At 39.4% G+C, this 144,179-nt stretch overlaps 4 protein-coding genes across 17 annotated transcripts in view; 3 read left to right on the forward strand and 1 right to left on the reverse strand.

Annotated features, from left to right (window-relative positions):
* Positions 1 to 6,126: 6,126 nt before the first annotated feature.
* On the reverse strand, positions 6,127 to 117,891 carry LOC139960153 (alpha-L-fucosidase-like). Of its 4 annotated transcripts, none has more exons than XM_071958308.1 (9): positions 117,521 to 117,891; positions 28,960 to 29,385; positions 23,087 to 23,193; positions 22,485 to 22,612; positions 21,189 to 21,322; positions 20,260 to 20,357; positions 15,917 to 16,049; positions 14,666 to 14,836; positions 6,127 to 9,751 (listed from the first exon to the last, which is right to left on the reverse strand). In XM_071958308.1, the coding sequence occupies exons 2-9, from the start codon at positions 29,376 to 29,378 to the stop codon at positions 9,496 to 9,498; spliced, it is 1,446 nt and encodes a 481-aa protein (XP_071814409.1). In that variant the 5' UTR covers positions 29,379 to 29,385; positions 117,521 to 117,891; the 3' UTR covers positions 6,127 to 9,495. The 4 variants fall into 4 exon arrangements, with proteins under 4 accessions (XP_071814409.1, XP_071814406.1, XP_071814408.1 ...); XM_071958305.1 differs by lacking the exon at positions 117,521 to 117,891 and adding an exon at positions 31,604 to 31,666; XM_071958307.1 differs by lacking the exon at positions 117,521 to 117,891 and adding an exon at positions 31,614 to 31,638.
* On the forward strand, positions 45,737 to 96,282 carry LOC139960151 (steroid 17-alpha-hydroxylase/17,20 lyase-like). 10 transcript variants are annotated; one of them, XR_011790406.1, is made up of 15 exons: positions 45,737 to 45,986; positions 47,383 to 47,572; positions 48,149 to 48,331; positions 50,387 to 50,480; positions 54,376 to 54,540; positions 56,115 to 56,323; positions 62,626 to 62,751; positions 63,491 to 63,730; positions 64,430 to 64,528; positions 67,193 to 67,315; positions 68,526 to 68,582; positions 69,015 to 69,071; positions 72,721 to 72,790; positions 76,663 to 76,802; positions 87,679 to 87,816. XR_011790406.1 is itself a non-coding variant. In XM_071958304.1 (11 exons), the coding sequence occupies exons 2-11, from the start codon at positions 47,413 to 47,415 to the stop codon at positions 96,201 to 96,203; spliced, it is 1,347 nt and encodes a 448-aa protein (XP_071814405.1). In that variant the 5' UTR covers positions 45,737 to 45,986; positions 47,383 to 47,412; the 3' UTR covers positions 96,204 to 96,282. The 10 variants fall into 10 exon arrangements, 2 of the variants coding, with proteins under 2 accessions (XP_071814405.1, XP_071814404.1); XR_011790407.1 differs by lacking the exon at positions 87,679 to 87,816 and adding an exon at positions 67,846 to 67,989 and having other exon boundaries at positions 68,523 to 68,582; positions 76,663 to 79,025; XR_011790408.1 differs by lacking the exon at positions 87,679 to 87,816 and having other exon boundaries at positions 68,523 to 68,644; positions 76,663 to 79,025.
* LOC139960155 (uncharacterized) lies at positions 99,693 to 103,990 on the forward strand. Its single transcript, XM_071958309.1, has 3 exons — positions 99,693 to 100,745; positions 101,739 to 102,041; positions 102,688 to 103,990. The coding sequence occupies exons 1-3, from the start codon at positions 100,412 to 100,414 to the stop codon at positions 103,398 to 103,400; spliced, it is 1,350 nt and encodes a 449-aa protein (XP_071814410.1). The 5' UTR covers positions 99,693 to 100,411; the 3' UTR covers positions 103,401 to 103,990.
* A 16,583-nt stretch (positions 117,892 to 134,474) lies between the features above and the next one.
* LOC139960150 (steroid 17-alpha-hydroxylase/17,20 lyase-like) overlaps positions 134,475 to 144,179 on the forward strand; it is a 12,710-nt gene continuing 3,005 nt past the window's right edge. Inside the window, exons 1-8 of one of the 2 annotated variants that reach the window (XM_071958300.1) lie at positions 134,475 to 134,719; positions 135,411 to 135,600; positions 136,175 to 136,357; positions 136,669 to 136,762; positions 139,121 to 139,285; positions 141,162 to 141,370; positions 142,946 to 143,071; positions 143,819 to 144,058. In XM_071958300.1, the coding sequence (XP_071814401.1) occupies positions 135,441 to 135,600; positions 136,175 to 136,357; positions 136,669 to 136,762; positions 139,121 to 139,285; positions 141,162 to 141,370; positions 142,946 to 143,071; positions 143,819 to 144,058 (1,177 nt within the window). In that variant the 5' untranslated portion in view covers positions 134,475 to 134,719; positions 135,411 to 135,440. Of the gene's footprint in view, positions 134,720 to 134,777; positions 134,801 to 135,410; positions 135,601 to 136,174; positions 136,358 to 136,668; positions 136,763 to 139,120; positions 139,286 to 141,161; positions 141,371 to 142,945; positions 143,072 to 143,818; positions 144,059 to 144,179 lie in introns of those variants that run through there. The other variant, XM_071958302.1, reaches the window with a different exon arrangement.

The raw sequence follows: 144,179 nt of genomic DNA on the forward strand, positions 1-144,179 counted from the left end.
CAGGGTGGCGGGTGTGGCAGGGTGGCAGGGTGGCGAGTGGGGATTGGCAAACTTTCATGAGAGTGATGACCAATGCAACGAACATGCTGTAAGTCAACATGTTGAGATGTGTATAGACTCCGATTGACATAGGCCTATACCACATTTTTACAAAATATGAAATCAGGCTGTACTTGTTCAATGTAAGCGGTGTGTTTGGAAAGTGGAAAAAAGGTGACATTTTCCCAACATTACCCCACTCTTTTTGGTGGTGGGCTGGATGTAAAATGGAACTGGGCACCGTTAAAACCACTTTTATGTGTTCTTGAAAAGATTGCTGAATCGCTTGTGGGCACGATGAGCTACTAATAAGTTTGTAGAGAATGGGGAGGGGAAATTACAGTCTACACCTACCTATAGAATCAGATATTTGAATTCCAATTGAAAGTTCAAATAAGGCATTTTCTGTTCCGTCCTACCACCCCCCCCCTCCCTCCCTTCCCCATTCCATCTATGACACCCTTGAATTCAAATGTGAACGTCTTTACTTAATCAATCTTTACTGTGATAACAGAAATCATATTTATTTCATTCAACAATGTGTTGGATAGATCATTATAAAATAAGTTTATACCAGCTCGCGTGTTATACCAATTCATGCTCCATTGACACCCCAGAAAAAGAAAACAACCTCGCATAAGATTATTGCGGTTCGATACCTTCATAGTTTTCAAAAACGTATCATGTCATGGTTGGCTTCCGTTAGTATTTCCATATGACAAGTACATTTAATGCCATATATCTTAAAGCGCCTTCTCTCTAACTGCTTGGTTGCGCATTCGTGTCGTGTGTACAACTAAGCAAGCAGGGCACCCACTGAGCGCCTATGGTACCCTTGACCATTGTTCCTTATGATGAACTTCGTCAATTCTATAACAGGAAACTTTTCAAGTACCTTTTTTTCAACAAAAGGGCACTTTATAAACAGCAAAGGGAAGGGGAGCTTCTCTTTTACGATATGGCAAAAGGGTACTTTTACCCCCAAAAAAGGAGACTCCTTATTTATTATAACGGCAGGAAGAGTTTTCACAGAATTTGGAGCTTAACCCCCCCCCCTCCCCCTCCCACTGTTAACTTCGGCTCAGCGGGGTAAGGGGCATGGTATAAAATGGGTACATCGATTTACAATCCAGGTGTTCTAATTGCTCACCATTTGTCGAGCTACCATTCTATATATAGTTGTACGTCCGATAACTTAATGGGGTGGGCGGGGGGGGGGGGGCGTCTCAACGCCCATAGCAGTGCATTGACAATATACAGGTCTGTCGGCACAATGTGACTTCCAAGTGACGACAATACGTTTCACCCTAATATCAATTTACCCGTCATTTTTCGTGTCAAACTAATTGACCAGATATTACCGAGATCAATAAAACTACATTACTATTAGATCTCTTTGCCGTGGCTAAAACTGCATGGTGAAGCAGAACACAGAAAAGCTTTAGTGGGATAGCATTGATCAAGCGTACCAGATCTCTTTTACTATGATGAGCAAAACAAACAAGGAAAATAAATTATGGAATCTTCATTAAGATAAATATAGGTCGCTACATTGATTTTACTTGAGAAATAATTGAGCTGTTTATCCAACTTAAAGCGTGAAGCAATATACCGGAAATTCAACGCACGAAGGATCAAAGGATGAATAAAAAACGTTTTAAATTGATTAATAATTTCTTTAAAAAATTGTTATTAAAAAAGTGAAATGACCAAATCACTTCATAATTAAAGAATTTCTTTTGTTTTCACGTTACTGGCCATTTTCAAAATTTGACCATGGACGCTGGATTAATGACAAAAACATAAATATAGCCATGTATAGTCGATAGGTCAACGACTTTAGTTAGATTATATGAAATGTGTTATTGAGGCCAAAATGTTCAGTAGAACTACTGGAAGGGTGTGGGGGTGGGTGGGGGTGGGGTCGAAAATCCCTTTTCAAATCTTTCAATCAAATATCTTTCTATAAAAAGAGAGGTGAGGAATTATGGAAATGAGAACAATTCGCAATTATGTATTTTTAAGGCACCACGTCATTTTTGACGCCCCTTACCAAGACCCCGATTAATTAACTGGGATGGGGGTTAGGGGGGGGGGGGGTTGAGGTAGGGGAAATGATCCAAAAAATATCCCTCTATTGTTATTTACCGTATGCGTTCATTTAAGTCAAAAGCACATTTTGTCGCCATCAAAGTAAAATTCAAATAAGAAAAATAAAAATTTCAATCGCTAGAGATCTCAAGACTTAGTAAAAGCCAAGGGATTCATTAAAAGACACGTAGAATGTTATTTCATGTGATTAATTTCTACACCATAAAGCAACAGCATGTTATGGGGGTGTAAATGGTGCCCGCCGTTTTGATCCTAGCAGGATTTTCTCCAGAGGCTAAGACAGTCCTGCTAAAATCAAGTCGCCAGGCTCTCATATACTTTTACTTATTATACCTAAACGGGAATTTCCAGTAGATAAAACAGTTTTGGTTAAACAATTTTTTTCTCATTTGGTTTTGTACATATAGTGCAACGATTATTAGACCCCAGATCGGAAATGCTCCTAATTGCCTCCCGAAGCACATGAGGAAAAACAAAAAGAGGGAGAATCCTGTCGTTGTACTTTAATTTTAAAACTAGAGATATTAAATTTGAAATTGAGCATCTCGGGGGATAAATTTATTCCGATGAAAATAGTAGCAGATTTCATTACCCGGGTCGCTATGCATCACCAGAGAGAACCTTGCCGAGCTCCATCTGAAGAATTCATTAACATATGACCAAACGGCCTTTATGTTTTTTATCATCGAGATGCTTGATTGATAACGGTTGCCATACCTTGAATTTTGTATATTTTATCTCTTTTTTTCTTCTTATAAGTGATATTGAGACAATCGTGTTTGTGATTTCCGCCACGGTGAATGATTCGAGAGATCTTGGGAAAACAAGAAGTTAAAATTTAAAGTGACGTACCGTGAGTTATCTGTTAATTCTATATGCTAGACTAGGCAGCTCAGTCACTTCCATTGAAGAGCCTTAATACTTTATCTAACACTGAGACCCGGGTAAATGGTATTCTTGAACCTTTGTATAAATGTTCTTTTTACTACGTAGCCCACTGTTTTAACAGCGGGTAAGGTGAGGATTCTTCAATTGCTTTATTGTTTAACCACCCCTGCCTCTAAACACCCCACCCCACCTCACCCTACCCCCTCACCGCCCCTATTAATTGAAAGGTACCGTGTTATAAACTAATTTTGGAGACGATATACAGTGACCATACATCGTAATATCCTGCTCGTTTTCTCAAAGTCTTTTCTTCCTTTTAAATTGGTTTGCGTTTGTCTTGACATTTTGGAAGGTCACGTGGTAAACGCAAGCTGTGACAAAAGCTTCAGGCTCCATAATCATCTTTCAAAGGAACATTTTAAAAGGAATGTAGATGGGATCATTTGTCTGTATATTTTATTTTCGAGGGGAAAAAGCGTGGTTTTCCATGGCTACACTTATTCAATGTTATTAAACGGAGTGCGCTTAAGCCCCCCGCCCCGCCCCGCCCCGCCCCGCCACCACCCTCCCCCGCCCGGTATTTGAGAAAGTTGTCAAATGTTGGAGCAACAGTCTTTTCTGTCGTAAGATGAATTTAGAGTAGACGCAATCGCAACCATCATCTTTGGGGATGGTGGGAGGGATGAGGGAAGGGGAACGGGAAGGGGAAGGTGAGACATGCTGGAGTTCAGCAATTCAAATGGATAGAGGAGAGAGGTGGAGTAGCAACCAAACGCGAGTTCAAAGAGTTTCGGATTTGCTCAATTTGATATTTGGAGTAGTTGATGACGTAATGAGACGAACTTTAATGGAATGTATTATATACTATTCTACGTCATCATTTCTGTCCGATCCAACAACTAGACGGTGATTTCGTGATTAGCTGAATAGGACACCAGTGCGGCGTGGGAAACTGAATAAGGTGTTATGGTGAGTATAGCTGGTCATCATAATGATTGTCCGTCCAGGAAAGGAGGTGATGTGGGTGTGTGTTGTGGGAGGTGGGGATGTGGGGTGGGGAGGTGGGGTGATGTGGCGGGGAGGTGTCCTATTTACTACTCTAGTAGTGAAATACTAGTAGAGAAATACTACACATAAATAAAAGATACAAACGTATGATTAGCAACGATAGATCAGTCCTGTCACTTTAAGCTAAAGTTACATTTTACTGTATATAAAGTATTACATACATTTTAATATCTGAAGAGAATCCTGCCATGGTCAAAATACCACACCTGGTTACTTTGATACAAGTTTCTCTCTCCCTTTCCCCTTATCATTATATAATCCAGAAATTAACAGCGTCTGTGCGTCGCACCACACACGTGCTGTTGGGAATATCGACGAATATCCGATTTTTATATTTTCCTCAATTAAAATATATATCATCTTCCTTGAAAAACGTATTAAAACCCAAAGTTCATTTAAATATCCAAAATCATCTCTGAACTTTTGAAAATTTTACAAGTACTTTTCACATCGTTATGTCACTTTAAGTGTGAAACTTCAGGAATATACATTGACTTGTAAAACAAGCTGTTATCACTTTATGAGACATCGCTTATACGGCATACAGTACAATGACTCGGCATATATATTCAGAGGAATGGGAAAATGGTCATTGCAACCTTGATTGAAAGGAGCCGCTAAGACCAGCAAGGACACCGATTCAGTTAATCGAATAACCGGACAATTACTCCAGATCGAATATTTCAATTCCAGATGGAAAGATTTATTATTTCTCCGTTTCTGAATTCAACAAAGAGGAAAAGACAATGTTACTACATTAAAGTGAGATTAAAGTTAAAGTTCAACGACTGACGACTTTGAATGTACTTTTAGGATAAATTCCGAACGAAAAAATATCATATACTTTTAAGCATACATTCCACAAGGTATCTGGTCCCGGCAAACACATTAATTAATATGAAGTGAAAAAATGTGATGTTTGAATCACCATGACAACCACAAGTGGCGCACAATTCACACCACTGGCCTCTTAAAAGGGAGAAAATGTTTATTACAGTGAAATACCCAAGTGGATATAACGCGTAAATTTGAAACTTGATGTTAATTCAATAGAGAGAAATGGAGAAACCATTATGACTCAAAGAAATTACTCATTTAATACATCACTAGTAATATTCAAACGTTGTTTTGAATTAAGAATTTGGTAAGTGGTCTTAAAGTACTATCTAAAATTACAAATATTAATTAAAATTTCAGGAAAGGACAATTACTCCAGAGAAGTTCATTACCTTCGATGTATCTAACTATTATATTATCTAAAATGATAAACAATGGTAGGGGTTTACCAATCTCAAACTGTTTAAAGTAAAACAGAACAAAAACTGTTAGGGCGAGAGAGGAAGAAGAAGGTCGGAGGGGAACCTCTGATGGTCAGTCACTAGATTTCTGCATATTTTTGAAAATAAAATTCGGAACGAAAAGTGGTCGAGAGATATACGTTGTTGTGCATCTATGTATCCATTACTATGGGATTTTCATTCGAGATACCATGTTTACAAAAATAAGCTGTGAGTCACAGGCATGCATGTTCCACACTCAACTCTTTGGTAATACGTGAGGGCGTTGTGGTCAAGTGGTTAAGGCAGTGGACTTGGGATCTAAGGATAACAGGTTCGAGCCCTGGCCAGATCATTGTGTCCTTGGGCAAGGCAATTTATCACCGTTGCCTCTCTTCACCCAGGTATATAAATGGGGACTTGCGAGGTAACTTGTAAATATAGTTGCGTGCGCCGGTTTGTGGCTGCACCCTATGGGAAGTCCCCCGGGGGACACGTGGTTGTGGTGCAATGTGGTGCCCCAGGAGAGATTGATTGAATTGTGCACACTTTGGTGTGTGGGTGTGACAAGCTACCAATGACCAGGGGTTAAGTTGTAAAGTCGTGTGAGAGGGCCTTGGCCTTGAACAAGATTGTAAACCTGCGTCAGGAGTGTCAAGTTGACAGATATGGCGCGTTATAAGTGGCCACTTTATTATTATTGCAAAAGTATCTGCTGAACAAAACAATCTTAGTCATATGGTAGAGAAAGATTCATCTTTATTCATCCATCATAAAATGACATGAACTGCTACTGTTACATTACAAACCGTTAAGAACAGTTACATTACACGTCCACTGGTAGAGCAATGAAAAGGGGGGTAGGGGTAGAGAGGGGCTCCTATAATAGCCCCTCCCCACCACCACCTTTTCATTTTTATTCAAGTTACTTCATTACATGGAGAGTATCGCCATCGAAAGTAAAAATAATGAATTAATCATTTCGTCAAAGTTGTTATGAAATATTGCCATAAACTGTATTAAACATAAAAGATAACCACAACTGAATGAAATCATGTTTCTATTCCTCTCTTGCACAGAATAGAGGTTTAGGGCTTTTAAAGCATTTTTGTGCATTTCATACAAAAATCATTTACTCATAGAGTGAGCACTTTCTGCTAGAAGCGGAATCATGAATGGACATATACCAATATCAAAGATAAAAACTTAACGACAAAAAAACTAATTCTTTTAATTGAATTCATTCCTTCAGATCTCAAATTCCATGAACCAGCATGGTCAATGCTGGGTATAACTTTACAAGAGATCATTAATGATTGCATAATGATGGAAAAAACATTGTGTTTTCACATTGTGCATTTTTATTATAATTTTAAACTTTAACATTTTATGCTGTACAGCGCTTTGAGATTTCATGGAAAGCCCTTTATAAGAAGTTTATGTTATTATTATGAAATAAAAAGATTTATTGAGCGTATACACGCTTATTGTTTATACTGCTACACATAAGATGTAACATTTATCAAATGGACAACAAGAAAGACAAAACATATTTCCTTCAAATATGAGACCCCACACCATACATACAATGTAAAAATAAAGTCTACACTACATGTTCTAAGTTACTATTAAAATGAACCATATGCAATATTTCAGTTGCATTACTGCAATATTTCATGTTCCTATGCCTGCCCATTCCTCTCCCCTCTCCCATGGAACATTACTATCCTCAGTCCTATGCCTGCACTGATGTTATAAATAATTAAAAGAGGTAATACTGTCAGGCAGCGACAAGCATATTAGAAACAAAATAACTTAAGCCCGTCTTGGGCGATTAATTGTTTACTTAAAGTGTTGATAACCCAAAGAATTGTAGAAACCATTGAATGATAAGAAGCAATATTAAACCAAAAACATCAATGAATGAGGTAGAGTAACTAGAAATGTACATGAGATCACTGACAGTGACACCATACAATCTCATTTTCTATAACCATTGATCAATACTTGTCATTTTCTCTAACCAATGATCAAACCTTTTGTTTTCTATAACCATTGATCAATACTTTTTATTTTCTATAACCATTGATCAATACTTGTCATTTTCTATAACTATTGATCAAACCTTTTGTTTTCTATAACCATTGATCAATACTTTTCATTTTCTATAACCATTGATCAATACTTGTCATTTTCTATAACTATTGATCAAACCTTTTGTTTTCTATAACCATTGATCAATACTTTTTATTTTCTATAACCATTGATCAATACTTGTCATTTTCTATAACTATTGATCAAACCTTTTGTTTTCTATAACCATTGATCAATACTTTTCATTTTCTATAACCATTGATCAATACTTTTTATTTTCAATAACCATTGATCAATACTTGTCATTTTGTATAACCATTGATCAATACTTGTCATTTTCTATAACTATTGATCAAACCTTTTGTTTTCTATAACCATTGATCAATACTTTTCATTTTCTATAACTATTGATCAAACCTTTTGTTTTCTATAACCATTGATCAATACTTTTCATTTTCTATAACCATTGATCAATACTTTTTATTTTCAATAACCATTGATCAATACTTGTCATTTTGTATAACCATTGATCAATACTTGTCATTTTCTATAACTATTGATCAAACCTTTTGTTTTCTATAACCATTGATCAATACTTTTCATTTTCTATAACCATTGATCAATACTTTTTATTTTCAATAACCATTGATCAATACTTGTCATTTTGTATAACCATTGATCAATACTTGTCATTTTCTATAACCGTTGTCTCCTTCGTTAACCATCTTCTGTTATTGAAATGGCCTATAAATCCTTCTTCATCCAATTTAGTATGTTGGGCATTAAGTCATATTTAATATTCTCCAGAAAGATTTTTCTGTTTCTCAGACTTTGATCACTCCTTTAACATTAGACATATCTGAGTTCTTTCAGCAGGAGTTGTTTACCATGAACCCCCCTCCCCGTCCCCTCACAATAATCTCCATCACATAGATAAGTGATTGTTAGGTCTGTTTTCTCCTAAGACATTATCCAGGAATCTTTTGAGCTCGCAAATTCTTCATAACTGACCAAAGTGACTACTTTGTTGTTCTTGAAGAATAAGCAGAATTTCCTCAAACTTCTCTACATTGAGAGCATACACTGTCATAGATTTCACCACAAGCATTTCAGAATTATTATTTCATTATTTCATTTCATTATTTCATTATGACCATTAACATCATCAATAATTTTAAACTTCTGTCATTGCACTTATCTACTTATTAAAATATAAATGCAAATGGAATAAAATCATCCCTCAAGGACCAAACATGAGAACAAAATCCACTTTTCATGTTTGATAAGAATAATTGCTATAATAACAGAGACATAATATCATGATATTGTATAAAAGTGTAAAAAATTACTGAAATAGTGTTGACATCAGCTAAAGTTCAACAACTACCTTCCCAAGGGATAATTTCTGATTACGAAAATTACCCCCCCTTCACCCTCAATAGCAATAATGATGTTAATTGTTTCATACATATGATGTTATGAACTTTCTTCCAAAAAAAATCCACAATTTATTGTGGAGTCTCTGTGTGATATTACACATTTTATTCCAAAATGTATTTTGCTCATGTAAAAAACACCATTCAATCTCCTCAAACTTAGCAATAGAACTAATTCCAATGTCTGTCTACTCTGGGTGAACATACTTTCACTTAAATCTAAACTATTGCATTAATTCAACAGCAAAATGAGAGAAGATAAGGCTACTTTGGTGGTTCACCTTGTTTCGTTTCAGTATATCAGTATCAACTGATTTTAGTCCTATAACCATTATACCATTACCCCATACCAAGAGAGCCATTAACAAATTCCCTAGCACGGCATCAGTTATCTGCTAGAAGCATTATGATGCATTATTGGAGGCATGCAAACCTTATCCTAAATTAGAGAACATGCCTCCATCTTTACTATGCCTTTGTCTGTTACCTATCCCCAACCGATCAAACTCTGACCAGCCAATCACAAAGCTGTATATAACATCTCTCAAGTCATGAGTATATTACCCTAGTGAGTTTCCTACTTACTGAAGTGGTAGAGTAAACTTCAGCACCCACGCCCACTGGCATGGCACCTCTGCGGGACTGAAGGAAGGGAGGGTCACCACAATTCCCTCACTGTCACTTTTCATCCATTTGACATTCTCTGAGTAGCCTAACATCTGTAACTGCTGAATTTTCTTGGATTTAACACCCATCAGATTTAAAGTGTTAGTTTTTGGCCACTTCAACACGGTTGCATAGACATATGTGTTTGACCGGCCAGTTTTGCTCGTATACCTGCGCAGGAAGACATAAGATAAGTAGATGAGAGGTGAGAGTATGTAAACCCAAAGAGTGAATCTCTGGAAAAGGAAACCACATTAAAACTTATTAAATTTACCTTTATGGAAGACAGACACTAAACCACTATACTTGCACACACTATCTGTTATTTGAATCCAATCAAAGAACTTCTTCTTGTACAATTTGAGACCGATAAGAATATCTTTCTATCTGTCATTTGAACATTTCTAGAGATCACAATCTTGAGGAACTCCTTTTCACAGCAGATGATTCAAAACCTTTTACTGAAGCTTAGAAACATACTTTGATATAAACGAGGCTTCTCAAAGAGAAATATATGAAAAACAAGTGCTCTCACAAATTTTTCTTTGAATTTTGAAAATTTCATTATTGTCAGTATTTTATAACATCTAACTTTGCTTGGTGAACCAAAACCAGCACTCCTATACCGAAAAGTTGACTGAGAATTCTCTCTCACGATAACAGGTTTACTTTCTCTTTTTAAGAGAATAGACGATTTCAGTGTAACTTGCAGATTTACAAGATTCAGAGAAACTTTTTTTCATCCACGCATCACTCTAATATTAGGTCTCCTTTGATGTGTAGGATTAACTTGGATGAACACTTTGACTAAAACGAGATCCAGGGACCTTGCGGAAGAAGTTACTCTTGATTAACATCTAAGGAATTGCTCTCAGTCAAACAAATTACATGATTACCGTTTCTTTAGCTACAGGCTGCACTAAATGTGTCAATTCGTCGTTCTGTCTTCGAAATTCTAACACGGTCACAGGAAACTGACCCCATTTTCTAAAAGGCAATATTGTTATCAGCAGCTTTTTTCTTTACTTATCAGCAAGGTTTGCATCACTAATATATGTAATTAATCAAAACAAATGGTCTACATTTGATCATAGCCCTCTTCTATGTAGAGGGTGCACAAGGTGAGAGTGCCTGGAACCAATCTTAAACACAGATGGCAGCCAGTCGGGACAATTTTTGTAATGCTAATACATCTCTAAACTGTCCTCCCATATCATGCTTCAAAGCACTCATATTGACAATATAAACAATTCCTAATCTTTATCTGATAAAAACATGATATTCCTACTGACACTATGAGTTCTCTGAAGTGGAACATGATAGGACAGTATAGGGAAACATTGTCCCAACTGAGTGCAGATGGAGTACTTTGTATTTCGTAACTACAATGTAAAAACTCTACTGTACTTAATGTGGCATGAACTTGGGGGTGAGGGGAGTGAGGGAAGGGAGAGGAAGGGTGGTTCTGTTTGTTCTGTTTTTTTTCTTCTTTTGGTACTCTTTTCTAATTGTAAAGTTCTGTATATTTTTTTAGGGAGTGTTACTACCCGACAAGCCCTATAGGGTTTTTTAGTACACTTCCTTTCACAAGTTTTGTTTCTTATCTCCTTCTATGTCATATGTCATACTTATGTTGTGATAGAACAAAAATAAATAAAATAAAAAATAAAACCGTAAAGCCCTTGGAGGACTTTCTCCAACAACAATATAAGTAATGCTCTTGTTTGTAAACTGGCTGGATTAATGATAATAACATTGTCCACTGTATTACATTCATATAGCTACATATGCTTAGTTATGAAAGTATCGAGGGTCTTTAGAAGCTATCTGGAGGAGTTGTCCACTGTATTACATTCATATAGCTACATATGCTTAGTTATGAAAGTATTGAGGGTCTTTAGAAGCTATCTGGAGGAGTTGTCCACTGTATTACATTCATGTAGCTACATATGCTTAGTTATGAAAGTATTGAGGGTCTTTAGAAGCTATCTGGAGGAGTTGTCCACTGTATTACATTCATATAGCTATTTGCTTAGTTATGAAAGTATTGAGGGTCTTTAGAAGCTATCTGGAGGAGTTGTCCACTGTATTACATTCATATAGCTATTTGCTTAGTTATGAAAGTATTGAGGGTCTTTAGAAGCTATCTGGAGGAGTTGTCCACTGTATTACATTCATATAGCTATTTGCTTAGTTATGAAAGTATTGAGGGTCTTTAGAAGCTATCTGGAGGAGTTGTCCACTGTATTACATTCACATAGCTATTTGCTTAGTTATGAAAGTATTGAGGGTCTTTAGAAGCTATCTGGAGGAGTTGTCCACTGTATTACATTCACATAGCTATTTGCTTAGTTATGAGAGTATTGAGGGTCTTTAGAAGCTATCTGGAGGAGTTGTCCACTGTATTACATTCACATAGCTATATGCTTAGTTATGAAAGTATTGAGGGTCTTTAGAAGCTATCTGGAGGAGTTGTCCACTGTATTACATTCACATAGCTATTTGCTTAGTTATGAGAGTATTGAGGGTCTTTAGAAGCTATCTGGAGGAGTTGTCCACTGTATTGCATTCACATAGCTATATGCTTAGTTATGAAAGTATTGAGGGTCTTTAGAAGCTATCTGGAGGAGTTGTCCACTGTATTGCATTCATATAGCTATATGCTTAGTTATGAAAGTATTGAGGGTCTTTAGAAGCTATCTGGAGGAGTTGTCCACTGTATTACATTCATATAGCTACATATGCTTAGTTATGAAAGTATTGAGGGTCTTTAGAAGCTATCTGGAGGAGTTGTCCACTGTATTACATTCATATAACTATATGCTTAGTAATGAAAGTATTGAGGGTCTTTAGAAGCTATCTGGAGGAGTTGTCCACTGTATTACATTCATATAGCTACATATGCTTAGTTATGAAAGTATTGAGGGTCTTTAGAAGCTATCTGGAGGAGTTGTCCACTGTATTACATTCATATAGCTACATATGCTTAGTTATGAAAGTATTGAGGGTCTTTAGAAGCTATCTGGAGGAGTTGTCCACTGTATTACATTCATATAGCTACATATGCTTAGTTATGAAAGTATTGAGGGTCTTTAGAAGCTATCTGGAGGAGTTGTCCACTGTATTATATTCATATAGCTACATATGCTTAGTTATGAAAAGTATTGAGGGTCTTTAGAAGCTATCTGGAGGAGTTGTCCACTGTATTACATTCATATAGCTACATATGCTTAGTTATGAAAGTATTGAGGGTCTTTAGAAGCTATCTGGAGGAGTTGTCCACTGTATTACATTCATATAGCTATATGCTTAGTTATGAAAGTATTGAGGGTCTTTAGAAGCTATCTGGAGGAGTTGTCCACTGTATTACATTCATATAGCTACATATGCTTAGTTATGAAAGTATTGAGGGTCTTTAGAAGCTATCTGGAGGAATTAATAAGCTAAATGGATTAAACTGCAATTATAATATTCTGATCTAATGTTCCTGTGTAGCCAGAGCGGTCAACCAGTTTAATCAGAAAGCTGGCCAGCAGGCCTGGAGATTCCTGGCCTTATAAAGTTACATAGCTATCAATCACATGATTGATATTACCGACTGTGGAAAATGTGTCCTAAAGTCAAGTACCTGAACATCAGAAGAGAGTTTTCGATAACTTGACCATTGCAAAGTTATTACCCTTCTGAAAGTTACAGATAAAAATCATTAGAGGAAGTGAAAAAACCCTCTCAGTCACATAAAAGAGCAAAGGTCAAATCCTGCGACATTTTATGACATGGAAATGCCATTCATCACAGAAAGGGTTTGTGTTGGAGAGCTTAGAAAGTTTTCAGACTTTGCCCTCTGATGACCTCAAATGACCTTCACAGAAACCACTGTTTCTTTTACTCAATACGGTGCATGCACATACTAATATGAAGTTCATCCTCGTTTACAACGTTTCAGACTTTGATCTCAAATGACCTTTGAACTCTTCTGCAGAAAACAAAAGGGTTTTTCTCATATATAAGATGCATCCACGTACCAAATATAAAGTTCCCCTACCATAGGTAGTTTTTGAGTTATCGTGTTTACAAGCCAAGATGTCACACACACACCATCGCATACAGTAGATTCCTTTTGCCTCTGGCAATGAATCAGAAGGTGTCCATCCTCAACTTTTCATACTAGAGGCCAACTTGTTCTACAGTTCTCTAAATCTCAAAAAAGACCATTCCTTCCAGGAGTTCTTTTAACATGTGTATGGCAGGCAGGGGAAGGATAGGGGCAGGACAGGTGGTGCAAGGGGGAGGGACGGTTACGGTATCCCCCATGATATTAAATGCCCCTTTCAGAAATTGACACAAATTGTGCAGCCTTGAATCTACTGATAAATCATTTGAGTAAACAAACCAGTGTCACTAATTTCCTGGCTATGAGTCTAATTATCTGTCTAAGAAGATTATCTTTCTTTGGAACAGTAACATATAATATTTAAGCACTCTGCAAAGAAGCCAACTATGAAGTCGTTCAAGCGTAATTAACAGTGATCTTGCCTGGCCATGCAGTTTGTGTACACAAGAGTGATAAGTATCCAGCTCTACAACTTGAGAGCGTGGTGGCCAATAGGCTAAGGCGTCGGACTCGTGATCCAAGGATTGCTGGTTCGATTCCTGCCTAGTTCATTACGTTGTGTTCTTGGGCAAGATGCTTTATCTCACTTGCCTCTCTCCACCCAGGGGTTAAATGGGTACCTGTGAGGTAACTTGTCATTGGGCTCAGTATATAACTGCTGCCGACTGGAGGGATTGTCTCTGGGACAGGTTTTCATTGACCAGGGGTAATATAACGTCTGTAAAGCGCTTTGAGACCTATCGCTGGTATAAAGCGCTATATAAAATATATATATATATCTGGAGGAAGTATAAACTTTCTGCTGAAAACCGGACCTGTGGCCCATATATCGGAAATTCAAGAGTGTTCAGTTCTGTAAGGTGCACTTTCATAGCATGCCCTTCTCAAAGCAATGGGTAGAAATCTCCTTACATGTCTGGTACAAGCACTACCTACTAACAAGAAGAAAACTGATTCTTGGTTTTTCTTACCAAACTCCATGAGTTAGAGAGTCATTTTGATGCTGCCAAGGCTTGGTTGAGTAGACAGCCTCACCATTAACAGAAAGCCACTTGCCCATGTCACGTAGCCGTTCTTCAAAGATGGGGGCTATGCGACCGTCGTGTGTTGGACCAACATTCATCAATAAATTCCCACCGCAGCTGTCGAAGAAACAATATGAAATGTTGATTCATCTAAGGGGAATGATTCTTTTGTCCTGGCAACCTAAACATTCAAACTGAGTATCGTCTGGCCTCTGAAGTCTTACTGTCTAAATGCCAGTGGGATTCACCACATTAATAACATAAAACCAGTTTTCATTGAAAATACAGTTCATTTTCGCATAATACGAAAAGGAAAACAAAAGAAAAACAAGTCCATTTTAACTGTCAATCTTTATATGACATAAGAAAACATGTCAAATGGCAGCCTTCTTACATATCTCAAAGATAAAACATTTTAAATATTAGTCCAGATTGTTTTTTCCAGCCTTTATCTTAATTATATTTATAAACGTGATCATATGACTTCTTTCATGTGCACGAGATGACATAATGTACAAAGCAAATTTCTTGTTTGAAGAAACCGCTTTTTTTTTCTACATGTGGTTCTGCCCATTAACTGCAGGCAAGACTTGAAGCAAGTTCAAAATAAAGGACTTATTATTCTCTATGAGTATTGTCATGAATTTTCCTACTTCCAAAGTGATTTTTTCCAATGAAACGAAACAGAACAGAAACGGTATAAACCACACTGACCATTTGTATTGGAACTTCTTTGAGATACTGCTGGGCTTTAATACAGAGAAAACTTTGAAACTCTTTATTGATATACTATATTTGTATTTCTATTGATAACATACCATAGTGAATCCCAGTAACACTAATCATATTATACTCTCACTTCTTAACATTCCCATGTGACCTTTGACATCTTCAAATGGATAAACAGATGGACATAGAATCCTAATGCCATGACAAACTTGCTTCATTACAGCTGTTAGCAAATTGAGCTAAAATGCGACTAAACCCTCCTTCCTTGCTTCCTTTCTTCTTTCTTACTGATAAAGCAGAGTTGCATAACTTTAGCTTCTCCGCTAAGTTTGCAATCATCATCGTGTAATTACTGGAATGAGCCTAGCTTGGTCAAGCTGCAGTTATATGATCGCCTCCTCATGACCTTAGGCAAGCTTCCTCTCACGGTTTTGTAATTCAACGTTGCCACCATTATTGCAAGCTCACCTGATAGTCTCCATGAGAATTTTGATCAGTTCCTCGATGGTGAAGTAATCATCCAAAGTGGCGTCACGTCGATAACCCCAGGATAATTTATCAATGGTCATGCAGTTCTCCCATTTATGTTTGACCAAGTGGCCTAGAAAGAAAGTATTATACAGACAGAAATGAAGAAATTTGTTACATCATCCACACAAAAATCAAATTCTGAAACTCTTTACCATTACATGTAGGCCTACCCTCACAGGCTGTTTGCAGAACACAAACAGTCTGTACATGTACAAAACAGCTTTTTTTCCCCTCCTGGTTCTTCGAAAATTGTTGCAGAACGAAAGTAAAGAGTTTCTACTGGCGTGGGAAGATTTCAAAAAGATTATTTTCCCAGGTATAGTGAATTATTGACTGATTACTTGGTTGAAAGTAAAGCGGAAACGAGTGTGTGAAGATGGATTTCCCCGTGCTTGTCCCCTCCGTGATTAATGCAACTCTGGAAAAACATCTCTTACTTTGATACAAAATTCATAAGGGTAAAAATCCTCATTGCATTAACGCAAATGTGAGTGGGCAGCAACTGAATGGCCCCAAGTAACAAATATATCAGATGTTCAAACTTGGCAGAGGCAGAAATACTTAGACCTGCCCAAGGGGACATAGAGTCCTGGGAATAAAAAAGTTTGGTATCAAAGGCATCTCTGGCTTGTTTTTCTCCTTCTTCTACTTGTTTTGTATTACATGGAAAGACCTTAATGCTTATTTCGTGTACAGGGCAACAAGTTGGAGAGATGTAACACAGGTCATATTGGACAATGTTTTCCTTCACCTCGCCACAGTTAATGGCTTTAGAAATGTTTAGAGGTCACTTTTCTGTCCCATATTAGCATATTTAACCTTTCTAGAATTTAAAAAAAAGAAGATTCTTAGGAGTTTCTGAATTATACCCAAATTATTGGGAGGTGCTAGAGTCTGTAGACATTAAAATATTTCAAAAAGGAAATATAGTTTGAGAGTTGGGGGGGAAAAGGATTGCTAAAATTGAGGGTAGTTATTGTTTACTTGATGACTGAGGGCAGTTATTGTTTACTTGATGACTGTCAGTTACAAGGCGAGCAGCAGAGTTTTGCAGAAGTTGAAGTTTTTGAAGTTGATGCAAAGGAAGGCCGACTGAAAAGCAAACTGCTGCGATAATCCAATCGAGAGGTGACGAAGGCATGAATTAAATTAATGGTAGAATTTTGTGCCAGGATATATTCCAAATTTTGGCAATTTTCCAAATAGCGTATGAGGCAGACCTACGTTTATTTACCACATGAGTCGACATGCTACCAGAATCATCGAATGTTACACCAAGATTACGATCAGTACAGGAAGGAGCAATACTGATACCACTAATCCGTCTGTCACAAGGAGAAGCAGAATATCTGTCGCTAAATTTGGATGAGAAGTGTATTATTTCAGTTTTGTCATCATTTAGGGCTAGCATATTAGCATGCATCCAATGCCGGATATCACTAATGCAGGACTTGATTTGATCGACGGGGACCGTATACCTCTCTTACAAGTGACATACAGTAGGGTGTGGTCGGCATTCAACAAATAGTTTAACCCATAACAGAGTATAATGTCTTCAAAGAAGGGGGGGGGGGGTTGTAAAGACTAAATGAGACCGGTCCCAGAACTGAACCTTGCAGGATGCCGCAGTCACGTGCCACAGCCTCCGACGCGAGCGATCCAATACTCCTAGGCTGCACTTTACCCTTAAGATATGAACTGAACCATTCAAACACTGATCCGGATATTCCAAACCAATGACACAACCTGTGTAAAAGTATAGTATGCTCGTTTGTTTCGAAGGCAGCACTTAAATCTAATAAAATTAGGATGACATCATTATGCCGATCCGGAGCACTTCAGCACATCATTATGCACTCTAAGAAGTGCAGTTTCCGTACAACAACCCTCCAGGGAAGCTGATTGACATTTAGCATAAAGGTCAGTTTGCCTTAGATTATGCTTTCAGTTGTTTGAACACAGATTTTTCAATATGCTTAGAAAGGAATGACAAATTGGATATCGGGCAGTAGTTTTTAAGATTTTATTTTCAATTTCACATTTTTTAACAGCAGACGGATTATAACTTGTTTGCAGGTTTCCGGAAATTTGCCCGACCTCATAGATAATTTAATTTATATTTCAGTTACATTCGGGACAACTTCATCATTACAATGATTCAGTAGATTGACTGAAAGGGGATCAAGAACACAAGATTTCCGTGGACACGCCTGGATCAGATTTGGTAACAAACTCATGTGTGACAGGCTCAAAACGTGTCGAACCTTAAGGGAGTTGACTGCTGATGGTCAATAGGCATTAGAAGTGGGAGACTTTCTCTAATTTTGAATATTTTGGTCTGAACAAATTTAGCAAACATATCGGGCAATTTCACAGTTGCAACATCAGGCAAAATAGAGGTAATTAATTGCTCTGAACCTATTATACTGTCAATGAGACTAAACAGTTTTTTTTTGGTCTGCGTTCGCTATTCTGTCACGTTGATAATCTGCATGGGGGTCATTCAACAGTTTTCCGTATGAACCTTGAGCTGCTTTGACAATTTCACGACGGACTTCTAATCCAGTTTAATACAATTTCCTCTCCAATTTAAGGCAAGTCACGGCGCGCTTCGAGTTACTGCTCGGAAAACCACGGAGCCCTCTGTTTATCGAGAAACGATTTCATGATAGTTGTTGCCAGATCATTAATGATGGATTTCAGTTCACTGTTGTATTGATTGAATCAGAAATACAGGGGTCACTAAGAGACATTGGGGGTATGAGCCCAGAGAGCGACAACTCTACTCTCTCTTGTAGGACTTCGATGTTAATGTCATTTAATTTCTATACGATAGATAGAAGCTGGGGGGACAAGAAAGGTCAGTGGTGAAGTGAAGCGTGATCAGAAGTTATCAGCCAGTCGTGATCCATGCTTTTAAATAAATTGGCCAGTTTCTCTTTTCATACTAAAGATCCAAGGTGTGACCCTTGTTATGCGTCTGAACATTGACATGTTGATGAAGGCCCAGTGAATGGAGTAGATCAAGGAACTTATGGGAATGAACATTATCGGAGGCTTCAACGTGTATGTTTTATTCCCCAAGTATTATCAGACGTCCCCGAGAATGAATCACCTTTTCAGAAAAGTCAGTAAGAAACTCCGACAGATTTCCGGATGGGGGGTCTGTACACAACAGCATGACATATAACTTCAGATGTGACATGCACATTAGCTTCTAACAACTCAAACGTTTTGAAATGTGGGGGATTGTTGAATCATAATTTCTAATTGGATTAACAATTAGGAGACTCCTCGGTATCTGGTGAATATCAAATCCACTCAACACCGACTGAACACATTGTGTTATTGTTATATCCCAAGTAGCTAGTGAACCAAGTCTCTGTCATCACAAACATGTCAGTATCATTCTGCAATATTGAGTCTGCCACGAGCGGAAGTTTTTTAACAACAGAACGAGCATTCCATAAAGTAAACGAGACCGGACACTTTAGTATATATTTGTTAAATATTTTAGGAATATGAACTAGAACCCTAAATCTTTTTTCAACTGTTTTAGGAAATGTTGGACGGTGACCCGATGATCTGTTCAATTGGAGTCAGTTCATTGTTGCCATTGTGCAAATCTGTTGCTTCACACGTAATGGTATTATGAGGTCGAAGCCGTGTACATTCGCCTGCTCGACAACCTCTGTTTTTCCAGATTCTGTTTGTCTTTAAACAGTTAAATAAATTAACTTGATGACTGCAGGAAGTTTTTGTTTACTTGATGACTGCGGGCAGATATTGTTACTTGGATGACCAAGATTTTGTTGTTGTTTGCTTGATGACTGAGGGTGGTTGTTTACTTGATGACTGAGGGCAGTTATTATTTACTTGATGACTGAGGGCTGGCAATCCCCATCCCCAACATCACATAACACACGCAGACAAACTCTAGCTAAACCTGAACAAATGATTACAACTAGACTGATGGATATATTTTGTTCCATTTATATAAAACCTGATCTAAAACCAGAAGTTTGTCAGATGAGAACTTTGCTTACATTTGGTATTCTGGTCATGGAATTTTTATATAAATGATACATAGTGACAAAGACCAGTACAAGGAGATGGAAGCCAGAATGGAGAAGTAAAGCTTTAACAAACTGGATATTAAGATTTGATGTTTGATGTAATATATCCTTTCAACGCACTGGGACGATCCCTACACATGATTCATATGTGAATTATCTGATTAAGATCAACATCTATAAAGAGAGTTCAGTTTGTATATTTACCTGGATTGTAACGATCATCGCAAGAGAAGAATCCACCATGGGTGCATTTAGCCTCCTTACCCCATCGATCATTTGTGACAACTGTATCCTTTACTGGGCTGTATGAGAGTAGAAACAAATGAATGGTTTGACGATGCTGTATGAGAGTAGAAACAAATGAATGTTTTGACTATGCTGTATGAGAATAGAAACAAATGAAGGTTTGGACCACGCTGTATGAGAATAGAAACAAATGAATGTTTTGACTACGCTGTTTGAGAGGTGAAAACTGAAAGACTAATGTTTTGACTACCGTATGCTGTATTAGGGGCAAAAACAGATTTAATGTTTTGACTATGTGTGAGGGGTGGAAACTGATGGATTAATGTTTTGACTATGCTGTATGAGGGGTTAAAACAGACAGATTAATGTTTTGACTATGCTGTGTGAGGGGCAGAAACTGATAGATTAATGTTTTGACTAAGCTGTCTGAGGGGCGGAAATAGGTTCATGTATTGACTATCCTGTGTAAGAGGCAGAAACAGACAGATTAATGTTTTGACTATGCTGTGTATGAGGCAGAAACAGATTGATGTTTTGACTATGCTGTTTGAGGGGCGGAAATAGGTTCATGTATTGACTATAGGCTGTGTATGAGGCAGAAACAGATTGATGTTGTCATGTTGTCAGAAATCAAGGACCAGAATATGAAACCACAGGAGTGAGTTTAATACTGTACAACCTTGTTGACTATAGGCTGTGTGAGGGGCAAACACAGATGGATGTTTTGATATGGTCAGACTTTAAGAACTTGGAACATGAGTATGGTAGAATGAGGGAACTAGTTTACAACCTCACCTACCAACCTGTGCAGTGTGCTTGATAATACACTTCTTGGTTCTTGGTTCAATTCTTGGTTACAGCAACGTTCACAACTTCTTCAAACAAACCTCTCATTATAGAGCCAAGCCAAGAAATGTGTCGAGTTCCAATATTCACTTCCGGCTTCCCAGTCACCGTCAGCCCAAAGAACCTCTGGTTTGTAAGTATTGACTAGTTCGCTCAACTGAGGTGTCATCACCAGCTGAAAGAGGTCAAGGGTCAAATGTCACGCGTAGCTATCAACGTTTTATAATGTACCAACGCGATAGTGCTCAACTAGCTTCAATAGGCTCACTTGATGAAATGAACAATTTGAGAGTATTTCCTTCTGCAGATTAGGCTACATCACAGCCTAGTTAAATCTGCAGCCTGGCATGAAATTTAATTGGTAGATCAATGCAGATTGTTTGTATTTGGAGACAGCCAGTTGAGACCAGTTTTAAGAGGTAAGTATACCACACTACATGCCACACGGTACTTTCAAGCATACTCCACTGGAAGCAAATATATGGCAAAAGTAACATATCCATAATCTAACAGCAACAGGATAAATTCAGAGTGCTGTTACTGTTGTCAAACTTGTTTTGAAGCATATCATGACAGTACAGTTTATAAACAAGAGGTTTTTTGAAAAACCTGCTGTGACATAAATGCTGAAAATCGGATATACGTATATATCATATCATGTTTAATTCTTTTGTAACTTAACCATTGCACAATCAATCATAAACAACACTGCAACATATTGCTAACTTATGTTGCCAAATATTCCACCTTCAGTCTGAAACATGCTAAACATCATGAGCCAGTTTGTGAGAATGTGAAACATGATCCTGAAATAATTGTTGATTGTACACCTTGTATGACACCCTTATTTCAAAACTTGTCTGTCACAGATTACTACTGGAATCAGTCGTTAGTTGTTCTTCTAGTTTGATGCACATACTTTACAAGATCACCATCAATAGGCTGATATCAGTCTAGACAATCCCTGCCATTAACAAGCGGACCCCTGCATTCATATCACCTTCTCCAGCTTTAAATCCTTTTGATGACCCCACTTCCTACACACAGTTCCTGGCTTTTGGCAAATCATTTCCGATTCCTTTAAGATCACTGGATTTTCGAACAGATTAAAGCGTGGCATTAATTTTTAATTTTCTAAATGTTATTATTTGGTCACTTTAACTTGGCACCTGTCAAACACATTGAGCACACCTGCACCGGTTGTAATTTGGTCTTTATAACACTAATTGCTGTTACTACTGTATTACCATCAAAGATATGCTTAAACACAGAGCTCTCTAAGACTTTTACAAGAAGTTTCACAGAAGATTGAAGGTTTACAACTTGATAAAACTTACATCAACATACTGTGTAGTTTTGAAATCATTCTTCTTATCCAGCAGGTATAAGGGATTGAACCACTCAAACAGGGAGAAATATAAACCAAATCGTAGGTGTGTTTCTCTGATTGCTCTTGAAAGTTCACCTGCGAATAAAGAAGAAATCAATTCTGTCAGACAGGCATCAAGTTACTTTTGTGACCTGTGGTCAAGTCATTGTGAAACAGAGTGAAAGATGTAATAATTATAATTATGTATTATATGTATACATATATAATGTTACAGAGAGTTAAATACAAAGGCAGAGCTGTTAACAGGACGAAACACAGAATAATGTGACTAAAGGACCTTTGACCCCCTCAACAGTTCATATTTGAGAGCAGAAGAGGCTTGCACCTTGAAAATTGCTTCTGCTGAGGCACTTTTTAAATATTTGCATGATGCATATTTATAGCTGATTTGGAGTGATACTATACAGAAAGTAATGTAAACTGTATCCCCTCAACAAACTTATAAACTTAGTTACAGAGGGCAAGTCATTTCTAGTTCAGCACACAAATATATACCAAAGGTGTAACATAACAAATTAAGAAAGAGATGTCTGATAATAATCCATTTACCTACAAGATCCCTTCCAGGGCCTATATCTTTGGCATTCCAGTTCCAAGAAAACTTAGACGGCCAAAGGGTATATCCTTCATGGTGTTTACTCGTCAAGACCACGTACCTAGATAACAAAAAAATTTTAAAAATGTAAACAGTCAGTTAGATTTCCTATACTTAATTGGTTTTTTAAGAACCGTTTCACTAAATCCATTTGCTATAGTGTGTGTAATAGTACACGAAATACTGTATGTGCTGTACAGTAATTAACGCATGGCCATTAGAAATATTGTATGTGCTGACAGTAAACCCATGGCCATTAGAAAAATTGTATGTGCTGTACAGTAAACCCATGGTCATTAGAAATATTGTGCTGTACAGCACACCCATGGCCATTAGGAATATTGTATGTGACTTACTGACTTAGGTGCGTAGGACGCTGTGTCCCTTTGCCCTCTGGCGAGTAATCCTCCTCCAATTTGGTCTATCTGCTGCGCAACTTTCAACAGCTTGGGTTGTCATACCTAGGTCTTTCTGGATTAGGTCCTTCCATCTTGAAGGTGGTCGTCCTGGAGGTCTTGGCTTGCTGAAGTCATTCTTGAATGCTTGATATGGAAGCCGGTGCTCCGGCATCCTAAAGACTTGGCCGGCCCATTTCAGGCGTCTCTTGCAGATTGCATCATTGATGGTAGTAGTTACATTCAGCCTTTGTCTGATGGTGTTGTTCCTCACTTTATCTAGGATGGAGACACCCAGTATTGCTCTGAGACATCTCATTTCAAAGACATCAAGTCGATGACGATCTTTTTCACGGAGTGCCCAGGATTCAGAGCTGTAAGTTGCTATTGGCAGAATGAGGGCCTGGTAAATCCTTACTTTCAGGGATCTGGTGATGTCATGGTTTGACCAGATGGTATTTTTCAGTCTTCCAAAAGCACAGGAAGCCAACCTTATGCGGCGTTTGACGTCTTCTTCCATTGAGGGGACATTGCTGCCCAGGAAGACAAAGTTGTCAACTTTCTGAACAGGTACTTGGTTAAGGAGAACATCTTTGGTGTCTTCAGACATTATTTTACACTTTGTTGGGTTGATTTTCATTCCCCATCTTGTGCATGCTTCTTGAAGTTTGTTGGTGGCCTCCTGTAGGCTGTCAAGGTCCATTTCTATGAGAGTGGTGTCATCAGCATAACGGATGTTGTTTATACACATGTTGCCCATCTTCAGACCTGAGTCAAGATTTTGTATCTCTTTCATGACAAACTCCAGGTAGATGTTGAAGAGACAGGGAGATAGTAGGCAGCCTTGTCTGACACCAACTTGAACCTCAAACCACTCAGTGATCTTTCCATTCACCATTACAGAGCACTTTGTTTTCTCATACATCCTTGCTATGAGGTCTACTAGCTTTGGATCTACTCCAATTGAGCGCAGGCATTTCCAGAGAGCCTCCCTCCAAATAGTGTCGAAGGCTGCTTTGAAGTCCACAAAGTTCCAGTGAAGCGATATTTTCCTCTCTTTGGCTTTTTCAAAGATCTGGCGGACTGTGAAGATGGCATCTGTAGTTCCTCTGGAGGCTCTGAATCCGCACTGCTCCTCACTGAGGTGGTTTTCTACAGTATCTTGGATTCTAGTAAGCAGCATCCTGCAGAAGACTTTTCCAGGGATGGACAGAAGAGTAATGGCTCTGTAATTGGCAGGATCAAGCTTGTCACCTTTCTTATAGACAGGAGTAACCAGACCTCTGCTCCAGTCTTCTGGGATCTCCCTATCTGACCAAGCTTTGTTGATAACTTTGAGGAGCATTCGATTCATCAGTGGTCCTCCTTCTTTTAGTACTTCAGCTGATATCCTGTCACAGCCACAGGCTTTATTGTTTTTCAGCTTTTTGACAGCCTCTTCTACTTCCTCTAGGGTAAACGGTAAGCTTGTGGTATTACGGTTGACAGGCTCCGGGATGGTTTTAAGGATATCATCATCTCTGGGGAATTCTGTGTTTAGATGTTTGTTGAAATGATCTTCCCAGCACTTCATCACTTCGTCTGGAGCTGTCCTTAGAATGCCTTGATTGTCTTTGGCTACAGCCTGGGTTGTAGTTTTCTCCCCAGCAAGCTTCCTCACTTTTTTGAAGAGGTCATGGCTGTTGTTCATACTATAGGCATGTTCCATTTCAGAGACATCATTTTCTATGAGTTTCCTTTTCCACTGTTTTACCTCATATTTCACCTTTTTGTTAAACGTCTTGTAGTTGTTCTTATTGGCTGCTGTAGGGTTGTTGAGCATCTCAACCCTAGCTTTCCTGCGGAGATGGCACATTTTTCTGACTTCTTCTGGCAAGCCATTGTATGTGCTATACAGTAAACCCATGGCCATTAGAAATAGTGAATGTGCTGAACAGTAAACCCATGGCCATTAGGAATATTGTATGTGCTGTACAGTAAACCCATGGCCATTAGAAATAGTGAATGTGCTGAACAGTAAACCCATGGCCATTAGGAATATTGAATGTGCTGTACAGTAAACCCATGACCATTAGGAATATTGAATTTGCTGTACAGCAAACCCATGACCATTAGGAATATTGTATATATGCTGTACAGCAAACCCATGACCATTCAATATTGAATGTGCTGAACAGTAAACCCATGGTCATTAGAAATATCGTATATGCTTACAGCACACCCATGGCCATTAGGCATATTGTATATGCTGTACAGTAAACCCATGACGATTCAATATTGAATGTGCTGTACAGTAAACCCATGGCCATTAGAAATATCGTTACGCTGTACAGTTAACCCATGGCCATTACGAATATTGTTTGTGCTGTACAGTAAACCCATGACCATTAGGAATATTGAATGTGCTGAACAGTAAACCCATGGCCATTAGGAATATTGTATATGCTGTACAGCAAACCCATGACCATTCAATATTGAATGTGCTGAACAGTAAACCCATGGCCATTAGAAATATCGTATATGCTGTACAGTAAACCCATGGTCATTTATTGTTAGTGCTGAACAGCAAACCCATGACCATTAGGAATATTATGCTGTACAGCAAACCCATGACCATTCAATAATGAATGTGCTGAACAGTAAACCCATGGCCATTAGAAATATCGTATATGCTGTACAGTAAACCCATGGTCATTTATTGTTAGTGCTGAACAGCAAACCTATGACCATTAGGAATATATGCTGTACAGCAAACCCATGACCATTCAATATTGAATGTGCTGAACAGTAAACCCATGGCCATTAGAAATATCGTATATGCTGTACAGTAAACCCATGGTCATTTATTGTTAGTGCTGAACAGCAAACCCATGACCATTAGGAATATTATGTTGTACAGCAAACCCATGACCATTCAATATTGAATGTGCTGAACAGTAAACCCATGGCCATTAGAAATATCGTATATGCTGTACAGTAAACCCATGGTCATTTATTGTTAGTGCTGAACAGCAAACCCATGACCATTAGGAATATTATGTTGTACAGCAAACCCATGACCATTCAATATTGAATGTGCTGAACAGTAAACCCATGGCCATTAGAAATATCGTATATGCTGTACAGTAAACCCATGGTCATTTATTGTTAGTGCTGAACAGCAAACCCATGACCATTAGGAATATTATGCTGTACAGCAAACCCATGACCATTCAATATTGAATGTGCTGTACAGTAAACCCATGGCCATTAGAAACATTTGTCTCTCGACTCGGTATTCAGTGCTTGTGGTAAGTCTGCGAGAAAACATGAATAGACAATTTGGGATGGTAAAATGAGACAAGTGAACGCAACATTTCTTTTATGATAAATAGGAAGGCCAAAGCAGTTGTTCATATTGCCTTGTCCATGTGATTTATCAATTAACAAGAGGAAATTGCCGGGTTATTAACAACTGAAAATTGATTTCTGTATCCTTTCAGTGTAGGGTTATTACAATTGAGATAGTATTAATGGACTAACCTGTACCTCTATAGTTTGTACACTATATTGATCTCAATCCACCTCTTCGAATATATGTAAAACCACAAAAACAGCTTAGGCATACTGTACTTGCTGAACTAGAGCAACTCCTTGCCACAATTTCATCATGTTCAGTATTAAAACTACTGTACTTACATTGGCCATTGCTGATTTCAAGTTCACAATCAGTGCCAACATTTCTGCATCCACACATGTGAATCTGTACTGCAAAAGGACTTTGAACTTTGATTTCTGGTGACCTTTGACCTTATCATATAAACCAAAGGATTCATGTACTGTACACACAGTGAATCCACAGAGCAATATGATGTATTCAACCAAGATGACATTTGAGTTCTACAACAAAACAATAGGACTATTGTTTTTACTAGACTGAAATTACAAACCAAACATATTTCTAGCAAGCAGGACCAGGTTTAGAGTAACGTCAATCTTTTTTTTTTCAGTTTCAGGCTTCACCTCTGGTGACCTCAGATTGCCATTGAGCTATACACAAACCAGTCCTATCTGGCTTTGTAAAGTTATTACCTCTGTTTTTTATGTCAGCCTGCTTTCATATTAAACAAAATGTAATGAAAAAGGTGGGCATGATATTTAATAATGAGTTATACATAATTTTGCTTTTGTAAGTTTTCCTTCAGTTTGGAATATGAATCTAAGGGAATTTTAACAAATTATACAGTTCTGTGGACACTCTGCACAAACACTGCACTGCACCTCAAATTGGTTTTGGCAACTTATCCATTTTTGTGGAACGATTAGACTATGCAGTAAAGTACAGAGTACAACAGCCTACTGTCTAAGTTTGATTCTGGTCACAGCAATCATGAACTGCACAAGACACAATTGCAGTCTCCGAGAACTGATGATGTAACAAAACTGGACCTGAAACAACTGTTCACGAAAGAATGTCAGTCATGAAAAAAGTGTCTTGCATTGGGTTTTGTTTTGCTTTGTTGTGCTCAGCTTCTTCACTTGGTGACTAAAGAAGACTAGTTTACTTTGATCTTGAGAATTCTTCTCCCCTCCCCTCCCCTATCCCTGCTCCCAAACTGGCTCCAGACATGCCCAACCAATAAGGTCATGGTCACGTACTCTGTGTGATTAGTAACATACAGACACTTGACGTGCAAGTACAGGACAATGTTCCACATGGCAACAGAATGGAACAAATAGAATGCCCCTTGTCTTAAGAGGTCAAGTATTTATGCTCTAGCCCAAGTCTGATTTCAGAGTACATGACACAGGTGACACACTAGTATACTAGATTCCCAAGATGATGAGTATGAGCACAACTCCACAAGGCTGCTGTGTGCAGGCAACAGAGGGCAAAGAACACCTGAATGCTCATAGTTAATTACCCTAGCAACTCTGTAATATTACCTCATTTGACAAACTAGAAATCTACCCATATGATCATCTTTGATGAACAAAGGCTTAACCTCAAGCCATCTCTTGCTACCATTTCAGGAAAGCTCTGTCCATTTCCATTTCCCAATAGAATGGAGACATATCTTACATGTAAATGGTACATATAACATGTTGAGTTATACTTCTGTGTAAGAAAGTGAGTAGTATACAGTACAGACAGGTTATCTCATTATTATCTAGGCTGGTGTAAATGGATTACAATATATAGATGTTTCCACTGATAACCATTGATAGGCTACAGTAGGCTTCATTACTTAACACCTTGCCTTGCCCTGTCTACTACCAAATATCCAGTATGGTGTTGGGGCAAGCATGGTAGGGGAGGGGGAGGGGAGGGGGAAGAAGATCTACCATAATACCAGTCGATGAAAACAAGAATAGCTGCAAGAATGGAACTAAGTATTATTAAGTTACACTGGACATAATATATTTATTTAAGTAAACACAATTTTACTTACTTAGCACCAGATGCTGCAATAATGTTTGCCCAATGTTTCGGGTTGAAAAACTCGGCTGTGAAAGCGGGAGCAAAATCTGTGTAGGTAAAACCAGGCCTGTAGTTGGATCTCATGAATGCCTCAAAGTTCATGCTTTGTTCTCCTTGCCAGTTCCACCAGAACCACTCAGAACCAAAACTTGGGACACTGTAGACGCCCCAATGGATGAATATACCAAATTTGGCATCTTCGTACCAATCTGGGATCGGACGTGAGTCTAAAGATTTCCAGTTAGGATTGTAACGGACAGCTGCACCCTTGAAACCTGAAATGTATACTATCACCTCTGTGATCGAGAGAAACAGGAGGGCGTACAGCCCTAGACGAATCATCTTGAGTGGAATTCTGACCATTGTTCTGATTCCAGGGATCAATCGCATATATATTCTAGTAGGTTAAAAACAAGAAAATCAATTTGAAAAGTCCTCTGAAATCATGAAGAAAATAGTTCTGTTGTCTGAAAATACAGTTTGGGGATTTAAACTGCATAGTTTGATGGTTCAACTGCTGGATAATACAGAAAACATAAATACATTGACAGTAGCTCCAGAGTGAGGGGAAACAAAGTTCATACATCATGTGGAAACATGACCAAAATTACTGACTATAATGTTCACTGAAAGGAACATTTAAAACGCAAATATTTGGGGGGAAAATTATTTTAACATAATAGAAGCCTTCTTTATAGGCAATACGGGAGGTATATATCTTCATGATTTATCTATTTTGTTTGCGTAGCCAAGGGGGGGGGGCGAAGGGGGCAGCCGCCCCCCTTGAGCATATTTTTTAATTTGTTTTTAATGTTGTTATGATATCGCTAGTATTTTCAAAAGAGAAAATGCTAAAATGCAACTAACAAGGCCTGGGAAGTGCCATTTCCAGCGATCTGGGAGGCATTTTCAGCCAAAATTTTCTTGTACGCTTCGCGCCAACCATGGTGGCGCTACGCTTAGATAGTTTGCAATGCTGAATCTACAGTTTCACCCCTCCCTTGGCAAATTCCTGGCTACACGCCTGCATTTGCGTACCACACTCAACTCTATTGCAGTTCAAGCTCCTGAGTAGATCTGCAGATTCAGGGCTCGAGTTTGGATGGGTGGGGGAGGGGTGGGCGGGGAGTACACCTCCCTATCTTCTTACATTACCTGTAGTTGATAATATTTTGGACTTGGTGTCTTGCATAGATCTGGCAAGCATGCAGACATTAATTCTTATAAACAGAGAATAATTTATCTGGTATTGAAAAATGGAAACAAAATGTTTAGCTACACCAATGCAAACATGTACAGGAGGTTTTGTACACAGCTGTTTGTAAACTATTTCCAGTATTTCATGAGATTTAAAATTCATAATCCTTAAAAGTTAATCACTAATTATTCTGTGTAAGGCCTTGCAAATGTTACAAGCAACTCCTTGAAGATACATCCAATCAGATTGAACAGTGTGTGACATCCATTGCCTGAAATGCTGATGAACAATTTCATGTAACCTGTAAACTGTTAGCTAGTGTTATAAAAAAAAATTAACATACAAAATGTGTATGCTAAGCACTGCACAATACAACGTACTGTCTAACACCTTGGGACCTTCCCCCTGATTTGGAACAGGAGTTGATCTAATGTAAACAAATGGCATTTCAATTCCTGAGGATCGAGACTATAATTTATGGTTACCGCATGTATGTAGATTGATCTTGGCATACAGTAGTGTAAACAGGCCAATCGCCTTAGTAATACTAGCACCAACACATTTTACAACTATATGTATGTACACACGTAAATCATATTGTGAAAACAAAAATTGTATGCCACCCATGTCGTGACCTTAACCTGTAAGGTACCTGGATGTGAGTCATATTAGTATTACCTACTGTATGCATACTTAGTAGATGCCAGGGCCTTATCCAGGTTAGCCTATTGTTAATAGTTACTATATCTATGATACTGGGTAGATAGGAAGACACTATGTAAGTAATCCTAAGAATAGCTAGGCCTATGTAATCCTAAGTAATACTAAGTATTGTTTTCTATATATGTACTGTAATCTGTACACTACGGAATGTCATCTGTCTCTGTGACAGATGAGAATATGAGAGTAATAGATCAGTATAGCATACACTACCACCGGGTGCAGCTGTGTTTTTCTTGAGTTGTCTCTACAAACCTAGCTTGCCTAGAATGTATATGTGGAGTTTAGCAAGTTTAATTATGGACAAATAGGGCTAACGATAGGCCTGACGTACCTGTTCGTCAACAGACTTAGCACAGGAAGTTTACTGGCAGTGATAGAGCGACGGAGTTTTCACTGGCCGGAGATAACAACAATTCTAAGCAATACAAATAACAACACAAATTCTACACACATGTATCGTGCAGAAGATCCGTTGTACGTTTGGCCTACAGTAGAGACCCTATAGGGTCTCTAGCCTACAGTAGTCCAAGCAATAATTGCACCGTATGATAAGCTGATCTGCTACCGATAATTGCTTTCGCTTTGTTGTAGATAAGAAATACTTGAAAGACGTCGCCTAGGACTAGTTTAGGTATACTACTAGCCTAACCAAGTGTCAATTATTTCCTAAGACAACCATTTCAAATTTAGTTACAGTTAAATACAATCGTATAACGTCCAGTCCCTTTAAGTCAAGAATCGCGTTAGTTGCCATTAGGTAGTATGTGTGGGAATACGCATTATTTTACCTTTTTGGCTTCCCACAGTTACTTTTGTTGAGGGCTAGACACCAAGCCAAAAGTCTCTAACAAAGTTAACTTTTACTTATTATTCAGTGCTCGTAATCACTACGCGTACATGCGACACCTCATTGATTCGAAAATGTTTATTTTCACCTTTGCGTGGCAAGTTAAAGCTCTATAAGAGCTCACTAGAGATATACTGTAGTTGTCTCTACTTTACAGCTTTAAGTGTTTTGTATCTGTATACTTAATTGTTTTTGTGTTGCTATGTTTTACTTTTTATGTATAACGTTTAATGTAAAAAGCATGGCCTTATTGGAAACCAGCTTTTGCTGAATAAGCAACCCTGGATAAAAATGCGAATAAATAAAAAAAAAAAAATACTGCTTACCAATAAAACCGATATATGGCTCAGTCATTTGTGTCATCCCATCTCCCCCCATGGGCGTCACCGTACACCGACAACCTAACCACCCCCGGCTTTACATTGGGTAGTACGAGTGGGGTAATGCACAGATGACTGAAGGACGTAGGAACTTCAAGGGATTATCTTGAGGCGTAGTGAAAGATGGCAGGCTTACTAGACGAGATGCGTCAACGACTAGATGAGTTGGAGAAGGAAGTGGCAGAGGAGAAGAAGGGTAGTTCCGAACGCCCGGGTGTAGTCTATACCTCCTGCCCAAGGAGAAGAAGTTACGATCGTTCTCATCATGGGTAGAGGTGCAGGCTGTGCTTTCTTTTAAATTCTTTATTGAAGAAGCAAGAGTAGCTCAGGCTAGTGCCAGTTCTAGTGAGGGGGAAGTAATATATTTTATGATGGCGGATGGTGGTTCTATTAATAGTACTTATTAATTCATTCGGGGTGGGAGAAGAGAACATATATAGTGATTCCTCCCAAAGCGAAGAAACCGAATAAGCACGCAGGAGTACTAGGGTTAATAAGGGTCGCCATAGGAACCCATATCATGAGCCGAGGTCAATTCTTCGAACATTTTATTCCATATTTGAAGGGTTTATTCCATATGACAACCTCGGGGAAGAGAAAATCATTCTTAGTGCTTTAGTTTCGTAAATTAGCTTGCTTAGGTGGTCAAGTTTTTGATTTATATTTAGTTTATTAAATTACCATAGGCCTATACCAAATTTTGACATGCTGATGTGTAGTGCTTTTAATTGAAAATATGTCATGACTGGTTGAATAATTACTTTTGTTTGAGATAAATATTGTCTACATTCCTACCCTTACCAAAATCCCAGATCTGGCTTTATATCTGGTTTAATCTGGCAATATTAAGCCTTTATTGGGCGATACCATTTCGCAAAAGCAATGAACAAAACAGCAATTGCCTACTCGTTACATTTCAGTGGGAGAAAAGGTCATTGTCCTAGATTTCAGACAGAATGCTGGTAAATGGGCAGAAGGCCGGGGTAATATAAAAAATGTCAGGGCTAGTCACATACCTTGTAAATGTCGACAATAACTGTTGGAAGCGACATATTAATCAAATGAAAATGTCGTGTTGTGAAAACACGAAGTTTTGATAATTTGTACAGAACTCGAAGCTCAGTATACGGCTTTGATTTGAGCTAGCGGGAGTTATTGTTTCAAGCCCACCGAATCATCGTTTGAATAGTCAACACGGAATTGGAATAAAATACACAACTGTCGAAAATGGAAGCAACTCTTCGAGAATTAGGATATAGGGAAGATGATATTCTTAATTTCGAAAGAGTAGGAGTGAGTTTTGCTGTTATCTGAACTTGTATAATATATATATATATAATTTTTGTAGGGAGAAACATGCAACAACCTCAGGCAGGGGCGTAGCGAGCGGGGGGGTGGGGGGTGTCACCCCCCCCCCAATAATTTGGTCGCTGTCGGCAAATTTTGGGTCTGTCGGCAAAAGGAGAAAAGGTGAAGAGAGCGGAAGGGGAAGAAAGAAGGAAAGCTGAATAGAGAAAAGGAGAACGGGAGCTTCTTCCGTGCCAAATTTGACTTAAAATATGCACCAGATTGCATCTAAGGACGTTTCAAAACTAAAAATTTTCCAAAGGGGAGGGGTAGACCCCCTACCCTTAGACCCCTCCCCCATTTCAGTCACCACTTCCAGATCCGTCGGCAAATCAAATTTGACTTAAAATATACACCAGATTGCATCTAAGGACGTTTCAAAACTAAACATTTTCCAAAGGGGAGGGGACCCCACCTCACCTTAGACCCCTCCCCCATTTCAGTCACCACTTCCAGATCCGTCGGCAAATCAAATTCTCCACACCCCCAACAAAAAAACCTTCGCTACGCCCCTGACCTCAGGCTCATAAGCTAGCAATAGGTCTCAAAGCTATAGCCTAATTTTGTTCGGTCTAACAGCCAGAGTAAGCTTAAAGGCATTGAAGACTCGCCCCAAACCGCGGGCCGCGCTCTGAAAAAGTTAACGTTCTTGCAAGGGAAGTTTTCTGCTTGTCGCTACAAAATACAGACAGTAATGAAACGTGATACCTTGTTATTTTTAGCTGGACCTTAGATGTGCTGTGGGTATTGACCGCAGCTGTATGTACTGACTGTACAATAGTGTCTAATTACCGAAGTTAGCAAGCTGTGTGCGTATTTTCTGGGATCGATGGTGGTGTCTAACACTTCTGTTACACCTCATTCGAAACTAGGTCAGATTACCGGCATTAGACGTTTCTTTTGCGCGAGTCTTCACACCCTTTAAATATGAGTTGTATGCATATTCAGTCGTTTTGAGGATATTAAGGTATACTATGAGTGTTTTAGAAAACCTTCGGGGACGTCTGGTCACCTTAATTATTATATAGGTTTACTTGACTTTATATGTTAGAATTTCAACCCACCGCATGCACTGGGATAAACTACACACTACATGAAAGAGACGCAGTCAAACTGACACCGTCGATGGTGGTAGTGGGGGAGGGAGGCACATTTCCGACCGAGCAGCTCTGGTTGCGACACTGGTCTACTTCTTAAATCATACAGTTTATTTGATTGGCTGATGTTAATGCAAAATATTTCAAATCATTTTATAGCGTTTTGTGTTGTATTTTCAGATGAAAATGCGCTCTACCTCTCTTAGCACAATCATTTAGTTATAGTACGCCCAGTTTTCTAATTAAAACTGGTGCTGTTTTAAATATTGATACTGATCAATCATTGCATTTGTGTCATCGAAAAATATATATTCCCGCATCCCCAGTGCATGATCCTTATGGCAGTGATCTACCTTACATGCATGTGCGGATCTTAGTTTTGATGAGGTCTTGGTTTTGCAGTTTGTGAGGGGGGGGGGGGGAGGGGGGTGGGTGGTCTTAGTTTTGCGGCGGAGGCTTAGATTTGTAGCTCGTTGGCTGTTAATGTGCAGCGGGTCTTTAATCTTAGGTTTGTAGACACCCAATTTTATTGCATCTGTTTAATACTTCAATTTAGATGCGTATATTCAACTACCACTTTGGTAAGTTGCAAACATCAAACAACACAGTATACTACTAATTGAAATGAACATATAGGCATTTGTTCGACGGAATAGACTACCAGAATGATAATAGAATACCATGGGTATGACTAACCGCTTATATCATTCAAAAGATCACTTTTCACTTTCCTTTCCCACAATTCCAAATAATATGCAATTTCTGCGTTTTTCATTCCTCTCTCATTAAACCCCTCAATTTATTTCATATTTCGTCGGACATTCTCGAATATAATACCATTGCCGTAAGAAATCCTCTCGTGAACTTATCCGCAATTCGTGCGCGGAAACAACGGCAACGACCACATTTAGTTCGAAACGTATACGGGAAGGGCTCTGGCTCAAATCAGACCCGCTTATTCGGATCTGGTTCAAATTATAGAATCCAGTTCAAACAGTGGCGTAGCCAGGATTTTTTCAGTGGGGGGGGGGGGCGCTGGGGGGGGGGCTTGAACATTTCCTGGGGGTTTGACCATTTTTTGTTACTATCTAAGCGGAGCGCCACCATGCGTTGGCGCGCAGCGTACCGGAAACTTTTTAGCTAAAAAGGCCTCCTATAGATCGTTGGAAATGGCACTTCCCAGGCCTTCTATAAGCTGCTCTAAAGTTTTCTCAACATCCTTTATTTTGAGATCCCATGTTTTGATATGGTCATCAAATAGTTTAGTGAAATAGAAAATAAAAAACAATCTTGTAAGTTACTTTGAAATATCATGACATATCTTTTGTGAGTTTGACACCGGCATTGACATTTTTCGACAAATCTGCAAATTGCGCATGGAAAATAGAGAGAGATTGACTGGGCTTTCAAGCAATGTAACATACTGAAATGACCGAACTATATGTCAAACTGACATCAAAGATTGCGTCTGAAATACTATTAGGGTGATAGACTGATTGGCCGGCAGTGGCGGAGCTAGGGATTTTGGTCAGGGGGGCGAGAATGGCCTGTAGGGGCGCTTTCGACACTATCTAAGCGGGGCGCCACCACAGGTTGGCGCGGAGCGTACAGAATTTTTTGGAGTAAAGATATTCCCTAGATCGCCGGTAATGACCCTTTCCGGGCCTTGCTAATTTGCAGATAAACGAAGAATAAATATGTTTCATCGCTATTTGTGACAAGTCGGAAGTTTATAATATGGGTGTTGAAAGTACATGCGCTTCATCACAATCTCTGTGGTATCTTTGTGAGTGTTCATGTTTTCGAAAAAATAGATCGAAAACCCCGTACAGTTCTTGGAAAGAGTTTCGTACAACAGAATTAAGTGCCGATAAATTAAATACCGCCGTACGTTAGAGTATTTTGTCAGTAAACTACACCAACAAAATGTGACAAATGTCAATAGTTAGATGAGAGTGCAATTAAAAAGTCAATAATCGCGAATAAGTAAAAATTGCTAACAAGCTGAAAAGGGCGCCAACAGTCCATTTGAGTCCGTCAAGGGGGGGGGGGGCATCCGCCCCTGGCTGTTTGGACGCTCCGCCACTGTTGGCCGGTAGTTCTCAGCGATATAGTGTTGTCTCCTTTCTTGAAAATTTGGTTTTTAGCGGTTTTAAGAGCATCAGGGTACGTCACAGAAGTGAAAACCCGATTGAAAATGTAACAGGGTATCGAGGCAATGACGCGAGCAATGATGTGAGAAACATGTGTATGATGGTAGCATTTTTTACCTTTTAACATCTTCTTTGGCATTCAAGTACCTGGAAACCACCTTTCTATAAGGATATAGTATTGCTCGTGACTAGCTTGTTTGATCAGTTAATGTGCACTGGTTACAAGATACCGATTGGCTGTTTGTATTAGTATTTATTTGTATGTTAGGGATTATGGATATTTTAAAAAAGAGTGACAAAGGCAAAGTTTGCCCGAACAGTCGAACACACAGATTCAGTAGTAAACATTATGTGTGCACTGTGTTGTAGTCTTGTAGAGCAGGAATTATATTATTCGACGGTCGTTAACATGCGTTTTCAGTACACACTCTTAAAACAGTTGTGTAAATATTTCTACACAGGCTCTGTGTAAATGTCATTTTACACAATTGTAATTGAAACTAACACTTGGTTGTGTAGTTCGAGCTATGTTCGTCAGTTACACAACCACTTTCCTGCTTTAATTTCAATGTATTAATTTATGCAGTACTGTAAGCAGATTATAAAATTAAAATCAGTTTATAATTTCATTTGCACTTTACTTTTAATTTTTCCTGGATTTTTAAGTTGAGTAAAAATGTTTTTTTAAGATTTCGTAGCTTTATCTGGCAATAAACTGCCGCCCGGGAAGCGAAATTATTTTTCCCACTTCGACGCGGCCACATGGGCGTGGCTTATGAACACGTCAGAGGCCGGCAAGTTTGTGACTTCGACTTCGAGCTCTTACGTATATAGCTCTTTAATTATATACTCAGCTAATATACTCAGGCCCAATATACTCAGGCCTAAGACATGACTTCATGAGATCCATGATGATGTGCGACTGCTTCTCCCAGTCAATCGGGTCTTCTTGGAGCTCTTGAGGTAAATTCCATCACAAAATCAAACTGTGTTTGTTTATTAGATGTGTTATGAACCTCCCGTGTCAGGAAAAGTTTGGAAAAGAACCTCCCGTGACAGCAGGGTCTGGAAAAGTTATAAATGAACCTCCCGTGGTATTGATTATTACACTTCATATTACACCAGGTAGGCCCACTGACCTTTCAATGCTAAAAACCTACAAAGATACATGTATTGTATTGTGCCCCATATTGTTTTATCCATCATTCTAAATTATTTGTTCATTTATAAATGAACCCCCTTTTAAACTGCAGTAAGGAGCCTACGTGCTTTCATCATTAGTTTACGTACGCTACTGGGTATTGTTACGGACTTGAAATATTCTACCCATTTTATTAAACAGTTGTCACTTGCGTCTGTATTAACTATAACCAGGGAGCTGTTACTGTTAGAGTAGCAGCTCCCTGCTATAACTATGACTAAATAGCAATGTCCCTCTGTACTATACTATTTATTACACTGGTACGTGTACTAGAATCCCTGACATGTAACTTAATTGAGAACTTTCAGCACCCAAACAAACACCCGAGAGATGTCACTGCATAGTCTGTGACGTAGACCAATAAGCCGTAACAACGACCGATAGTCCACGCCCATTATGCTAATATGGCCGCGTCGAAGTGGGAAAAATAATTTCGCGCCCGGGAATTTTATATATCACTGCACTGCTCTTTACTGACGCCGTTCTATCAGTCATCAATACTTACGCTGGTAACCGTCTGCTGTTATAATTACCTATTTTTTACCTGTCAACTATGAACTTTGTCCAAGATAAACTCAAGGAATGGGGTCTTTCTTATATGCAGGACATATATGAAGGTTAGTTGAAAATATTTCTTGAAACTAATTTGGTTTGCCAACGCAACTTCATGCAAATCACAGGCTCACGTAGTCGTACAATGTAGTGTACAGACTAGTAATAGGCCTAGTACAAGTAATAATTACTAACGTTAGACCTAACGTTACACAGTATAGGCATAGGCCTATATCTAGTACAGTAGTAGGCCTATAGCCTAGGCATAGTTTGTTTATCAACGAAAGCGTTTTATTTATCAAAGTAAACGGCTGCGCCGAATCTATTGCACTTATTTATCCCCTTTCAAAATATCATAGGATATTTCTAAAATCCTGCATTATAGGTTTTTTTTATTTTGATTTGAAAGAGAAAATTACTCATGACTAGAGTAGAGGCTACAAGTACAATCCTAGCTCATGAAGATAGGCCTATCCTGATTTGATGTCTTACTTCTAAATCTAAGCCTACACAAAACAAACCAAGGTTGTTCCCAGGAATTCTCCCCTTAGTTTGAAAAATTGATGTTGCTCAGGTGCCAGGTTTAATACATATGCTTCTTATACTCTAAGCCCTTGGACTTGGAGCTGATGATGTAGTTGAATATTTCCCCTGTAACGGCCTTTTTATAAAGTTGAGGCCTATAATTCTACATTCTTGTTAATGAGAAGGGCAACTAAGTTTTCTAAATTTGCTAAGTATTATGAGTGCATGTCTGCTTCATTTTCTGAACCCATTTTCATCCTGTAGGCTTATAGTATTTTCCTAGGATGCTGATTCATTGAAATTTGATGGAAGTATGTATACTTCTGTGGCACCAGCTAAACAGCTTTCTTGTTTGAAGCTAGTGGCTACTAACAACGGTCATTAAACTACGTAGTTGATCATATTTTACTATTATCAGCTGCGTTATGCAATTGCACTTTGTGGCTGCTAGCGTCAACGATGCAGGCTGACACCTTGCGCAATCATCAATGCAGCGATCAGATCACATTCGTCAATAGGCTATAGTCAATCAAAATCCCAACCAACTATGTACAGCAGTTTTGCTGTTTAGCTGTTCATCTAGCCTTTAACTACCAAGCACAGCACTAAATTGGTTACTGTATTCAAATCAAACTTTGATTATACTCCAGCAGGATTCCAGCAGAACTTTTCATAGAGCATTATGAATCTGCTGTGCACTACAGTAAGTTTAAATTATGTAAGTCGCGTGCAGAGCGTAGTGTAGGCTAGGCCTATGTAGTGAACTATATGAACCGATGTTTTCGGCATGTTGCTGTTGAATTTTGCATAAATATCACAACAGAAATTCACATAGATTAGGCAATTGCTATTGTAACCCAAGAATGCTAATGTTAATACTGTATAGCAGAGGCTAGAAGCCTTGACCTATTTTTTCAATATATTAGAAATCATTGATTAATTACTACAGCTTTCCCTTAAGTTGGGAAAGGGGATATTGAATGTATAGGGCAATCTTGTGTGCATTTGCATTAAAGGCTGAGTGTTTTCAGTTTGTGCCTCTAAAATCCTATCAAAGCTTATCCCTCTGTGTAGTTTTGTCATGCACTCTGACCATCTGTAAGTGCAGAAGTTATGGTATAAGTTTTCATTAATGACAATGAAAGGCTAGTTCACAGATTTGCAAAAGAAACAATTTCTATGTGCTGATAGTAACAGGGAATACCTCCAAAGTAATGAATGGCATGTGGATGTTCCAGCATACACACCTTTAGTACCAGTTCAGTTAATAACTGTCATTTTGACTAATGTTCATTTCCATTCCATATCTTGTTTGTAACACTTCAAGTAAATCATCTTTTTCTTTTAATTTTAGAAAATGAGATTGACATAGACAATTTCCTGTTGCTGGGAAAGGAAGAAATAAAAGAACGTTCCCAAAAGTTGGACCGAGAATCACGTTTATGAGGAACTTTGAGGCCCTGAAGAATGAAGGAAAAGAAACGGTGATGATTTTTTTTTCAAGTGGAGGTGCAGTAAGGGTTTGAACAAAATCAAACAGGACAAATAATAAAGCTCTCTCTGATCCCACAAACTTTGATAAGGAAGCTGTTATTACTGCCAGGGAGTTAGCAAAACAAGTAAACACTACAAAGAAATATATAATTTTGTATTAACAATGGCGCTAGAGTGTTCCCACTGTCAAACTGAAGTTAATGGTGGCATAAAGGGGCTCTTTGCACATTTCAGAGCCTTTTCTTTGCTTAGAGGAAGTGATTTTAGATCTATTGCAGTGTGTGAACAAAATGGATGTCAGCAAAGCTTCTGGAAAAGTTACAGCTTCAAAAGGCACATCATTAAACAACACACAATGCCTTATATTTGCAATGGAGAACATATCCAAGAGCAAGATGATGAGATGGCTGTGGTAGGAAACATACAGCAAGATGACATTTGCATTGATGACATGGATGAAGATAGTGATGATGATGCATATAATGAAGAGTGGGATCACCTTGATGAACAGCTCTCATGCTAATTTGCAAACTTAAATCTTTCAGTAGTGTGTCTCAAAGTTCAGTGTCAACTATGGTGCAAGATGTGTCTCAGCCTTTTGATGACCTTGTTGGAAGTCTAAAAGAAAACACAAAAGCATTTTTGCATAGCCAGAATGTTGATACTAACAGTGAGCCTGTTCTTGAGCTCTTTGAGAAGTTTTCACTTTGTCAAAAACCGTTTTATGACATAGAGACAGATTAAAAGCAACTGCAGTATCTGCTGGCATCAAAGAATTTTATCCAACCTATTGAGAAACAGAAAACATTAGGGTATGCACCAAGAACTGATATAACTAATGGGAATGTGATGCAGGTGCCAACCCCTCGTGTTTTCTACTATGTTCCTATCAAAGATGTCATCAAACTTATTTTTGAGAGTCCTGGCTTTGTAGAATGTGTCAATGAACATAGGGGGAGCACTGATGGTGTTATGGGTGACTTCCATGATGGTGAATATTGTAAAACCCATTACTTGTTTCAAAGGAAGAATAGCCTACAACTTATTCTTTCAATGATGATGTGGAAATGACCAATCCATTGATTTATAGTTTATATCTATTAAAGTACATATTTCTGTTTTATTTCTTGTTATGTTACGTAAGTCGCTGAATTCCATCAACTTTTCTTCTCTTTATTATATGTTTTACGGTTTTATTCATTGTAATGGAGAGCATTTGTTTTGATCTCCCCAAAATATATATATACCAAGAAAATTGATATCCTTTTTTGTATCGTGAATAGTGTCCTACTGTACATCTATAGTTAAGCAATTTGCAGTTAAGTTTAACACAGGTCTTACTGTAGAATCCACACAATTAGCAAGCTACTATTTATAACATCCAAAGATATGTAAAGCACAACAGGAGAACTGATAACCTTATTCCGGACATGGTTGATACATACCAAAACATTGAGGCTGTGTATAGTCTATACTGGATATTATTTTTTAATTGATACTTATGCTCTGTGCTATGAACTATAGCTACAGAATGTGTTAAGACTGGACAAAGTATGTGTAATATGTGCTCATAGTTGTGTACATTACACTAATCAATTGTAAAAAGGTTGTGTAGAATTAACACAACTTGTGTATGTTTTTTTTACACAAGGTGTGCTGAAATTGCAAACTGGTTGTGTACAATTTACACAAGTATTGTGTATTGGGATATACACAACTGTGAGTAGATTTAACACAACTGTTGTGTAAATGATCACTTACACAACAGTTGTGTAGTTTCTACACAAGGTTGATAGGTGCACTAGTTACACAGCGGTTGTGTAGAATTTTACACAACCTGTGTAATTTTTTTTTAGAGTGCAGTGCGACTACTGTAGACTTCTCGGTGACATCCCTATGTTCCGACGTCTCTATGTTCCGACGTCTCTATGTTCCGACAAATTGTTTGGACTCTAATTTTTTGTGACCAAATTTTTTTCGGACCCAAATCTTTCTGGGAGACTCAATCTTTTTGGTCCCCCATTTTTCGGACCAAATTTTTTTTGGGCCCCAAATTTTTTGGGACCCAATTTTTTTTTGGGGGGGAATCAATTTTTTTGGACCAACATTTTTTCTGACCTACCTTTTTGGGGGACACAATATTTTGGACGCACCAAATGTTTTTCAGGAAAAAAGGGCCCAAAGTTTGTTATGACCCAAATCGTGCTTGTGACCGAAAATTGCTTGTGACCCGAAATTTAATTGTTTGTACTCAATTTTTTTGGGACCAAAATCAGTTTGGTAAAAAAAAATTGTGGTCCGAAAACACGTTGGTGTCAAAAATTTTGGTCAAAAAAAAAATTTTGGTCATAAAAATATATTGGTCTAAAATAATTTTGGTCCGAAAAAGTTGGTCCGTAAACATGTTGGTCAACAATTTTGGTCCAAAAAAATTGAGTCCGAAAAAATTTGGGTAAAAAAAATTAGAGTCCAAAAAAATTGTCGGAACATAGAGACGTCGGAACATAGAGACGTCGGAACATAGAGATGTAACGACTTCTCGGCCTATGCGTTATGTCACGTCAGGTTTTTCAGCAACTATAGCCTACTGCCGGTCCGCGGTCGAAGGGTCGATCATGAGTGGTTCATGGAATTTCGTTCATGAATCGTTCATGGAATTTCGAGACCATTCAGACCAATGATATATTTCTCGGACATGTAATTTTTTTTTCGACACCCAAAATCCCAGTGGGGGGGGCGACTGGGGGCGACAAGCTTTCATGGGGGGCTGTCTCCCCCACGCCCTCCCCCCCCCCGTAGCTACGCCACTGAGTTCAAAAAGCCATCACTTTCGTTGCATGATATCACGTTGTCACATGAATTCATGCCGTTGGATTAAAAGTTGTTGTTTGAAAAGCCACATGCGATTTACCCGTCAATAAAATAATTAACGATGACATTCCCAGAAGAAAATGAAGTTGTCATACTGAAATATGATGTTAATGTATATTTTTGCGTCATTGTTATACTATTTTACGTAGCTGCTGTATACATTTATGTTGTTATTGCACACAAGTATAACATCATTACATCAAATCACGTAGTCATTTGAATTTATATAGTCATCAATGTAATAAATGTTATTGTTGTTTGATTTTCCCTCTCTGCGTACTTACGCAACATGGTGAAGTCAGTGGCGGAGATTTCTTGTCAGAAGTGGGGGGGGGGGGGGGTTGCAGGCCATTGATGAAATAAAAAGTCATAACTGCTGGCTCACTATCTAAGTGGAGCGCCACCATAAGTTGGCGCGAAGTGCACAAGAATTTTTTGGCAAATATTGCCTCCCAGATTGCAGTAAATGGTACTGCCCAGGCCTTGAAAAGCTGCATTTAACCAGGGGCGTATGCAGGATTTTCTAACCCGGGGGGCGCGTACTACTATCTAAGCGGAGCGCCACCATTGGTTGGCGCGCAGCGTACAAGCAAATTTCTGGTTTTGGTACCCCCAGATCACCGGAAATGGCACTTCTCGGGCTTGAAACTGACCAACCATATGTACACTTTTGCCTGAGAACCAAGTTTTTTCCAAATACTTTTTTTCTCATCTATAACCTTTTTGAAGATTGTCACCTGTCACACATCATGTTCGACTTCATCGATATCCTGTGGATCATTGCTTTTGTAGGTGATTCTTCATTGCGGCCCACAATATCCGTCAGCCCCACTGTTCAGAATTTGAAAATTCACAATTCTCGTGAATAAATTCACTTCAAAACATACCAATAATGTTGCACAAAATATCATCTATGGACAACCGCTATAGAAAAACCTCCTTCAAACCCTAACAGACGGGTCAAAATTGCACGAGTATAATGAAGTATGATGAAGAATGTTGGTTAGGGAATTCTCGAAAATTCAGACGGCTGCTAAAAAATTTCGTTGAAGGAAATAAAAATATACCAGATATTTCCAAAACCGAACACTACACACATCGACAGTTTTGAGCATGGGCGCAGATCAGTCTTGGATAATGGTGGGACGCGTGACTATGACACTATCTAAGCGGAGCGCGACCATGGGTTCGCGCATAGCGTATGATATTTTTGGGCAAATATACCTCCTAGATCGCCGGAAATAACACTTCCAAGACCTAGTGATGCTCCTAAACCTCCTTAAGTTTTAGATCTCCTGGATTAGGAATTTTGTTTGGAGAAATACATGGGCGTCTGCAGAAAGAAAATCAGGGGACAAATAATCCAAGTAGACTTTTGTATATACGATGGGTCTGGGGTCCTCTCCCAGAAAACAAATATAGAGTGCCGCAAATGCGATTTCCGTCCTATATTCAACAACTGTGGATAAAATACAATAAAATGAGAACTGTTTCATGTCATTTGCACAATGCTGGATCAAACTGCGCCAAAGTTCAATACAGGGGAACTTGATATGCAGCTATTGGTCAAGACAAATTGGTGGGGAAACGGTATATCATGTCCCCACTACTGAAAAAGTTGGTGGGGACGCGTCCCGCTGTCCTCACCAGGATCTGCGCCCATGGTTTGGAGGCTGTTTATCGTGGAACGCCATTTTCATGCTCACTGATATGATGTGATATCTGCTGTTTGCTTTACAAATTCGAATAATTTTGTCACTGTTCCTCTTCCCGTTTTCTTGCCGTATTTTCTACTCCATCCTTTTCTCCTTTCTCTCTTTCTTCTTTTTCTTTTCCTTTCTTCACCTCGTTGAAGTTGGCAAGTGTATACAGTTCCAAAGCTATTCAACAGCAACAAACCGTTATTTTGTGTATGTCTGTTGTGGGGTGAAGTTAGCGCTATGAGCTACAAGTTCCAATGCGCAAGGTGGGGAAGAGGGGCTAGAAATAATGTGTGGGTCAATTCTAACTCGGTTTTTTGGTCGTTAATTGTTGATGTAGCCTACCAGGTAAAAGGTTGAAATGACTTGAACAATTTCAAATTTAATAATTTGATTTATTATGCCATTTGGAGCACATAACATAGGCTATAACAGAACATTACTGGCAAAAACTAGGGGGATTGATTGTGTGGGCCAACCCCCCCTCTTCAAAAAGTGGGGGGTTAAAACCCCCCAACCCCCCCTGTTTCTCCGCCACTGGGTGAAGTTATCCTACCTGCTACGTGTATCACTGACCTCTACCAGAGGTCAGTGACGTGTATACCCGCACGTCAGCAACAAAAGTTCCCGATTGACCTTGTAGTAAACAGTTTTAAATATGACGTATCTCAAATGCCCAGGTACTGGATTCCGTAAACCATAATTATGTAGACACTGACACTGACAGTCTCATCGAATTTGTCACCACAAATATCATCTATCAATCCAGGATAATCAGTTCTTTGTCCTCATCGTTACTGGCAGACGTTATTCGTATAATCCTGCACTGATTATCCAAATTGTGAAAGTTCTGAGCAGCAATATTTCCAAGGGGTGACTCTGAAGCGGATTAGCATAGGCCTAACTAACGGTAACTAGTAGTAGGCCTAGGCCTACTGCCTATAGTTACTAGAATTAGTATTATATATATATTAGTGTATACTAGTAGTAGTACTAACTAGGTCCTATAGAACTTTAGACCCTTGCTACTTGCGTAAGCAATTAGACTAGCCATGAGTTATATACGCTATATATTTCAGGGCTATTTTTCCTGTGTTTGTTGGTAAAATCACAATCGCTTTAATAATTTTAATAAGCTATTTCATACAATATTTACTCAAGGGCGGCGGAAGCACTTTTAATCTGGGGGGGGGGGGAGGCACCGACATCAAAGGGCACTTTGCAGAAATTCGATTGGACTGATGCAGCCTTATATTTAGTACCCTTTATAACTCTTATTGTATTATCTTATTTGTGTACACATCACTCCATGAACGCCCCCCCCCCCCCTCAATGAAAATATGCATACTAGCACTGCAATATCCAATGTGCAAATTGGGAAACAAGGAACAAGTTTTCTTTTGAGACAAAATGAGGTGAAATCATGCTAGTTGCTAATGTAGGAATCTTCCGAATTAGAGTTTATTTCTTGAAAATATCTTAACAATTTTTTTCCATTCGAAATAGCTTTGAGTTTGACCCACAGAAATTCATTAAAAGTCAGGGGTGTAGCCAGGATTTGCAAAGTTGTATGCACGACTATCTGAGCGGAGCGCCACCATCGGTTGGCGCGGAGCGTACAAGAAAATTTTTGGTTTTACAATGCCCTCAGATGGCCGGAAACGGCCCTTCCCGAGTGTTCATTCTGGTTCCCTGGCCTCTTGCTACAGTAACTTGAGACACCTCAATTTTTATGTAGAAAAAGGGCACATTTTAAACCTGAGGAAAAGTGGGGGGGGCACGTGCCCCCTGTGCCCCCCCTGGTTCCGCCACCCTTGTATTTACTACAAAAATATAAGTAGCCTAGGCAAGGCCTATACTGTGGATTACCCTGTTAGCGCATCAACTTGTGTCTGACTCTACAGGTAGCTCTGAGTCTGAGGGCTTCCTAAGTTTAACATTACGTTAGCGCAGTAGCAGTAAGGGCTAAAAATATGGCCATTGTGTCAGTAGTCCTGGCCAAGGCCAACTTTGTTACAGTGCTCAAGGTAGTAGCCAACATTGTGTGAAAGCTTGCAGGGCCCAATTTTTATTCAGAGAATTAAAGTTTACTTAACGCTTACATTGAGAGGCCTACAGGTAGAGGAGGACTTTTTGTGACATCATATACGCCTACATGTAGGCTATCGCTGGGTTTATCAGGTGCAATGTGATCTTTAAAATTAGGCAGGATGATGAATTAAATGGTAGGGACATGGCTGTTTTCTAAAGGTGATTAATAGTTACGAAAGAGTCAAAGATTTATTAATTTTCTTCTGTCACTATAGTGAACTGCTCAGGATCCATAAACTAGCAGCATGGCTTTTGAGTCTAGTGCAGTGGTAGTTAATTCCACATCTTTAACTCTGGTTACCATAACAACAGTATTGGCTGGAATGTGGATATGGAGTCAACAAAAGCCGACTAAGAACTTTCCACCTGGACCAAAGGGATGGCCTCTCATTGGCAATATTCTGGGTAAGGGTAGATAAAGGTGTCAGCTAATCCCAATGCTGCCTGTGTGTAACATACTATATGTAGCCTGAAACATCAAAAGTGAGTAAAGATAGGAGACTGTCACTGAAGGATCTGTACTTGTATTTAACTAATGATAGTAACAGTCTTAGTTTCATCCAAGGCAATGTACTGTAAATGATATAGAAATAAATATGCGTGTCTGTATATTATGTTAATTATTAATGTTAAAAGAAATAATTATGATGAGCCAAGCTTGCTCAGTCAGAAAACTCACTGTTTTTTCTCCATTCTCAAAGAGGTGCTGTTTGAAAAAAAGCTCTTTCAAAGTATCCATTTATTTTTCATATGAATCAATACCATCACAGTTGCTCATGCTTTTAAAGATGGTCAGGTATTCTGATAGCAGAAGTTGCTTGTTTGCAGTCAAATTTACTGTTAATTTTCTGTACCACTAACTGCAATTGTTTGGTAAATTGTAACATGTTGTCTACTTTACATACTGTACATAGTAGGCCTAATCTACTCGCTGTACCACCTCAAATCATTTGCTATTTAAGTATGTTCGATTTCTCACAGAGCTTGCACGTAATGAGAAGCCTGCCTTTGTTGTCTTCACGGAGTATGCTAAGGAGTATGGAGATATATTTTCCATAAGAGTAGGTCAGAGGTGGGCTGTAGTCCTGAATGGCGCTGCAACAATAAAGGAAGCTCTCCTGAAGAAGGGTGTGGAGTTTGCTAACAGACCAACAAGCTTCACAAGTAAGCCTGCTGTTAAGCATGCAAATTGTTTCATTTTTGGTTCCTTGCTTTAGCAAAAGGAACCTATGCAGTCAGGTTGGCGTGTGTGTGTATGTGTGTGTGCGTGTGTGTGTGTGTGTGTGTGTGTATGTGTGTGTGTGCATCTGTGACACTTGCTTGGGTACGCTCTATCTCAATAAGGGAATGTTGGATTGAGGCCAAACTTGGACTATAGATCCGCCATATGGAGAAGGTGTGCCCTATTGTTTTTGGTGCCCACAAAGGTCACCAAAGGTCAGTTATGGTCCAAAAACCGAAAATATTAAAACTGCAATAACTCCCAGTGCCAATGTGCGACAAGGTTGATATTTTGGGACAAGTTGTGAACTGGTTAGGGGAACATTTTCAAACTTAACGGTCATGTGATCCGAGGTCACCAAAGGTCAATTAATGATAAAAAACTAGTATTTTTGCAATAACTTGAGAACGAAATGTCCGTTAGGGTTGGGAGTTGCTCCAATGTAATCCAATTGTCGACTCTCATCTGGGTGACCCTTGACCTCAATTTGACCTCTGCTGACCTTTTCATGTTTTGTGGATTTTTACAGTTTCGATGCTATTTTCAGATGTTAAAGTTACCTTCTGTTCATAAATGTCATGGGTTGACCCCTGTGTGACCTTCGTGTGCGAAGTTATATGAGGTCAAAGTTAATTTTCAGACATTTAATGCAATAACTCACAGTTCCAAGGTGTGACAAGGTTGATATTTTTGGAGTAGTTGCAAATGGTGTAGGGGAATATTTTCAAACTTAACGGTCATGTGATACAAGGTCACCAAAGGTCAATTAATGATAAAAAACTAGTATTTTTGCGATAACTTGAGAACAAATTGTCTGTTAGGGTTGGGAGTTGCTTCAATGTAATCCAATTGTCGACCCGCATCTGGGTGACCCTTGACTTCAATTTGACCTCTGCTGACCTTTTCGTGTTTTGTGGATTTTTACAGTTTCGATGCTATTTTCAGATGTTAAAGGTACCTTCTGATCATAAATGTCAATGGGTTGACCCCTGTGTGACCTTCGTGTGCGAAGTTATATGAGGTCAAAGTTAATTTTCAGACATTTAATGCAATAACTCCCAGTGCCAAGGTGTGACAAGGTTGATTTTTTTGGACAAGTTGCAAATGGTATAGGGGAATATTTTCAAACTTAACGGTCATGTGATCCAACGTCACCAAAGGTCAGCTAATGTTAAAAAAGTAGTATTTTGGGGTGAGAAAATGGGCAAAGAAAAAATGTTTGAATTTTTACAGTCATGCTCTGTTTAGGTCTCACCTATCAAATATGTCAATTGGTTGACCTCCGGGTGACCTTTGTGTGTGAAGTTATGTATACAAGTTCAAAGTTAATTTTTTGACATTTAATGCAATTAAATCTCAATGCCAAGGTGTGACATGGTTGATATTTTGGGACAAGTTGTGAATGGGGTGGTGGAACATTTTGAAACTTAAAGGTCATGTCATCTGAGGTCACCAATGTTATCATATCTGTTGACACGCTTGTAGGTGTCTTATATTTCTTACATTTTCGACGCCATATTTAGATCTCAAAAGTGCCTTTTGATCAAAATCCGATCACATTTTGTGATCACAAAAGTGTTGGCTATAGTGTTGGTTACTTTATGGGAACATGTAGGACCACAATTACTTGGACTATTTGAGCCCAATCTTGCTTGATAATATTATGTGTATTGTCATATACCCCAAGCAAGGAACCACAGTGCCCTTGGGCTCTTGTTGTTTTGGTTGTTGGGGTGGGGGCAATGAAATCTATGATAGTTATGACGGTAACATCTCCTATGGCTTCTGTATACTTCCTATGTAGGTGTTGTTACTCTGTCAATCATTGACTCACATATTTACTGTTCATTTTTGGTTGAGGACTTGTTAAAGAAATTAACATTTAAAAGTAACAGTTGAAAAAGATTTGATACATTGAGATGTACAAATTATACAGAACTTTGTTTGTTATGAAAGTATATATATTCAATTGATGAAAATTGTTTTTCTCTTTTTAGCTGACTTATTCAGTGAAGGTGGGCAGGATATTATCTTTGGTCAGTATTCTCCATCTTGGAAGCTACACAGAAAGCTGGCCTTTTCGGCTTTCAGGTAATGTTATTTAGAACCTAATGTTTCTACAAGTAGTATTTGCTAACATCTTTCAACATATTAGATTTACAGTACCAAATAACAAAGTTACAGAAACTTGTGGGAAGTGCCAAACATACATATGTGCACTCAGGGGTTAGAGTAAAAGTGTTAGAAAATGATACCATCACAATAAATCAAACTAACATTGCATTTGGTCTAAGATTGGGCTAATATGGGATCATATATACAGTGCTCGACTTATGGCCAAAAAATTGCATAGCAACAAATTTCGACAATTGCTATACAATATTTTTGTTGCATAGCAGTTCCCCAATATTGAATAGCAGTTTTGAAATTACCACAAAACGGACCAAATGTTGGCGATCAATGTATTAACTAGAAAATGTTTGTTTATTATTATTATTTATACTAGTGTTGCTACGATAATCGTTTTCAATATCGGTATCGGCCGATATTTGCAATATCGGCAGCATATCGGTATCGGTAAAATTTTGCCTAATTGCCGATAACAGCACACCGATATTGAACTTTTCTTTTTAACAGCAGAGCTACCTGTACTTATTTATACTTGCAATGATTTGTTAATCTGCCCAAGGCGATCCATTTCTTTAGCGTCAGTTAAACTCAGATTCATTTTCGATTAATATCCATGGAAACCTGACTCTCCGTAACATCTAAAAACACGTCTACGGCGCGCGAATATAACCAATGACCTTCGTGAACCTTGGCCTACACACAGCATTAGTGTATGGCAAGCCACTGGTTATACACTGTACTAACCATTCATTTCCTCAAAGGCCTCCGTGAAAACCTTGAACATGATGCATACAGTAACTGCACAGTTAAGCAGTGTTGGAAAACCTTGTTCAATTTCCCGCGAACACACTGCCGATTTCCCGCCGGTGTTCGCCTGCCTAGCACGCGTAACGTGCAAGCATAAAGCGTGGTGTCCAGGGGCCCGTCTTAGGGCTATGGTGGGGTCATGGGGTAGAACCCCTCGTGGGGATCCTGGGGGCGAAAGCCCCGAAAACTGTTGTCATTTTTTGCGATGTCTGGCGATGAAAAAATTCGCAGTTGAGGATGCAAAATACTGACAACTTTTTTTATTTAAATTGTCACGAAACTGATGAAAATTTTAAAATGACAAGTTAAAGTAGCTATATTATGTTATAAAATGAAAAGAGATTTAATCTGTCTTTCAATCTTTAAAAAGTGCAACTTACAAAACTTCCGATATTATGAAACAAACAACGTTCAGCAAAGCCCCGTTTCTAGACTGCCTAACAATGAATAGCGTGCACTATGCGTCAATTTTTACAACTGCAGTGTTTAACCCTATACCCAACTACTGTACCACGGTACATGTGCTGCGAATTTGCCCAGGTACCTTCCCAACAACTGTGAGCTCATCCCCTGTGTAACACCTGTTTGTTAACATTTTTTTGGCACGTTGCCAGGGAACCTTTTAGTTACGTGAGATCCGTAACCGCCGAGGTGGTTAGGCTATTTGCTTTACACTTAACTATGGTAGGATATTATTTTTTCAGGTTTTTTTTCGCTATACGGTCAAGTGAATAAGTTGTACATTGAGTATAAACTCAATAAATTATAACTTCTACATTGTGATCGACAGTTCGTAAGTTAAGGTTTGAGTGTTTGCTCCCAAATCTGACTAGGAATTTGTATCGCACAAATCGGCACAATGTGCGATGCTGATTTGGAAACGTCTCGCAAGTTTGTCGTTTTGGATCGCATTTTGCGATGCGATACCGGAAAAATCGAACACTGCATATATACCTGTCATCACATGTATAGCTACAGGATGTGCCTTCACACGTATTACTTTAAAGGCATTGAAGACTCGCCCCAAACTGCGTGCGGCCATCTGAAAAAGTTAACTTTCCGTTGCTTGCAAGTGACGTTTTGTTCGTGTCGCTACAAGATGCAGACAGTACAGTGATGACACGTGATACCTTGTTATATTTAGCTGGACCTGAGATGTCCATCGCTGCTATGTACACTGTGCTGTCGGTATTGACCGCAGCTGTATGTACTGACTGTACACTAGTGTCTAACTACCAATGGTAGCAAGCTGTGTGTGTGTATTTTCTGGGATCGATGGTGGTGTCTAACACTTCTGTTACACCTCATTCGAAGCTAGGTCAGATTACCGGCATTAGACGTTTCTTATTGGGCGAGTCTTCTCACCCTTTAAGTACTGCTGTTGAGGAGGAGAGTTGGTATAACTGTAGAGAAAGGAATGTTGGAAGAAGTGAGGAAGAGGACGTTGAGAAAGTATGATCACTGGAGGAGAATAGGCAACAGCTTAAGTTTGGCAACGATTGAGAGAGAGGTGTGCACAAGAGGAAGACGAGGAAGAAGAAAGAAAGGTTGGCTTGATAACATCAAAGAGTAGAGAGGAAGTTTGGGAGAGGCAAGTAAGGCAGCTTTTGAGAGAATAGTCTACGGCCCTTAAAACAGGGCTAGGGCAAACTGAACTGAACTGCTGTTGAGAAATGCCTCCACAGCTGTACGTAGCTCTCTACAACGTTGAAATGGTATCGTTATCTTAGTGGCATAAATTTGTAGACATTTATAGCTATGTGAGGCCTGCACATGTATTACATTGAAAAAGATATTCTGTCGAAGTTGATTGCTTAGCAAAATTGCCGGAATTAACTGAACCTTTCAGACGAAAACCACAACCTTGTAGCATTTTGTATCGCTAAATTTGTCAAATTTTTGTGATATTTTGTAAATGCATCTGGCAACAGCAGAATGGATGATGTCATCAGGGCACCTCAGTCAAAAATGTCTTTGTTTTTTTTTCTTTACAATTTGTCGAACATTTATCCACAGCGGAAACGAATATTTGTACAAAACATATACATTTTGATGGAATTTTTAAGTACAGAGAGGTTTGACAGGGAATCAAACATTCTAAATTTACCCTACTGTGAGCCAACAACTTCCTGCCAGAGTATTTGAAAGTTAAGCAGTTCAAAATAGGTTTCGATTCAATCGCTCTATCTCTAGTTAGGAGTAAGATATTGAGATGAGGTTTCAATTGTCTGCCACTGGAATATCCCTTTAGGTACAGTGTTGAGATATGCCTACATGCACTGTACCTATCTGTACGAAGTTGGACTGGTGTGAAAATTGTTATCCTCATCACATGCGTACATTCCATCAAATTCAGAGTCTGTTGTGTGCCCCACGGGGCATTCATGTACTAATGTTGAGGATACCGAGATGTACAGTACTCATTCGCATGTGCCAGGTGTTGAACATACTGTTACCTCTATACCTGTGTTAAAGGCATTGAAGACTCGGCGCTCTGAATAAGTTAACTTTCTGTTGCTTGCAAGTGACGATTTGTTCGCTACAAAATGCAAACAGTAATGAAACGTGAAACCTTGTTATCTTTAGCTGGACCTGAGATGTCCATCCCTGTATCGTTTATACACTGTGCTGTGGGTATTGGCTGCAGCTGTATGTACTGACTGTACACTAGTGTCTTATTACTGACGGTAGCAAGCTGTGTGTGTATTTTCTGGTATTGATGGTGGTGTCTAACACTTCTGTTACACCTCATTGGAAACTAGGTCAGATTACCGGCATTAGACATTTCTTTTTGCGCGAGTCTTCACACCCTTTAAAGAGGTAGCTGTTTTCCAGCTTCCTGGTATTCTAAGTATTATAAATTGTATTAAGGGGATGATGAAGTCATTACATACATATGTACCAATGAAGTTATTCAATTACTATTCTATGAAGATTGTGTAAGTTTGCAATTATTACCTGATAGTACAGAACAGAATTTATTTTTAGTTCCTTTATATTTAATATATTGAATGAAAAGTTCACTTTCATAACCTTTTCTTTGTTGCAGGAAGTTGGCTACTGGTGACAACAAGAGATTTGAAAAGCTGGTTTATTCCATCATTCCTTTCCTTACAGCAAACTTGGACTCCAAAGGGTCAGAACCATTTGACTCACGAACAGTTCTTGCATCATCCATATATAATATCTTGGCAAGTTTGTGCTTTGGCAAACAGTAAGTTAACAATTTGCAGTTTTATCTAATGTAGAAATGTTTCTCTGTAGAGAAGGAAGCAGTTGCCACCAATGTAGTGCTTCTGTTGGTAAAGTTTTCATTAGGTTGCATACAAAGACTCTATTTTCTCTTCTTCACCTCATGCTAATACCCCCCCCCCCCCCCTCCCCCTTTGTGTTCTTTACTTGTGCTTTGAGTTATGTATCATTTCTTCAAAGTAAGCAACTGTGTGATAACTGGAAATATCCGTGCAAATAAGTAAGTTACTAATGTTGTTATACGTATAAGTAAAATAATTTGCCAAATAACATATCAAGTATTACGCAGTGGCAATATAAACTAGTAGGTGACTGAAACCCTGTTTCTTTTTTAATATAGATAGGAAAATCATATCATTGGTGATAATATTCTCTGGACTAGAAAATGAACAAAGGCATTGAGGTGAAAAAACCAAAAAAGCCGCAGAAGGTTGTGTTAACACTTAGAGTTTCACCGGCACTACATTCATGAATATAGAGTCTCAAATGAACTTTGACCTTGTATAATTATCATCTCATAACCTCAGATTTCGGTTTCGATGAAAATCTTAACCTTTACATTGATGATGGCATCGGTGTGTTTGTGACGCCCAACTTGAGTACAAGAAGCATATTGTTTTTTGTGGAGGTCAAAGGTCATTTGGGGTTACCAGGGGTCAAATTGTAAAAACCTTGTAAAAATGATATCTCAAGGAGGTAAGCTTGGGCAGATCTCATATCTAATATTTATGTGAATGACATTGAGTGCAAATAGCCTATAGTTTTCAGTGGAGTTAAAAGGTCATTTGGGGTCACCAGGGGTCAAAATTTTGAAAAACATTGTAAACAGGATATCTCAAGAAGAGAAGCTTGGGCAGACCTCATATTTATTGTGTAAAAGTACCACATTGAGTACATGAAGCCTATTGTTTTTGGTGGAGGTCAATGGTCATTTGGGGTCAACAAGAGTCAAATTGTGAAAACCTTGTAAACATGATTTTGCAAGAAGGGGAACCTTGGGCAGATTGCATATTTGGTATGTATTTGTACCACATTGAGTGTAAGAAGCCTAATGTTGTGGGCGGAGTTCAATGGTCGTTTGAGTTCAACAATGGTCAAATTGTGCATTGTACATTCTGGTAGTATTACTGACATGGTTCCCACAATAAGTATGATGTACACATACTTCTTTCAAGTTTATCATCAATAGACTAAAGGGGAATGATTAATCTGGTCTAGGATTTCAAAGGGTTACCCAAAATACTTATCTTAAGGATGTCTACCTATTGTTTTTTTTTTGTACACAGAATGTTGTTTGTGTATTTTGTGGGTAAAAAAGTTCGTTACGAGTAAATTAATTCTTGATTTTTAGCATTGCCTTCCATTTATTGAAATAAACTTTCTGTGATCTTAAAGATGTCTACCAATTTCTTGTGTGTGTTGGTATTTTTTGTATATAGTGGGTAAACAAAGTTTGTAATGAGTAAATTAATTCTTGACTTTAAACATTGCCTTCCATTTATTGAAATAAACTTTCTGTAATCTCCCTCGTTTTAGGTACAAATTTGATGATCCGGAACTTACTCGCTTGATGTACCTGAGTAAAGCAGGGAGTGATATTGCTGGAAGTGGTCTTCTAGCTGACTACATACCAATCTTCAAATATGTTCCTACCCCTGGTCAGACAAAACTGAAAGCTAATATTAAAGATTTCTTTAACTTGGTCAACAAGGAAGTGGATGAACACCGTGAGAAGTATGATGGGGGTATGTATATGTTGGTAGTAAAAAAAAAACAGGTGGGTGGGAGCAGTGGCAGAGCTACGGGTACTGGTCAAGGGGGGCGAGAATAGTCTGTAGGGGTGCTTTTGACACTATCTAAGCGGAGCGCCACCACAGGTTGGCGCGGAGCGTACAAAAAATTTTGAGTAAAGATACTTCCTAGATCGCCGGAAATGACCCTTTCCTGGCCTTGCTAATTTGCAGATAAACGAAGAATAAATAGGTGTCATCGCCAACAAAATGTGACCAATGTCAATAGGTACATGAGAGCGCAATAAAAAAAGTAAATAATCGCGAATAAGTAAAAAGTGGTAAAAAGCTGAAAGGGCGCCAGCAGTCCATTTGAGCCGTCAGGGGGGGCATTCGCCTCCCCTGACTATATGGACGCTCCGCCAATGGGTGGGAGGGCGGGGGGTAGAGGAGGGGGCAGTTAGCCAAGAGAGTCATTGTACTACTAAAAGAGCCCAGTCATTACACTGACCACAATTTTGTTCTCTGTGATTCCTTGAGCCTGTTCAAATAACATGCACAACTAATTGAGAGAAGGTATTTATATTGAACCCTTAGAATTTGTAATAAAGACAAAACCATAGCTCAAAAAGACGATTATAATGCACTTTATGTTACAGTTGTTTTTAATTCCCTGTTTGGCATTGGGAGTCTCTAACCCCTTCTATAAATTGAGTGCTTTCAATCAAAATTCTTGATATTTATGTTACACGTTAAGGAATTATCCAGGTTGTCATTAGATGATATCTTTGTATGACTTCAAGTGTGATGTGTGTTGAGTCGAGTGATGTCTTCAAGTGTGATGTGTGTGGAGTCGAGTGATGACTTCAAGTGTGATGTGTGTGGAGTCGAGTGATGTCTTCAAGTGTGATGTGTGTGGAGTCGAGTGATGTCTTCAAGTGTGATGTGTGTGTAGTCGAGTGATGACTTCAAGTGTGATGTGTGTGGAGTCGAGTGATGTCTTCAAGTGTGATGTGTGTGGAGTCGAGTGATGTCTTCAAGTGTGATGTGTGTGGAGTCGAGTGATGACTTCAAGTGTGATGTGTATGGAGTCGAGTGATGTCTTCCAGTGTGATGTGTGTGGAGTCGAGTGATGACTTCAAGTGTGATGTGTGTGGAGTCAAGTGATGTCTTCAAGTGTGATGTGTGTGGAGTCGAGTGATGACTTCAAGTGTGATGTGTGTGGAGTCAAGTGATGTCTTCAAGTGTGATGTGTGTGGAGTCAAGTGATGACTTCAAGTGTGATGTGTGTGGAGCCGAGTGATGACTTCAAGTGTGATGTGTGTGGAGCCGAGTGATGTCTTCATGTGATATCTTCAAGTTTCGCAAGATGTCTTCACATTTATCCTTCATGTGGTGTTAATTGATGTCTTCAAGTGGTACCTTCTATTTATGAAGATGTTTTCATGTTGTCTTAATAGGATGTCTGTGGTGTCAAGTGATGTCTTGAAGTGATATATTTGGTTTGCTGTCTTTAAAGTTATTTTTCCAGTAATCTGTGTAGTGTAAAGGGATGTCTTCAAGTGGTATCTTCTAGTTGTGAAGATGTTTTCATGTTGTCTTAATAGGATGTCTGTGGTGTCAAGTGATGTCTTGAAGTGATATATTTGGTTTGCTGTCTTTAAAGTTATTTTTCCAGTGATCTGTGTAGTGTATAGGGATGTCTTCAAGTGGTATCTTCTAGTTGTGAAGATGTTTTCATGTTGTCTTAATAGGATGTCTGTGGTGTCAAGTGATGTCTTGAAGTGATATATTTGGTTTGCTGTCTTTAAAGTTATTTTTCCAGTGATCTGTGTGGTGTTAAGGGATGTCAAGTGGTATCTTCTAGTTATGAAGATGTTTTCATGTTGTCCTAATAGGATGTCTGTGGTGTCAAGTGATGTCTTGAAGTGATGTATTTGGTTTGCTGTCTTTAAAGTTATTTTTTCCAGTGATCTGTGTAGTGTATAGGGATGTCTTTAAGTGGTACCTTCTATTAATGAAGATGTTTTCATGTTGTCTTAATAGGATGTCTGTGGTGTCAAGTGATGTCTTGAAGTGATACATTTGGTTTGCTGTCTTTAAAGTTATTTTTCCAGTAATCTGTGTAGTGTAAAGGGATGTCTTCAAGTGGTATCTTCTAGTTGTGAAGATGTTTTCATGTTGTCTTAATAGGATGTCTGTGGTGTCAAGTGATGTCTTGAAGTGATATATTTGGTTTGCTGTCTTTAAAGTTATTTTTCCAGTGATCTGTGTGGTGTATAGGGATGTCTTCAAGTGGTATCTTCTATTTATGAAGATGTTTTCATGTTGTCCTAATAGGATGTCTGTGGTGTCAAGTGATGTCTTGAAGTGATGTATTTGGTTTGCTGTCTTTAAAGTTATTTTTCCAGTGATCTGTGTAGTGTTAAGGGATGTCTTCAAGTGGTATCTTCTAGTTGTGAAGATGTTTTCATGTTGTCCTAATAGGATGTCTGTGGTGTCAAGTGATGTCTTGAAGTGATGTATTTGGTTTGCTGTCTTTAAAGTTATTTTTCCAGTGATCTGTGTAGTGTATAGGGATGTCTTCAAGTGGTATCTTCTAGTTGTGAAGATGTTTTCATGTTGTCTTAATAGGATGTCTGTGGTGTCAAGTGATGTCTTGAAGTGATGTATTTGGTTTGCTGTCTTTAAAGTTATTTTTTCCAGTGATCTGTGTAGTGTATAGGGATGTCTTTAAGTGGTACCTTCTATTAATGAAGATGTTTTCATGTTGTCTTAATAGGATGTCTGTGGTGTCAAGTGATGTCTTGGAGTGATGCATTTGGTTTGCTGTCTTTAAAGTTATTTTTCCAGTGATCTGTGTAGTGCAGTGGTTTTCAACCTTGGGCTCGCGGGCCCATTTGGGCCCGCGAAGCCGATTTTGTGGGCTCGCGAGCATTGCCCCAGTAATGATTAAAAATTGTGGCATTTTTGGGGGCTGGTGGCGAAGGCAATGATGATGTTTCTTAGGAAGCCTCTTCGATGAAACCTTGTACAACGGGTAAAATTTACTCAACCCTAACCCTATAAGACTAGTAGAAGAGAATTCGGTGACTCCCACCAACCACTGCACACTACGTATTACGTATTTACCAAGGTTATGATGTGTGGAAGCCTTGCTCAATCAAACCCAGCTCTTCCCAGTGCACGCAGCAAGTATTGCGCGATTTCTATAGAGAGCCGAAGCCTTGAGGTCATCACGTACGCTTACCCCACGTAATGGAGGTGCACTGGGTGCTCTCGCAATGGTAGAAAATGACTTTCAAAGTCGCCGTAGCGTGGGCTTAGCATAGGCGCAAATGTTTGATTGGAACGCGAGTGGGCGGGGCGATAGGAGAATGACGTCACACTTCGGCTTTCTTTACAGGCAGTGAAAGCAATGCCTAACAGGCGCTGCTGACTGTTGTGTGCTAATACCACAGACCTTGGCGTGTGTTTTAGTTAGCAGTCCCTGGTATGACACTATCACAAACACAACAAACCCTGTGCCATGCACATGATCAGTCGTGAAGGATACTGTACACAAGTGAAAATTTAGCGAACGCAATGGGACCTACGCGAATCAGAGGATATCATGAGGAATACCTCAACATCGGATTCACCTATATATCGGACAAAGGTGTTATCAAACCTCAGTGTGTTGTTTGCGGAAAGGTTTTATCGGCGGCAAGTATGAAGAAACCAAATCTTCAGCGACACTTTACTACTGAACACCCACAACTTGCTGACAAAGACCGCGCCTATTTCGAGAGGAAAAGGCAAAATTTGAATACACAGAAGTTGGACTGCACTGGTGGAGTCTATCGCCGAAATGCGGCACTGCTGGAAGCTTCATTTGTCATTGCATACCAGGTAGCCAAGAAAAAGAAACCTCACACCATAGCCGAGGAATTGGTGATGCCCTGTATGAAAGAGGTTGTGCGGATACTTATCGGGCCAGACCAGGCGAAATTATTGAATGGAGTTTCCGTTTCTGACAATACTGTTCAGCGACGAATCGTGGATCTGTCCAAAGATATTGAAAAACGTGTGATTGCGGAGATCAAAAGTTCGCCATTCTACTCAATAGCATCCGATGAATCTACGGATGTCGCGTCCTTGAGTCAACTGATGGTATGGGTGCGTTATGTGGTCAAAGACGGTTTTAAAGACGAACCACTGTTTTGCTCCCCACTTGAGTTGACTACAACCGGTGCCGATGTGTTTTTGGCGATTCAGACATACATCAACGAGAATGGAATCGGATTTGACAAACTCGTTGGGAGTTGCACCGACGGCGCCCCTGCCATGTTGGGTAGCCGGTCCGGTTTTCAGACGCGCCTGAAAGAAGTGGCACCGCAAGTGAAGACTACTCACTGCATGCTTCACCGCCAGGCATTGGCTTCCAAAACACTCCCGCAACAGATGAAGAATGTATTGGATCAGGCGGTTAAAATTGTGAACGCTGTGAAGAAAAGTCCGCTCAATACTCGCCTGTTCAGGAAACTGTGTGAAGAGATGGACGCACAGTTTTCCAACCTGCTTTACCATACTGAGGTGAGGTGGTTATCCCGTGGGAAAGTGCTCATGCGACTTTTTGACCTCAGGAATGAAGTCGCTGAATTTCTACCAAGAGTAGGCAAACGTGACTTGGCGGCACATCTGTCAGATGACGTGTGGTTGGCTAACCTATGCTACTTGACAGACATATTCGAGCGCTTGAATATCCTCAACCCATCGCTCCAAGGTAGAAAACCAAACGTCTTGGACTTTCACGACAAACTGCGCGGATTCATGGATTTGCTGGACATCCTTATTTCCAGAGTTAGAGCTGATCGATTCACGAGCTTCCCTCGACTGAATGAGTTCCTCGAGCAGACTGAGACAATTGGAAGGATTCCTGGCATTGACGAACATTTGGAATCACTGAAGTCTGAGTTGCGGCGCTATTTTCCAGAAGTTGATCCAGAGAAATTTGATCTGGTGCGGAATCCATTTCTCGTTAGATCAGCAACGATGGACGATAACGAGCAGGCCCAAGAAGAACTTGTCCTCTTGAAAAACGATTCGGCCGCAGAACAACCGTTCAACAGCCGGCCACTATCCAATTTCTGGTGTTTAATGCGCCAGGAGTAGCCGGTTTTGTCTGCCATCGCAATCAAAACTCTGTTGCCGTATCCTTCTACATACCTATGCGAAGACTCATTCTCCACAATGGCCGCGATGAAAACGAAACAAAGAAACCGCTTGGATATTGGTGCAGATATGCGTGTTTTGCTATCTGAGACTGAGCCGGACATACAAAGACTCGTTGCCGAAAAGCAGGCCCAGCCATCCCACTGAAATATCCCAGACTTTTCAGTGTCATACCTCAGTTTTCAATATTCGAATGCAAGTAGGCCTATTGTTTCAAGTAATATGCCATCAATTACTGTCTTATCGAGACGTCACCTGTCCCCATTAATGAAGGATCCTACTACAGCCCTTTCCTTCGAATTATCGCAATTTTTACAAGTGTAGACAAATATGATCCACTTTTTTTCTTCGGATCTTTGACCTATTCTACCTCGAATATGAGCAATAATTGGAATAACTTATACAGCGTGATATCTATACAGTCCGACACTTCTATCAGTTCTCCCGTTCTATTGTCAATACACAAAGTATTATTACGTTCTCTTTATTTCTTAATTTGTTTTCAATAAATAGAAATTACCTCACCGATTCGAAATATATCTCCTTTAATACTACTGGGCCTCATATGCACACGTCAAACGGTTTTGCTGCTTTTTTATTGCATTGTTCATCTCCATTTTTCTGCATTATTCTGATAGTGATAACGGTCACACGTTTCTTATAAAACCAGTGTACCATTGAGGGTTGCAAGAAATCTTTGAGATAGTCTCTAATTGGGCAGTACCTGTCATCTGATCACGGAGGAACATTCATAGCTCCGATTGAGTCCCCGGGTCCCTTGTGTCAAGAATACTCTAATAAACGCTGTAAAATTGATTTTATGAAGTTGATAACTTTGCAGGGTAGGGTATGGGCTCGCGAGGACGGCTCGGAAGACGAATTGGGCTCGTGATCGAAAAAAGGTTGAAAACCAAGGGTGTAGTGTAAAGGGATGTCTTCAAGTGGTATCTTCTAGTTGTGAAGATGTTTTCATGTTGTCTTAATAGGATGTCTGCGGCGTCACGTGATGTCTTCACGTGATGTTTTCAAGTTGACGTGATATCATCTAAGTTGTTTTTGAGGGATTTACAAATGACACATTTATATTTCTCCAATTTACACAGGTGAACCGAAAGATTTCATAGAGATGCTCTTTCAGTCTCGACAAGAAATCAAAAATGAAGGCAAAGAAGACATGAGTTTGATAACAGAGGCTCATATCAGACAGACAATGGTAGATATATTTGGAGGTAAGGATCTCCAATTATAAATGTTTCCTTTTAAGAGTAAGAATATTCATGGAAGGACTAGGCAGAGGAGGCAGGTAGAGATTAATCTTCCTGTTGGTTTGTCTTGGTCCCCATCTTTCATTCTAACATGATTGCCTTCCCTCTATCTTCTTTCTCCTTCAATTTCCAACTGGAGAGGTTTTCTCTTAGTCCATAGTTATGGAATGGAAACAATGTTAGCCTGCTATAAATCTAACATTATTCTACAGAACAGTTGCAGTAAAAATGGTTTTTTGAATTGTCTGAATTTTTGTAGATATTACCATAATGTCAATTGCTGTATAAACATTGCATCCAATTTTTTTGACTCACTGAACCATGTGTGACTCATCAGTTAGTATTTTAACTGAAATTTGGATATCTATGAAATGTGTATATTATTTGAAAAGCAGCTGTATAGACTCAGCACTTTGTGTAAACTGTTTACCTTCTTTTAAGGGGGGGGGGAAGGGAGGGGGTAATATATATATGTTCTCATATTCTTAAAGTAAAACCACAAAAAACAAGGAATAACAAAAACACAATATTAAAATCAATCTATCAATTGCTATTCATCATTTAGATGTTGTCAGATGCTATTTAATGTACATTAAAAATTCTTATCCAGTGAAGTAGGCAAAAGTTTTATTTAGAAATAGATAGATTTGGTATTTTGTGTCTTGTAAATCTTCTCAACGACTTCATTTCCTTGACATTTCAGGAGGTACGGATACGTCCATTTTTACCTTACAATGGTGTGCTGGACTGATGGTGCAATATCCAGAGGTGCAAGCCAAAGTAGCCGAAGAAGTGGATCGTGTCGTGGGAAGAGATAGGCTGCCCTCACTTGATGACCGTGAGGAGCTAGTATACACCACAGCGACCCTGTACGAGGTTATGCGGTACAGTACCTTAGTTCCATTAGCCGTGCCGCATGCTACATCGGCAGATGTGGAGCTTGGTAAGTGTCATTGCCAATTATGTAACAACTAGATAGCGGCTTGGCAGGAGAATAAATTGATGATGATGTTGGCTCCTCAGTGCATGCCTCAGTGTTATTATTAATCCATACATTCTAATAAATCGACCTAACCATGTTTTATCCTAATTTCAGTTAAAGAATTGATTGCCCTTTCGTGACCTTCCAAACCATTTGTCCTTGACAAGTTTGTAATGTAATCATGCTAAGTAGTCTAGCGGTAGTCTAGTCTTTAGCCACTTGCATTCAAGGGCCTAAGATTTTTAAAGTTTCACTTCTCAAAACTTTAAAGAAGTGGTAAAAACATCCAACCTGCACTGGTAGCAGTGTTTCTGATGGTCTAAAGCATATCAAAAAATGTTGTCCTTTGTAAGTTCCAGCTATGCTAATCAGGAATTGCTATATGCTATCGATAGGACAGCACAATATGTGACTTCATACCCTCTCAGTAAAAGATAGATTTGCTTTCAATGCTTTAAAATGTTCATCAGATTTATATATGCCTTTCTACAGCAGTGATATATATCTTCACATTAGCACACACGCCAATGGACATAGATGTATCATATAGGCCATAGATATTTCCGTCCAAAAATCTTCACATCTGGTGACCCTTTTGGCATTCCATGCTTACTGATTGCTTCACAGGTATATGTCTTCTGTTTTTCTGTTAATTCGTAGGTGGTTATACCATCCCTAAAGATACTTGGGTTTTAGTGAACATCTACTCCATGCACTATGATGAAAAACTCTGGGACGACCCTAAAAAATTCACACCAGGTAATTTTTGTGAGCTATATATATTTATATATATATGTATATATATATAAATATATATAGTTATGAATGCGGGCATATGTTTACATTCGTGGGTGGTAGCTGGGGCCTATGTGTACCTTGGGCATCTGTTTACCAACTTCTTGGTAAACATAAGTCTGAGACATTACCAATTCAAATATCGTGCGTTGTGTAAACAAATTTCACTTCGAATGTAGACAACATGATGGTATTTATCAGAAATTAACTTAGAATTAATTGTATGTTCTTGCGATAAAGAGCATTTTCAGTGCAAATCTGAGCCTCACTCAACAGTGTATATAACGTTATTTTCGCATACGGTGTATGTAGGATATATGTTAACCTCAACTTTCCGCTCAATATACGGGAAAACTAGGATATATATATCAGCGACATCCCGAATTTGTATTAAAGACACATGATTGCTATTCTTGGTGAAATTTGGAATATTCTGGATGTAAAATAACGAAAATTGGCAATTTTAGACCATCGCAGTACAAGACTTGTAACGACATGGCGCCATCAACTGTTTAGACACAGCACAGACGTATACACTGTTCGTACGTACGCGAAGTAGGCTACGACTGTTGTACACATCCTGTATATCATCCAGCAACGTAAGTATCTCATTTTAGCTGTAATTTTATCGGTGAAAGACTACCGATAAGGTGCTCACTTGAAACCAAGGCTTACGCATTGCCTGAATATCCAATATACTTTATGTGAAACTTGTCGCCACTAACAGCAGTATTATTGGATGGAAATTGTGCATATTAGCCGGTTGTATGGCATACTGTACCTTAGGCAAGCCTAAGCTAGGTACTATAGGGTAGGAGGTATCGAGTGTGCCGAGCCGAACAAGTACCTATCTCATTCATTAGGCTACTTGTTATTTGAAGGTCATGAGTAGGGGGCTTTGGGGCTTCCTTGCTGTTCTAAAGAATTGTAGCCTAAATTTACGTGTTACTACTACTAGTATCATGGTGGGATAATTGACGCACTTCAGCCTATAGGATTTGATCAACGATGTCCATTACTGTATATCAAGGAAAAATCCAAATCATTAACTGTATGTGTTTTTCATATGTGTAGTTCCTCAGAAATGTAATGATCTCTAAATATTTAGGGTTCTGTGCTTATGCACTGTACAATTGAGCAGAATTTGACCTCAAAATGTCTGCCGTGTCAAGTTCTTTCATGGCCGTGGCTATTCTTACGACGAGTCGTAACAATTATTTATAAACTATTCTTACGACAAAGGCAAATTCAAGTGCAGTAAAGTAAATAAAGCAACTGCCATGTAGTAGGGGTAACCCTAACCCTAAACCTCAATCCTAACCCTTACCCTAACCGCAAATATTGTTACTCCTCGTCGTAAAAATAGTACTCCTGGTCATGAAAATAGCAACTGCGCATGCGTAGTCGGAAATTATTCTTACAACTAGTCGTAAGAATAGCCACTTTGTTCTTTCATACCCCTAAATTGACACATTTGTTGATAAGCTAACTGTAGTGTAGTGTAGTGAGGCCTTAGTATACATCAATTGACTTTGTATGCAGTTTGCTATGCTCTGAGCCTCTAAGCTCAGACAGGTCAGGTCCCAGAGATAAGTGGTATCATATTGAGGTAATGTTGGTTATTTTTAGGGTGTAAGATTCCAAATGACCAAGAAACATGCAAAACTGGGTGGAGGGTGTTAAAAGCTTAAGAAAAACCACAATTTGGTCAGCAAATAGCTGAAATGGATTCAAGCTGATGAAATATGTAATTCTGCTACACTGCAAAATGTTTAGGTGGCCTGCTGTATCGTTGCTAGTAATATTTGAAGGTGTGTCAATTACGAGGGTGCGTCAATCATGAAGCCTTTACTATACTACAGTTAGTTACTACTGCACGAGTAATGTATTAAATGGTGATACCTAGTACTAGGTACTGCAGTACTGGTAGTCCTACAACTTACAAACTACGTGTAGGCTAATCAATCGCAAATTCAACTAATTCAATGCATCCTCACTAAGAAAGTAAGTATCACATTTATCATGCTGGCAAATCAAAGCAGCTGTCACCACTGCCATTACCACTCAACAATTTGAACAATAAAGTACTACCGTGGTATTGGCCATTTTCTTTGAATAAAGGACCCAAGGAGTTCTCAATCATCATATTTTTCTGATGAAATGCAATTGGTTTTTGATTTGTTAGTGCAATGTGAATTGTGTAATTTCAATTGAACAATGCTTTGATAGGGAAATATTGGAAGGTTTGGCTGTCAATAAATTTGAGCTTAGGCTGGACAATTGTTTAATCAAAATCTTCATGACTTATGGAAGTGGATTGACTTCATTTTAGTCCATATAAGATTGTATATTCAATCAACAGGGAACATAATGAGAATGCTCACGCTTCAACCTACCTTTTGGAGATAAAGCCCACCAGCCTGCTATGCTTGACTAGTCTAGAATTTTTTACTCATTTATGGCCAGACACAATTGTTCAAATAGTGCAGATTAGAGAAGGGTGTCTTTGAACTCAGTCACATCTATGTATAATACTCATAGAGTAACATAACATATCCTAGGCCTATACTGTTACTTTAGTCTTAGAAGAGTTGTGACCATCCATCTTACACCTATTTTGTATTTCAGACCTGTAGATGAAGTTATGTCCAAGATTAAGAAAAACTAGCCATTTGCAGGCAGCTATTAACTACTGCAAAGAGAAAACAGATCACACTTCATTGACATCTTGTTGGATAGATGACAAAATAGGTATAGTACATTGTTAAATTTTGTATCTTTTCCAGTTAAACTTAGTACAAAGCATTTTGTCAGAGTTTATATGTAACTTAAAGTGTGCTTGCTGTATTCCAAGTTCCAACATTCAACATGCCAACTCTACAAGAGATAATGCTCAAGCCAAGCTAGACATGATCTGAACCTCTCAGAATCAATCAGTTTAACAACATTTATTTTTTCATCGTCTTTGCAAACTGAACTGTACCAGAAGAACACATACTAGTGAAAAACATAAGAAGAATGATGTATATATTTCCAGGCTAATTTGAAGTCAGAGCTTTTTTTTTTAACTTCTACAGTCTACAGCTAGAATGTAATCTCATAAGCTTTTAAAGTGATAGCATGCTTAATATGGGGCCAGTAAGTACAGATCTTTAAGATACAATTAGTTGATTTGTTGCAGTTTCTGTGATCATGGGAGATGTATACGTCTCACATCTCAATTGCTACACATACCAATTTTCTTGCAAAATTTTTAGATTTTGTGTCATGTTATTATACAGAAAAGGTCTTGATCCGGCTGCAATAGTCTCTTTAAAGCTTTGATATGAGATTGATATAAACTAGTGTTTGCACAAGTAACCCAAGTACCCGCCCAACTGATTGCTACCTGGTTCCGAACATACTACCCGGTTCCGACGTAAAATGTAAAGTTATATTTTTGTACAAAATGTATAAGTTTGTTCAGGAAACCTATTGCCGCATTGTGTTTAATGTTTGCCACAATGCCCCCGAAAAATAAATTACAGTTACTGTAGAAATGTTGATACGACTCGAATCCATAGTCACCATAGTCACAAGCTGCTACTGTATTTCATCAGTAAACACGTCTGATTCTTCAAGAATTGATGTATGTTACGCCTAATGTTCAGTTGTAACATAAGAACAGGCCTCGGAATATGGCCAATATATTTACTCAAAGTAATGATGCACAAGTAAGTGCAAACTTCCCAAGTTAAAAAGCAACATTGGAGTAGTTTTTAGTTGTTATGATTTTTTTATGTTATGTTCTGTCTGGTAATGTTCTACAGTAATTCTAGAGAAGTTACCACAGTACCGTTAGGTACCTGAACCTCCCCCCCCCCCCTTCTCCTTCATATCTCTACTTACATCAATTCTTTAAAGTGCATTGAATTTCATTTATATTAAAATCAGTTGAGGAGTATTTGTTTCTCTTTAGCAGCCAGAGAATGAGGAAGAAGCTACAGACAGTGATGTCAGAGATAACTCTGTAGTACCCGTAAGTTTTTGTTGCACTTGTTTTCCATTCTGTTGTTTCGGACAAATTTGTTTATAAGTCAGGTAAGTTGCAGACATTTATGGATATGATTGCACCTGCACTAGCTCTTTTTACCACACAGAAAAGTGATACTCTGATAAGCCCTTTCTCTGGAGAGTTAAGACTTTGTATTTCTGTGGAGGTGTGAGTGTGTGGGGGGGGGGGGGATAGCATGGGATTGGCTGGTAATCAGTTTGTTCATGGCTGAGTGCCTGAATTTCTTGCTGTCAAAAGTTCTTGCAGTCAAAAGTTTGCTGACTACTGGTTTAAGTACACTGGTTTGAAACCACAAACCTATTTCATATAAAATACACTTATATTTAGTGTTGCCCTTTATTTAAAATACTCTTTCATTATACTTCATTCAAATCTACAAAATGAAATTTCTTCCAGGCAGCGACCAATGACAGTTCCAGCCTGGAAAACATGTCCTTTTGTGGCCTTTTGAAGGTAATCCTTCTGCTTTATTGATCATCTAAGAAAGATTCATCAATAGAAATTAAGGCTGTGTAAAACAGAGCAATATAAATCATGCTCATCTAATCAATACTGTAGTTCGTTTAACAGCCTTTACTGTACATTAACTTTGACAAAGGCTTGCTTTTATTTTACAGTATTGATTGATTGTTTACTTGGTTGATTAGTTGGTTATGTTTGATTATTTAAATATCTATTTTTATTGCAACCCCATTAAAAGAAAACATTTAATAAAATGGATAAATCTAGGACTATGTCAATGTGTTAAAACTATAAGATATCTCTTTGCAATTGCAATGCACGAAAGCAAATTGCAAAAGCATGTGTCAATTGAGCAATAGGATCTATGGTACATGACCCTAACCTGCTAGGATCACCTTAAATAAACTTAATGTTGACATTGTAATAATGTGTCAGAACTCATACATGCTTGCTTCATATGTTATTCCATACAGATAGCAATTATCCCCTACTCATAACTTAAAGTTAAACCAGTCCATGATGAAATGTTGAAAGGAATAATATATCCTAAAGTATTCACTAGAAAGCGGACAAGTCAATACCAAATAAATTGGAAAAGGCAAAAAGAGTACTGCATAGAATCCAATATTAAAGCACTACAGTGAGGTTGATCTGTATACATCTTATTGCCATTTATGCATTTGGGACTTTTAGTGGGTAAACTTCATGTTCATTGTGTATCTGTAAATGTTTGTTCATTCATTCAATAACTTTAAGAAATTGTGTATGCCCAGTTAGAATACTCACTCTAAAACCACATTGAGAGTTGCCTCCTCTGTTGATTGCCTAATTTTGTTACTGCAGGCAATACTGCATGTGCAGAGGTTAACATTGATCCCTTTTGACCCTGTTTGTAATGGGGAGAAACATTGGGGCTGTGAAAAATTATCCCTTGGCTTCTGTTTTGCAACAAATGGCAAGGGGATGGGGAATTTCTTGTCCTGTATTGCTCTGTACGTACATTAAGGTCAAAAATAGCAGTGCTAGACAGTTCACTATTAATATAGCATACTTAATAATGTTACCCCACTCCAAAACATCTCCCCCTTTCTCTTCAATCTCGACCCTACCCCTCCTCTAAACCTGTTAAGCAGACCCAATGCAAGATAACATTGAAAGTTTCCTCCCTTTTAGATTGCCTTATTATGTTATTGATAACTTTCAATTATGAAGAGGTAAACATAGACCCCAATTATCCATATTTGCAATGGGCCACAGGGATTTATTGTATGTATGTATGTATGTATGTATGTATGTATGTATGTATGTATGTATGTATGTATGTATGTATGTATGTATGTATGTATGTATGCGTGTGTGTGTGTGTGTGTGTGTGTGTATGTATGTATGTATGTATGTATGTATGTATGTATGTATGTATGTATGTATGTATGTATGTATGTATGTATGTGTAGTGATCTTCCCGCAAGCAGGAACTCGCTAAAGAAGCCATGGAGGCTTATAGACTCGCAAGCTGACCGTAGCCAATCTCTCGGCACACATCCATTTAACGTCCATGTCGGGAAGTTGTTATTGAACAACACCCTTGCCAGACGACACACATTGCTGTCGGCGGGGAATCGAACCGGGGATCTCATGACTGGGAGACGCTGGCGTTAACCACTAGGCTATACACTCCGCCTGGCTATCAAATTTTCTATTTGATGGGCTATCAAATATTCCCCCAGCTGGCTACCATCTGGAAGCTAAGGGTAGATTTCTTGGTGGTCCTGATTTATCCCCCCCCCTTATCCTCCCCTCCTTGTTTGGCTAAACTACAGGATATATCCCTACCCTACTTTTCTTCTTTTTATTATCTAACCGATTAATTTCACGGTAGTATTCTTAGATATACTTCCCAATATACCTTTGCCTATATGTAATAATGTTCACCTACTCCCAAATATCTTTGTCACATTTTTCCTTTAATCTCTACCCTCACCCATTCCCCATGCCCTCGTATGCATGAAACGATGTAAAATCAAATTGAGAGGTGCTTCCTTTATTGATTGTCTAATTTTGATAACTGCAATACTCAATGTGTATAGGTTAACATAGACCCTATTTAAACTGTTTCCAACGGAAGGATCCGAGGGGGGGGGTGATCATTGGGGCTCTGAAGTGTACCCCCAGCTGGCTTCCATCTGGAAGCTGAGGGTAGACTTCTTGGTGGTCCTGATTATGTTTTTAAGTCTTCCCTGTGGATGCTCTGCCTCCCCCCCCCCCCCCCCCTTGTTTGTCCAAGCTACTGGGCGTATTCCTGCCCTGTTCTTTTCTACCTAAGGGATGAACAAATGTCAGCGGTATTGTTTAAAAAACCTGTTATACCTTCCATCTGGAAGCTAAGGGATGACTTCTTGGCAGTCCTGATCCCCGTTTGATCCCCTTCCTTTTGATAAGCTACTGGGTATATCCTCTGCCCTCCTTTTTTGTTGCCTGGCTAATAAATTAATTTCAAAGGTGGTATTCCTATATACTTACTAATACCTTTGCCTATATGTACTTAAGTTATCCCAACCCAATATATTTCTCTTGATCACTCTTAATGTATAGAGGTTAAAGATGTATAGGCCCCTAACTAAATGCTATACTTGCTATATGATTTCAAACTGCACTTTTCCTGGAGGCATTACCCTCTAAACTTTTCCCATAATGCTAAATAAGCAAAGAAGATGGCTGGATGTCCCAGTGAGGTAAATTACCTTCAGGGTGGTAATATGAAGAGTATAAAAATTATGACCATATGCAATGGACCATATTTGAAAATTTTGCATATTTGGGGTCAATACAGCATACCTTTAACATAGACCCTTTTTACCCTGTTTGCAATGGGAGAATCATTCAGGGGCCGGGCTGTAAAACATTTCCGTTCTGTCTTGAAGCTAAGGATGTTAGGGGGGGGGGGGGTTTGTTGGAGTTGCCTGGACCTCCATTGCTTTGGCTATCCTGTACTTTGAGGTTAAAGGTAGCAATAGTAGTATTTCATTTATGTACTATTTTAACCCACGTTAAAGAACCCTCCCACTTTCTGTTCAATTCCTACATTTACCATCATCTACTCCTGGTATGTATTGAACCAATGCCAAATCACATTGAGAGATAACTCCCTTATTGATTTTGTAATTTTGTTACTTTCACACAAAATATTGTATACCTTGAAACTTTTGCTATAACCTGTATAGGTTTAGTATACACCCCATTGAAGGGTAGGCGGAATGGTGATGGCAAATGGGCTGTAAATTTGTATCTCTTGGCTTCCACTTCAGCTGAAGGGATGTACATACCACATAGTATATGTCCCACCTATTTTCTCTTGCTATAAGAATTTGACTCTCCTGTGCAAAAAAAAAATGCAATGACTCTCTGTAGAGTAAGCAATTACCCTGACATGTCACACAATTGAATAGAAGCATGCTGATAACAGCTAATCATATATGGTGTAAAATAGTTTTTGAATAATCTACCATTTGATTTTAAAATGTTGTATATAGGACTTTTGACATCATATACTATTTTAATTGTACATGATTTCATCTCATTCAGCTAGTTATGATCTTCCTGATCTTCCAAAATTATGATGTGTTGGATATTTGTTTTGCAGAAACACACACAAACTGACTGCAACAACAAGACAGATGGAAAATATTCAGTCTCTGAATCAGATGAGGATGGTGAGTTTGACTGTTTCTCCACAGGATTGTCCTTAGCCGGCTAACTAAATGTAGTACCTTGTAAATTTCCAGCTAACTGCACTCTGCTTGCTTTTATGTCATCTTTATGTTACTGTACAATAAACCACATATAAAAAAGTGAGGTATATGACTAGAACAGAACAACTGTTGAAGATATAATCTTATAGGTCATACTGCTGTATTGGCCCCAAATATAGCATGCTACCGCAAAAAAAAGTTTCCTACAATTATGTAATCCACCTGCCATGGTCGTAAAATGACCTCATTTTAACAGTTAGCCTGCACTGCCTGGCACATATCTTTCCTTGTATCAGAATCTTTGTGTATAGACACTGTCTTGTAAACTACACTGTCGACATATAACGATATATTACCACACAGTGTTTACACGAAGAACCTCACAGTGTCAAGCTGTGCAGACTACTTCATAGTGACCATCATCGAGGTAAATGAATCTTGAGAAACTATCACACAGTAAATACGCGCGTACGCACATACCATGCATGGAGGGTCATGTAATGTGTTCCAGGGTGGTACTAATATATTACTCTCCCCATTACGCATGATGATTTCACCCAACTAGTACGTAAATGTGTACGCGTGCTTAGAGCAGCAGACGACACCCGTTACCTAGCAATAACCGTGCATGTAGCCTAACGTGATAGCTATATTCCCGTCGAGAAGCATTAGGCTCTGTCCCATGGAGAATTCCATGGTTGCACTGAACTAAACATTTCCCCACAGCAACACGTCCAGTTCAACAATCCTTTTCGACAACAAATCGTTCTTGATAATACAATTCAGACATCGACATTTCCCGCTGCAAGCCCAATGTATCTGTACTTGTTCTGTGCCGGCATGTCTAACGTTAGCATATTAGCTATGAAGTACCAGTACCTTCTTATGCCGGTAGTTCCCATGTCCGAACCGACAAATCTTTCACGAAGTCACTAACACTATTCTCGAACTGCTACAGAGAAATATCAGTTTGGTACCACCCTGGAACACATCACATGACCCTCCATGCATGGTACGCGCGTGCCCAATTGACATGAATCCTCCAGATTCATTTACCTCGATGGTGACCATCAGTGAAGGTGGCAGGTTGATAACATAATTACGAAACTTTCCTAGCTATTGCGTGCTATAATTGGTCACAACACAACAGATTTTGCAATGTAGCATTTACACATACTGAAATACAAACTTTTCTTACTTTGGTAATAAACTGGAAACAACAATTAAGGCTATTTAGGGACCATTTTCATCTAAAGGCTAGAGGGTTCAGTTGAAATTCAAGGCCAAAGTCTGAAAACCTCAAGTAGCAGTGGGTACATTGTTTAGATATTAACTCTTTATCTTTAGACATTGATCAATTTATAAAGAAGAATTCCACTCAAAAACTTGCCTGAATTCATCCTTTCATATACAAATTTAGTCAGACTATAATCAAGCATTCACATTTAAGCATGTCCGATATGAGGAGAAGAAAGAGCATGGGGAAATTCATCCTCATCACAGTAAGCTGGTCAACCATTAATACTCATTTACATAAGGACAAGCACAATCTGTAGGCATACATGACACTTAAAGAGGGGGTGAAATGGACAGATTTATGAATCATCATTTTATATACACTCGTAGCTTTCCAAATATACACAATTTGTGTCAAACAAAGCTTGCATCCTCCAGGAATAAACAATCAAAAATTCTCGGGCAATAAAATCTTTCCAAAAAATTGTTGTATATATGGTCGAGGAACCCAGATCACTTCCGAGACGCTTTTTTTACATTCTTAAACTTCTGAGTACACACAACATTACACTGTTGCAGTGCTCTATAGTAATTGAGATTAGGTGACTGGCGTTGTGTTATGATTTTAACGTAACAATTGGATGATACAACTTACACAGGCTAGCCTGTTATAGAACGTCTATTAGTTAGGTCTAGACCCATGTTACTACTACTAGTACTATAGGGTTGCACTTGCACTGTAAGTAACACAATTTCTAGAAGATTTGCTACTATGTTAAGTAGCAGGATCATCGACATTCGAGTAAATTTAACTCATATTATGGTCTTAATAATGGTGGTTTTGTTTATGCTCAACCGTCCAATTTCGGTTCAGGATAGTCCAACCATTCTGCTCGGGGACTTCCATCGGCAGCAACGCGTCTCGGCCATCGGGAACGTATTACAATTCTTCTGCAAGGGGCTCAATTGATAGGATAAAACACCAATATCTTCATCACCCTCAAAAACTATTTCCTCTTCTTCTTCCTCAAGAAGATAATTGTTGTCAAAGCTTTTGAATGTTCTGAGAGGTAAAGGCCCATTTCCTCGGAATCGGAAGATTCGGGAGATGACTTTTTCAGTTGATGAGGAGAGTGTGTTGTAGTTACTGTACCTGTACGTAGTAAACTGAATGACGCCGTAACAGTAAATATCGGGCAGTCGGCTTTGGCTGAAATGGTCCCTTTACTGACGTCATATGAACTGCAGGTTTTTTTCACAAGTGTCTGCTCGGGAGTTCTCTAGGGAATACTTCAACAGCGAATTTCTGGCTTTGGCAGCTGCATTTACGGGAAGTAGTGAATGCATGGTGTTGAAGTAATGTAGATAAATATTTCTAAGACATGAAAATCCACCATTTCATCCCCTCTTTAACTTCCAAGTTATGTCTCATACAAGAGTTGAATTTGATTAAACTCATGTGTTTTTGCACCATATTGACTGAAAAAAAGCTTGCTTTGCTTTTGGAAATGTCAAGAAGTAAAACCATAGTCAACCAGGAAGCTCATAGCCCATAGTTTTTATGTCTATGTTACTTCAGATTTAAGGCAATGAAGACTCGCCCCAAACCGCGTGCCGCCATCTGCAAAACTTAACTTTCTGTTGCTTGCAAGTGAAGTTTTGTTCGTGTCGCTTCAAAATGCTGACAGTAATGAAACGTGATACCGTGTTATCTTAAGCTGGACCTGAGATGTCCATTGCTGTATCGTGTATACACTGTGCCATGGGTATTGACCGCAGCTGTATGTACTGACTGTACACTAGTGTCTTATTACCGACGGTAGCAAGCTGTGTGTGTATTTTCTGGCATCGATGGTGGTGTCTAACACTTCTGTTACACCTCATTCGAAACTAGGTCAGATTACCGGCATTAGATGTTCTTTTTGCGCGAGTCTTCACACCCTTTAATTGCCATCATAGTTTGTTTTGGGTCAGCCAGAATGAAAGTTTGAAACAGTTAAGTGTAGTAAAACAGAAATGAAGTATTTTGTTTTTCCTTTAAAATGTAGAAGCCTGCATTATTCATTCTCTTCATCGTTATGTACCGTTGCTACACAACATTGCTAATCTGTCACTCACATGTAATATTGGTGTATTGCAATGTGAAATCAAGTGGTGAAACACACAGAATGGACAAGAGTGGACTAACTACACTGTAAGACAAGACTGGACTAACTACACTGTAAAACTCCTTGTCCCTTAAATCATTCTGAACCACAATATGGCTATGTTGATGAATAATCCAACCAGAGTTCATAAGTAATTTAGGCTGTTATCATATATATATCATATACCACAGGAAAATTTACACCAGAACCTGATGAAAGAAGCATGGAACTGGGAACACTTCGTGAACGTTGTGAAAGTGTCTTCATCTGAATTTATTGAAATCTATATTTCTTTTTAATTAAAGAAGACATCAATGTCGATATCAGTTATGATTGGCTCTGTGTACAGTGAATGTAATTGGGCAGTTTGTGGTGACCGTGGGTGTTACCAATGCATTTGCAGCCATGGTTTAAGTGCAATTTGTCATTTCTTTTACTTCTTATTTACAGCTCATAAACCGCTTCAGCAAAGGCAAGGATGTCCACAGAGATTGTCACAGTGCCCATTCTGTTCAAAGACCTTGGCTGGATCTCAGCTTTCTCGACAAAAAGAAATCAAGAACCATTTCAATTAAGAATTTTGACAAAAGGTGACCATATTTGACTATATAGCATATTTGGGGCCAATAGAGCATACCTTTGATACACTGTTCATTTCCATCACTTTACCTCCATTGATTCATTAATGTGAAATTTAATTTCTTATCAGTACAACTTTCATGTTTAATAAAAGCAAAATTGACAGTCTACTGTAAATGTGATGCCCATTTGGATGAATCTCAAATGATAGTTAAAGTAAATTTCACATGGCTTTACTCAGCTTAGTTTTTCATCAATATATCATCATGATACATTGTTGTTACACGATGCACATTACAAACATTGTACCATGGGTGATTCATTAAAATGTGTATATCTGATCATCAGCACAATCTTCCTTCTTGCAGAGCATAAATCCTTTCTACTTTAGCTGTTCTCTTGTTGTTATGTGACTGTTCATTGCCAATTTTCTAAATTATTTATCAAAGTTTACTTATTTTTCAACACACAATATTCACACAACACATTTTTCTTAGAGAGTTTTGTTTATTTTCCCTTCTTAATAGTGGAATCAATGTGCCACAGTGGAATAAGAAAAGAGACTTTAAAAAGAACTAAAAAAGAAAAAAAGGTTTAGCAAGTTCAACACCAATTGACTGTTATTAGTCACAACAAGTTCAACAAGATACTTACAAGTTTATACAATAGAAAGCAGTAGTGGCTCCTGCTGTATTTATCATTTAAGTCACAACAGGTTGAAACAAGTTTCATTGGAATTTGCTGTATTAACAGGGAGAAACCAAATCTGTCAATTCGATAAAACCAATAATAATTGATACCCTATTGTATGACACTTAGTTTGGCTCTTGTTTGTTAATCATAAGTGTCTGCATGTGTTATGTTGAGACTCTTGTCACTGAAGCTAATTATCACCAGTATAACTGTCTTCATTCTATAAATTGAATTATTATATTATATTGAATTGTATTGAATTATTGTAATGAAATGACCTAATCTTAATCTTCATTTTTCATTGGATCATTTTGATCTCTGGAGTTGTTTTTGCATTGTTGACTTCAATTATTCAACAAGGATTTTCCTAAAAATATATGACATTTGCATTCAGTGTTGTAGCCATAATTGACATAATTTTGCATGAAAAAATCACCTAATATACTGTCACACTTTGAAATTAATTATCTCATGCATTCTGTGTTGTATCTTTGACCTCCTATGCATAAAATAACCAAGCATATAGTGTCAAGCATTGGAATTCTTCATTTCATTCATTTTGTGCTGTAGCCACCATGTACTTCACTTAATGTTAAAGAAATAGCATACTGGTGCATTCTTCATTTCATGCATATGTATTGCAGCTATCTTTGATCACCTTCGCATGAAAGAAATCACCAAACCTACTGTGAAAGTCAATATTGAGAATGACTTAAAATATGATATAGATAGTCCCACCATTCAGATGTAATTTTTTTATTTAAATGCACACTGAAAGTGCTTTTATACTTGGTACAGTATGTTAAGGATCATGTATGCACTTTTAACAGTAGAGTTAACAATTGAAATGGAAATAACTGGCTGAAAAATTACGCTTTAAGCATTGTTGTCTAATCATTCCAAGTAGCTGGAGTACTACTCAGTGTAGCACACATACCCCACTACAGTAGGACTTCTATGGCCTGCACTGACAATCTCATGTTCAAAGACATTCACAATTTATGAAGGACAAAAGGCATTGTAGTCAAGCCTAAGTGGTCTTGTGGAGCCAGATTCGCTGATAAAACATTTTACCCTTAGGTTTGCAGGTTAAAGAAAGCAGCATGAAAGCTTGAAAATAAAAGATAAAATAAAAAAAAATTATATAAAAGACAGAAGGAAACAACTTAGGCTCATATTCCGCTATTTTGTAGTACCGGTACTATAAGATTTCAAGGCCAGAATTCTGCCTAAATTAAGCATTTCATAGTGATGGAATCCTCTGTTTCAGGTATTGTTTAAAGTGAACTGTCACAAATTGGTATTGTCCTATATGCATAATAGACCCATTCATTAATGGTTCATCCACCTGTCCTACTTTTGAATATATTTGTTAACTCACAATTTCATAGTGATGGAATCCTCTGTTTCAGGTATTGTTTAAAGTGAACTGTCACAAATTGGTATTGTCCTATATGCATAATAGACCCATTCATTAATGGTTCATCCACCTGTCCTACTTTTGAATATATTTGTTAACTCACAATTGAAATATTATGTAACATCTTGCCAGTCCAAACGCTTTGCATAAGTTTAATCCTCTTGGGATTACATAACACAAGTAAAACCCTTTGTGTAGGTTAATAAATGTGACAATTAAAAAAGCATGAAGTTTGTCTTCATTTGTGTTTGTGCTTTTGTAATCTTTTGTAGATTATTTAGGCAACCAGATGGAACAAGATGGAAAATGTAGTAATTCACTTTGCAGTACATTTCCCCATCCTTGTCTTTTTTCTACATTTAGACTGGAGAGGAATGTGTTTCTTCAAAGTTTCAAACACTCATTTGGAACAAATAATTTCAGCTTCATTGTTTGTTTTCCATGATTGAACCCTATACTATAGGAGAGGGGTGTTAAAACTGTCAAATTTACCTTGGCTATGTACCTAATGAATTGTTATGTATCATCCTCCCTTTTCAGTGGCTGACCTGTCCATTCAGGTCAAGGTAGTAGCAGTCCTGGATATTTCACTTATACCATTTGTAAACTAAATGAACCTACTCCAAAACATCTTCCTCTTTCTCTTAATCGCTGCCCTTACACATCCTTCACCCCTGGTATGCAGTGAATCAATGTATCTGTCTTGCAAAAAGGGGGAGGTACAAAGCCTGCCCAATCATTAACAGTGTTCAATGTTTCATTTACTTATGTTACCCAACTCCAAAACACCATCCCCTGTTTCTTCAATCTGTACCCTTACCCATTCTCCATCTCGTGCTATGCAGACCCAATGCAACTCAAATTGAGAGCTACCTCCCGTATTAATTGCATAGTTTTGTTACTGTAATTCACAACTGAAATAGACCCTGAAAATGTTGATGCAATATCTGATGACAATAAATATACTGGTTAACATACACCCCACTTTTTGGACAGTGAAGCCTTTCCTCTTGTTTTAATGCATCTAGGCGGAGGGGGTTTTGGCCCTACTTTTTTTCTATGACCTGTACATTGTCATAAAAGTAAGTATTCCTAAAGCATTAACTAACAAGTTTGCCTATATATAATGTTTCACCAATCAAAATCATTTTCCACTTTGTGTCCACCCCCGCCCCCTACATCCCCGGCATGCACTGAAGCAATCCAAAATGACATTGGGAGCTGCCTCCTTTATTGATTGCATAATTTTGTTTCTTTCACACCAGATATAGACCTTCAAAACGTAAGTGCTAAATCTGATAACACTAAATATATGTGGAGATTAATATACACCCCTTTTTTGGTGGGGGTGGGCTGTGAATCATTTCCATTTGTCTTTTATGCAACTGAGGGGAAGTGGGTGTCCTGCCTTTCCTTTCGTCTATGGGTTACCTGCACAAAGTTAGTATTCCAGGATAATATAACACATAACTTTGCCTATATATGATTTTACACCACTCCAAAACATTTTATCCTTTGTGTCCAGGGCCCACCCTTACCCATCCTCTCCCCCTAGCATGCAGTGAACCAAAGCAAAAACACATTGGGGCTTCTTCCCTAGATAATTGCATAATTTTGTTTCCTTCACACCAGATAAAGACCAGCCTACAACATTAATGCCATAACTGCAAATGCTAAATGTATGTAGATGTTAACATACACCCCAGTTTTGGGGGCTGTGAATTATTGTTCTTTATTTTTTTCATGCTGTTAATGGGAGGGGGTGCTGGCCTTCCTTTTGTTTATTTGTAACCTGACATGACATCAAAGTTAGTATTGTAGGATATCTCACTACAATAACTTTGCCTATATGTAATGTTACACAACTTTGATACATTTTCTCCCTTGTGTCCAGCCCCACCCTAACCTCCACTCCTCCAACCATTCCGTGCAGTGAAGCAATGCAAAATACTATTGGGAGCTGCCTCCCTTATCTATTGCATTTCTTTCCTTTACACCAGATATATACCTTTAAAACATTAATGCCATATCTGTTAACACTATATATATATATATATATCTGTAGAGGTTAACATACACCCCATTTGTAAGGACAGTGAATAATTTCCCATTGTTTTGCATGCAGTTAATGTGACATGGTGTCCTACCCTACCTATTGTCTATGGGTAACCTGTACATTGCATCAAAGTTAGTATTCCAGGAAATTTCACTACAATAGCTTTGCCTATACTGTACTGTTTTAACACTCCACTTGCCCCTTTGTGTCCAGTCACCACCCTTACTCCCAACCCCCCCCCCACCCGCCCCAACCACCACTGCCATATAGAAGCACATTGGGAGCTGCCACCTATATCGATTGCATAATTATGTTTCTTTACACCAGATTTAAACCTTACAAACATAAGTGCGATATCTGATAACACTATATGTATATATATAGAGGTTAACATACACCCCATTTTTGTTGGGGGGGGGGGTAGGAGCTGTGAATCATTTCCCTTTGTTTTTCATGGAAGTAAGGGCATAGGCGTAGGAGGCGGGGGGGCTGGGGGGGCTGCAGCCCCCCCAACCATTTTTTTTGGTGAAAATTCGGGCAATATGCTTAGAATTTTTCGGGCACCTACTGGAAGAATAATAATTTGCAATGTGTTTTTCATTTTTTTTTGGTGAAAATTCGGCAATATGCTGAGAATTATTCGGGCATCTACTGAAAGAATAATAATTTGCAATGTGTTTTTCAATATTTCGGTGAAAATTCGGGCAATATGCTGAGAATTTTTGTCGGGCACCTACTGAAAGAATAATAATTTGCAATGTGTTATTCAATATTCTGGTGAAAATTCGGGCAATATGCTGAGAATTATTCGGGCATCTACTGAAAGAATAATAATTTGCAATGTGTTTTTCAATATTTTGGTGAAAATTCGAGAATAAGAATTTTTTCGGGCACCTACTGAAAGAATAATAATTTGCATTTTTTGCACAATTTTTTTTGGTGAAAATTTGGGCAATATGCTGAGAACTTTGCGTGCACCTACCAGTGGCGGAGCGTCCATACAGTCAGAGGGGGCGGATGCCCCCCCCCCTGACGGACTCAAATGGACTGCTGGCGCCCTTTCAGCTTTTTACCACTTTTTACTTATTCGCGATTATTGACTTTTTTATTGCGCTCTCAAATACCTATTGACATTTGTCACATTTTGTTGGTGCAATTTTCTGACAAATGGCGATGACACCTATTTATTCTTCGTTTATCTGCAAATTAGCAAGGCCCGGAAAGGGTCATTTCCGGCGATCTAGGGAGTAACTTTACTCAAAAAATTTCTGTACGCTCCGCGCCAACCTGTGGTGGCGCTCCGCTTAGATAGTGTCAAAAGCGCCCCTACAGACCATTCTCTCCCCCCCCCTGACCAATACCCCCTAGCTCCGCCACTGGCACCTAGTGAAAATGATGAAGAAATTGCAATGTGTTTTTCAATGGTTAAACTTATATTATTATTATTATCATTATTGTTGTAACGACTTCCCCAATAATTCTAACCAATATGGAAGGGTAATAACACGGAAAATGATTTTATGTTATTGGCAGGTGATTTAATAACTGATGGATGCCTATATGATATGCACATTAACATGTGGAACGCGCGCGGAGCGCGCGAAAAAATTTTGGTTGTATTTTTCGGGCAAGTCGTTACAGCCCCCCCAAATCAAATGAGGCTCCTACGCCTATGAGTAAGGGGAGGCGGTGTGGTACCCTTCCCATGGACGTCGCTAGAGGGGGGTGTGGGGATGTCTCACCCCAATCTTGGTAAACTGACGATAGTTGTAAAATATGAGTGCGACAGTCGGAATTTCCTACTGTCGCACTCTAATTTTTCCGACTGTCGCACTCTAATTTTCATACATTCTTGTAATTTTGAGTGACCTAAATTTCCAGTCAAAATTGACCTTTAATCAGTCATATTTACCACGTTTTCCTTGTCACGTTGAAAAATTGTGTCTCGCGATCCTTATACTCCACCATACAAAAAAAATGCCTAATAGAACCACTGTGCAACGTAAGCATATATAAAACTCAAGCTAATCTACGGAAGCTTAAAAGTGCCATCAACATAAGAAAAACTTTGCCCCATAAGGCGAAATTTTCAGTAAATTGTTTAGATAACAAGATAAAATCTGATCAAAAGACAGAAAAATGTTGGATTGCTCAGTTGCTTTAACCATGGAGGTAAAAACAGACTGAGCAATTGAACAATTATATGAAAAATGTTTAATTGACAACTTATCATATCTCGTGAATTGGACATTTTGCTGCAAAATGTTCAATTGTTCACTTCATTCCATCTGAGCAATTGAAAATATTTTTGCAAAATTGTTAATTGACAACTTATCGTATCTCGTCAACTCAACCTTTTTCTGCAAAATGTTGAATTGTTCACTTCCAAACGCTCAGTTGGAATGAAGTGAACATTTGATTTGTGAACACTTGATGTGAGTGATAAATAGCCCCAACCCCCCTCCCCCTAAGAAAAAAATATTAAGCGCGCTAGGAAAAAGCACTGCATTTTCCCCCCTTTATTACGTTAACATAGCTTTTGTACTTAGTAGTTTATGTAGCCTATCAAGCAGATAACATACACTCAGTTGCTTACTTGCTTAAAGACCAAATATGGAGGCAATTTTTTTTTTGGAGATTTTCCATTAATTTAGGAGTTTACATACCCATAATCAACATGTGTAAAAAATAATCTTCGAAAACCTACTATAACCCATCAAAAACGACCACGAAAATGGACATTTTGGGTAGTCACGTGACATGAACCTCTGGAATGTCTGAAAACAGAGATTGACCCAAAGGAGCCTCTGGTCACCGTGTGACGTCAAAGTTTGTATACCGCGAAAATCAAACGCTGATATAGGCACTGTTTGTACACAGATAGCGAACAACTGTACTGTTTTTGACTTCCAATTTCGAGCGTTTGAAAAGCTGTTAGCTTAAAACAAGAACACATGAAGGTTAATAACAAGTTTTAAGACAATTATAAGCAGAAATTTTAGTGAAATTGCTTATTTTATTAGCAAAATTTCCACTCAAATGGAGGCATCTTTTACATAGCGTAGCGTCAATACGTCCGTACGGTACAATATACTTACATAGTACTTACTCGTTTTAATATCCAAAAGTATACAAACACAGAAAAAGTATCCTGTCAATAAACAAATTTAGCAGTGAATATCCTAATCCACGTTTCTTGTTCAATCCTGGGCAAAAAACTACCGTGAGTCTGTGTAATTCCATAGAGTTAGGTCTAGTTGAAACAGGCCTTGACCAGTACTAACATCCCAAAATCACAAGACAGTCACTAACGAAATAAAATGTCCGATCGCTACATACTACCGTTTTTATTCAACTCCTTGGACCATGCAGATGTCGGAATAAACAGAACGGACAATATTACACATGTACCACGAACTCACGATACTGGAATACAACAAATGAAATAGATAAATCCTAACATGGCTATTTACACATGCTGTGAGCCAACGCCGGCGAGAGTTGTAACTAACTACCGTACATGTACTAACAATGCTATACCCTTGGCACGGTATATATATATACGGTCATCTCTTACAGTAAATATATTACTGTCAATTGCGTGATATAATGTTACATGTAAGGACGTCCAGGGCGTGTTTACGGTCAATTTCACGTTAGCTATGTCCGACCATGGTCCGACACAGCTATCGACAGTATATAATTTTCACAGAATGAGACATTTGCATACACAGAAGCAGGGTCATGCATGTGGACTCATGGGCATGAGATACTCCGGGTGCTGAAAAATCTTTCCGCGTGGATCTCAAAAAAATGATCCAAAGTCTGCGGCGTTTTACGTCGGTTCTTTTACTCGGAAATCTAAAAAAGCTGATGCTTTTGTTGGATGAGGTATAACTGCAACCTCCAACAACACAGAATTGTGACATTTTGAGGAAAAAGGAGTAATATCGTTGATGTTTTTGGCAGCTCAAGTATACGACTTTACACACTAAAAGTATAGTTGTGAGTGAGGTATACAAACGTTGACGTCACATGGTCACCTGATGTCTTAGGAATGTTTCAGGAATGTCTGAAATAGAAGCTGACTTTTCGTCCCATTTTTCACTTATTTAACGTCCGAAATTGGTAAAGTTAATTACAGCAATGTAATTGGAGTCAGTTAAGGATTACATACATGAAAAATGGTGGGATTTTATGTTCATCGAAAAGTCTCCATAGTTGGTCTTTAACCAGAGTGATTATGTTTGTGAAGTGAGGGCCAGTGGTACAAATGTACCGAAAAAAGATCGGAACAAAAGTGCAGTCGTGAAAGATAGGTACGGTGTCTGACTGTAACTGACCGTATCGTTGGCGAGTAGTGCGGGGGGGGGGGGGGGGTGGGGGTACAAGGCAGCAGTCGGAATTTTCTGGCTCCAACACCCATCCAGTTGGAATTTCAGCCAGTACACCCCCCTCCCCCAATTATCAGGCCTTAGCTACGTCCCTGACCCTTCCTTTCGTCTTTGGTAATCGGTACATTAATGTCATAGTTAGTATTCCTGGATATTTCACCAATAACTGTGCCACTTTATAGTTTTACTCCACTCCCCTGTGTGTCCATCACCATCCACCGCCTCACACACACCTCCCCCCCCCCCCACTCACCTTCCACTTCCCCCGCCTGGCACGCACCTTCCACCGCCTCACACATATCTTCCATCCCTTCCCACATACCTCTCCCTGCCTCATCTTCTCCCCTCGCACTCAGCTTTACCCCCTCCCACTCACCCTCCCCCTGCCTCAGCTTCCACCGCCTCGCAAGCACCTTCCATCCCCTAGCACACACCTCCCCCCTCGCACTCACCTTCCAACGCCTCGCACACACCTCTCACCACCTCGCACACATCTTCATCCCCCACTCACCTCCCCCTGCCCCACCTCCCCCCTAGCACTCACCTGCACCCCCTCCCACTCACCTTCCCCTTGCCTCACCTTCCAACGCCTCGCATGCACCTTCCATCCCCTCGCACACACCTTTCACCCCCTCCCATCCACCTTCCCCCCTAGCACTCACCTTCACCCCCTCCCACTCACCTTCACCCCCTCCCACTCACCTTCCCCTTGCCTCACCTTCCAACGCCTCGCACGCACCTTCCATCCCCTCGCACACACCTTTCACCCCCTCCCACTCACCTCCCCCTGTCTCACCTTCCCCCCTCGCACACACCTTTCACCCCCTGCCCCACTCACCTCCCCCTGCCCCACTTTCCACCGCCTCGCACGCACCTCCCCCCCCCCCTTGGCATGCCGTGAACCAATGCAAAACATATTTGGAGCATCCTCCCTTATCGATTGCATAATTTTGTTACTGAAGATATATACCATGATAGCATTGGTGCCATATATAATAACACTAAATGTATGGTGGTAAACAAACACCCCGAAAATGGGATATGAAAAGCGCTCTGGGTATATGTTAACCGAAATGGATATACCGTTCCCTTATGGGCTATAGAATACCCCCTAAATAGTTTTGCCATCATATACCCCCTTGTTTGTGACAAGTGGTATACAAGGTACAACATGACACCCCTACCATGGTGTTTGGTCACATGTCCAAAAAGCAACCTATACCCCACTTAGAAGGGTGTCAACATATGCCCCAATCCAGTGCTATATATATATATATATATATATATACATACATATATATATATAAATATATATATATATATGTACAGAACTAGTATTGTTTGATACAGGTGACAAACACCTACAGTGGAATGGGACCTTCCTTACCGGTTTCAAATCTCTGGACATACAATCAGTGTCCATAGCCTAGTGGTTAGGGCATCAGCATATAAAGCCGGAGGCCTGGTTTCACTGTTCTGGATTTTACAACTCACTACGAATTCAATTATATATATCATATATATATATATATATATATATGTATATATATATATATATATATATATATATATATATATATATATATATATATATATATATATATATATATATATATATATATATATATATATATATATATATATATATATATATATATATATATATATATATATATATATATTGTAAATAAATAAAGAACAACACACCAGAAAAATTTCACTTTACGACCGTTTTCGTCCTTTTGTTCATGAGTGGTCATCATGGAGATTCGAGACTATTCAGACCAATGATATATTTTTCACACATGTAATTTTTTTTTCGACACCCAAATTTCCAGTGGGAGGGCAACAAGCTTTCATGGGGGGGCTGTCCTCCCTCCCACGCCCCCCCTTGGCTAAGCCACTGAGCAAGTGGTATGACAGATATATAATAAATAAAGAACAACACACCAGAAAAATTTCACTTCACGACCGGTTTCTCTGTACAAGTCTGATGTTATGATTGTACAGAGAAACCGGTCGTGAAGTGTCGTTAAGTTGCAGCCAGTCGACATTCATACAATTATCTCTGCTTTGGTCTTTTATTTGTAGAACAGGTTTTCGTCCGTCTCGTAACTAGATTTAACATCACAGTATATAAATAATCCAAAGCTTGTTATGATGATGGCATCGTGTTCATAGTATTAGTTTACAAACTGTATAGAGGTAAACAGAAGTACAATTTTCTAAAGTTTGGAGGAGGCAGCTTAAAGTTTCCACTCCAGACCACCCTCATGTAATATGGTATGATAATAATATATCAACTCTTTTTTTGCCCCCGGCAGAACATTTCCTGGATGAGAGCGGAAAAGTTCGTCTCCACCCAGAAGGTTACATGCCTTTCTCTACCGGACGCCGTGTCTGCATCGGTGAATCTGTTGCCAAGGCTGAGCTCTTTCTTCTCTTTGCCTGGTTATTCCAGCATTACAAGTTCAGCAAACCTATCGGGCAGGAAGAGAAAGATTTTTCAGAAGGAGATCCCCAGGCTGCAGTGAATATGCTGAAGGATATAGAAGTGGTTGTAGAGAAACGCTTTTAATTGCATGACAGCAGCAAATGTTTGTGGCTGCTATTTTGGAAATGGAAAGTCTATATTATGATGTGGAGAACTGCCTGAATTGTACTTAAATACTGAAATATATTTGAAGAACAGTAAATCATATTTTAAAGCTATATTAATAAGAAAATTAATTGTGGGACATTGCATCGATTTGATTAATTTGAAAACATTTAAGAGACTCTTCATTTTGTTTTGTGTTTATTAAATAATTACCTCTCTGTTTTGAACTTTATATAAACATTTATATTTCGGGTGAAGGGAATTTAATATTACAATGATATATTAAAAAATTGTAGAAAGAAACTGAATACAAAGAAAAGGACCAAATGCACAACCATAGCTGATGCAGCAGTGACAGTACAGGTGCAAATCCATAGTTAGATCAAAGGAGGGGCTCCCAAAGAGGATCCAGGGGGCCTCAGCCACCTCACTTGACAGTTTTGTACAAAAGCATAGCCCAATATAATTTTAGTCCAAGCAAGGTACATAGTGAAAATACTTAGCACCCATCGAGTGTGTACATTACTATTTTTTGATTGATCTTTTTCTTTATGCACCACTATTAAGTATTAATTTCAGTATCTGCCAATTCTTCTTAATACATCTCTCGGGACCCCATGGCCACTTCCCAAAATTCTGGAACCTCAGCTGTAACAGAGGGGAACTGTGTTGATAAAATTGCTAAGTACAATTTGACCATCTGATGATGATTTTCATCAATAGTATTAGATCAAGTCTTAGTATATGTTATGTTGTACCACTCACATATGGATTGCTCTCTGGGAATCAGGAAAATGCCGTTGAAACAATTTGGGCCTTATATTTGAACTGCTTAAAGTTTTGATATTTTTATATTGATTTCCTTCATAATTATGCATTTCCAACTTTAATATGGCAAAATTATATGACATTATTTTGTTTTCACTTTATAAATTAAATGACAAATGTTGTATTTCTACTACAGACATGTTAGAGGTCATATGAATTTGATTAATACTCCTAATAAACAAGTTTAATATCAGCTGTTTAGTTCTTTAATGAATAGTGGTGTCCCACATATGAAGTCCAGTGAAGCTTGCTTCACTGGACCTTAAACCAGTTATGGTTATGGTACTTAATTTCATCATACCTCCTATAGTCAGGTCGATATATGGAAAATACCCCCTCAACCCCCAGAAAATTGCTACAAAAGGTTTCTGGAACTCCTGGGAGCAGGAATGGCAGTGAAAATTACATGCTCCACTCATTATTCTCTGAACACCTACAGAATAGATATCTATGGTATCTGTTGGTATTCATCAGAGAAAATCCTTGGATAGGGTCTCAAATGAGCTTCTGTTGGCTTGCAAGTTGTAGTAGTCAGGTCAAAATGCAGTTTAACCCCCCAAAAATTGCTACAAAAGGTTTCTCAACTTTTCTGGTAGGGTTTAGTGTACTTTATAACATACTAAAAGTTTACCAAAGTAGGACCCCGGAAAAGTGTTTTTATTTCAAAATGGCGTCCAAGATGGCCGCCGAAACCTCTTAATGATCATAACTATGTAACTATTAACTCAAATTTGATGATCTTGGTGTCTATCCCTATGTTTTTGGGGGCAAAGAACACATTACGACCATTAAAAATGAAAGTGGGCCATTATCTAACAGGTTGAGGGGGAATTTTCCATATATTGACCTGAAGAATGTGTCGAATTGGATCCAGGTAGTCTTTGAGGACCTGCCGAGATATCTTGACTGTGAAAAGAGGATCGATATTCTGTGGGAAGTCTCCCTCGGCTTCAAAGAGGCAACACCGAATTGGCAGGTGATGATACATATCTTACATCAGGGGAGCCAGCACCCTGGGCAGTCGTCAGTTAAATTCTTGCCTATGATCAATATGTATTCTGGAGACAAATCGTGCATTGTGTCTACAATAGACTTTGTTTGCAACCTTGCCATGAAGCACAACCTTCCCACCATTGTAACTTTTGACAAGCCCTTGTATTGGAAGGCTGCCGAAATCCTCATTGATGCGCACAAAGTAGTCACCTAAAAGGCATTGTTCTGATGTTGGGGTGTTTCCATACACTTATGAACGTGATGGGGGCCATAGGAACTCTCATGCAAGGGACCGGTCTCAAAAACATACTTGAGACTATTGAGAAAATGCAGTTGTGCACATGATGACAGGGAAAGCTGTCCAGAGGGCTTTGTGGGGCCATCTTCTTGTTGACAAGTCCCTACATAGCCAGCTTATAACGGAAATGGCCAGAGACGATCCCGAGATTAACACTGTTGGATCAAGCCGAAGAATTGTACTCCTCCCTTCTTAGCGGAGAGACGACGCTAGGAGATGCTGCTTGTTCTGAGGTTTTGATCCAACTCGAGACAGTAATGGAGAAGAAGAAATCTGAACTTGCTCAGACCTCAAAGACCATCGAGTTGTGGCTGAATTATCAGCGTATGGTTGGCATGGTAAGAATGTTGATCAAGGCGGATCATACTGGGTCTTGGATGATGCATTTGCAGGCAGTGTCCAATTGCCTAACTGTCTTTTCTGCAGCTGGGCGCTTCAATTACCTGCGATCTGCTCATTACTACCTGCAGCAAATGAGCAACTTTGTGGAAAAGCACCCAGACGTTTATCGAAAGTTCCTTGATGGTTTTTCACGTTGTTCATAGGAGCAATCAGTGCTGGGCAGGGCTTAGTAGTGATCTTGTCATTGAACAAACGTTGATGAGGTCTCTAAAGAGCACTGGTGGTCTAACTCGCGGCAGTGGGATGACCGAGGACATGCGAAACCTTTGGACCTTATCTGCACCTGTAACATCCGAGTACAACATTAGGATGCAGGATTTCACAAAACTTACCTATACTACAAGTCCGCAACACACAGACTCAACTGAGGCGCGCATCAAAAGAGATGCATCTGATCTCGAGAAAATTCGAATAAAGCTTGCAGCCTGCTCACCCTTAACATCTGATCCTACTTTGGGAAACATTATCAACGGGATAGTGGTTGGGCCAAATGTGAATGTACATGACTTTGAATCGGTTGGGAACAAGATCATTGAAGATATAATCGGAAAGTCTGCATTTACTTACAAATTCAAGCGGAAAGACAGAGCCCAAACACTTGGGAATATCTCTGCTGTGAAGATTGCTCCTGATCGTACCATTGATCCTGCCCTTCTGTTCCAACGTTTCCTTCTGGTGTCAAGGTCAGGAGATCTTCCCTTGAAGAGGTTTTGACGTATGAATTAAGCCCCTACCCTCCAGCCCTCTTGTTGCACCCTATTGTTAGTTTCACTGCAGAAACAGAGTTTCAGGCAAAAAGGAGGACTTTTTTTTTCTCGTGACAAAAACAAGGCAGACATGATTGCTCTCATCAGCACATCACTAACTAAAAGGGGATGCCATGTCATTTAGTCACCAGGGGATGCAGACGTTGATATCGTTAAGGCAACTGTTGAACGATCCCGTCATTGCACCACAACGTTGGTCGGTGAGGATACAGATTTGCTGATCTTGCTTCTTCATTACTCCAGAACAGTCAATGAGATCATCTATTTCCGTTCTGACGCAAACAAGCAGTCAAAAGAACACAGAGTGCAGGCGCGTATCCAGGGAGGTGTTGGGGGCGCGCCCCCCGGGTAAGAAAAAAAGGAGAGAAAAAAAAGAGAAGAAAAAAGGGGAAAAAGAGGGGGGAAAGAGGAGGAAGGAAAGGAAGGAAGGGAAAAGAAAAAGAAGAAAGAGAGAAAAAGGAGAAAAGCAGGGAGTAAAAGAAAAACGCCAAGACACCGGGAAGAGAACGAGGAACAGTGACATCATCACAGCGCTGATCCCTATTATATACACATGGCCGGGTAGCCAGTGACGGATCGAGGATTTCCGAAGGGGCGTGCGCCTCACCCTACCCTTAAACCGACAACTCCATTTTTGACGTTTCCATTTTTCCTCTCTCACTAATGTATATATATATATATATATATATATATATATATATATATATATATATATATACTATATATGGTCTATCATAACGCGTTTGTGTATGTGGACGCCTTAAACAATTGTGCTATGAAACCAACTGTGGCATGTCTCGACTGAGTCGTCAGCCGGGGAACATGACGCATTTCGGGAAGGGGCAACCGCCCCCCCCCCCCCCGAGCATATTTTTTTTATGATATCGCTAGTAATTTCAAAATAGAAACTGCTTAGATGAGACTTACAAGGAATGGGAAATGTAATTACCAGCGATCTGGGAGGCATTTTTGGCCAAAATTTTCTTGTACGCTTCGCGCCAACTCGTGGTGGCGCTACGATTAGATGGTTTGCCTACAGGCTTCGCTCCTCCCTTGGCGCGAATGTTCGAATTTGTAAAGCAAACAGCAGATATCACATCATATCAGTGAGCATGAAAATGGCGGTTCCAGGATGAACAACCTCAAAACGATGTGTGTAGTCATAGGAACCCAATTTGATTTTGGGGGCTGTAACGACTTGCCCGAAAAATATCACCTAAGTTTTTCGCGCGCTCAGCGCGCGTTCAACATGTTAGTGTCAATGTCATATAAGCAAGCATCGGTTATTACATCGCATGCCATCGTGTACCGTACGGTCCGTCAAAATTGCGCAGTATACCGCGGGATGCTAATGTAACAACGAAATGAGAAAAAGCATGGTGGTCCAATTATGTCAAATTTCTTTTACATTAGTAATGGCGAATCAGTCGGCCAAGCCATGAGGTCGAATATGATTTGTGATTGGTGACAATCTTCAAAAAGGTTATGGATGGAAAAAAAACTATTGGGAAATACTTGGTTCTCAGGCAAAAGTGTACAACTGGTTGGTCATTTTCAAGCCTGAGAAGTGCCATTTCCGGTGATCTGGGGGTATCAAAACCAGAAATTTTCTTGTACGCCGCGCTCCAACCCATGGTGGCGCTCCGCTTAGATAGTAATTCGCGCCCCCGGGTTAGAAAATCCTGGATACGCCCCTGGAGTGTATAACATTAATCTGTTGAAAGAAATTTTAGGAGACGATGTGTGCAATCAGTTGATCTTTATGCATGCCTACTCAGGATGTGTTTCTACTTCAAGGATTTTCGACATCGGAAAAAAAGTCAGCCTTCCAGAAATTAGTGACATCTGATCCTGTCATGAAGTTCTGTGCTAGTGCATGCATTCTTCAAAACAAATCTCAATAGGTCATATCAGATCTTGGCGAAGACCTGATGGTTGATCTCTTTGGTGGCAAGTCTACCGATACGCTATCATCACTGCGCCATATCATTTTCACCAAAAAAGTGGCAACTGCTCAAGCATTTGTCACTTCTGAACGGATTCCCCCAACATCACCTGCAACATGATTCCATAGCCTACGTGTGTACTTTCAAAGTATGGTATGGATGGGGATGGCATATGAAATGAACCCAACTGAATGGGGATGGAAACAGGAAAATGATCAGTTAATTCCAATTATGACCCAAAACAATGCTACGCCTGACAATCTCTTGAAAATTATCCATTGCAACTGTTCGAGGGATGCAAATCCTCTCGATGTAGCTGCATACGCTATGGACTCCCGTGCACTGATGCATGTGGCCCTTGCCAACCTGAAAACTGTGACAATCCTAACAACACTCAGGAGGTCGATACTGAGGAGGAGGAGGATGACACTCAAAACTGAACGCTCAGAAACTTATTCTATGGACAAAGGTGTTTGTGCATTAGGTAATGGTGGGCAGCTGAAGGTCATGAGTTCAATTTCATAATGATTTAACAGTTCAGTGATATCCAAAGTTGTCTTAATGTGTTCTTTGCCCCCAAAAACATAGGGATAGACACCAAGATCATCAAATTTGAGATGATATTACATAGTTATGATCATTAAGAGGTTCCGGCGGCCATCTTGAAAAAAAAAACTTTTCCGGGGGTCCTACTTTGGTAAATATTTAGTATGTTATAAAGTACACTAAACCCTACCAGAATCAGTTGAAAAACCTTTTGTAGCAATTTTTTTTTGGGGGGGGGGAGGGGGGTAAACCGTATTTGACCTGACTACTACAACTTGCAAGCCAACAGAAGCTCATTTGAAACCCCATCCAATGATTTTCTCTGATGAATACCAACAGATACCATAGTAGGTGTTCAGAGAATAATGAGTGGAGCATATAATTGTCACTGCTATTCCTGCTCCCTGGAGTTCCATTGAACTTCTCAATGAGATGGATGTGAGCGAAGCTATTACTTGACAAACTTCAAGTAGCTTCTCATTTGAAATCTAGTACATATATAATAGTTTTCACCATGAAAATCTGTACTCCCTATCCTCTTCCTGTAAAACTGTTGTCTTATATGGGACAGCAGGTAGTATTCTGCAAGTTCTAAAACAGCCTCCAGGATTAATTACTTCATGTGTTTCATGTCAACACGATACACTGAAACAATAGTTTTTATTTAAGCCAAACTTAATCCCAGTAAACATTTTGACGTCGGATCGACGTTGGGTTTAGGTCCAGATGGTCGGTTTTACGTCGGTGTCCAACATAAGTACGGTAGTAGTTCAGACGTCGGATTGACGTCACAAATTTAACCTTCCACTTTTAGACGTCCTAACGACGGCTGATGGACGTTTGTTAATATCGTAGTTATATAAAGGTAGTCTTTAGGACGTCGGATGACAGCCCTTTAATATACGTCGCGTTTCAATGGTCCATCCAAAGCCGAAATAACCTTTTATAACGAACCTATATTAAAAGGTTCGTTGGATCGAAGTCGGATGAACTACGGATAGGCGACGTCGCACTGAGAACGTCCCCCGACGCTCAAACGACCAGTCAGAATAGACTAATCATAAGCGGTTAGTTGGATCGACGTCGGATGAACTACGGACAGGCGACGTCGCACTGAGAACGTCCCTCCGACGCTCAAACGACCAGTCAGAATAGACTAATCATAAGCGGTTAGTTGGATCGACGTCGGATGAACTACGGACCCCCTCCTCCACCCCTCATACTTGGTTAACTTTAACACTGCAATCCTTGGTGTGACTTTATCTATTTCTGGTTTGCTGCCATCTCTATTTTATCTATTTTACCTATTTTTCCGCACAGTCTTACCAAATCTAAGAAGGAACGTCCAAGTACGATCAACTATTGGTAAGTCCAAGACGTAATTGATGTCGAAGTTATCCCAAATGTCAAAAGAGTACCTTCTCAAGAACAAATTAATGACATTAATTACAAGAAATTAATATTTCATCATCAAAACTTAACAGTTGTCGAAGAGATTAGTAATGTGGAAAAACCACCAATCAATTACTGCGGGTTGAAACTAATATCAATTTAATCAATATCTATGATTAAAAGAAGAATTTGCAAAATGGTAACGGTAATTTGACATAACAAGTTGTTCCACAAAAAAGGAAAAAAAAAGAGTGTCAGCATGATTAGGTTTTATTTTTATGTGGCATTAAATAAGTTCGATACTTGTTAGGTTTAGCGATATAGATATGCTGTAAAATGATAGCAAACAGAGGAACAGACTCCTATGGATTTTTGTTGACTCTGTTTTTTGTGTCAAAAGGCAATTAATAACAGCATGAAAACTGAAAGTCCAATTAAATGGGACATTCAGCCTTTTGTTGCAATGGGAACTCTTTATCACCTACACCAGATTTGGCTTTTAAGTGCTATGCTGTACCTCTTACCTTTACTCATGTAAAAGCTCTTCAGCGCACTGACAAAACATAGTTTTGTGTTCTCTATAATAGGTTTTTAGAAACAGGTTAATTTAAAGTAGAGTTATTATCCTGGACTGGATTTATTGTCTTTATATGTAATTTCACTGCTTTTACTGGATTTGATATTGTCAAGTGATATGAATTTCTGTCATATAAAATGCCTATTTGAATTAGACACACACAGCTACAATGTACTTATGATACTTGCTTTCCTCTGTTGTCATTGAACAGCTACAGTTTGTGATTTGCTACATAAAGCTTACAACAGCTGTGTGTGTTTCATACTTTAGTCTGGTTTCATGAACATGTTGCAATGAGGTCATGTTTTTACCAATCTTGACATCATTATGAAACCAAATATGAAATTATTAGGATAAGTGAATGCAATCCGTAGTGTTGGATTGAATTAAATCATGTTAACCTTTTGTTTCTTTCAATTAATTATTTCTCCATATTTTCATCCCTCCGCTCTCCTCCTCCCCTCCCCCATTTTAGAACAACCAGTTCATCAAGCAGTCTGAATCAGAGGAGATAGATGTGGAGATATATTTTTCAGACATCATCTCCAAGATGGGGGAAATGGGTTTCTTGCCTCACTCTAAGGAGTTACCATGACAACAGTCGTCTTCCTCCTCCTCCTCCTCCTCCTCCTCCTCCTCCTCCTCCTCCTCCTCCTCCTCCTCCTCCTCCTCCTCCTCGATCTACGACGATGAGCAATCAGCATTTTGTCCAAGACATTCTTTTGTTTTCTCTCGGATTGCATTCTTTAACGTGACAGCCAAAAAGAGATGCTTTTGTAAAAGGCTAAAAAAAGTAAAAAAAAAGTAATAATAGATTCATTGTCGGCATATATTTCAGTTGATGAAGATCCTGCTCTCGAAAGAACTGGTGAACGGTTACAGATGGAGGTACAGTACCGCAAGAGAGAGAGAGAGACATATTGTATGGGGTACAAATCTTGCTTGTTGTCATGGTTATGAGTAATGAGATATTCTCAATATTTTAGTGAAAGGTCTGTGTGCAAGACAATGGTTTTCCACTTTACAAGGCAGTCGACCATGAAATTTTATTACAGGTAAAGCTTTAGTGAATGGTCGCGCAATGCTATTCCCTTTGTAGCTGTAGTTGTGCAATGTAATTGTGAATGTTTTTCAAGTCTCGTAACATTGCCTGCAGGAAAAGCAGAGAAAACAAATGTTTTTTTTCCCTCTGGCAGCAATATCCGCAGATGTTCTAACAAATCGGAGTCATCGTGTAATCTAACATTTCTTCTGCTGATCATTCGTTGAAACTCATTAAAATAAGAGAACATTAACTACATGTTTAAATGATAAACGTGGTAATTCAAACTATGAACGATTCAGTGTTCGAATCGTAATTGGATGGCTTCATATTGCTGATAAATATTCATGATGTATTATTATTTGTGTGAGTTTAGAGAATGTTACGTTGCGTCCAGCACAATAATGTGTAAGTGATTATTAAACCAATTGATAACTTAGTGAGCACATTTGAATCAATAAAAATGATGATATGCTTTAGTGGTATTCCTGTTTTATAGCTTCCAGGGTGTCCTTGAAGTAGGGCAGTCCCAAGAATCCACACGATGGCTCCTAATTATCCATCAAAAATGTTCTTGTTTGTGAATGATATATACCACTGGAAAGCATCTGTTTTGTCAGTTGACAAGATTTTCATTCAGCTATACCCTTACATATATGCAGAATACGTGTTAGCATATATGTTTGCATATTTATGAGGCCTAGATTTTATCAGTTGGGTCATTTTTTATTCCTAGCAGAAAACGTGCACTTAAACCTCCTATAAGGGTTTTTCCCTCTGAGCTCCAAGTTGTCAACAGGTTATTTCAAATGGGCACAGACTGATCCAAAGGGTTCAAAGATTAAAAATCTCAAATGGTGGAAAACTTGGCCAATTTCTCAAAACTATTTCACAATGTATAAAAACAGTCAACCATATGTGACTATTTTGATCTTAGGTAGCAGGTTATATATTTGTAACCTTTAAGTTAGTTCAGAAACATGGGTGAGAATGTCATTGTTTGTTGAAGTTGGAGGAGGGGAGAATGTCATTGTTTGTTAAGTTGGGGGAGGGGAGAGGGAGGGGAGGGGAGGGGATGGGAGTTTAATTGCCTTAACATGGACAGTAGTACTATTTTCATAACTTTCTCGATGAGGATGTATATTAACTGTCTTGTAGAATCTCAAAGGAACTTGGCCGAAATCGATAGATTTAAGATGGCAAGTGATGGGAAAAACCAAACCAAGGCTTTAAATTTGAAGATGCTGATATTTGATTTTGTTTAAATTGTCACTAGAGAGCATATGTAGTTGCTTGGCCGAAATCGACAGATTTAAGATGGCAAGTGATGGGAAAAACCAAACCATGGCTTTAAATTTGAAGATGCTGACATTTGATTTTGTTTAAATTGTCACTAGAAAGCATATGTAGTTGCTGGGCCATAGTTTCCCCTACAATGGTATGTTTCACATGTTCAGATGGCTTACTTTTTGCATTAAGTCTATGTTTTTATGGGCCACCTTCAGTTTCTGTAAGATGTGCAGAAGAGTATGCTTTTTTTTGGGGGGGGGGGAGGGACAGATTGATGAGGATCAACTCCCCTCCCCAATAACTCGATACACAAGTAGGGAACTTTTGGAAAAGGGAGAGTGTGTTACGGGCAGGGTGTTGGCAGTGGATATTTCAATGTCAGATTATAAGCGTTTTCTCAGGATATATTTACTTCCGAAATCAAGGAATCTATGCAATGGTGATGCTTGTATGTTTATTTGAACGTGCGCTAGTGTGTGACACTTTGGCTTGTAAACAAGAGTACTCAAGCAAGAACATGATGCATAAACGTCATTGAGTAACAAGGAAACTAATGATATTGTTGGAGATCAAAGGTTATTTGAGGTCAACAGAGGTCAGAGGTTGTACATACGGAGTGGCGTGGGAAGGTACTTTTGAGTGGGGGGGGGGGCTGAAGACTGATGGCCGGCCTGGGGGAAGGGTCTAAGGGGAGGGGGTGTCCCACCCCCTTTGGAAATTTTTGGCATTTTCAGGTGGCCTCAGATGCAATTTGGTGCAATATAGCACACTTCAACACCCACTCCATTTTGTAAATAATTTTGCATTTTCACCTGGCCTTAGATGCAATTTGGTGCTCCAAATGAGATTTTTTTCTCATTTGGAAATGAAAAAGGGGTTTTCTGACTTGCGAAGCGGGGGGGGGGGGGGGGGGGGGCGGAATGATACTTCCGCCCCACCATATTTTTCACGGGGGGGGGGGGGGCTGGCGCCCCCAGCCCCCCGGTTCCTACGCCCTTGTACATACGAGAACTGCAAAAGTGGACGTTTGGATTAACTTGATGCTCGGTATTTAGATACACAGTGTTCAAGGGCGTAGGAACCGGGGGGGCTGGGGGGGCGCCAGCCCCCCCAGTGAAAAATGTGGAGGGGCGGAAGTATCATTCCGCCCCCCCGCTCCGCAAGTCAGAAAACCCCTTTTTCATTTCCAAATGAGAAAAAAATCTCATTTGGAGCACCAAATTGCATCTAAGGCCAGGTGAAAATACAAAATTAAGTTTACAAAATGGAGTGGGTGTTGAAGTGTGCTATATTGCACCAAACTGCATCTGAGGCCACCTGGAAATGCAAAAAATTCCAAGGGGAGGGGGACGCCCCCTTAGACCCCTCCCCCAGGCCGGCCATCAGTCTTCAGCCCCCCCACTCAAAAGTACCTTCCTACGCCACTGACAGTGTTGATTGAAGGAAACCTATATTGGAACTGGCGAAGGTCTGGTCAAAGGTCAACAGAGGTCAACAGAGGTCAACAGAGGTCAACAGAGGTCAACAGAGGTCAACAGAGGTCAACAGAGGTCAACAGAGGTCAACAGAGGTCAACAGAGGTCAACAGAGGTCAACAGAGGTCAAAGTGAAAACCATCCTTTAATGTTTGTTCAGCAGAAGTCTCTCTCTACTGTAAATGAGTCTTTACTTATTTTACCTATTGCAAACCCACAAAAGAAAGCCTATATCACTTTCAAGTTTCTCAAATAACTTAATGAAACACGATAACATAAATATATTCTGCTTCCACTTTCGGTGGTTTTGTGTGTGTGAGTAAGCTATCAAGAATACGCTTGGTCATAATTAAGTACTTTCATTTAATCCTTCCTTCAAACACAGGTAGGTGCCTTCAAACTTTCACTTTTGTCAGCTTTCAATAGACGTGTTGTTTGTTATTACTTTGGCATATATACTAATGTATGTAATACTTCCTTAAACACAAATGTGTGCATTAGTCTCTGACTGCCTCTGTACTTCTACCGTATCATAACATGAAGCGGTGTAATAATATGTACTTACAGGTATGCTGCCATATTTTGACACATGCATTGTAGAGCGTAACGTATTGTACATCGATATATAGACTAATCTTACGATCTCTATGGAAAACTACAATGAAGAAAGGAGTTATAACGAAGTGACTTCATACAGGAAGAATGTTTGGAGTAGCTGATGATCGTCGCAGCAGACGGCTATACTTGCACGAAGATATCAAATTACGGCCTCCTATTGTCTGATTTATATCGAAGATATATGAATGAATTTCAAGAACATTGATGTTTCACAAGAAGTTTGATTGAATTAACCAATATTTGGTAGAAATCGGCTTGATATTGGTAGAAATCGACTTGACATCATGGAAGACGGACCATGGCCTCCTATCGTCTGGTTTATAATGAAGATATCAGCTATATTTTATTATAGACAAATTGTCGGTCAGCGAAGGTGTATGTCATGTGAGAAAGAATTTTACAAGAACACCCGACGAGTACGCGACACCGGTAGAACTGTATCTGACGGCTATCGGCGATCCCGTAAACATGAAGACTTTGATCTTACGTCCTGCTACGAGACGGTTTATGATGATAGCAGCATAACACGGGAAGGATCATCTAGTGAATGTTTGGCATGTGAATCACTTTGGTGGGATCGTTATGGTCACGTGATGAAATACACAGAAGAATCGATTGGTAAGATATACTTAACTGTATGGAAATTGCCACTATGGAAATATCGGCTATCTAAAAATATATTGGGATATGTAGGTCAGTATATAGAGTGCGCACGGGAAGGGAGGGGCTGAGAGATCTCCAGGTGTGCTACCTCATGCTTGCCCCCATCTCGTATGATATTAATTTAAAAAATTCAAGGAAGAAATTAAAATAAAATATAAAATAAAAATGAGAAAGGAAATGCTAAACTGAGAAAACGAAGGTTATTTCCTTTGGCATATAGGTTTATCAATAATATATAAGATGGCATTAAATGTTCTATGACAAACGTTTTACACGTTAACGCTTTCATATTTGCACTTCCAATGTGTGTTTGACTGTTTAAATTTCACTTTATTCCATTCATTATTTTTCTGCACAGGTTTTATAATCGTACTGTAAATTACCGTGTAGTTACAATATAGTGATTTGCAACACAGAAAAGTTTATAAGATACAGTGTGCCCGTTGCAAGATTAAATTTGTGTGAGAAGCTGTGAAAAGTACCCTAAAGTGCTCCCAAATATATATCAATATATGAACCGGAAAAATGAGATAGAAACTAACGAACTCCGACCCACCCCAAAGTACACAACCTACATAGGATGAGAAAGTGTTCACATAGAATGGTAACGAGACACTGTCAGTTAAGGAAGTTTCATATATACTGCATAAACTTTGCTGAGTTGTTGATGCTGTTATCATGGGGATGGGCGTGGGTGGTGGGAGGTGGGTGGTGGAGTGGGTGGTTGCTGTTTGTCAAACTGGGGTTCGAGAAGGGGGCTCTGATAGAAACGTTGGCTTTTATAAAGTGATGCAGAGTACTGACTATAGGAGAACCCGTGTGAATTTGCTTGGAATTCTTGTGGCACGGACGTGTTAACCTGACCCCTACGGTTCTTTGCGAAGTCTCGTTTTGGCGATAACTGTTTGACCCTCAGTAAAAACCTGACATCATTTTGTTTCTTTCCAGGTCTCAAGTATTGGAACCACCCAGGAAGTTGGTTCGTCTCCATTCTTATTCTGACTTTCATAATTATTCTTGTGACTTACGAAGCTGTCGTACTTGAAAGAAATTATTTCGCTAAACATGATCGCATCGTGAATTTGTTGTCTTACATAGCATTCTACTCTCCACTAGTCGTCTTTCCGTGTATGACTGTCTATTCGAAGGTTAGAAGTGCATTCTCTTGGAGGGGAAGAGGAATATGGGCTACAACTCTAAATGCTCGCTTTATTGTACAGCGCCTCCAGTTTTTGGATCTTGCTGTCAAAGGTAAACGCTTTATCTTCTATCTATATCTCTTTTCCCGTCCACTCCCCACCACCCCACCTCTCCACCACTGCGTTGATTTTGTTTCCGTACTGGATACTACAGGATGCTTAGTGAAATAATCGGTACTATGGAGCTCTTCATGACACAGGTATGCGTGCAGCTGTACAGCAGCATTGTTGTTCTTGCCTTAGTATGCATGTACCGGGGCTCATAGCATCTCTTCACGACACAGGTATTCGTGCAGCTGTATAGCAGCAGTTTACTCGTGACTGAGTATGTATGTAAATGGAGCCTCTGACAAAATCTTCATGACGCAGGTATGCGTGCAGCTGTACAGCAGCAGTTTATTCTTGACTGAGTATGTCCCATACGTTTACATTTGGCACACGTGGCGTCAAAAGTTTACGAGGATTCTAGACGTAAATTAGAGATAGTTAATGATGTCACTTAAGTATCTGATTCTTCTTACAGCTGATAATCAATGTTCTTTCAAAAGAAGCGTTTTTAAGGTACCATCAAGTGTAGTATTTCAATATACAGACATGGTTCCTATTCTTTACATGGTAATTTGTGCAAATGAACTTATGTGCCATGCCCCCACAAATTCTCTCAATACAGTAATACCAACATTCTTTCTCTCTTACAGGAGTACCGGCGAAACATTTCCTTGTCTTATGTCTCATTTGGCCTGTTTTTGCTGCAACTTACAGAACATATATTAAGTTAGGAATTAGGAGACAGACTGACTTATCTGATAAAATTAGTTGTCTAACCGTGGCTATTGCTGAGCTTATATGGGGTTGCTTTATGTTCCAGTTATTTCTGATAAGAATATCTTTTCAAAATCATTTTCAGCTTCTTTTGAACTTTCTACACAAATTTGAAGGAGAAACAGAATTATGCCAACAAGTAATAAGACGCGTGTTGGTCGATTTTAAATGTTATCAAAAATGCGTAGCTGCATATATGTCTGTCATGATACCCGCCTGTATCTTAGGCGCTGCGACTAGCATCTCGTGGTTCTACATGGTCAACGACATGGTCAACGATGGTAGCAGAGACCACGAGTGGTTTGTAATGGAGAAAAACGTGAATTTTATGATCTGGTCCGATGTCGCCATGTTCTTTTGTCTTGGGCCTCTGGCTATTGGAGGATTCAACGCCAACTACATATGGGAGAACTTTCAGATCAGCGTGATCTTCATGAAACGCGATGAAGAGAGGAAATTCTGGGATGATATCATTCGTTTTCTGAAGCAAGTCCAAGATGACGTGCCACTGATCTCTTTAACCACAGTCCTAGCGATGGTGGGTCTTTACGTCACTGTGGAATTTGGAAAGCAAGTAGTTGACTTTTGAAGAGGGAACGTCGGTAGAAATCTCCGAATCTAGCTTTAACTTCAACATCTGATACACGACTTATGTCACAGATATATACTTTTTCCCTCTGTCGAACATGACAAATGGTTAAGGAGTGTTAGCTCAGTGGTTAACGCCGGTGCCTTTCAATCATAGGGTCCCCGGTTCGAGTCACTCCAAGATTAATGTATGTCGTCCAGTTACATAGTTGACAATTGACAATTCATAATCATGGACGTTAAATATGAATCTAAGAGACTGACTTCGGTCAGCTTGCGGCTTTGATAAGCCAATGATGGCTTCTTCGCGAGTTCCTGCTTGCAGGAGGATCTAAAATACATACATACAAACGTACTGATCATCGTGATGCTCGTTAGATCGCTTGAGTCCAATGTGGGATATGTATTTCTTTTATTTGCAGTACCGTCTCTCTTTTGCTCATTGTCAATATGCATTTTGATTTTGGAAAATATTTTGAGTTTCTACGTAGTTCAGTGGACAAATGATATAACAACGTAGCTAAGTATTCAGTATGCAGATATTGGTATCTAAGTTTATATTTTGTGTTGTCAATAAATCCTACGAATTTTTCGCTTTTGTTATAACTCTGGGATTACGTAATGTATGTGTAAGCGTAACATAGTAATACACGGTTGGGTCAGTTAGGTATCTAGCAACTGGCAATCACTCAAATCCATGGAAAAGAGTACAGGATTGTCAGGGCTGGTTTAAAAGAACAATGTTATCTTACATTGTTGTATTCTGTAAGGTTGTGAAGATGAACCTACATATTAATTATATGCAAATTAGGTAAAGTATATTTACATATTTGATGCGAAGTTAGTAACATGTAGTATTGCTGTGTCCAGGGACGTCGATAGAGGGGGTGTCTCCCCCCCCCCCAAAAAAAAAAAAAAAAAAACTTGGTAAAACTGACGATAGTTGGAAAATTAAAGTGCGACAGTCGGAATATCCGACTGTCGCACTCTAATTTACCTAGGCCTATTCCTATATTCCTGTGATTGTGAATGACCTAAAAATGAAAATTTCGGTCAAAATTGACCTTTGATCAGTCATATTTACCACGTTTTCCTTGCCACTTTGAGAAATTGTATCTCGCGATTCTTATTCTCCACCATACAAACCTTCGTATGATATTGAATACTCTAAAAAAAAATGCCTAATAGAACTACTGTACAACGTTCGCCAGCTTCAATTCGGTTTATTCATGTACTAATTTTGCTATTGGGTGGGTTGACCGATTTCGCTAGCTTCAAGTAAGTTCAGTATATATATTGTCTCTATGATATACAATTAAAATACTCAATGCTAGTCAGTAGTAGTTGTAACCGTCCGTTTCCAGGTGAGTATCCAGGATTTTCTAACCCGGGGGCGCGAATTACTATCTAAGCGGAGCGCCATCATCGGTTGGCGCGGAGCGTACAAGAAAATTTCTGGTTTTGATACCCGGCCCAGATCACCGGAAATGGCACTTCTCGGGCTTGAAAATGACCAACCAGATGTACACCTTTGCCTGTGAACCAAGTATTTCCCAAAAGTTCTTTTCCATTCATAACCTTTTTGAAGATTGTCACCAGTCGCACATCATGTTCGACCTCATCGCATGTCCTATGGATCATTGTTTTTGTAGGTGATTCTACGTCACGGCCCACAATATCCGAAAGCCCCACTTTTCAAGGTTTTAAGCCCATTTTTTGTTGAGAATTTCAAAATTCACATTTCTCGTGTGATTAAACTCACTTCAAAACATACCCATAATGTTGCAAAAAATTTCATCTATGGACAACCAATATAGAAAAACCTCCTTGAACCCCTAACAGACTGGTCAAAATTGCACGAGTAGAGGGAAGTTTGATGAAGAATGTTGGTCAGGAAATTTTCGAAAATTCAGACACAGTTAATTTATTGGTGTACAAATATTGAAACCTCCTATAACGGCTATTATAAAACTTCGTTGAAGGAAATGAAAAACGAACACTACACTCATAGGTCAAGGAGGCGTAGGGGGGGGGGGGGGGCTAACGGAATATTTCTTTCTGAAAATTCGGGCAATATGCTGAGAATTTTCGGGCACCTATACTGAAAGAAAAATACATTGCAATGATGTAGCTAAAGGAAATGAATTATTTAAAAATTATCTCCTTCGTAATTAAAATAAAGTTCTAAGCTTGGCCGACTAATTCGCAATTACTAAGGTAAAAGAGAGTTTTGACATAATTGGGCCTCCATGCTTTTTCTCCATCTACATAGGACAATTCGTTGTTCATGAGCATCCCGCGGTATACTGCGCAACTTTCAGTGACCGTACGATACATGATGGCATGCGATGTAATAACCGATGCTTCCTTATATGATATTGACATCAACATGTTGAACGCGCGCGGAGCGCGCGAAAATGTTGGTTATATTTTTCGGGCAAGTCGTTACAGCTCCCCAAATCAAATTGGGCTGTTTCGCCTTTGACTACACATATAGACAGTTTTGAGGCTGTTCATCCTGGAACGCCATTTTCATGCTCACTGATATGATCTGATATCTGATGTTTGCTTTACAAATTCGAACAGGCGCGTAGCGAATAATTTGCCAAGGGAGGGGCGAAGCCTGTAGGCAAACCCAGGAAAAAATTTACCTCAAATTTACCGCGGTAACATACCACACTTACCACGCTTTTACCACAGTTTACCGTTCTTTTACCCCAATTTTACCGTAGATTTACCACGCTTTTACCTTAGTTTTACCTTAGTTTACCATGATTTTACACTAATTGTAGGACAGTTTTACCTCACATTGAGCATGATTTTGTCCTAATTTTAATCAGCATGTACACAATAATTTGTTTGAATTTCACCCATCAGTGTACTGTATCATAATTTGGCTATATGCCTTTACCCTTATTGTAATGGTTGTATGCCTGACATGTAAGTCCTCAGTTGTAGAATGCAACAGTTTTTAATTCATCAAATCCATGGAGGTTTCACACATGAGAAAGCTTTGTTGAATTTCAATTACCCTAGCTGGTATGATTCCTGACTCTCTTCATTCGACTTAATTGGTAGTCCAAATTGGACTTTTGATATGTTATTGTCCTCAAAGACTTGTTTTAAATGACCTGAGTACTCTGATTATAGATACATAGAGTTGTCAAGTCATTTAATGGACCTGACAGAGAATACCCAAATCTGAGGACACTGATTGGTCAATTTTTGTGTGCCACAGTGTTGAGGCACAGAAGCTATGCCTTATGTGTGCTAGTTTATATAGTTCTTTTTTCACTTTAAAGGCTTTTAGGTTCTCCCTAATCATGAAAAAAGAATTAATTGTTGTCTCCTCTTAAATATATCAGGGATTCCATGAAGGAATTCTCTATGTATCTATCCTCTGCTTGTTTTTTTTTAGGAAAAGAGATGCATACTATAACATATAAGAATAGCAGTTTGTCTCTCTTCTTTATTCAACTCATATCCACAGGTAATTTATATTGCCAACATTAAGATATGAGTAGAACAAAAGGTTTGTCATATCAGTATTGCAATAATATGGGACACAATCATGGAAAAATTGCTGTAAATGTACCATCATGTTTCATAGTGTGACCCATATATGTTCTACTGTGGTAAAATCATGGTACAATTATGGTAAATTTACCATAGTATAATTGCACCGTATAGTTTTACCCTATTTTTACTGTGGTTAATCATGGCACAATTGTAGGAATTTCACCTATGTAGTTTATGTACCATATAAACTTACCCTACTTTTACTACAGTAATACCATGGTAAAACTGTGGTAAATTTACCGCAGTAAATGTACCGCACTTTTACCCTACTTATACCGCGGTAATATCATGGTAAAACTGCGGTAAATTTACCGCGGTAAATGTACCGCACTTTTACCATACTTTTACCGCGGTAATACCATGGTAAAACTGCGGTAAATGTACCGCGGTTGATTTTACCACAATTTTACCACACATTTACCCTATTTACCACACATTTAACATAGTTTACCGCGGTAAAATTAGGGCACATTTTTTGCTGGGAACTATCTAAGCGTAGCGCCACCACGAGTTGGCGCGAAGCGTACAAGAAAATTTTGGCCGAAAATGCCTCCCAGATCGCTGCAAATGACACTTCCCATGCCTTGTAAGTTACATCTAAGCATTTTCTATTTCGAATTTACTAGCGATATCATAAAAAAAAAATATGCTCGGGGGGGGGGGGTGCGGCGGTCGCCTCATTCCCGAAATGCGTCATGTTCCCCGACGACTCGGTCGAGTTCGAGACCACAGCCACAGTTGGTTTCATAGCACAATTGTTTAAGGCGTCCATACACACACACGCGTTATGATAGACCATATATAGAAAAATGGAAACGTCAAAAATGGAGTTGTCGGTGTAAGGGGTAGGGTGAGGCGCATGCCCCTTCCGAAATCCTCGATCCGTCACTGGCTACCCGGCCATGTGTATATAATAGGGTTCAGCGCCGTGATGATGTCACTGTTCCTCTTTCTCTTCCCGGTGTCTTGGCGTTTATCTTCTACTCCCTCCTTCTTTTTTTCTCTCCTTCTTCTTTTTCTTTTCCCTTCCTTCCTCTCCTCCTCCTCTTTTTTCCCTTCTTTTTTCCTTTCTCTTCTCTTTTTTTCTCTCCTCTTTTTCTTACCCGGGGGGCGCGCGCCCCCAACGCCCCCCTGGATACGCGCCTGTATACTGTGTCAAACTAGCAGTGCTTCAATGGTGCATAATGTTACATGCATTTTTGTAGAAAAGCTTCACACTGTACTACACACAAGCACTGTATACATCTTTCCCGAAAGGCCAAGGCTCATATTTCAACCATCAAGCAACTTTGTTTAGATTTAATGGTTTTGTCAGACTGCATTGTGTGACTGTAATCCATATATGATAAGTGTTCTCATCGTTGAAAGCCCTCAGCGGTCGCATATACCTAGGCCTATTATGATCAGAAGTCCCACATTAAGACTGATACCGGTACATCCGGCAAGACAAAAGTTCTGAATATGGTACAACCTTGTCACAGTTATTTATTCAGTGTTGACTCTGAGATTTCCAGAGTATCTGCTTGCACTTCATATGTCGAGCAATGTTTTCAACCTAAGATGAGACTGTCATGGGCGGCGATCCGTATTTCCGAGTGGGGGGGGGGGGGGGGGATATGACCTTGTTGACCATCTAAGCGTAGCGCCACCATGAGTTGGCGCGAAGCGTACAAGAAAATTTTGGGATTTACAAACCCTCTAGATGGCCGGAAACGGCACTTACCGAGGTTTCCAAGCGGCATATACCCAACTTTAAAATAGGGATATCATATCCGAAATATCTCATAATCAGGATCCAAAATACTTTCTTTAATTTCGGGTGTTATTTTGGGAAAATTGCCCCAGTCAATCTTGTTTCAGGCGCTACGTTAGAATGTTCGAGAGCTCTTTTATATTATTCGATGAAGAAAATGGCCTCATGCAGGCTATTATAGGCCTATACACATGCAATACACAATTACACATAGTTACATTCCTATGTACCGATTGCTAGGGCATCCAGGTGAAACGTGTATTAATCATTACCCTGGTAACATGAGATTCTCAGCTGTTCGAGGGAACATGTACGTGTGTAGACCTACTATAGGGCCTATATGAATCATCGAGGTACCTGTAAATGAATCTGGAGAAACTATCACACAGTAAATACGCGCGTACCATGCATGGAGGGTCATGTGATGTGTTCCAGGGCGGTACTAATATTTTACTCTCCCCATTACGCATGATGATTTCACCCAACTAGTACGTAAATGTGTATGCGTGCTTCGAGCAGCAGACGACACCCGTTACCTAGCAATAACCGTGCCTGTAGCCTAACGTGATAGCTATATTCCGGCTGAGCAGCATTAGGCTCTGTTCCATGGAGAATTCCGTGGTTGCACTGAACTAAACTTTTCCACACAGCACCAAACGCTCACCCTTGAAATATAATTCAGACATCGACATTTCCCGCTGCAAGCTCAATGTATCTGCACTTGTTCTGTGCCAGCATGTCTAACGTTAGCATATTAGCACTATTTCGTAGGCCTGAAGTACCAGTACCTTCTTACGCCGTTACTTCCCATGTTCGATCCGTCTTGGTGCAAATCTTTCACGAAGTCAGTAATACTATTTTCGAACTGCTACAGAGAAATATCAGTTTGGTACCACCCTGGAACACATCACATGACCCTCCATGCATGGTACGCGCGCCCAATTGACATGAATCCACCAGATTCATTTACCTCGATGAAATGAATACTATGAGGGTGCATATATGTACTATATCATTACCGTGGTCGCAATAATACATTTTGTTGTTATAGGGCCAATGAAGCCTACAGTCAACTATTCTTGCTTTATAAAGACGCTTTATTTGAAAAGATCGCACTGCGTTTATGGTAGGCGAGAAATGAAGCTAAAAAAGAGCCGTACATTCACGATGATGCATAAATGTAGGTATGAAAATATTCTTATCCCTGGCATTTGGTGGGGGGATATGGTGTATTACATCCCCTCCACCCATTTTCATGGGGGGATATATCCCCCCCATCCCCCCCAGGATCGCCGCCCATGGAGACTGTTATACTGACCTGAATAATATTTAAGTAAATTTTCTATATTGTGTATCTCTGATATGGCCTTATAGTCTTACAGATGACACTGAATAATGTATCTGCTAAACACATTTCTAGGGCCATATAATATATTCAAGAAACTGATCTAGGCTGGTAGAACTGTTCAAGTGTATAGGATCAAATCACATTGTGACATTTTGTAAAAAAAAAATCGTTTCCATCCCCTGCTTTCTGACCGGCCCTCAAGTCACATCTCTAATTCTTATTGAAATGAGTCGCTCGTGATGATTTTCTGTAATATTTACAGATTAATAGACACAATTTAAAAACAAATGATTAAACGTACCTATTCGTTACCTATTTAACTCCATTCAAGTTCAATTAGAAAATGTATGCTCAGGTCAATCAAACTGAAAAGCAAATTGTACCATCGTAACTTGTTTAAAATTACTCTAGAAGTAGAATGTTACCAGATTGATGTAAAGAAATAATAAACAACTAGAAACTACTCCAATATAAAATACAACATTCCCTCTTTAAGACATCGCACATACCTTCCAAACAAATGCCGATTTCCAGCAAATTGAAAGTTGTAAACTAAGCTAGGCCTACGCATTTTTTTTTTTTTTTTTTTTTGCAAACCGATGGTTAGGCTACATTTCCCATTGACTTAGTGTGGTTGTTAGGCTAACATGAGGCCGAAGGTTGCAGTATCTCATGGATATTTTAGTTCTAGCTAACTGCGTCACAACTTCAGCGAATAAAGAGATGCTTAGGCTAGATTTTCCTGTTGACTACGTGTGGTGTTCGGGTACCATGCGCGACGATAGCAGCAAGGAAAGTATGTAAGAAAAGCTACGCAAAGTATTGTTTTTTTTTGTGGTTTTTTTGCAAAACGATGATTGGGCTATATTTCCAATTAACTTGGTGTGGTTGTTAGGCTAACGTGTGGTCGAAGATTGCAGTTTCCATGGATATTTTTATTTTTTATTTGCGACACAACTTGAGCGAATAAACAAATGGCTATAAGTTAGATTTCCATGCTGACTTAGTGTGAAGTATAGCTACCATGTGGTCGGAGATTTGTGGGGCTTTTAGGTTATTGTCGCTGGTACTGAAATTGCTTCGTGGAGGCCGTCATTTGCCAGTAACTGTGCGCGGAAAGTTCCCAATGATTTAGCGCGACCCGCCCGCACTGCTTCAAATTTGATGCGGGATTATGAGAACTGTTTGTGCCATTCGCGCTGCTAAAGCAAACGCTTGTTACAATTAATTTTACACAGACACCAGGGCGATTTCTTATAGAACTCTCTCTTCTTTTTCGCACTCGTCATTGTGCTTTAGGAGGGCTTTTTTAGCACTTGCTAGGGCGAACTTCGCCCGTCGCCCCCGCTTACATCCGACCCTGTCCAGCACATTCGTTAATTCATATATTATTTCTCTGGTTTTCTCTAATAATATATTTCTTTGGAGTAAAAATGGATTTTCTCTATAATAAATATCTATAGCCTATATATATTTATGTTTGTTTCTGTTCTTTACAGATTTCTGTCATGGAATTGCCCCACGACTTGATGCATACAACAGTAGAATACCGGCTGCGAACAGCATAATTCATATAGGGTCTGCAAGCAGCATGGGGTAACGTTTGTCAAGTGGTGTAGCGGGCGCATTTTCAGTGCAGACGGTACAATGCACCGGGAAATGTTTGCCATGTATGTACAAACTTTACAAAAAGTGTCAACTGTCAACTCTGCTAATTGAGAAATACTGTAGCTTGTAAACATAACATCTGACATATACTGCATGTTGGGCTTGAGGAAATGTATGATCCCTACTGTTTTGGGTCAAATGAATATTTACAAAATATGCCTTAATCTTGATATGCCAATATCTTTGCAAGTGTAAATGTACACTTTAATTAATATGAACTTTGTTTGTATGTGAGTTATGTGAAGTATATATTCCCTATTTGCCCTGGGAGAAGTTCCCAGAATTTGATGAGCTGCATGTGCTGTAAAAAATCTTGAAAAGCTAGTGTTTGGCTTATAGGTACCTGCTAGAAAGTTTTCTACTCTGTTCTTAATTTGCTATTTGGCTACACAAATTACCAAGCCTATAGGAATAGAAGTCAGCAATGGACCAAGTTAGTAATTTGTTTTGTTTTACACCAAATTTAATGCTTTTAGAATGTTCACATAATTTTGATGTAGCTTAACTTTATTAAGGTTGCTCATGTTTTGTTTTGCCTTAATTTTATGATAAATATATATTCTATATATGTGCCTTATAGCATACAGAGTGGCCATTCTGTGATGCAACATTCTGTAAGCTTCCAATCCATTCTTTAATTGGATAAACATTGCCAAATTTTATGACTTGATCAGTGTTTTGGGTATCCAGATCTGATCTTTCAACATGATTCATTCATTACTACCTTTACAGCAGTATACTATACTATAATACTATAACACTACACATCTATAATGAGGAAAATGTAGTCACAATTAAGGGTGCCCCATGGGCAAATGTAATGTTTTGATATACCATTTTTATTACACTTGTATAATTGCATTTAAGGTGCTTTCTTTCTTAGCTTATCAGCTATATACCAGTTCATATATCTACCGTTCATTATCTACATGTGACCAATTCTTTATTTTTCAGTTTTGCATAAAATTTTTTTAGCTTGCCAGGATAACTCTAATTTGCCTTTCTCACTACACTTGTTAGTATATGTTTTCAACATAAATAAAACTGATTTTCCATGTTCGGTGCTTTCAGTCCAGATTTTGCATTTCATCAATTGTTTCTTAAGAAGTCTATTCTTCACATTTCTTTTAAGTAGTCTATTCTTAACCAGTATTTTATTTAATGTTACCTTATTTCTAAGCATTGCCTCATTTGTGAATACTTTCATGCATGTATTTCCATGGAATACATGCATGTATATATCCTTTGCATTGGTGCATGCAATGGATTTAAAAACATGCATCAAGCATGAATTGTTTCAAATCCGACACAAAAAAACATGCTTTAAGCATGAACATGTATGAAACATTTCAAATACATGCTTCACACATGCCACAGTGCATGTCCACATATATTGTTTCAAACCCGCGCAAAAACATGCTTCAAGCATGTACATGTATGAAACATTGAGTTATACATGCTTTAAGCACGTATTTGCTGGAGCATGTAATGTAGCTCATTAACATGCATGTATTTTTTTTCAAATACATGCTTCACGCATGCCATAGTGCATGTAAGGAGGGCATTTACATACATGTATTTTCTTCAAACCCTGTGCAAAAAACATGCATGTAAAGGGTACTCAGGCGCGTATCCAGGATTTTCAAACCCGGGGGGCGCGAATTACTATCTAAGCGGAGCGCCACCATCGGTTGGCGCGCAGCGTACAAGAAAATTTCTTGTTTTGATACCCCCCAGATCACCGGAAACGGCACTTCTCAGGCTTGAAATGACCAACCAGATGTACACTTTTTGCCTGAGAACCAAGTATTTCCTAATAGTTTTTTCCCATCCATAACCTTTTTGAAGATTGTCAACCCGGCACACATCATGTTCGACCTGATCGCATCTCCTGTGGGTCTTTGCTTTTGTAGGTGATTCTACGTCCCGGCCCACAATACCCGTCAGCCCCACTTTTCAAGGTTTTAAGCCCCGTATTTGTTTAGAATTTGAAAATTCACATTTCTCGTGAATAAACTCACTTCAAAACATACCCTTAATGTTGTACAAAATGTCATCTATGGACAACCAATATATAGAAAAACTTCCTTCAACCCCTAACAGACCGGTCAAAATTGCACGAGTAGAGGGAAGTGTGATGCAGAATGTTGGTCAGAAATTTTGGAAAATTCAGACACAGTTAACTTATTGGTGTAGAAATATTAAAACCTCTTATAACGGCTATTATAAAACTTGGTTGAAGGAAATGAAAAAATAGCAGATATTTCCGAAAACCGAACACTACACACATTGGCGTAGGAGGCGCGGCGGCAGTGGCGGAGCTAGGGGTATTGGTCAGGAGGGGCGAGAATGGTCTGTAGGGGCGCTTTCGACACTATCTAAGCGGAGCGCCACCACTGGTTGGCGCGTAGCGTACAGAAATTTTTTGAGTAAAGATACTCCCTAGATCGCCGGAAATGATCCTTTCCGGGCCTGGCTAATTTGCAGATAAACGAAGAATAAGGTGTCATCGCCAAATTACACCAACAAAATGTGAGAAATGTCAATAAGTAGATGAGAGCGCAATAAAAAAGTCAATAATCTAGAATAAGTAAAAAGTGGTAAAGAGCTGAAAAAGGCGCCAGCAGTCCGTTTGAGTCCGTCAGGGGGGGGGGGGCATCCGCCCCCCTGACCGTATGGACGCTCCGCCACTGCGCGGTGGGGGTGCAGCCCCTAATTCGCCATTACTAATGTAAAAGAGAGTTTTGACATAATTGGACCTCCATGTTTTTTATACATCTACATGAGACATGTTTTTTGAGTTTTTTGAGTAAAGATACTTCCTAGATCACCGGAAATGACCCTTTCCGGGCCTGGCTAATTTGCAGATAAACGAAGATTAAGGTGTCATCGCCAAATTACACCAACAAAATGTGAGAAATGTCAATAAGTAGATGAGAGCGCAATAAAAAAGTCAATAATCTAGAATAAGTAAAAAGTGGTAAAGAGCTGAAAAAGGCGCCAGCAGTCCATTTGAGTCCGTCAGGGGGGCATCCGGCCCCTGACCATATGGACGCTCCGCCACTGCGCGGCGGGGGTGCAGGCCCTAATTCGCCATTACTAATGTAAAAGAGAGTTTTGACATAATTGGACCTCCATGCTTTTTATACATCTACATGAGACATGTCGTTGTTTACATTAGCATCCCGCGGTATACTGCGCAATTTGAACGGACCGTACGGTACATGATGGCATGCGATGTAAAAACCGATGCTTGCTTATATGATATTGACATGAACCCGTTGAACGCGCGCTTCGCGCGCGAAAACTTTTGGTTATTTTTTTCAGGCAAGTCGGACAGTTTTGAGGCCTTTCATCCTGGAACGCCATTTTCATGCTCACTGATATGATGTTATATCTGCTGTTTGCGTTACAAATTCGAACAGGCGCGTAGCGAGGAATTTGTCAAGGGAGGGGCGAAGCCTGTAGGCAAATTATCTCAGCGTAGCGCCACCATAGGTTGGCGCGAAGCGTACAAGCAAATTTTGGCCGAAAATGTCTCCCAGATCGCTGGAAATGACACTTCCCAGGCCTTGTAAGTTGCCTCTAAGCACTTTCTATTTTGAAATTACTTAGCGATATCATTTAAAAATATGCTGAATGGGGGGGGGGGGGCGGGCGGTCGCCCCCATCCCAAAATGCGTCATGTACCCCGACGACACGGTCGAGTTCGAGACCAGCCACAGTTGGTTTCATAGCACAATTCTACATACGCGTTATGATAGACCATATATAGTATATATATAGATCATTAGTCATCATCAAAAATGGAGTTGTCGGTGTAAGGGGTAGGATGAGTCACACTTTTACGAAATCATTGATCCGTCACTGGCTACCCTTCAGCGCTGTAATGATGTCACTGTTCTTCTTTCTCTTCCCGGTGTCTTCGCGTTTTGCTTTTACTCCCTCTTTTTCTCCTTTTTCTCTCTTTCTTCTTTTTCTTTTCCCTTCCTTCCTCTCCTCCTCCTCTTTTTTCCCCTCTTTTTTCCTTTTTTTCTTCTCTTTTTTTCTCTTCTCTTTTTCTTACCCGGGGGGCGCGCGCCCCCAACGCCCCCCCCCTGGATACGCACCTGGTACTATAAATTTGTGTAAGGGACGTCATATTCTGATAAACTCTTTGGTTTCAAATTTCATTTACAATTGTTTCTCAATAACGATGATTAATATTTGTTGAATTAAAGTGTTCTTCTTTTAGAAATAATATAAATCGTCTCTTCATCATTACATGTGTGGGGTGAAGAGGCATTCATGAATGCATGGGACGGATAGGTTCCTAGTAAAGTCTTTCAACCGATTGCTAGGGGTGGGGAGGGGGGCCGGAGCATTGGAAAGGACCAATACAAAATAGCTGTCAAACCAAATAATGTGAGGTGCATACAACTAATTTGCTTCATGATATAATTAAGGTAAAGAAGATAATATTTAATCGCAAGGTTTGACCCCACGGTGTTGGGTGGGAAGCGTATATGTACGGTCAAGTCAATCATGAGGAAAACTGAAATGCCTTCACTATAAATCTTCAAAACAATTTCATCAATTTAAGGCTTCACAGTGAATACCAATATGCAAATTTAAGCCATCAAAGCCTGTGCTATTTTTTTTGGCTAGATCTGATGCAGCCATAAACCGAAGCCTTAGTGAAGGCATTCTTGGGGCAAATATAAGCCATCATTTACAAGCATTCGAAGCTTTAATGAAGCCTTAATGAACCCTTCATTTTAGGCTTCAGGGAAAATTTATGCTAGCATTAAGGCTGCAGAGCGAATGCCTATTTAAAGCTTCAAAGTGAATACTTATATGCAAATTTAAGCCATCGAAGCCTTAGCTAATTTAAATTTTTCGGCTCTGGTGCAGCCTTAGCGAAGCCTTAGCGAAGGCATTCTTGGGGCAAATATAAGCCATCATTTATAAGCATTCGAAGCTTTAATGAAGCCTTAATGAATGCATTCATGTTTGGTAAGGGTTAACCTGTAAGGTACCTGGATGTGAATCATATTAGTATTACCTACTGTATGCATACGTAGTAGATGCCAGGGCCTTATCCAGGTTAGCCTATTGTTAATAGTTACTATACCTATGATACTGGGTAGATAGAAAGTCACTATGTAAGTAATCCTAAGAATAGCTAGGCCTATGTAATTCTAAGTATTGTTTTCTATATATGTACTGTAATCTGTACACTAAGGAATGCCAACTGTCTCTGTGGCAGATGAGAATATGAGAGTAATAGATCAGTAGAGCATACACTACCACCGTGTGCAGCTGTGTTTTTCTTGAGTTGTCTCTACAAATCTAGCTTGCCTAGAATGTATATGTGGAGTTTAGCAAGTTTAATTATGGACAAATAGGGCTAACGATAGGCCTGACGTACCTGTTCGTCAACAGACTTAGCACAGGAAGTTTACTGGCAGTGATAGAGCGACGGAGTTTTCACTGGCCGGAGATAACAACAATTCTAAGCAATACAAATGACAACACAAATTCTACACACATGTATCGTGCAGAAGATCCGTTGTACGTTTGGCCTACAGTAGAGACCCTATAGGGTCTCTAGCCTACAGTAGTCCAAGCAATAATTGCACCGTATGATAAGCTGATCTGCTACCGATAATTGCTTTCGCTTTGTTGTAGATAAGAAATACTTGAAAGACCTCGCCTAGGACGAGTTTATGTATACTACTAGCCTAACCAAGTGTCAATTATTTCCTAAGACAACCATTTCAAATTTAGTTACAGTTAAATACAATCGTATAACGTCCAGTCCCTTTAAGTCAAGATTCGCGTGAGTTGCCATTAGGCCTAATCTACAGTATGTGTGGGAATACGCATTATTTTACCTTTTCGGCTTCCCACAGTTCCTTTTGTTGAGGGCTAGACACCAAGCCAAAAGTCTCTAACAAAGTTAACTTTTACTTATTATTCAGTGCTCGTAATCACTACGCGTACATGCGACACCTCATTGATTCGAAAATGTTTATTTTCACCTTTGCGTGGCAAGTTAAAGCTCTATAAGAGCTCACTAGAGATATACTGTAGTTGTCTCTACTTTACAGCTTTAATTGTTTTGTATCTGTATACTTAATTGTGTTTGTGTTGCTATGTTTTACTTTTTATGTATAACGTTTAATGTAAAAAGCATGGCCTTATTGGAAACCAGCTTTTGCTGAATAAGCAACCCTGGATAAAAATGCGAATAAATAAAATTTAAAAAAATACTGCTTACCAATAAAACCGATATATGGCTCAGTCATTTGTGTCATCCCATCTCCCCCCATGGGCGTCACCGTACACCGACAACCTAACCACCCCCGGCTTTACATTGGGTAGTACGAGTGGGGTAATACACAGATGACTGAAGGACGTAGGAACTTCAAGGGATTATCTTGAGGCGTAGTGAAAGATGGCAGGCTTACTAGACGAGATGCGTCAACGACTAGATGAGTTGGAGAATGAAGTGGCAGAGGAGAAGAAGGGTAGTTCCGAACGCCCGGGTGTAGTTTACCTCCTGCCCAAGGAGAAGAAGTTACGATCGTTCTCATCATGGGTAGAGGTGCAGGCTGTGCTTTCTTTTAAATTCTTTATTGAAGAAGCAAGAGTAGCTCAGGCTAGTGCCAGTTCTAGTGAGGGGGAAGTAATATATTTTATGATGGCGGATGGTGGTTCTAGTAATAGTACTTATTAATTCATTCGGGGTGGGAGAAGAGAACATATAGTGATTCCTCCCAAAGCGAAGAAACCGAATAAGCACGCAGGAGAACTAGGGTTAATAAGGGTCGCCATAGGAACCCATATCATGAGGCTGAGGTCAATTCTTCGAACATTTTATTCCATATTTGAAGGGTTTATTCCATATGACAACCTCGGGGAAGAGAAAATCATTCTTAGTGCTTTAGTTTCATAAATTAGCTTGCTTAGGTGGTCAAGTTTTTGATTTATATTTAGTTTATTAAATTACCATAGGCCTATACCAAATTTTGACATGCTGATGTGTAGTGCTTTTGATTGAAAATATGTCATGACTGGTTGAATAATTACTTTTGTTTGAGATAAATATTGTCTACATTCCTACCCTTACCGAAATCCCAGATCTGGCTTTATATCTGGTTTAATCTGGCAATATTAAACCTTTATTGGGCGATACCATTTCGCAAAAGCAACGAACCAAACAGCAATCGCCTACTCATACATTTCAGTGGGAGAAAAGGTCATGGTCCTAGATTTCAGACAAAATGCTGGTTAATGGGCAGAAGGCCGGGGTAATATCAAAAATGTCAGGGCTAAGCGACATATTAATCAAATAGGGTCAAAATGTCATGTTGTGAAAACACGAAGTTTTGATAATTTGTACAGAACTCGAAGCTCAGTATACGGCTTTGATTTGAGCTAGCGGGAGTTATTGCTTCAAGCCCACCGAATCATCGTTTGAATTGTCAACACGGAATTGGAATAAAATACACAACTGTCGAAAATGGAAGCAACTCTTCGAGAATTAGGATATGGGGAAGATGATATTATTAATTTCGAAAGAGTAGGAGTGTTGTTGTTATCTGAACTTGTATAATATATATTTATAATTTTTGTAGGGAGAAACATGCAACAACCTCAGGCTCATAAGCTATAGTCAGGTGGCTTAGCAACAATTTTCAGGCTTAACGTTACCGACCGGACAAAAGCACCAAATTTGGCATGGAGTTTCTTTTCGACCTATCTATCGATTTTATCCGTGGAACCCACTTTATCAGTTCCGATTTTTCAAGATGGCGGCCAAAATCCAAGATGGCCGCCAGAAAAAAGGAAATGCCATATATCTGGCTGTAAAAATCGGAGATGAACAAATGAGGGGTCAATTCAGGTGTTTCCGGGGTCACTGAAACAGATGATGACCATGGCATGTTGCTTGAGTAACCCACTTCCAAGATGGCGGCCAAAATCCAAGATGGCCGCCAGAAAAAGGAAATGTCATATATCTGGCTGAAAAAATCGGAGATGAACAAATGAGGAGTCAATTAAGGTGTTTCCGAGCTCACTGAAACAGATGATGGTCATTGTATGTTGCTTGGGCCACCCACTTCCAAGATAGCGGCCAGAATCTAAGATGGCCCCCTGGAAAAAAAGGAAATTTCATATATATTCAATCCCCAGACCCCTGTGCCCTTTTCTGATCGGGACCATCAAACCTTCCGTCCTCAAACGTGTAAATGAAACCGGGCTAGCACCCTGACTATATGTTTTGGCTGGTATTCTAATTGTGTCACTTTGGCTCAGGAAGCCACTTAGGACTTATTGGGGAACTTTGAGGTGTGATCGACCGTGGATAGACACTGTCGCAAAGCCCGTTATTATATGGGAGTAACGAGTGTCATGTAAGACTGATTACATTGAGTCAACTATATAATAGGGTAACTTGAGGGAAAACCGACCAGATGTGAATACCGACTCATTGAGAGATTTTGTACGATTGTGCACCCTTCATAAATACAACGTCAATTGTGCGAACAACACACGCTAAGTCAGGTCACTAGTCATCTGAGGTATTTAGGTCATTCTTTTCGAACCTGTACTCCAGGGCTGCTATTAGCGAGGATCTCCAGTAAGACTTGTTGTCTGGTATAGACAAGGCCCCCCCCCCTTCATAAACACAACGTCAATTCTGCGAACAACACACGCTAAGTCGGGTCACTAGTCATCTGAGGTCAACCAATAACACTAATAACCAAGACAACAACAATTACAACCAATAACACCAATAATGAAGGCGTGAAACCATCATTCCCACACCAACCGGACAAAGGGACACTCAAACAAAAGGTGTTGCATAGTCCTGATGGCTTTACAGCCCACACAGGGACAAATCCCATAACCTAATCGCCACCTGACTAGGCGAAAATGGTTAGTGATGAGGACCCCATGTGCAATCCTCGCCAAGTCCCGGAGACGGCTTTCTAGTGACCTACAACACACAGAACACCACACATCTGGAGAGATGGCGGTTTGGCAAGCCGAGGGACCCACGTTCAGCAGAACATCTGGCCCACCCTCCTCTTTGATGGCAAAGTGAGTCACCAATCTGAGTATACACCCCCCGTGTCGCCTTTGGCTGGTTATTGGAAAAGGATCCGGGCCAGTAGTGGCGAAAAAGAAAACCACCCCAGAACGTAACAAAAAAGGCAAACGAGTTATTCTCAAACGCAACGAAAAAAACCTTTCAAAAGGAGAAAGCGCAGTTAAGATGGTAGGTGGACCAAACCATGCCCACCCGCTCAAGGGGGCCTTTTACAGAACGGTCCTTTTGAGAAGGTTTGGTTTTCACTTTCCCCAAATGAAATAAAAAATGATCCTCTCCAATCGCACCAAGGCATAATCTGGTGCAGCGATCACCGTACCAGGATACCAAAGGAGAGGAACAATAAAACGATTGACAACTGTAACCTTCCCAGGGAGGGAGAGTCACCTCCGATTGAATGTGTCGAGCCTTGCCTCCACCTGATCAGACTTCTCGGCCCAAGTGGTGGCCTCCGGGGCACCATAACCTAGCCAGATGCCGATTACCCTGATCATGACATCTGACCAAGTAATATCGAACGGGAGGGATTGGCCACGCCAACCCCCTGAATGCAGCCCTTTGGTCTTGGACTTGCTAAGTCTGGCACCAGTAGCCTCTTGGAAGGTGGCCAAAACCTTCGATAAAGGCTTGAAGGTGACGAGGTCCGACACAATACAAGTGACGTCATCGGCATGTTGCACGCATTTAACTCTAGCCCCACCCGGTACATTGAAAGGTCGAAACCCCAAGCATCTGTTCAGCGAGGTACTGAGCGTTTCGCTGAAGAGAACATACAACAACGGGGAGAGGGGACAACCCTGACGGACTCCCTTCGAACCGGGAAGGGACCAGAAGTAAATCCGTTAACAGTGACCATGCTCGTGACGTCCTTATATAGTAACGAGACCCAACGAATAAACACTGATTTCAATCCGAAGGACTCGCACAGCTCAAGTCTGGAGAGGACCTACAATATCCGGCATCACATCCGCTTAGCGATTTCCTAATGCTTTGGCCAGGATTTTGTAGTCCAGATTTAACAGCGTTATTGTACGCCTATTAGGGTCCAAAGGGTCTCCTGACTTTGGGAGGAGAACAATATTTCCAGCCCTCTGTGTTTGGCTCATGTAATTCAACTGGAAAGCGGTAGCGAACACGTCTCTTAAGTCCCCACCGAGAACCTCCCAGAAGGTCCTATAGAACTCAGCAGGGAGGCCATCGGGACCGAGGACTTTCCCTTCTTCATCGCTGTTACCGCTGTCCAGAGCTCACCAACGGAGAGATTCGAACCCAAGCTATCGTTTTACTATGAGTGGGGGGGGGGGGCCTTGTCATAACATATAGTCAGGGTGCTAGCCCGGTTTCATTTACACGTTTGAGGACGGAAGGTTTGATGGTTCCGATCAGAAAAGGGCACAGGGGGTCTGGGGAATGAATATATATGAAATTTCCTTTTTTTCCAGGGGGCCATATTGGATTCTGGCCGCTATCTTGGAAGTGGGTGGCACAAGCAACATACCATGTCCATCATCTGTTTCAGTGAGCTCGGAAACACCTTAATTGACCCCTCATTTGTTCATCTCCGATTTTTACAGCCAGATATATGACATTTCCTTTTTTCTGGCGGCCATCTTGGATTTTGGCCGCCATCTTGGAAGTGGGTTACTCAAGCAACATGCCATGGTCATCATCTGTTTCAGTGACCCCGGAAACACCTGAATTGACCCCTCATTTGTTCATCTCCGATTTTTACAGCCAGATATATGACATTTCCTTGGTATGCAGCGCTATCTAATGGCAGCTCTACAAAAGTGCTCCTCATTGTTTTGGGAATAACCTGTGTTATATTGTTTGGAAAGTTGCTGTGTTTTTCAGTATTTGTTGTGTTTGTTATTCTGTTAAATATGGACATATTTTTGTGACTTTTGTACTTGGATTTACCACTAAATATTTGTGAGAAAATCTTGAACTCTCTATCCTTACTAGTGTTAAGAAAATGCATGCAGTAACCATTAAACACACAAGAGAGTTTCTTCTTGCTGTAGAGAAATCTGTTAAGTCTTGTGTGGGCTTTCAGCCAAGGAAAAGGACAATAGATGATTTAAATCCATTCAGGAGACCCACTCGCAGAGGAACAAAGGCTGGCATTAAATTCAGGAGATGCATACCAGTGCTTATAAATAGAGATTGTGCTAATTGGAATAACAAAAGCAATGAGGGTAAACAATCAGGGATAAATTTTAACAATCTAATCCAGCTACCTACCAACAATCTAATTCAGCAACCTACAGGACTCAAAGAAACATACCATAATGATATGCAATATGAAATTCAAACTGTAATTAAACCAAGGCTTGTGAACCACGTTAGAACTATCAAAACGCACCGCAATAATTTACATGTCATAAAAAGGGATCATAAACTTAAATTCAATAACCAGCATACCAAGCCGCTAATAGTGTTCTTACAAAATGTTCGCTCCATCAGCAATAAAGCAATATCTGTTTCTGACTTTGTTGTATCGAATGATATTGACATTTTAGCACTAACTGAAACATGGCTGGGAAATGTGACTGACAGCTCTGTAATAGGTAACCTTGTCCCTACGGGTTATGAATTTGAGCATGTCCCCCGTTCCACCGGAAAGACTGGAGGAGGGGTTGGGTTGCTGTTTAAATCTGGATTATCACTAAAGATTAACACCTCGACTAAGGATAATCTCTACACGCATTTTGAGCATATGGATTGCTGTATCAGCACTGGTGATTTACAATTTGCATTAAGTGTTATCTACCGACCCCCTCCCTCTTCTAAAAATGGATTCAAGAATTCTATATTTTTTGATGAATGGGCACTTTATCTAGAAAGTATTACAGCCATGAAAGATCGTGTGACCATCGTTGGTGATTTGAACTTTCACCTGGATAACCCTAATGATGTTGATTCACAGAAGTTTTCTAGACTTTTAAATGTCCATGGTTTAAAACAACATGTCGTTGGTGCAACTCATCGTGCTGGACATACCCTGGATGTAGTGATAACCCGAGAACACAGTGACATACTGTATGGTTCACCATCTATTGTTGACGCATGTCTTGGTAATATGAATGGAAATTTGACTTGTGATCATTACGCTGTAAGTCTCAACATCAATACGCATAAACCAGATCACATTCGCAAAGTTACAACGTTCAGAAAGTTTCGTGATATCAATGTTCCTGATTTTATCGATGACATCAAACATTGTGAAACCTTAATGAATGTCAATCAGTCGGTTGAGGAGCTAGTGGCTGCCTACATTAATCATTTGAGCAAATTAGTTGATCGCCATGCACCAGAATGTACCAAGACAATTACTTTACGACCCAATACCCCATGGTACACAGACACACTCAGACATGCAAAACATGAACGAAGAAAGGCTGAAAGAAAATGGAGGACGACTCGTCTTACTGTCCACTGGCAAATTTATAGAAACCAATGTAAAGTTGTTAATAAACTTCTAGTTCAAGAAAAACGGAACTATTATTGCAACAAAATTGCGGAATGTGGCAGTGATCAAAGACGACTTTTCAGTCTAACCAAAGACTTAATGGGTGAACCAAATGATGCCACATTGCCATCAAACACATGTGTTGAAAGTCTTGCTAATCAATTTGGTGAGTTCTTTATAAACAAGGTAGCAGCTATTCGTGAGGAATATGATACTTGTGATGCCACGGCCAGTGTAGACGTAATGGCAGACGATAGTATTTTTGGTGGTTGTCCTCTAGAATCTTTCTCTCCTGCCACCGAAGAAGAGGTACGGAAGCTAATTACAAGCTCCCCAACAAAGTCCTGCAACTTGGATCCTATACCTACCTGGCTATTGAAGCAATGTGTCGATGCACTCCTGCCAATTATAACCGCCATCATAAACCAATCACTGATTGAATCAAAGGTGCCGTCTTGTTTTAAGCGTTCTATTGTTAAACCACTGCTCAAAAAGCCTGGTATGAATAAAGAAGTGTTTAAAAACTACCGACCTGTATCAAATTTACCTTTTATATCCAAACTTTTAGAAAAAGTTGTTGCAATACGCCTTCAACATCACTTAAATGCCAATGCTTTGCATGATAATCTCCAATCTGCATATCGCCAGTACCATTCAACTGAGTCAGCTTTACTAAGAGTACATAACGATATTGCTGCAGCTCTTGACAAGAGGTCCCAAACAATGATGGTCATGTTGGACCTATCGGCAGCCTTCGATCTTATTGATCATGAGATCTTATTTAATCGTCTCCAACATACTTTTGGAATTGCGTCAAACTCATTAAAATGGTTTAAATCATATTTTAGGGACAGAATGCAATGTATACAAATTGATAATGTTATATCTGACGAGAAACAGCTAAGATTTGGGGTGCCACAAGGATCTGTACTTGGTCCTTTGATATATTGTATGTTTACCCGTCCAGTTGGAGAAATAATTCAGCGCCATAACATCAACCATCACTGTTATGCTGATGATACACAATTGTATTTGAATTTTGGTGCCCTTGAGTCCTGGAATGATGTATCTTTAAAGGTCCAAGCATGCCTTTCAGATATAGTCAGGTGGATGCGGGTTAATTGCTTGAAACTTAACCAGGACAAAACTGAGTTCATTGTATTTTCACCAAAATTTCAGGGTAATGCTATTCAAGACTTGTATATAAATATGGGACCTAACACCATATGTTCAGTTCCTAAAGTAAAGAATTTAGGTGTATATCTTGATCACAATCTTACCATGGATAATCAAGTTGACTCTATCTGTAAGTCCTGTTATTGGCAGATCCGGAATATTGGCAAAATTAGAAGGTATATCTCAGATGATGCATGTAAGACTTTAATCCATGCCCTTGTGACATCAAAACTGGACTACTGCAATGCCCTGCAATATGGCCTGCCTCACAAGCTAACCGATCGCCTTCAGCGAGTTCAGAATCGCGCTGCACGGCTTGTGAGTCGCACTCGTAGACATGAGCATATTACACCCGTATTACGTGACTTACATTGGTTGCCGATTCATTGCAGGTTCAATTATAAGATTCTGTTATATACATATAAGTCACTTAATGGTTTAGCCCCTATCTACCTCTCTGAATTAATGCATAAATACAAGCCTACTCGATCTCTACGCTCAGAATCCAAGTCCTTACTTACCAAACCTGTCATTAAAACTTCTACATACGGAAACAGGCGTTTCGATTACTCATCTGCGACATTATGGAACAGTTTATCGGAGGAAGCTAAGTGTGCCAAAAATATAGATGAATTTAAAAAACTAGTCAAAACCTTTCTATTTAGATCTGCATTCCATTAACTGTGTTTTCTATACTATTTATTGTCACATTATTACTACGCATTTTCCATTTTGCGTTTTTGCGTTTATAGCGCTTTTAAATTTAAAATTGTTGTCAGATTTATATATATTTTAAATTTTAAGAATTTGTTTGTATCATTTTCGCTTTTACATTTGCAGTTTTTATACAATTTATTGTCAGTTGGTATTTAACAAATTTTCTACCTTTTTTATACCTTACATTATCGATTTATATATTTGTATATCATGATTGTTTGTATTTTACTGTAAAGCGCCTTAGAGCAATTTCTGATTGGATAAGGCGCTATAGAAATTTTGTATAATAAATTTTGTATAATAAATTTCCTTTTTCCTGGCGGCCATCTTGGATTTTGGCCGCCATCTTGAAAAATCGGAACTGATAAAGTGGGTTCCACGGATAAAATCGATAGATAGGTCGGAAAGAAACTCCATGCCAAATTTAGTACTTTTGTCCGGCCGGTAACGTTAAAGTTGCTAAGCCACCTGACTACTAGCAATAGGTCTCAAAGCTATAGGCTAAATTCTAACAGCCAGAGTAAGCAAGGCATTGAAGACTCGCCCCAAACCGCGGGCCGCGCTCTGAAAAAGTTAACTTTCCGTTGCTTGCAAGTGAAGTTTTCTGCTTGTCGCTACAAAATACAGACAGTAATGAAACGTGATACCTTGTTATCTTTAGCTGGACCTTAGATGTCCACCGCTGTATCATTTGTACACTGTGCTGTGGGTATTGACCGCATGGCTGTATGTACTGACTGTACACTAGTGTCTAATCAGGGAGCTGCTACTCTAACTTAGAGTAGCAGCTCCCTGGTCTAATTACCGAAGTTAGCAAGCTGTGTGCGTATTTTCTGGGATCGATGGTGGTGTCTGACACTTCTGTTACACCTCATTCGAAACTAGGTCAGATTACCGGCATTAGACGTTTATTTTGCGCGAGTCTTCACACCCTTTAAATAAGAGTTGTATGCATATTCAGTCGTTTTGAGGATATTAAGGTATACTATGAGTGTTTTAGAAAACCTTCGGGGATGTCTGGTCACCTTAATTATTATATAGGTTTACTTGACTTATATATATGTTAGAATTTCAACAAACTACACACTACATGAAAGAGACGCAGTCAAACTGACACCGTCTATGGTGGTAGTGTGGGAGGGGGGGGGGCACATTTCCGACCGAGCGGCTCTGGTTGCGACACTGGTCTACTTCTTAAATCATACAGTTTATTTGATTGGCTGATGTTAATGCAAAATATTTAATAACATTTTATAGCGTTTTGTGTTGTATTTTCAGATGAAAATGCGCTCTACCTCTCTTAGCACAATCATTTAGTTATAGTACGCCCAGTTTTCTCCTTAAAACTGGTGCTGTTTTAAATATTGATACTGATCAATCATTGCATTTGTGTCATCGAAAAATATATATTCCCGCATCCCCAGTGCATGATCCTTCTGGCAGTGATCCACCTTACATACATGTGCGGATCTTAGTTTTGATGAGGTCTTGGTTTTGCAGTTTGTGAGGGGGGGGGGGGGTGGTCTTAGTTTTGCGGCTGAGGCTTAGATTTGTAGCTCGTTGGCTGTTAATGTGCAGCGGGTCTTTAATCTTAGGTTTGTAGACACCCAGTTTTATTGCATCTGTTTAATACTTCTTTTTCATTTAGATGCGTATATTCAACTACCACTTTGGAAAGTTGCAAACATCAAACAACACAGTATACTACTAATTGAAATGAACATATAGGCATTTGTTCGACGGAATAGACTACCAGAATGATAATAGAATACCATGGGTATGACTAACCGCTTATATCATTCAAAAGATCACTTTTCACTTTCCTTTCCCACAATTCCAAATAATCTGCAATTTCTGCGTTTTTCATTCCTCTCTCATTAAACCCCTCAATTTATTTCATATTTCGTCGGACATTCTCGAATATAATACCATTGCCGTAAGAAATCCTCTCGTGAACTTATCCGCAATTCGTGCGCGGAAACAACGGCAACGACCATATTTAGTTCGAAACGTATACGGGGGCTCTGGCTCAAATCAGACCCGCTTATTCGGAGCCAGGATTTTTCTCAGTGGGGGGGCGCTGGGGGGGGGCTTGAACATTTCCTGGGGGGTTTGACCATTTTTTGTTACTATCTAAGCGGAGCGCCACCATGCGTTGGCGCGCAGCGTACAGAAATTTTTTGGCTAAAAAGGCCTCCTAGATCGTTGGAAATAGCACTTCCCAGGCCTTCTAAGCTGCTCTAAAGTTTTCTCAACATCCTTTATTTTGAGATCCCATGTTTTGATATGGTCATCAAATAGTTTAGTGAAATAGAAAATAAAAAACAATCTTGTAAGTTACTTTGAAATATCATGACATATCTTTTGTGAGTTTGACACCGGCATTGACATTTTTCGACAAATCTGCAAATTGCGTTTGGAAAATAAAGAAAGATTGACTGGGCTTTCAAGCAATGTAACATATTGAAATGACCGAACTATATGTCAAACTCACATCAAAGATTGCGTCTGAAATACTATTAGGGTGATAGACTGATTGGCCGGCAGTGGCGCAGCTAGGGATTTTGGTCAGGGGGGCGAGAATGGCCTGTAGGGGCGCTTTCGACACTATCTAAGCGGGGCGCCACCACAGGTTGGCGCGGAGCGTACAGAATTTTTTTGAGTAAAGATATTCCCTAGATCGCCGGTAATGACCCTTTCCGGGCCTTGCTAATTTGCAGATAAACGAAGAATAAATATGTGTCATCGCTATTTGTGACAAGTCGGAAGTTTATATGGGTGTTGAAAGTACATGCGCTTCATCACAATCTCTGTGGTATCTTTGTGAGTGTTCATGTTTTCGAAAAAAATAGATCGAAAACCCCGTACAGTTCTTGGAAAGAGTTTCGTACAACAGAATTAAGTGCCGATAAATTAAATACCGCCGTACGTTAGAGTATTTTGTCAGTAAACTACACCAAACAAAATGTGACAAATGTCAATAGGTAGATGAGAGTGCAATAAAAAAGTCAATAATCGCGAATAAGTAAAAACTGCTAACAAGCTGAAAAGGGCGCCAACAGTCCATTTGAGTCCGTCGGGGGGGGGGGCATCCGCCCCTGACTGTTTGGACGCTCCGCCACTGTTGGCCGGTAGTTCTCAGCGATAGTGTTGTCTCCTTTCTTGAAAATTTGGTTTTTAGCGGTTTTAAGAGCATCAGGGTACGTCACAGAAGTGAAAACCCGATTGAAAATGTAACAGGGTATCGAGGCAATGACGCGAGCAATGATGTGAGAAACATGTGTATGATGGTAGCATTTTTTACCTTTTAACATCTTCTTTGGCATTCAAGTACCTGGAAACCACCTTTCTATAAGGATATAGTATTGCTCACTAGCTTGTTTAATCAGTTAATGTGCACTGGTTACAAGATACCGATTGGCTGTTTGTATTAGTATTTATTTGTATGTTAGGGATTATGGATATTTAAAAAAGAGAGACAAAGGCAAAGTTTGCCCGAACAGTCCAGTGGCGGATCCAGGATTTCGCCGAAGGGGGGCCCAGATGGGAAATGCCTAATCGTCGGCCTGGGGGAGGGGTCTAAGGGGAGTGGGTGCCCCCTCCCCTTTGGAAAATTTCACAAAATATGGAGGTCCTCGACTCCTCGGTGCAATCTTGTGCTACTTTTCGTAAAAGTTTGGAGTAAAATTTATTTCCAATAAATCATGTATTCATGGTTTGCCGGGCATATATTTGCAATTTCGAGCAATGAGCTGGGATTTACGTCTTTGGGGAGTAGGTGGTGATGCAAACTACTTTTTACCAGGCTACTCCAGGCCATTTCAGCTTGGATGCCCCTTCCAGATGGAGACTATCGATGCAGTCAGAGTGCCCCTCTCACCTTCACTTTATCAGAATGATGGTGTACTCTTTTTGCAAATGTATTTTTCCAAAAACTACACGCACAGTGGCGTAGCTAGGATTTTTTGAGTGGGGGGGCAATGGGGGGCTGTTCTTTCTTGTGGGGTGGGGGGGCCGGAGGTTACTATCTAAGCGGAGCGCCACCTTGGTTGGCGCGGAGCGTACAGAGAAAATTTGAGATTTCAGCACCCCCCAGATCGCAGGAGATGGCACCTGTGAGGCAAAATAGCAACCAAAAAGATGTGCAACTTTGGTGACAGAAATGCAAAAAAAAGATTTTTCTCTTTCATGCTGACTGGCCTTGCCAACTCAGCCAGACTTAACTTGAGGGAAGTTGGCATCATTTGTCGTTTCAAGCTGTCAAGGCCTTTCTCCCAACTCAAACCCCTCTGGGCTACCGGTAGGTTTGCAGGATATGCCCACATGTGGACTTAAATAGCATTAGAGGAAGGGGATGGAAGACTAACACGTATCGATGTTTCGGTAATGGTCCACATTGGTGGCTCGGTGCTAATTTGGCCATTTATTGGGTTTCTTGAGGCAGCTGTCATCAGAATCTGGGTTTTTGTGCCAATCGATGACCGATAACATGTATTGGTATGTAAATTTCTTCTTCATATATCTAGCAACACTCTAAAAACAAATGAGTGGATTTCATTCCATTGGAGTGATCACTCGGCGCACTTCAAATTAAGAGTGAAATTTATTGGAGTTAACCCTCACTCCTAATATGAGTGAATATAACTCTACTTGGAGTTAAGATTTACTCCAATGGAGTGGAAATTCACTCTTATACCGGAATGTGCTCAGTGATCACTCCCATGGAGTGAAATTCACCTATGTTTTTATCAGTACAGTACAGTGCATATCATCATAGACGTACGTACGTACGTACTACTTACGTTCGTATATCAGACGCACTCGATACCCACGATACGATACGGTCCTGGAGAAACTATTTCCACTCATCATTTTTTAAGGCGATACAGTAGTGAGTATCGAACAGGCACAGCCGCATGTTTGTAGGAATTTCAGAATTCCCAATATTTTATATCTCGTGGGCATAAAAAGTTGTTTTGTGGAATATTCAATGACATATCAGGGGCGGATGCAGGATTTGTGACAGGGGGGGTGGTCTGACTGGTCCAGCCGCGCCTGAACGTAAGACTATCTAAGCGGAGCGCCATGCATCGGTTGGCGCGGAGCGTACAAGAAAATTTTTGGCTTTACAAACCCCCCAGATGGCCGGAAACGGCACTTCCCGAGTATTCTAAGCAGCATGTACCTAGCCTGAAAATATGGATCTCATGTCTGCAATTTCTCAATTGATGAGAAAAAACAATCTATGAAATATGGTATTACATATCAGATGAGATGAGATGATACAAAAATCATAATGCCTTTAGCCCCCAATACTCCTCCCGTTCCGTCACCACTGTTTGATGCAGGGCCGGATCCAGGATTCTGGAAGGGTGAGGGGTTTGCTCATGAAAAATTCGTTAGCGCATCCTAGCAGCCTACCGCTCTGTAACCTCACCGCCCAAAAAAATTCGAACACCACCTCAATTTTGAAACTTTTCGGTCTGAAAATTGAGATCGTAAGGCATATTTGGCACGTGTAGCACGCGTGCACACTATTGTTCATTGGACGGAAAAGACACACCTGGATGACTTGTGAGGATAACCGCTTTTCTGACGTCCTACATATTTAAAATTGGCGTTTAATTTAATTATTTTTTTCTCTATTTTTTTCTCTCTCTTTTTTATTTTTGGCCAAGAGCAGGGGGGTCCGGACCCCCTGGACCCCCCCTGGATCCGCGCCTGCATATATTCATTTGACTCGAGGCAATATATGAAAACCTGATACCTCGGCTCAGTACAAACGGAGCCAATCTTTTGATAGATTGTTGCGCTAGGTGGAAGCACTGAACATATTTTCAGCAGATATCGATATCGCGCAGCACAACAAGGTTCGTGGTGTGTGGTCGCAATTGTCGCATCGACCATTGCCATGCCATGCTGTGTGACCATTCTCATGATTACTACAGATATTGTATTATTCTTATTCTGCCAGATGCAGACGAGATAATTGTGTAACTCTATTTCCCAAATTATTGAACAAAAAATATAAGTGAATCGCACTTATTTTTATTTTTTTACAACATTTATTTTACAACATTCCCAGTGGGGGGGCCAGTGGGAGGCCAGCCTATTTCATGGGGGCCTAGGCCCCCAGGCCCCCCGTAGCTACGCCACTGATCACGCATGGGGCCCTTTCCCTCGAACGCGGTAAAAAAAAAAAAAAAAAAAAAAAAAAAAAAAAAAAAAAAAAAAAAAAAAAAAAAAAATCCGGATTTTCAAAAAGGGGGGGCCCGGGCCCCCCGGGACCCCCCTGGATCCGCCCCTGCAGTCGAACACACAGATTCAGTAGTAAACATTATGTGTGTTGTAGTCTTGTAGAGCAGGAATTATATTATTCGACGGTCGTTAACATGCGTTTTCAGTACAGTGCGACTACTGTAGACTTCTCGGCCTATGCGCTGTCACGTCAGGTTTTGCAGCAACTATAGCCTACTGCCGGTCCGCGGTCGAAGGGTCGTTCATGAGTGGTTCATGGAATTTCGTTTATGAGTCGTTCATGGAATTTCGAGACCATTCAGACCAATGATATATTTTTCGCACATGTAATTTTTTTTCGACACCCAAAATCCCAGTGGGGGGGGCGACTGGGGGGCGACAAGCTTTCATTGGGGGCTGTCGCCCCCCACGCCCCCCGTAGCTACGCCACTGAGTTCAAAAAGCCATCACTTTCGTTGCATGATATAACGTTGTCACATGAATTCATGCCGTTGGATTAAAAGTTGTTGTTTGAAAAGCCACATGCGATTTACCCGTCAATAAAATAATTAACGATGACATTACAGAAGAAAATGAAGTTGTCATACTGAAATATGATGTTAATGTATATTTTTGCGTCATTGTTATACTATTTTACGTAGCTGCTGTATACATTTATGTTGTTATTGCACATAAGTATAACATCATTACATCAAATCACGTCGTCGTCATTTGAATTTATATAGTCATCAATGTAATAAATGTTATTGTTGTTTGATTTTCCCTTTTTGCGTACTTACGCAACATGGTGAAGTTATCCTACGTGTATCACTGACCTCTACCAAAGGTCAGTGACGTGTATCAGGCGCGTATCCAGGGGGGCGTTTGGGGCGCGCGCCCCCCGGGTAAGAAAAAGAGGAGAGAAAAAAAATTGAAGAAAAAAGGGAAAAAGAGGGGGAAACAGAGGAGGAGGAGAGGAAGGAAGGGAAAAGAAAAAGAAGAAAGAGAGAAAAAGGAGAAAAGGAGGGAGAAAAGAAAAACGCCAAGACACCGGGAAGAGAAAGAGGAACAGTGACATCATTACAGCGCTGATCCCTATTATGTACACAGGGTAGCTAGTGACGGATCAAGGATTTCGAAAGGGGCGTGTGCCTCACCCTACCCCTTACACCGACAACTCCATTTTTGACGTTTCCATTTTCCTCTCTCACTCATGATCTATATATATACTATATATGGTCTACCATAACGCGTGTGTGTGTATATACGCCTTAAACAATTGTAGAATTGTGCTATGAAACCAACTGTGGCTGTTCTCGTCGGGGAACATGACGCAATTCGGGAAGGGGGCGACCGCCCCCCCCCCTTCCCTTCAGCGTATTTTGTTTATGATATTGCTAGTAATTTCAAAATAGAAAGTGCTCAGATGCAACTTACAAGGCCTGGGAAGTGTCATTTCCAGCGATCTGGGAGGCATTTTCGGCCAAAATTTGCTTGTACGCTGGATGGAGGTTTTTCTATATTGGTTGTCCATAGGTGACATTTTGTGCGACATTATGGGTATATTTTGAAGTGAGTTTATTCACGAAAATGTGAATTTTCAAATTCTTAACAAATAATGGGCTTAAAACCTTGAAAAGTGGGGCTGACGGATATTGTGGGCCGCGACGTAGAATCACCTACAAAAGCAATGATCCACAGGTCGTGCGATGAGGTCGAACATGATTTGTGACTGGTGACAATCTTCAAAAAGGTTATGGATGAAAAAAAAACTATTGGGAAATACTTGGTTCTCAGGCAAAAAGTGTACATCTGGTTGGTCATTTTCAAGGCCGAGAAGTACCTGGGTGGTATCAAAACCATAAATTTTCTTGTACGCTGCGCGCCAACCGATGGTGGCGCTCCGCTTAGACAGTAATTCGCGCCCCCGCATTAGAAAATCCTGGATACGCCCCTGCTGTATACCCGCACGTCAGCAACAAAAGTTCCCGATTGACCTTGTAGTAAACAGTTTTGAATTGATGACGTATCTCAAATGCCCAGGTACTGGATTACGTAAACCATAATTATGTAGACACTGACAGTCTCATCGAATTTGTCACCACAAATATCATCTATCAATCCAGGATAATCAGTTCTTTGTCCTCATCAATACTGGCAGACGTTATTCGTATAATCCTGCACTGATTATCCAAATTGTGAAAGTTCTGAGCAGCAATATTTCCAAGGGGTGACTCTGAAACGGATTAGCATAGGCCTAACTAACGGTAACTAGTACTGTAGTACTGCCTATAGTATACTGTATACTAACTAGGTCCTATAGAACTTTAGATCCTTGCTACATTCGCGTAAGCAATTAGACTAGCCATGAGTTATATACGCTATATATTTCAGGGCTATTTTTCCTGTGTTTGTTGGTAAAATCACAATCGCTTTCATAATTTTAATAAGCTATTTCATACAATATTTACTACAAAAATACAAGTAGCCTAGGCTAGGCCTATACTGTGGATTACCCTGTTAGTGCATCAACTTGTGTCTGACTCTACAGGTAGCTCTGAGTCTGAGGGCTTCCTAAGTTTAACATTACGTTAGCGCAGTAGCAGTAAGGGCTAAAAATATGGACATTGTGTCAGTAGTCCTGGCCAAGGCCAACTTTGTTACAGTGCTCAAGGTACAGTAGTAGCCAACATTGTGTGAAAGCTTGCAGGGCCCAATTTTTATTCAGAGAATTAAAGTTGATTTAACGCTTACATTGATAGGCCTACAGGTAGAGGAGGACTTTTTGTGACATCATATATGCCTATATGTAGGCTATCGCTGGGTTTATCAGGTGCAATGTGATCTTTAAAATTAGGCAGGATGATGAATTAAATGGTAAGGACATGGCTGTTTTCTAAAGGTGATTAATAGTTACGAAAGAGTCAAAGATGTATTATTTTTCTTCTGTCACTATAGTGAACTGCTCAGGATCCATAAACTAGCAGCATGGCTTTTGAGTCTAGTGCAGTGGTAGTTAATTCCACATCTCTAACTCTGGTTACCATAACAACAGTATTGGCTGGAATGTGGATATGGAGTCAACAAAAGCCAACTAAGAACTTTCCACCTGGACCAAAGGGATGGCCTCTCATTGGCAATATTCTGGGTAAGGGTAGATAAAGGTGTCAGCTAATCCCAATGCTGCCTGTGTTTAACATACTATATAGCCTGAAACATCAAAAGTGAGTAGAGATAGGAGACTGTCACTGAAGGATCCGTACTTGTATTTAACTAATGATAGTAACAGTCTTAGTTTCATCCAAGGCAATGTACTGTAAATGATATAGAAATAAATATGCGTGTCTGTATATTATGTTAATTATTAATGTGTAAAGAAATAATTATGATGAGCCAAGCTTGCTCAGTCAGAAAACTCACTGTTTTTTCTCCATTCTCGAAGAGGTGCTGTTTGAAAAAAAGCTCTTTCAAAGTATCCATTTATTTTTCATATGAATCAATACCATCACAGTTGCTCATGCTTTTAAAGATGGTCAGGTATTCTGATAGCAGAAGTTGCTTGTTTGCAGTCAAATTTACTGTTAATTTTCTGTACCACTAACTGCAATTGTTTGGTAAATTGTAACATGTTGTCTACTTTACATACTGTACATAGTAGGCCTAATCTACTCGCTGTACCACCTCAAATCATTTGCTATTTAAGTATGTTCGATTTCTCACAGAGCTTGCACGTAATGAGAAGCCTGCCTTTGTTGTCTTCACGGAGTATGCTAAGGAGTATGGAGATATATTTTCCATAAGAGTAGGTCAGAGGTGGGCTGTAGTCCTGAATGGCGCTGCTACAATAAAGGAAGCTCTCCTGAAGAAGGGTGTGGAGTTTGCTAACAGACCAACAAGCTTCACAAGTAAGCCTGCTGTTTAGCATGCAAATTGTTTCATTTTTGTTTTGGTTGTTGGGGTGGGGGCGATGAAATCGATGATAGTTATGACGGTAACATCTCCTATGGCTTCTGTATACTTCCTATGTAGGTGTTGTTACTCTGTCAATCATTGACTCACATATTTACTGTTCATTTTTGGTTGAGGACTTGTTAAAGAAATTAACATTTAAAAGTAACAGTTGAAAAAGATTTGATACATTGAGATGTACAAATTATACAGAACTTTGTTATGAAAGAATATATTCAATTGATGAAAATTGTTTTTCTCTTTTTAGTTGACTTATTCACTGAAGGTGGGCAGGATATTGTCTTTGGTCAGTATTCTCCTTCTTGGAAGCTACACAGAAAGCTGGCCTTTTCTGCTTTCAGGTAATGTTATTTAGAACCTAATGTTTTTACTTATTTGCTAACATCTTTCAACATTTCATTTCATTTCATTTTATTTGTTTCTTTACAACATTATTTAACATATAACATATATACAAGAAAATAGCATTGGTACAGAAAATTTACAATCATATAAATATAAGGAAAAATTAGAATGAATAATATTGTGAACTAGTGTTGTACAAAAACTCTGGAGAGCTTTACAGGGTACAACACTCCCCGATACAAATAATGATATAAAATTAACATATTAGATTAACCGTACTAAATAACAAAGTAACAGAAACTTGTGGGAAGTGCCAAACATACATATGTGCACTTTGGGGTTAGAGTAAAAGTTTTAGAAAATTATACCATCACAATAAATCAAACTAACATTGCATTTTGTCTAAGATTGGGCTAATATGGGATCATATACCTGTCATCACATGTATAGCTACAGGATGTGCCTTCACATGTATTACTTTAAAGGCATTGAAGACTCGCCCCAAACCGCGTGCGGCCATCTGAAAAAGTTAACTTTCTGTTGCTTGCAGACATGCAGACAGTTATGAAACGTGATACCTTAATTGTTATCTTTAGCTGGACCTGAGATGTCCATCGCTGTATCGTTTGTATACTGTGCTGTGGGTATATTGACCGCAGCTGTATGTACTGACTGTACACTAGTGTCTAATTGCCGACGGTAGCAAGCTATGTGTGTATTTTCTGGGATCGATGGTGGTGTTTAACACTTCTGTTACACCTCATTCGAAACTAGTTCAAATTACCGGCATTAGATGTTTCCTTTTGCGCGAGTCTTCACACCCTTTAAGTACTGCTGTTGAGGAGGAGTGTTGGTATAACTGTAGAGAAAGGAATGTTGGAAGAATTAAGGAAGAGGAAGTTGAGAAAGTATGATCACTGGAGGAGAAGAGGCAACAGCTTAATTTTGGCAACGATTCAGGGAGAGGTGTGCGCAAGAGGAAGACGAGGAAGAAGAAAGAAAGGTTGGCTTGATAACATCAAAGAGTAGAGAGGAAGTTTGGTAGAAGCAAGTGAGGCAGCTTTTGAGAGAATAGTCTACAGCCCTTATAACAGGGCTAGGGCAAACTGAACTGAACTGCTGTTGAGAAATGCCTCCACAGCTGTACGTAGCTCTCTACGACGTTGAAATGGTATCCTTATCTTAGTGGCATAAATTTGTAGACATTTATAGCTATGTGCCTACACATATATTACATTGACAAAGATATTCTGTTCGCTGAAGTAGATTGCTCAGCAAAATTGCCTGAATTAACTGAACCTTCCAGACGAAAACCACAGCCTCGTAGCGTTTTGTATCGCGAAATTTGTCAAATTTTTGTGATATTTTGTAAATGCATCTGGCAACAGTAGAATGGATGATGTTATCGGGGCACCTCAGTCGAAAATGTCTTTGTTTTTTTTCTTTACAATTTGTCGAACCATTTATCCACAGTGGAAACGAATATTTGCACAAAACTATACATTTTGATGGAATTTTGAAGTACAGATAGGTTTGACAGGGAATCAAAAATTCTAAATTTACCCTACTGTGAGCCAACAACTTCCTGCCAGAGTATTTGAAAGTTAAGCAGTTCAAAATAGGTTTCGATTCAATGGCCATATCTATAGTTAGGAGTAAGATATTGAGATTGGCTTTCAATTGTCTGCCACTGGAATATCGTTTGCATGTGCCAGGTGTTGAACATACTGTTACCTCTATACCTGTGTTAAAGGCATTGAAGACTCGCCCCAAACCGGGTGCGGCGCTCTGAATAAGTTAACTTTCTGTTGCTTGCAAGTGACGATTTGTTCGCTACAAAATGCAAACAGTAATGAAACGTGAAACCTTGTCATCTTTAGCTGGACCTGAGATGTCCATCCCTGTATCGTTTATACACTGTGTTGTGGGTATTGACCGTAGCTGTATGTATTGACTGTACACTAGTGTCTAATTACCGACGGTTGCAAGCTGTGTGTGTATTTTCTGGTATCGATGGTGGTGTCTAACACTTCTGTTACACCTCATTCGAAACTAGGTCAGATTACCGGCATTAGACATTTCTTTTTGCGCGAGTCTTCACACCCTTTAAAGAGGGAGCTGTTTTCCAGCTTCCTGGTATTATAAGTATTATAAGTTGTATTAGTGGATGATGAAATCATCACACACATACATATGTACCAATGAAGGTATTCAATTACTATTCTATGTTTGAAGATTGTGTAAGTTTGCAATTATTACCTGATAGTACAGAAAAGTTTAATTTATTTTTAGTTACTTTATATTTAATATATTGAATGAAAAGTTCACTTTCAATAACCTTTTCTATGTTTCAGGAAGTTGGCTACTGGTGACAACAAGAGATTTGAAAAGCTGGTTTATTCCATCATTCCTTTCCTTACAGCAAACTTGGACTCCAAAGGGTCAGAACCATTTGACTCACGAACAGTTCTTGCATCATCCATATATAATATCTTGGCAAGTTTGTGCTTTGGCAAACAGTAAGTTTAGAATTTGCAGTTGTATCTAATGTAGAAATGTTTCTCTGTAGAGAAGGAAGCAGTTGCCACCAATGTAGTGCTTCTGTCAGTAAAGTTTTCATTAGGTTGCATACAAAGACTTTATTTTCTCTTCTACACCTCATGCTAATACCCCCGCCCCCTCCCCCGATGTGTTCTTAACTTTTGCTTTTAGTTATGTATCATTTCTTCAAAGTAAGCAACTGTGTGGATGTTTACTGTGACATATTTTAAGTGATAACTGGAAATGTCCGTGCAAATAAGTATTAAAGTTACTAATGCTTTTATATGTATAAGTAAAATAATTTGCCAAATAACATATCAAGTATTACGCAGTGGCAATATAAACTAGTAGGTGACTGAAACCCTGTTTCTTTTTAGTATAGATAGGAAAATCATATCATTGGTGATAATATTCTCTGGACTAGAAAATGAACAAAGGCATTGAGGTGAAAAACAACCAAAAAAGCTGCAGAAGGTTGTGTTAACACTTAGAGTATCACCAGCACTACATTCATGAATATAGAGTCTCAAATGAACTTTGACCTTGTATAATTATCATCTCATAACCTCAGATTTCGGTTTCGATGAAAATCTTAACCTTTACATTGATGATGGCATCAGTGTGTTTGTGACCCCCAACTTGAGTACAAGAAGCATATTGTTTTTGTGGAGGTCAAAGGTCATTTGGGGTTACCAGGGGTCAAATTGTAAAAACCTTGTAAACATGATATCTCAAGGAGGTAAGCTTGGGCAGATCTCATATCTAATATGTATATGAATGACATTGAGTGCAAATAGCCTATAGTTTTCAGTGGAGTTAAAAGGTCACCAGGGGTCAAAATTTTGAAAAACTTTGTAAACAGGATATCTCAAGAAGAGAAGCTTGGGCAGACCTCATATTTATTGTGTAAAAGTACCACATTGAGTACATGAAGCCTATAGTTTTTTGTGGAGGTCAAAGGTCATTTGGGGTTACCAGGAGTCAAATTGTAAAAACCTTGTAAACATGATATCTCAAGGAGGTAAGCTTGGGCAGATCTCATATCTGATATGTATATGAATGACATTGAGCGCAAATAGCATATAGTTTTCAGTGGAGTTAAAAGGTCACCAGGGGTCAAAATTTTGAAAAACTTGGTAAACAGGATATCTCAAGAAGAGAAGCTTGGGCAGACCTCATATTTATTGTGTAAAAGTACCACATTGAGTACATGAAGCCTATAGTTTTTGGTGAAGGTCAATGGTCATTTGGGGTCAACAAGAGTCAAATTGTGAAAACCTTGTAAACATGATTTTGCAAGAAGGGAAACTTTGGGCAGATTGCATATTTGGTATGTAATTGTACCACATTGAGTGTAAGAAGCCTAATGTTGTGGGTGGAGTTCAATGGTCGTTTGAGTTCAACAATGGTCAAATTGTGCATTGTACATTCTGGTTGTATTACTGACATGATTCCCACAATAAGTATGATGTACACATACTTCTTTCAAGTTTATCATCAATAGACTAAAGGGGAATTATTAATCTGGTCTAGGATTGCAAAGGGTTACACAAAATACTTATCTTAAGGATGTCTACCTATTGTTTTTTTTGTACACAGAATGTTGTTTGTGTATTTTGTGGGTAAAAAAAAGTTCGTTACGAGTAAATTAGTTCCTGATTTTTTAGCATTGCCTTCCATTTATTGAAATAAACTTTCTGTGATCTTAAAGATGTCTACCAATTTCTTGTGTGCGTTGGTATCTTTTGTATTTGGTGGGTAAACACAGTTTGTAATGAGTAAATTAATTCTTGACTTTTAGCTTTGCCTTTTCCATTTATTGCAATAAACTTTCTGTAATCTCTCGTTTACTAGGTACGAATTTGATGATCCGGAACTTACTCGCTTGATGTACCTAAGTAAAGAAGGGAATGATATTGCTGGAAGTGGTCTTCTAGCTGACTACATACCAATCTTCAAATATGTTCCTACCCCTAGGCAGACAAAACTGAAAGCTATTTTTAAAGATTTCTTTAGCTTGGTCAACAAGGAAGTGGATGAACACCATGAGAAGTATGATGGGGGTATGTATATGTTGGTGGTCACAAAAAACAGTGGGGTGGGAGCAGTGGCGGAGCTAGGGGTACTGGTCAAGGGGGGCGAGAATGGTCTGTAGGGGCGCTTTCGACACTATTTAAGCGGAGCGCCACCACAGGTTGGCGCGGAGCGTACAAACAATTTTGAGTAAAGATACTTCCTAGATCGCCGGAAATGACCCTTTCCTGGCCTTGCTAATTTGCAGATAAACGAAGAATAAATAGGTGTCATCGCCAACAAAATGTGACCAATGTCAATAGGTAGATGAGAGCGCAATAAAAAAAGTAAATAATCGCGAATAAGTAAAAAGTGGTAAAAGCTGAAAAGGGCGCCAGCAGTCCATTTGAGCCGTCAGGGGGGGCATTCGCCCCCCGTGACTATATGGACGCTCCGCCACTGGGTGGGAGGGCGAGGGTAGAGGAGGGGGCAGTTAGCCAAGAGAGTCATTGTACTACCAAAAGAGCCCAGTCATTACACTGACCACAATTTTGTTCTCAGTGATTCCTTGAGCCTGTTCAAATAACATGCACAACTAATTGCTTGAGAAGGTATTATTGAACCCTTAGAATTTGTAATAAAGACAATACCATAGCTCACAAAGATGATTATAATGCACTTTATGTTAGTTGTTTTTAATTCCCTGTTTGGCATTTTGGAATCTCTAACCCCTTCTATAATTTGATTGCTTTCAATCAAAATTCTTGATATTTATGTTACATGATAAGGAATTATCCAGGTTGTCATGAAATGATATCTTTGTATGACTTCAAGTGTGATGTGTGTGGAGTTGAGTGATGTCTTCAAGTGTGATGTGTGTGGAGTCGAGTGATGTCTTCAAGTGTGATGTGTGTGGAGTCGAGTGATGTCTTCAAGTGTGATGTGTGTGGAGTCGTGATGACTTCAAGTGTGATGTGTGTAGAGTCGAGTGATGACTTCAAGTGTGATGTGTGTGGAGTCGAGTGATGTCTTCAAGTGTGATGTGTGTGGAGTCGAGTGATGACTTCAAGTGTGATGTGTGTAGAGTCGAGTGATGACTTCATGTGATATCTTCAAGTTAGCAAGATGTCTTCACATTTATCTTCATGTGTTGTTAATTGATATCTTCAAGTGGTACCTTCTATTTATGAAGATGTTTTCATGTTGTCCTAATAGGATGTCTGTGGTGTAAGTGATGTCTTGAAGTGATGCATTTGGTTTGCTGTCTTTAAAGTTATTTTTCCAGTGATCTGTGTGGTGTATAGGGATGTCTTCAAGTGGTACCTTCTATTTATGAAGATGTTTTCATGTTGTCCTAATAGGATGTCTGTGGTGTAAGTGATGTCTTGAAGTGATGTATTTGGTTTGCTGTCTTTAAAGTTATTTTTCCAGTGATCTGTGTGGTGTATAGGGATGTCTTCAAGTGGTATCTTCTAGTTGTGAAGATGTTTTCATGTTGACCTAATAGGATGTCTGCGGCGCCACGTGATGTCTTCAAGTGATGTTTTCAAGTTGACGTGATATCATCTAAGTTGTTTTTGAGGGATGTCAAATGACACATTTACATTTCTCCGATTCACACACAGGTGAACCAAAAGATTTCATAGAGATGCTCTTTCAGTCTCGACAAGAAATCAAAGATGAAGGCAAAGAAGACATGAGTTTGATAACAGAGGCTCATATCAGACAGACAGTGGTAGATATATTTGGAGGTAAGGATCTCCAATTATAAATATTTCCTTTGAAGAGTAAGAATATTCATGGAAGGACTAGGCAGAGGAGGCAGGTAGAGATTAATCTTCCAGTTGGTTTGTCTCTGTCCCCCCATCTTTCATTCTAACATGATTGCCTTCCCTCTATCTTCATTCTCCTTCAATTTCCAACTGGGGAGGTTTCTCTTAGTCCATAGTTATGGAATAGAAACAATGTTAGCCTGCGATAAATCTCGAATTTTTCTACAGAACAGTTGCAGTAAAAATGGTTTTGTTGAATTGTCTGAACTTTTTTAGAAATCACCATAATGTCAATCGCTTTAAACATTGCATCCAATTGTTTTGACTCACTGAACCATGTGTGACTCCGTAGTAAGTATTTTAACTGAAAATTGGATATCTATGAAATGTGTATTTTATTTGAAAAGCAGCTGTACAGTATGGACTCAGCACTTTGTGTAAACTGTTTACCTTTTTTTAAGGGGGGGGGGGGAAGGGAAGGGGTTATATTTATGTTCTCATATTCTTAAAGTAAAACCACAAGAAACAAGAAATAACAAAAACAGAAAAATTAAAATCAATCTTTCAATTGATATTCATCATTTAGATGTTGTCAGATGCTATTTAATGTACATAAAAATTCTTATGCAGTGAAGTAGGCAAGAGTTTTATTTAGAAATTATCTATAGATTTGGTATTTTGTGTCTTGTAAATCTTCTCAACGACTTCATTTTCTTGACTTTTCAGCCGGTACGGATACGTCCATTTTTACCTTACAATGGTGTACTGGACTGATGGTGCAATATCCAGAGGTGCAAGCCAAAGTAGCCGCCGAAGTGGATCGTGTCGTGGGAAGAGATAGGCTGCCCTCACTTGATGACCGTGAGGAGCTAGTATACACCACAGCGACCCTGTACGAGGTTATGCGATACAGTACCTTAGTTCCATTAGCCGTGCCGCATGCTACATCGGCAGATGTGGAGCTTGGTAAGATGTCATTGCCAATTATGTTACAACTGGATAGCGGCTTGGCAGGAGAATAAATTGATGATGATGTTGGCTCCTCAGTGCATGCCTCAATGTTATTATTAATCCATACATTCTAATA

The sequence above is a fragment of the Apostichopus japonicus genome, chromosome 19 (assembly GCF_037975245.1).
Source record: "Apostichopus japonicus isolate 1M-3 chromosome 19, ASM3797524v1, whole genome shotgun sequence".
NCBI lineage: Eukaryota > Metazoa > Echinodermata > Holothuroidea > Aspidochirotida > Stichopodidae > Apostichopus > Apostichopus japonicus.

Bases quoted from the DNA above. Each gene is read 5' to 3' on its own strand.
- LOC139960153 (XM_071958308.1), bottom strand. From the start codon at position 29,378: ATGCGATTGATCCCTGGAATCAGAACAATGGTCAGAATTCCACTCAAG. The intron at 22,613-23,086 runs GTAAATGGATTA...CTTTATTCGCAG, and splicing joins CCCTGGAAGGGATCTTGTAG to GTGAACTTTCAAGAGCAATC. The intron at 9,752-14,665 runs GTAAGAAAAACC...CTTCCTGCGCAG, and splicing joins TCTCTAACTCATGGAGTTTG to GTATACGAGCAAAACTGGCC.
- LOC139960151 (XM_071958303.1), top strand. From the start codon at position 47,413: ATGGCTTTTGAGTCTAGTGCAGTGGTAGTTAATTCCACATCTTTAACT. The intron at 47,573-48,148 runs GTAAGGGTAGAT...GATTTCTCACAG, and splicing joins TCTCATTGGCAATATTCTGG to AGCTTGCACGTAATGAGAAG. The intron at 62,752-63,490 runs GTAAGGATCTCC...TTGACATTTCAG, and splicing joins AATGGTAGATATATTTGGAG to GAGGTACGGATACGTCCATT.
- LOC139960155 (XM_071958309.1), top strand. From the start codon at position 100,412: ATGGAAGACGGACCATGGCCTCCTATCGTCTGGTTTATAATGAAGATA. The intron at 100,746-101,738 runs GTAAGATATACT...GTTTCTTTCCAG, and splicing joins ATACACAGAAGAATCGATTG to GTCTCAAGTATTGGAACCAC. The intron at 102,042-102,687 runs GTAAACGCTTTA...TCTCTCTTACAG, and splicing joins TTTGGATCTTGCTGTCAAAG to GAGTACCGGCGAAACATTTC.